This window comes from Phyllobates terribilis, unplaced genomic scaffold, assembly GCF_046119375.1.
Source record: "Phyllobates terribilis strain yellow unplaced genomic scaffold, ASM4611937v1 Scaffold_2__4_contigs__length_985480577, whole genome shotgun sequence".
NCBI lineage: Eukaryota > Metazoa > Chordata > Amphibia > Anura > Dendrobatidae > Phyllobates > Phyllobates terribilis.
This window is the reverse complement of record NW_027362762.1, coordinates 872,081,637-872,215,698: the sequence shown is the minus strand read 5'-3', so window position 1 is coordinate 872,215,698 and position 134,062 is coordinate 872,081,637. Positions and strand designations below refer to the sequence as shown.

General features: G+C 46.3%; 1 protein-coding gene across 1 annotated transcript; it reads left to right on the top strand.

Moving 5' to 3' along the window:
- Nucleotides 1-50,798: 50,798 nt before the first annotated feature.
- Nucleotides 50,799-122,573, top strand: LNP1 (leukemia NUP98 fusion partner 1). Its single transcript, XM_073670797.1, has 5 exons — nucleotides 50,799-51,082; nucleotides 68,457-68,717; nucleotides 70,318-70,362; nucleotides 101,094-101,186; nucleotides 122,451-122,573. Exons 1-5 carry the CDS (start codon nucleotides 50,921-50,923, stop codon nucleotides 122,556-122,558), a joined length of 669 nt encoding a protein of 222 aa, XP_073526898.1. The 5' UTR covers nucleotides 50,799-50,920; the 3' UTR covers nucleotides 122,559-122,573.
- Nucleotides 122,574-134,062: the final 11,489 nt, after the last annotated feature.

Below are 134,062 nucleotides of genomic sequence, written 5' to 3'. Positions count from 1 at the left end.
ACTATGAACTCTTCTGAAGGAGAAGCCAGGGCCCACCGGAGGAGTCTCCGGTTTTCTGGTGGGTCCTTCTATTCCTGCCGAGAGGCAGCCCTGGCTAAGAAAAGTGTGGGGGAAGGTTCCCGGACACTGTATGGCTGCCTTTTTAATGTGGATCGGACGTGCTTATGCATGTTATTTCTCAAACCGCATTTCAGATCAGGCCATTGCCCAACTCTGTAGTCATGAAATTAAATGCGCAAAGAAAGATGTTTGTGTGTCAAAGCACCACCGACAAGTGCGAGTTGATGTTGGACGGGCTGCCATTGCTTCTACAACAGGCTGCATTAGAGGACTTCCTGGGAGAAATGACACCCAGAGTAGATATGGTTTCCCTTCTATGCCAGTCCTTTCACCGAGCTAAATACAACTCTCAGCAAAAAAAGCTGTGGACTGGCTCCGTACCATCCCTGGCCACATTCACGTGTTTGTGGTTAGTCGGTCCTTCCGAGTAAGTGCACTGGGGAGGGCACGGGTAATGTTGTGGGACCCGTGCTTGTGGAAGGCGGAGACGATACCGGGAAAAATAGTGGCGGCTGGGGACCGAGTATGGATACCCGGTCGCAGCCGCCATAAGATTGTGGACAGCTTCCGCCTCCACGAGCCTAAACGGCCACACTTCAAGTGCAAGCAGCTGTAAAAAATTTGGCAGTATAGTATTGCAGCCTGTGGGAGGGTGGGTGGCTGGCTGCATACTTGCGCTTGCATTCCAAGGAATGGGGTAGGGACAACTGAATGCTGCACTGGGACAAGGACGTGGACGGTGATTTTTGCAAGTCTGCAACGACAGGTACATGGCGGGAGGCATCTTCGCATGCGCCAAGGAACACTTATCATGGGCACACTTTTAGGCAGTGACCTGGGAGTCAGAAATGCTTCCAGAGATCTTCCCCATGCTGTTCCCATGTCTTTTCAGCACTGTATGCATGTGTCTGATGATGTGTCACACACCACATGGCCAGATAAGGTTGTAAAATGTTAAAATAACATTTCCCAGTGAATGCATTTGTCTTGGTTGAAAGCAATGCAAAAGTGCAAAAACGCATCAAAAACATCGATTTGGGCTATTTTTAGGCCCTCTGCAGACCGCCGGGGGGAGCCGCCTGAAAAATACTCGAGTTTTCCATAGACTTACATTGGGCTCGTTGCTCGGGTCGAGCACCCGAGTATTCCAATTTGCTTGACCCGAAAAACGAGTACCCGAGCATTTTAGTGCTCGCTCATCACTATCTGCCACTCTTGTGTCATACACTTTTTTCCAATGAGAAAGAAAACTGACGGAGCTTTCCCAAGATTCTAGGACCATTTTTCATTGAAATACGGACAACATGGATGGTATCCACATGTCATTTTTGTGGACGCATTCACTTGAATGGGTGATTTTGATCTGCAAATTGGACCAACCTGGGGAAGAAAAGGGTAAGACACTTTCAGGCTTGGACTAGCTGATAGGAGGACAGGAGAATCCTCTGGTAGGCCCCTCTGCAGGAGTGGGCACCACTTTATATGAGCAGAACGTGGCACAATATATTTGATCCACTATGTACAGACAGACAACATCATTCATTTAACAAACTACCCAGTGAATAATTATACAGAAGCATACATAAATTTGTGAATGACGGTAATGAAATATTTGCATATAGCTGAACAGTGGGCCCTCAGAGTCAATGTTATTGGTGGTTCCTTGGCACCTCAGTCTGACACTGGACCCTTTTGTCCTTTAGGACAGGGTTCCCCAACTCCAGTCCTCAAGGCCCACCAACAGGTCATGTTTTCAGGATTTCCTTACTATTGCTCAGGTGATAACTGCATCACCTGCACAGGTAATAATTACACCACCTGTACAATACTAAGGAAATCCTGAAAACATGACCTGTTGGTGGGCCTTGAGGACCGGAGTTGGGGAACCCTGCTTTAGGACATAAGCTGCTGCCGGAGCCATTTGTCAATGTCTTTCTCCTTGCTGTAAAGACATGAACGCTCGGCTGTATGTGTATATTGGGCAGTCTAGAGAGATAGCCGATAGCTAAAATGAGAGCGTTCAGCCCACGGCTATAGTAGATGTATGGCCGGCTTTAGTATACTTAGGTAAGACACTTATTAGGGCTGGGTGTGATATTAATCCATGCTGGGTGCTTTATGGTGTCGGCTCATTAGTATTGCATCATAGTAAATGCTGTATAAATGACACACGAGACATCCTCGCCATATGTAATCCTGTTGCAGCTAAGGCTGAGTAGATTTATGGAGCTGTCCAGTTATGTAACGTTGTTTAACAGGTATCTGTTCTGCCTCTTACACTAGTGGAGACATTTATAAGCCACTAACACACACATGTACGGAGGGACGAAGCCAATGCAGATTGTGCCTCGCTGATTGGCTGGATAGAAGTAATTCACGTGTGCCGGGATACAATTTATGACACACGTCAGGGACTTTACATAACGGGATGTGAAGGAGTTCTGCACCTTATGTATTTAAATAAGGATAAAAAACAGAGATGGGCTCACAATAAAAAAAAAATCTGTGTTAAATTGCTAATCTCATGGATTACAGCTGCAGGGTTTATTTATGCTTATTCAAGGTCCTAGCTAGCTTTTCCTTCATCCATAAGAAGTAGTATATATCCCATCTATATGATGTAATTACTTTATAAATAGGTATTAAAAAAAACTTGTGAGCACATTTTGTACATATGAAAGTAATAGTACTGCTGTATAGTTGTCACACTTTTTGTTGAGATCTGATGTGCCAGTCATGAGAAATCTTGCATATAAATGATATGCAGATCACGCTGGAAGTGCACGGGGAAGGGTTGGGGCGTGTCAATGCACCTAGACTCCTTCAAAGTGCATTGATAAGTCCAGGGCAGGCTCCAGGTTTTTATGAGCCCCGGGCGAAAGAGTCTCAGTGGGCGTCTTTACCACATACAATCATGATGCACATATACGGCAGAGAAATATAGTGTGACATGCAGAAGTAGTGCTCTTGCAGAGTGTGACATGCAGAAGTAGTGCTGTTGCTTTAAAAGCATTCAGCAACTATTAGAAGTAACAAAAGCACATAAGTCAGGAAGTGTTGTGCTCCAGAAGCATCCAGCAACTAGAGGGGTTAACACAGTCACAGGTGAAGGGGAGTGTTTTAGCAGAGCCCCAGGGGGATTGTGAGGAAGTTGTTTACTGTCTTAAAGAGAGAAAGGTGGTGTGTTTTTTCTGTAGCTCACAGAAGCACCCCTGCAAGTGAAAAGGATTCAAGTCAGGAGTGAAGCTAAGCACAGGTCAGGTAGAGTTCCTGAACTAGCAGTGCAGAGTATTGTCAGGCAAAAAGATAAGAACTGGAAGAAATGGTGTCACAGGGATCATCTCCCTCAGCAACCCCCCCCCGCCTCCATCTCACTGTGCTGTAAAGAATGCTGTGTTCATTAATGTGCCTTTGCATTGGAATTGTGCTGTCCTGTACTACTGAGAAGACTCTGAACTGCTGTGCTGCTAAGGAAACTGTACTGTTTGTCACTGGAGCCTGTTGCTCATAAGACTTAACTTGCACTGGCTGTGCGGCTTCTTATTAAATGCTACTGTTCTACCGTTTATGAGGACTCTTGTCAAGTGTGTCTGGTCAGCAAGTGAAACAACCTACATGTCTGTGCCTGAAGGTCAATACCCCTGTGTGCCTGAGAGAAGCTGCAGCACATGGTCTATGGTCGCCCTGAGTAATGGTTCCCCCAGGTTTCCAACGAAATCATGCAACCTGTCTCGCCCCTATCTGAACCTAGCGACGTGCGTGTAACATTGGTGGCCCGTATGGGGAATCCTGAGCGGGAATTAGCGTGTAGAGGGAGAAGAGGAAAAGTGTCTGTAAAAACACAGCAGAACAGCACCTCAACTCTGCTACACCAGTTAAAGGGGACCAGCCCTAAAGAAAAACTCACTAGCAATGATGGATGTGGAAATACAAATGGACAGAATTAGTGAGCTACTTCTTCAGTTAACCTGTGAAGAATTGAGAACAGTAGCAGAACATATAAAGATGTCAGTAGAACAGATTTCCAAATCACACAACCGCTGGCAACTGTTAGCTGCCATTAATGCAAAAATGGATGAGCTGGGGGAGAAAGAAGCTGAAGACATCATGGGGACATTCCTCCAGGAACTAACACAGTTTCTAACCAGGTTGAAGTTGGAGGATGGAGGCGCGGCACCAGTTACCAAAAGTGGGAATCTACGTCCAAAGACAGAACTACAGGAATTGAAAGAACAATTCAAAGCCCTAACAACAGCCCTGCAGGAATCGACCAAAACGTCTGAACGGGTGATAGACTCAGACAGGACCTTTAACCTGCTCGGGTTAGATAAATCAAGGAGACAGTCCTCTAACACCACAAATCACTATAAGGAAAGAATTCAAGATCCTGGGACAGATTGGAGAGTGAACAGAAAGAGAGACTGTCTTATAGGAACTTGTTGCATCAGATCGATGCAGGCTTACAGAAAGGCTACGAACCAGATGAGATCGTTGAGGGGTTGGTGAAAGCGATCAGCCCAGGACTGAACCTCTGTAGTATGCTAGAAATGAAAAGTAAATTGACCTTGCAACAGCTGAAGATGATTTTAAAAGGGTACTATAAAGAAGAGAGTACTTCAGAATTGTTCCACTGACTCATTAACCTCTCACAGAAAAATATTGAATAACCCCAAAATTTCTTGTTCCGAGCAATTGAACTGAAGGATAGACTGTTGTTTGCATACAGAGATGTAGAAGCGGAAGAGAAGTTTGATGCTGGACTAGTCCAGAAGTTTTTGAAGTCATTTGGAATGGGGTTAATCAGCAAAGACATCAAGTTGCAGCTGAAACAGTACCTAGAAGATCCTGGCATTTTGGACGAAGTCCTAATTGAATAAGTGAATGAGGCCGCTAGCTTGGAGTCAGAGAGCAAACAGACGTTAAAGAAAGGCTCTGCTCCTAAAATCACCAAAATGAGTCAGCTAAAGTTGGAGACCCCCGGTGGCCAGTCCAAAGATCATCACAGAGACCCTCCAGTGCCACCTCCGAGAGGGAACCTTAAATCACCAACAAAAGAGAAGCCTGCCAGCGCTGACTGGGAGGAAGTAATAGGAGAACTGCGAGCCGGGTTGATTGAGGTGAAAAAGTTGATTCGTTCCAGGCCAGAAACGGTATCCCTCAGACCCAGGAGTGGGTTCCAAAATAGAAGATACCCGACTTGTAAAGCGTGCCATTCATCAAATCAGAGTACGTTGTGTGTCCACTGTCTAAGATGTGGTGAGGAAGGACATTATGCCAAGGAATGCCAATGGTCAAGGTCGTTTGGGTTAAAAGACAGGAGGTTACCAGTGTGGGGCGACTGGTAACCGCGACACAGAGGAGGCCCCAGAAGAAAATTCAAATCTCAACAAACCCCAGCATGGTGCATGAGGTAAAACGGCTGCGTCAGTACTATCCCCAAGTGTGTTCCCGTCTACAACAGCTGCAAGGGAGACAGGGGCATCAGTTACTTAATGCCCAGTGCGGAGGTCAAACAGTGTACTCCTGGGAGGAAGATTCCTCGGTCAGTAAAGATAGCCTCATCAGCCTAATCAGTGAAAGGTTCTTTATACAGTGCCAGCTAGATGGACTCCTAGTAAAAGCACTGTGGGACACAGGAGCCCAAGCGAGCCTTTTAAATGAAGAATGGAGACGGCGCTACCTGCCACACACTTTCCTTTTGTCACTAAAAGAACTCTTGGGACCAGTGGAACTCCACGGCAAAGCCGTCAACCAGACCGACTTCCCTTTATAGGCTGGGTGGAAGTGTCTTTCCAACTCAGGGCCATGAAGAACAGCAACATCATCGAGCTTTTGGTACCTTTTCTCGTGACCAGTTATCAGAACGTGGCAGATGATCCTATCCTGGGTTATAATGTAATCAGTGATATCATCACGAAACACAAGTCAGGGATGCTTGTGGTGGATGCAATTGCCACATTACTTGCCATATCCAACACCATGGCAGAAAATGTGATTCATAGAGTAAAGAAAGCACAGAATACAATGGACCTAAAAGGAGTCAAGGTAGGCTGGCGCCCAACCATCATCCCTGCAAACCAAATGGTGAGGGTGAGGTGTGGAGTCCGGGTAGAGCCAGGAAGAAAAGTCCAGAACAGACTGTTCGTGCCAAAAGACTCCTCAGAACTTCCGGAAAGCCTAGTTCAGGGTGAGACTGTGCTTAAGATTCCTACTGGTGGGTTTACTCAAGTGACAGTACTGGTGATGAATACTACGAAACACTAAATTAGACTGGATCCAAAGACTGTGTTAGGTCACATTGAAACCGTTAAAACGGTTTATCCAGCCAGTGTGAGACCCGTCCAGGGGTCTACAGTGAATTCAATCTCCTCACCAAGGAACAGGAGTTGCCCAGAGGAAGAAATTGCACGACCCACCTCGGAGTCCTGGGATTCCCCAGTGCCCGTGGAACACTTGTGTGCTGAAGATCTAGCGGTAGCAAAACCGATGCTGAGAGAAGAGTGTCATGCATTCTCCAAAGATGACTCTGATATAGGCTGTATCCCGTCGTTGCATTTGAAAATCAATTTGAAAAACACGACCCCAGTAACCAGAAGTTACATGTCTGTGCCAAAACCATTACATAGTGAAGTGAAAGAAAATTTACAAGATCTCATCAACAGAGGTTGGGTCCAAAAGTCAAAGTCGTCTTATTCCTCTCCTATTGTCTGTGTTAGGAAGAAGGATGGTATGTTGAGACTCTGTTGTGATTACCGGGAACTAAACCGAAAGTCAGTACCTGATCGACTCCCGATACCAAAGATCCAAGATAGGCTAGATAGTCTATCAGGAAGCACCTGGTGCTCTGTCCTTGATCAGGGTAAGGCATACCACCAAGGGTTTGTTGAAGAGCCCAGTAGACCCTTGACAGCATTCATCACACCGTGGGGATTATATGAGTGGATCCGCATACCGTTTGGGCTCAGTTCAGCACCAGCAGAATTCCAGAGGAGCATGGAGACATGTTTAGAAGGATTGAGGGACGATATCTGCCAGCCATACTTGGATGACAATGTGGTACACAGCAAAACTTTCCGGGAGCATGTTGAACACGTGAGGACCGTATTACAACGATATCAACAACATGGAGTTAAGTTGACCCCAAAGAAGTGTGAACTGTTCAAAAGACAAGTCCAATTTCTAGGGAAAATTGTGTCCGGAGAAGGATATACCATGGATCCAGCAGAAATTGCTCCGGTACTGGCCTTAAAAGACAAGTGGCCCTCTACTGTCGAGGAGTTGAGGCAGATAATTGGATTCCTCTCCTACTAACGTACTTACGTTTGGAACTTCTCCAGGATTGCTGCCCTACTATACCTCATCTTGGGGGGACGACAGAGACAATAACACCCATGGACAAAAAGAAGAACGCAGGTAGGACTGGGCTTAAAAGAAACAATGCCGTTTCTTTCCAACAGCCCATTCTCTGGACAGCAGACCACCAGGAGGTATTGGAAGAACTAGTAGACAACCTGATAAAACCACCCATCTTGGGATATCCTGATTTCAATTTACCATTTGTTCTTCATTGTGATGCTTCTCAGGTTGGACTGGAAGCTGCTCTGTATCAGCATCAAGATGGAAAAAAGAGAGTCATCGATTACGGTTCTAGAACGTTGACAGACGCCGAAAAGAATTACCATCTACATTCCGGAAAATTGGAGTTCCTGGCATTGAAATGGGCTATCTGTGAATGATTTAGAGATTATCTCTGTAGCGCCGGCGTCCCTGCCCTCTGCTAGGCAGGGACGCTGTTCCCCTCACCTCTCTGCTCCGTGCCCGCCGTCCTCCTCCCGATCTGCAGGCAGCGCGCGCTCCTTCTCGGCCACTGTGCTTAGGGCGCGCGCGCGCGCTCTCCCTCCCTCTTAAAGGGGCCGCGCGCGCCGTCCTAAGGAGTCCCCGGCCAATGGCCGGAGGACTTCACCATATATAAGGCACCTCCTCCAAAATGGAGGTGCCCGAGCAATGTTGTTGCACTGTTCACTACTCTGCTTCAGCCCTCAGGTCCCGTTGCCAGTTACCTGCCAGATACCTGCCAGCTTGCTGTCTTATTCCTGCCTGATATTCTGCTACCTGCCTGCTAGCCTGAGGTCCGACGGTCTGCCTTACAACTCCTGTCAGTCTGTCTAAGGACCAGCTTGCCCGCTCACCTGGGAGCGCACATCAGCTACCTGCCTGCTTGCCTGAGGTCCGACGGTCTGCCTTCCAACTCCTGTCAGTCTGTCTATGGACCAGCTTGCCAGCTCACCTGAGAGCGCACATCTGCTACCTGCCTGCTAGCCTACCTGGAGGCTCCGCCGTCACGTGCTGTGACCACCTGCCTGTCCAGTGACTCCTGCCCGCTCACCTGGGAGCGCTCATCTGCTGCCTGTCTCCTAGCCTACCTGGAGGCTCTGCCGTCACGTGCTGTGACCACCCGCCTGTCCAGAGACTTCTGCCCGCTCACCTGGGAGCGCTCATCTTCCGCCTGTCTGTTGGTCTTCCTGGAGGCTCCGCCGTCACATGCCGTGACCACCCGTTTATCCAGAGACTCTCGCCTGCTCACCTGGGAGCTCACGTCTACCATCAGCCGCCACAGGTCGTACCAACCCTTTACCCAGAGACTGCCCCGGTCACTTGCCGTGACCATCTGCCCGTTTACCCAGAGACTGCCCCGGTCACTTGCCGTGACCATCTGCCCGTTCATCCAGAGACTGCCCCGGTCACTTGCCGTGACCATCTGCCCGTTCATCCAGAGACTGCCCCGGTCACTTGCCGTGACCATCTGCCCGTTCATCCAGAGACTGCCCCGGTCACTTGCCGTGACCTCCTGCCCGTTCTTCCAGAGACTGTCCCGGTCATCTGCTGTGACTGCCTGCCTGGTCGCCACCCGCTCCCTTACAAGGACCGCCCCCTTGTATAGTAGCTCAGAGGTTCCGCCTCCCAGACCCGTTACAGTTTGCTCGGGCCATGGAACCCGGTGGCACCCAAGCTCCCTCGCTCTCGGACCTGTGTCATGAACTGTCCCGTCAGAGGTCCCAACAGGAGTCCATCCTGGGTCACCTGCGGAATGTCAATTCTCGCCTGGACACTCTGACTGCTCCGCCAGCAACCTCCGCCAGTGCCATGACTCGCAATCCGGCAGCTCCGCTGCCCACTAATACCATGGTATCCTACTCCGGACCCCGGCTTTCTGCACCTCCTCGCTTCGGAGGCGACTCCGCCCAGGCTCGGGGCTTCATAAATCAGTGCACCCTGCACTTTGAACTATTGTCCCACCAGTTTAACTCCGACCGGGCCAAAATTGCCTTCATCATGTCCCATCTCACCGGGGAGGCCCTGGCCTGGCTAAATCCTCTATGGGAGAGAGGAGACCCCCTGGTGTCCGACTTGCCTGCCTTTCTCACGGCTTTCCGGAAAGTCTTCGACGAACCCGGACGGAAGACCTCATCCGCATCATCACTGCTACGCCTCCGTCAGGGAAGTCTCACCATGGGCCAATATGCCATACGGTTCCGTACCCTTGCCTCGGAGCTGGCCTGGGATAACGACGCTCTGGTATCCGTCTTCTGGGAGGGTCTGTCCGGCCGTATTAAAGATGAACTTGCCGGTCGGGACATTCCTACCACTCTCGATGACCTAATAACTCTTGCCACCCGGATTGACCTACGGTTCCAGGAGCGTGCCAAAGAGGTCACCCGTGAGAGGAGGTTACCACGTCTAGCTCCTACTCTTCAGAAACCCGTCACTCCCTCCGTCTCTCCCCAGGTACACTCTCCTGAGCCTATGCAGGTCGACCAGACCAAGATGGTCAAAACCCGTCAGGACTTACGCCGTGCCGAGGGGAGCTGCTTCTACTGTGGCAGTAAGGAGCACCGGATCCGTGCCTGCCCGGAGAGGTCGGGAAACGCCTGTGTCTAGGTTCGCTCAGAGAGGTCGACCTAGACAAGAATAAATCCTCTCCATCTCTGCTGCTGTCAGTCTCAATTGTCTGCGGGGAGAACCGTTATTTCGAACTAGCCCAACTTGACTCTGGAGCAGCCGGGAATCTTATTTCACAGTCCCTGGTAGAGAAATACCGCATCCCCACCAAACCTCTGGCTGTACCCTTGTCTGTTGCTGCCGTGGATGGGGGTCTCTTACCACGCCCCATCCAACTCATCACCGAATCCATTACTCTGCAGGTGGGAATGCTGCATTCTGAGAGTATCTCCTTTCATGTTCTGCCTGGACTCTCTCACGCCCTCTTGCTAGGTCTACCTTGGCTCCAGAGACATGCACCCGTGCTTGACTGGCAGACCGGAGAGGTCCTTCGCTGGGGACAGGACTGCCATAAGACCTGTCTGGTTCCCGTCCATCCCGTCCGTCCTTCTCCTACCCCAGCTAATCTACCTGGACTTCCGATTCCTTATTGGTCTTATGCTGATGTCTTTAATAAAAAGGAGGCAGAGACACTACCCCCTCATAGACCATACGACTGCCCTATCGACCTGTTACCCGGTACTACTCCTCCCCGTGGGCGTATTTATCCATTATCCGCTGCTGAGACCCGGTCGATGTCCGAATATATTGAGTAGAATCTGGCCAGGGGATTCATCCGGAAATCTACCTCCCCGGCGGGAGCAGGCTTCTTTTTCGTCAAAAAGAAGGACGGCTCTCTCCGTCCCTGTATAGACTATAGAGGCCTTAACCAGATCACGGTGAAGAATAAGTACCCCCTTCCGCTCATTCCGGAGTTATTTGATCGTCTGAGGGGGACTAGAATCTTCACCAAACTGGACCTCCGTGGGGCGTACAACCTGGTTCGTATCCGTCAGGGGGATGAATGGAAGACGGCATTCAACACCCGGGACGGCCACTATGAATATCTGGTAATGCCCTTTGGTCTCTGTAACGCTCCTGCCGTCTTTCAAGAGTTGGTCAATGACATCTTCCGGGACCTTCTCTACTCCTGCGTAGTGGTGTACCTGGACGACATCTTGGTCTTCTCTCCGGATCTCCAGACTCACCGGAGGGACGTTCGTCAGGTCCTGCTCAGGCTCAGGCAGAATCACCTCTTCGCTAAATACGAGAAGTGCCTCTTTGAGCAGACCTCGCTTCCGTTTTTGGGCTACATTATTTCTCAGACCGGCCTACGAATGGATCCAGAGAAACTGTCTGCCATCGAGAAATGGCCTCGACCGGAGGGGTTGAAGGCCATTCAGCGGTTCCTGGGCTTCGCCAACTACTACCGCCTCTTCATACCACACTTCTCTTCCCGGACTGCCCCAATTTCCGCGCTCACCCGTAAGGGTACTAATCCCAAAGAGTGGCCGCCCGAAGCAGAGGAGGCCTTTCTTTCCTTAAAACAGGCCTTCTCTTCCGCCCCGGTGCTGCATCGCCCGGACGGCAACAAGCAGTTCTTCCTGGAAGTTGACGCCTCCTCCTCTGGAGCCGGAGCGGTACTTACTCAAAAATCATCTTCCGGGAGGATGGTAACTTGCGGCTTCTTCTCTAAACTCTTCTCCTCCTCAGAGCGCAATTATTCCATAGGAGACCGAGAGTTATTGGCCATCAAACTGGCATTGGAGGAGTGGCGTTACCTGCTCGAGGGGGCTCTTCACCCGGTAAAAATTTACACTGACCACAAGAACTTGGCTTACCTCCAGCATGCCCAGAGACTTAACCCGCGCCAAGCCCGGTGGTCCTTGTTTTTTGCTCGCTTTGATTTTGTTCTTCATTTTCGCCCGGCTGACAAAAACGTCAAGGCGGACGCCTTGTCTCGATCCTTTCTGGTGTCTGATCTCGAGGAAGATCCGAAACACATCATCGATCCCGCCAGAGTAATGCAGGTGGCTCCCGTGAGTCTAAATCGTCTCCCTCCCGGAAAGACGTTCGTATCAGTACCTGATCAGGAGAAGATCCTTCACTGGGGTCACTCGTCTAAACTGGCTGGCCATGCCGGTCAGAAAAAGACCCTCCAGCTTATTACCCGGCACTACTGGTGGCCTACCCTGCACAAGGACGTAATAGACTTTGTTTCTGCCTGTGTGTCCTGCGCCCGCAACAAGGTTCCGAGACATCTGCCAGCCGGTCGCCTCCTTCCGCTTTCTGTACCTGCTGCCCCCTGGCAGCATATAGCAATGGACTTTATAACTGACCTCCCAGTCTCTGCCGGTTGTACGGTCATTTGGGTGGTCGCTGACCGCTTCTCCAAGATGGCTCATTTCGTTCCCCTGCCAGGCCTCCCGTCTGCACCCGAGCTAGCTAAAGACTTTATTCGTCACATCTTTCGTCTTCATGGCCTGCCCCTCCACATCGTGTCGGATCGTGGGGTACAGTTCACCTCACGCTTCTGGAGAGCCACTTGTAAACTGCTAGACGTCACCCTGGACTTCTCTTCCGCTTACCACCCACAGTCCAATGGTCAAGTGGAGCGGATCAATCAGAACCTGACCAGTTACCTCCGGCACTTCGTTAATGCCCATCATTCAGACTGGGTGGATCTCCTACCATGGGCCGAGTTCTCTTATAACAATCACGAGAGCGAATCCTCCTCCAAATCCCCGTTTTTTGTAGTCTTCGGTCAGCATCCTCGGATTCCTTTTCCTGTCTCCACCTCTGTGGACAACCCAGCTGCGGAATCTCTCGTTAGCAAATTTTCCTCCATTTGGGAGAGTACCCGATCCGCACTCCTTCAGTCGTCCGAACGGATGAAAAGACACGCTGACAAAAAACGCCTGGATCCTCCACAATTTCGTCCTGGAGATAAAGTCTGGCTCTCATCTAAATATGTCCGACTCAAGATACCTTCTTACAAGTTAGGGCCTCGGTTCATCGGTCCTCTGGAGGTCATCAGTCAGATCAACCCGGTGGCCTATAAATTGAAACTCCCGGCCAACTTACGGATCCCTAACTCCTTCCATGTATCTCTCCTCAAACCTGTGGTACTTAACTCTTTTTCCAAGTCTACAGGTACGCCTCCTGCTCCGGTTTCTGCTGAGGACGAGTTTGAGGTAGAGAACATTCTTGCCACCAAAAAGGTAAGAGGAAAGACCTTTTTTCTAGTAGATTGGAAGGGGTTTGGTCCTGAGGAGAGAACGTGGGAGCCCCGGGAGAACATCCATGCCCCTCTTATCCTTGCTAAATTTCTGTCTGGCCTAAAAAAGGGGGGGCCTAAAGGGGGGGGTACTGTAGCGCCGGCGTCCCTGCCCTCTGCTAGGCAGGGACGCTGTTCCCCTCACCTCTCTGCTCCGTGCCCGGCGTCCTCCTCCCGCTCTGCTGGCAGCGCGCGCTCCTTCCCGTCCACTGTGCTTAGGGCGCGCGCGCGCGCTCTCCCTCCCTCTTAAAGGGGCCGCGCGCGCCGTCCTAAGGAGTCCCCGGCCAATGGCCGGAGGACTTCACCATATATAAGGCACCTCCTCCAAAATGGAGGTGCCCGAGCAATGTTGTTGCACTGTTCACTACTCTGCTTCAGCCCTCAGGTCCCGTTGCCAGTTACCTGCCAGATACCTGCCAGATTCCTGCCAGCTTGCTGTCTTATTCCTGCCTGATATTCTGCTACCTGCCTGCTAGCCTGAGGTCCGACGGTCTGCCTTACAACTCCTGTCAGTCTGTCTAAGGACCAGCTTGCCCGCTCACCTGGGAGCGCACATCAGCTACCTGCCTGCTTGCCTGAGGTCCGACGGTCTGCCTTCCAACTCCTGTCAGTCTGTCTATGGACCAGCTTGCCAGCTCACCTGGGAGCGCACATCTGCTACCTGCCTGCTAGCCTACCTGGAGGCTCCGCCGTCACGTGCTGTGACCACCTGCCTGTCCAGTGACTCCTGCCCGCTCACCTGGGAGCGCTCATCTGCTGCCTGTCTCCTAGCCTACCTGGAGGCTCTGCCGTCACGTGCTGTGACCACCCGCCTGTCCAGAGACTTCTGCCCGCTCACCTGGGAGCGCTCATCTTCCGCCTGTCTGTTGGTCTTCCTGGAGGCTCCGCCGTCACATGCCGTGACCACCCGTTTATCCAGAGACTCTCGCCTGCTCACCTGGGAGCTCACGTCTACCATCAACCGCCACAGGTCGTACCAACCCTTTACCCAGAGACTGCCCCGGTCACTTGCCGTGACCATCTGCCCGTTTACCCAGAGACTGCCCCGGTCACTTGCCGTGACCATCTGCCCGTTCATCCAGAGACTGCCCCGGTCACTTGCCGTGACCATCTGCCCGTTCATCCAGAGACTGCCCCGGTCACTTGCCGTGACCATCTGCCCGTTCATCCAGAGACTGTCCCGGTCATCTGCTGTGACTGCCTGCCTGGTCGCCACCCGCTCCCTTACAAGGACCGCCCCCTTGTATAGTAGCTCAGAGGTTCCGCCTCCCAGACCCGTTACAATCTCTACTACAGCAAAGAGTTTGAGGTATACACTGACAACAAGCCTTTGACCTATTTCCTTACTACAGCCAAACCGAATGGGTCGCTGAACTAGCTGACTTCAATTTCAGCAACAAGTACAGGCCAGGAAAATGCAATGTGGATGCTGACTTATTGTCAAGAATGCCACTAGAGCCTGAGGAGTTCATGCAAGAATGCTCAGAGGAAGTCAATCTGGAAGAAATTGAGAGCACTATCCAAGCAGTACAAGCTTATCAGGAGGAAGACACACCATTGTGGTGTCCGTTGATGGTGGAAACCACCAACAAAGCAAGAGAACAAGATCACCCCCAGTCTATTCAACAACTACCAAAAGGGAAAATCCGTAGAGCACAACGGGAAGATCAAATAATTTTTAGAATGCTACTTTATGTGGACCAAAATGGGTTTCCAAGTAAACAGGAGAGAGACAATGAGTCACCAGCAGTATCTGTTTTAATTAAAGAATGGACGAAGCTCTACCTCAGTGAAGACGGTATTCTGTATTGTAAAGGAGGACAAAACCGACAGTTGGTACTACCCAGAGTATTCCGTAGGTTAGTCTTCAAAGAACTCCATGAAAACATGGGACACCTGGGAGTGGAAAGGACAACAAATTTGATCCGTGAACGTTTCTTCTGGCCGTACATGCAGAGAGATATTGAGAGCGACGTGACCAGGGAGTGTGGGTGTCTGAAAGATAAACGTCCCAACACATCAACCTGGGCACCTATGGGCAACATCCAAACTACGTATCCGTTTGAGATGGTCTCAATAGACTTTCTACATCTCGAGACGTGCAAGGGTGGTTACGAATACATCTTGGTGGTGATGGACCATTTCACTAGATTTGCTCAAGCATATGTCATCACCAATAAATCGGGTCGAACAGCAGCAAAGAAGTTCTTCAGTGATTTTGCTTTGAGGTTTGGGTTCCCTACGAGGTTACACCACGACCAAGGAAGAGAATTTGAGAACCAGCTCTTTGCCAAGCTAGGAAAGTACTGTAAAATTCAGAGATCCCACACAACACCCTATCACCCAGAGGGTAATGGACAAGTGGAACGTTTTAACCGGACATTATTGTCGATGTTGCGCACTTTAACAGCTGATTAGAAGAAAGACTGGAAGAGTTCTCTGTCAAAAGTGGTACATGCCTTTAACTGTACAAAAAGCGATGCAACAGGTTACTAACCTTTCTTCCTATTGTATGGACGATCACCAAGACTGCCAATCGACATCATGTTTGATACTCCGGTGTCAGAGACTTACAGAACGTATCCGGAGTACGTTTGGAAATGGAAGGAACGGATGGCAGAGGCATACAACATAGCGTCCAAAGTGGTTACTCATGGAGAGAGCAAGAGTAAGGAGTACTATGATCGAAAATGTTATGGAGCAGAATTGACACCGGGAAGCTGGGTGCTAGTCAAGAATGTACTTGAGAAAGGCGGTCCAAGAAAACTTTGTTCGTACTGGGAAGACAAGGTGTGTGTAGACGTAAGGAGGAAAGCTAATGGCAGCCTAGTGTATGAAATCCGATTGGAAATGGGAGACAAGAAAACCAGAATAGTCCATTTATTGCTACCCTGTGATTATCTCCCACCATAACAAGACTTCCCAGAAGTAGACTGACATCGTCCGAGATCGACTAAGGGACCACCACAGAATGAAGCACCAGAGGTGGATAGTGTCCTTGAAAGTTCCGATGGAGAAGAACACACCGTTGTATTTCTTGGACCGGCAAGGAGAGGGATGTACTATCCTCGGGAGAATGAACTAAGTCCTGAGGCTCCAGAGTTCTTACCAAGGCGTACAGATGGAGTCCAATTCAGATCTGATGATCGAACACTGGCCCCTGAGAGAGCGATCGACACTTAGGAGGAGCGGAATTACCAGACCATGCGGAAACAAGTGACTCAGGAGAAGTACAGGAACTTACAGAGGCAGCTCCAAGAGCATCTGAGAAAGCACGGGAGATGAGTGCGGTGGAAGAAACTTCTGTGACCGAAGAACCCGTGGTTTCTGAGGAACAACCCACCAGGAAGATGTTGACTCGAGAAGTGAGGAGGTCTGTGATGCTGACGTATCTTGGTGAACCAAGTCAAGTGCCTAGGACTGTCGACTGGAAACAGGTATCTCTGCCTGGGGACAAGGTAAGCCCACTTGAGTGGTATTCACAACCGAGAGGCAGTATGGAAGATGTTGCCTACTGGAAAGACTTGTTTTCATGCTTTCATTTTTCTTAAAAGACTTTGTAGAAACAAAGAACTGTTAAAGCCTAGAGAGAGAGAGCTGGTTGAAGACGTACGAAAAGCTGCAGCTGAAGAGATGCTGATTGTTTTAATTGTGTTAATCGTTTATTTCTTACAGGCATCCTACAAAAAAAAGGTCATAAGAATAGGTTTTTATCAATGTTTATAAATTTTATGTCAGTTTGTCAATGTCCATTTGTATATAAAGTTATCCAACTTTCAACACTGTCTCAGAATTGGCCAGATTGACCAATTAAGATGAATGTCGAGGACGACATTCAAAATGAAGGGAAGAGTGTGACATGCAGAAGTGGTGCCGTTGCAGAGTGTGACATGCAGAAGTAGTGCTGTTGCTTTAAAAGCATTCAGTAACTACTAGAAGTAACATAAGCATATGAGACAGGAAGTGTTGTGCTCCAGAAGCATCCAGCAACTAGAGGGGTTAACACAGTCACAGGAGAAGGGGAGTGTTTTAGCAGAGCCCCAGGGAAATTGTGAGGAAGTTGTTTATTGTCTGGCTGGAGCCGAAGAGAAAGGTGGTGTGTGTGTTCTGTATCTCACAGAAGCGCCCATGTAAGTGAAAAGGATTCAAGTAAGGAGTGAAGCTAAGCACAGGTCTGGTAGAGTTCCTGAACTAGCAGTGCAGAGTATTGTCAGGCAGAAAGATAAGGACTGGAAGAAATGGTGTCTCAGGGATCATCTCCCTCAGCAAACGACTCCCTCCTTCCATCTCACTGTGCTGTAAAGAATGCTGTGTTCATTAATGTGCCTTTGCATTGGAACTGTGCTGTCCTGTACTGCTGGGAAGACTGTGAACTACTGTGCTACTAAGGAAACTGTACTGTTTATCACTGGAGGCTGTTGCTCATAAGACTTAACTTGCACTGGCTGTGCGGCTTCTTATTAAATGCTACTGTTCTACCGTTTATGAGGACTCTTGTCAAGTGTGTCTGGTCAGCAAGTGAAACAACCTACGTGTCTGTGCCTGAGAGTCAATACCCCTATGTGCCTGAGAGAAGCTGCAGCACATGGTCTATGGTTGCCCTGAGTAATGGTTCCCCCAGGATTCCAAATAATTCATGTAACCTGCCTCGCCCCTATCTGAACCTAGTGGCGTGCGTGTAATAATAGGTATAGTACAATGCCAAAGATTTCACTTACTTCTTACATTAGATGAGTTATATCTATTGTAAATTCTACAATAGCTCAGAAACCAGTGAATCCTCACAGCGCACAGTGCAGACCGGACAGTATAGTCCTCAATTCAGTATTATGGCACCACTAAGTCCTCCATACAGTATAATGAACCCCATATATTGCTCCATACAGAATTATGGGCACCATATATTGCTTCATACAGTATAATTGCAGTGGCCGTGAGGGCCTAGGGTACTCGGTAGCCGGGCTGGCAGTCTTCCAGGGAGGTCACGGTGGCAGTGGCCAAGCTCCGTGGCCCTGGCCGAGCAGATGAGGGGAGTATTTACAGGGGATTTGTAGTCTTTATGTGACGCCACCTGTGGTGCCTGGTCAGGGATGACCAGCGCTGCTGTGTGGGCCCTGGGGGATAGATGATATAGCAGCTGAGATGAAACACTTCCCACAGGCGAAGCGGGCCCCCAGGGACTGAGAAAGCTAATATGAAGGATGGCGGCAGGGGAAACAGGGTGCAGAGAGCAGGGTGGCAGCAGTGATGATAGTCATGGTGGTAGCACAGCTGCGAGGAGGTGCAGAAGAAGAAGACAGAAACGAGGAATGCAGTCCGGTTACCTTTACTGCAGAGAAAGTTGTGGAGTCCGGGGCACTGGTCACTACGTCCAGGAGGGTCCGATCAGCCTGGAAGCAGTCGGAGTCCACCCCGTCAGGTGGGTTTGGATGCCTGCCTGCTGCGCTTCTCCGTTATGGGCCCCACTGCCTGTGAGCTACCCTGCGGTCCCTCTTTTTCACTCCTGCTCTAAGCTCAGTACTAGCGGGCGGTGCGAACCTATAATGTGTACTGCCGTCTTGGCTGCAGCTCCAGGCTCCATTTATGCCGCTGTGCTGCCGGGCTTCTGCTTGTGGCCAGAAAACTTGCAGTCTCCTGTCCCCCAGATTCGGTTGCTGGCACGTGCAATCCCTGTACAACCCAAGACTCTGGCGTCCTCTGCTCCGCTGCCTGGGGTGAGCTCTTCATGTGCTCTGCTCCCCAGAACTTTCTCCTTCTCTCTCTCTGCTACTTTCTCCCCCTCTCCCTTCCCTCTCACACTCACTGACTAACTCCTGCCCCCAACCAGAAAAGGCAGCTCCCCAAAATAGGGTATAGAGCTCCCTCTTCAGGTAAGGGATCAGAACTTGTGTGTGCATGTGGGGTTTACCTGACGTGGGGAGCTCCTCCTGCTTGCATGCTTAATATCACCTCCGGTGAAGGAGGCAGCACTACTATGGCAACCCGCCCATGGGGTGCCACATTCCCCCCTAGGTAAGCACAGTACGTCCCGGACTGTAAAGACATAAGGTACAAGTTAACATGAACAGTTTCTTCCCTTTTGGGGAGGCACATTTCTTAAACAATACATTATTATCAAAAAATGCAAAAAGTACAAAAACATCAGAAAAATGCAAAATATAAACCATTCAACAAGGTGCCCGTGATAACGCCTATCCAGAGCGTCACCTCACAGGTTTGTAGTGCAGCATGGTGGGAACCCCCCCAAACCACCTCAAACTTTGTCCCTGGGCATGGCTACAGGGCACACAGACCATGGTTTGACCTGGTTCTTCGGGTCAGGGTTGGATGCGAACCACCCTTTTGTTTTTGTTTTTTTTAATTGTTCTGGCCACACCTATTCCTATGGCCCAATTGTCCATTAACAGGTTAGTATGTACACTTATTCAATTTAGCTTAGAAGTTCATACAGTAGTCTCTGTAGGTAGTTTACGCGTAGTGATTACTGAGTCTTACACTACTTAGTCCGGTTGGGCACAAGGTTTTCCAACATTTTAACTTAATATGTACATCTGCTAACTCTTATAATACTCTATAAACCATGCTTGTAACGAACTGGGGTCTGACCTAGTGTACTATGCTGCGATCTACGTAACACTGGTGGTTCTGTTGACCTTTCTTGATCTGATGTGTCTACTGCTGGTGTGGTAGGCTCACTTTGGGCTACACTACGGTTAGTATGACGTAGCACAGGTAGGCTTGGTAGCCTTCTACGACCTCTTTGACTCACCATGGGTACGACAGATTCGCCACTAGCAGGGAGTAGATTCTCCTGTTCCGCTGTTGATGAGGCATCTGTTTCTGAAGCAGACTGGTCTTCACGAGGACCCAAGGTGTCTGTTGTTTCTCGTGTAGTCATCGGTGGAAATGTGAAGACTGGTACTACCACTGCCTGGTTTACCTGAGTCCAAGACTGAGGAAATTCTCCTGATATGGTGCGGACCTTCCCTTCAACCTCTTCCATCTGTTGAGGAGTGTCTTGACCTTTACCTCTGTCACACAGTTGATCCGGGCACACCTTCAGGTGGTCTCTAGATACAGCCGCAAAAGTTCTCCCTTCATCTTTAGTAATGAGGAAAACCTTACTGTTATCAAAGTGCGAGGGCAAGATAGTATACGGCTCAGCCTCCCACTGGTCATCCAGCTTATGAGTTCTCCGCTTTCTTTTCAGCACCTGTTCTCCTGGTGACAAGGGAGCGGCAGGGGCTTGATGATTGTAATCTTTCTCTTGTTTCTGTCTGGCTTTCAATAGACTCTCTTCCACACACTGTTTAACTTTACGGTACTGTAGCTGTCTTTCAGTGTCCCAGTCTGTGTCTGGCTGTACTGCTGCTGGTATTAGGACACCCATGTCCAGGTCGATGGGAAGTTTACCCGGTCTTGCCCGCATCAGGTAGGCTGGGATACAGTTGGTCGAATTCACCAGAATGTGATTGTACAGGTCCACCAAGTCTGGTAACTTCTCTGGCCACTGGTTGCACTCTTCCAGAGGTACGGTTTTCAACAAGTCAATCACTACCTGGTTCATATTTTCGCACAGGCCATTGGTTTGCGGGTGATAAGGTGTTGTCCGAATTTTCTTACAGCCATACAGGTTGCAGAATTCTTGAAATATCTTCCCTTCAAAAGCTGGGCCTTGGTCTGTTAGGACTTGCTCAGGATAGCCATGAGTTAGACAGAAGTGCTCTTGAAAAGCTTTAGCAGCTGTCCTCGCCGTCTGGTCCTTGACTGGTACAACCACTAGGAAATGGGATTAGTGGTCCACAATCGTTCAGGCGTAGGTGTATCCCGACCGACTCGGAGACAGCTTCACATGGTCCAGGGCCATGATTTCAAGTGGTTGTCTTGTGATGATGGGTTGTAAAGGGGCCCTCTGGCTACCACGATCTCTTCGTCTTAGATTGCATGGGCCACACTCTCGACACCACCTCTCAATGGAACTTCTCATGCCCATCCAGAAGAAACGCTCACGGATCAGGACCTCCAACTTCTTCCAGCCGAAGTGTCCTGCCCCGTTGTGGTAAGCTTCCAGGACCATTGGCGCATCCTTCTTTGGACCACTATCTGCCCTACCAGCTCGTGCGTGCAGGAATGGATGGTTATTCTGCACAATTTACCTTCATAAAAGAACAACTTGGCTCTCTCCTTCCACAGCTGCAAGGCTTCTGGTGGTGCATCCGGGCCTGGGGACAAATTGGCTTGACTCAGCAGTTCTTTCACCATGCGGACGGCCGGGTCACTGTCCTGCGCTTCTGCCCATCCATGGTGGGGCAATGGGTTGAAAGAGACTTCTTGAACGGCCGACTACTTGTTTTTCACACAATGGGAGCATTGGGAAGCACCCTGGCGGTGGAAAGCAGGAATCTCAATTTCTTCGAGATCTTCCAAATCTTCTCTCATGTCTGGTAAGTTCGGCATGTGGGACAAAGCATAGGCATTGGCGTTCTTGCTTGCCGCCCGATATTTGATCACAAACTCGTAATTAGACAGCCGAGCCATCCATCGTTGCTCTAGGGCACCAAGCTTCGCAGTCTCCAGGTGTGTCAGCGGGTTGTTATCTGTGAAGACTGTAAATCTGGAGGAGGCGAGCTAGTGTTTGAACCTCTCAGTCACTGCCAAGACTATGGCCAGGAACTCCAACTTGAAGGAACTGTAGTTGGTGGGGTTCCTTTCGGTAGGGCAAAGCTTCCTACTGGCATAGGCGATGACCCTCTCTTTGCCTTTCTGCATTTGAGACAACACGGCTCCCAACCCAACGTTGCTGACATCTGTGTACAGGATAAACGGCTGACCGTAGTCGGGGTAAGCCAGGATTTCGTCTCCCGTGAGAGCTAGCTTCAAGCGATTGAAGGATTCTTCCACTCTGTTGTCCCACTCAATTAGAGGGCTCTTGGTCTTCGCCTTTTTGGAGTGGCCCACCAAGAGGTCCTGAAGGGGAGCGGCTATCTTGGTAAAGCCCTTGATAAATCGTCTGTAATAGCCAACCAACCCTAGAAATTGTCGTACCTCACAAATGGTAGTTGGCTTCTGCCCGTCCTTGATGACGGTGACCTTATCCGGGTCTGGTGCCACGCCTTCTGCGCTCACCACATGGCCTAGGTATTGTACCTTGGGTTTCAGGAGATGACATTTGGACGGCTTCACCTTGAGACCAAAGTTGGATAGGGCTTCGAAAACCTCAGCCAGGTGTTTCAAATGGTCTTCATTGGTTCTGGAATAGACAGTGACATCATCCAGGTATAACAGTACTGTTTAAAAGTTCTTATGCCCAAGGCAACATTCCATTAACCTCTGGAACGTTCCAGGGGCATTGCACAGCCCGAATGGCATACAGTTGAACTCACATAAGCCCATTGGTGTAGTGAATGCAGTCTTCTCCTTGTCTGCCTCTGCAACGGGAACCTGCCAGTACCCACTGGTGAGATCTAGGGTCGAGAAGTATTTAGCTGATTTTTGGGCAGCTAGTGACTCCTTGATACGCGGCAAGGGATAGGCGTCTTTATGGGTGATGCGATTGATCTGCCTATAGTCGATGCACATACGCATGGTACCATCCTTCTTTTTGACTAGTACCAAGGGGGCTGCCCAGGCTACAACTATCCCTTATTACTCCTACCTATTATCCTACTTATTACTCATTTCTCACAACATGCTCTTGGCACACTGGTAGTGAGCCGGAGGGACAGGACGGTATCTCTCTTTAATAGGGGGGTGGTCTCCCGTAGGGATATGGTGTTGGATCCCTTTTACTTGCCCAAAATCCAGGGGGTTCTTACTGAATACGCTTTCGTATTCCTGGACTACCCAGTAGACCCCATCTGGCTGATGTGAAGGGCTGGAATCAGTACCAATGTGCAGTTTCTGACACCAGTCCTCCAACTGTCCTGAGGAGCTGTTGTCCTCCGTGGCTTCAGACGGGTCCAAGGGTTCTACTGCCTGGATTACATTATTACTAACAGTAAAGAGCTTGGCTACGGTAGCGTACCTGGGTAAGTTGGCCTCTTTTTCCTCACAATTTAATACTCGTATGGGTACCCTCCCCTTTCTGACATCCACCACCTCTCGAGCTGTCAGGATAGTGGGTCTGCTGTCAGAGTAAACAGGCTCTACTAAGGCCTGGTAGTCTTGGCCTCTGATACCCATGGCTGCCCTGCACCTGCACCATATCATCATTTCACTCTTGGGGGGTAGCACAATGGGGTACGGGTCACTCACCCTTATGTTGCCAATCTCTCCACCGGACAACTCTACCTGTTGTCTTTGAATGAGTGCTCTAATCTCTTTGTGCAGAACTCGCTGTTGTCCCGAGTTGGCGGTTTCAGCTACCTGCTGTAACAACACAATTATCTCACCAAGACATTTTTCAATAATGTTTGCACCTAGGGTGATCATGGGATGGCATTCACGTTTATCAATATCCACAATTATCATACCCTGTGATTCCAGTTCCACTCTCCCCACCTTAATGGTCACCTCTTTATACCCCACCTGAGGCGATCAGGGCAATGGGTATGGTCAGTGTCCGCCCAATAGCGTTTGTAAAGGACATGAGGCATCGTGGTCACTTGGGAGCCAGTGTCCAAGAGAGCATTCAATGGAATGCCATCAATCACGACGGGCAGGATCGGCTGTCCCCCTACGTACTTGTCCATCCAGTTGTGTGGACCAGGTTGCTTTACTCCTGGGGATTGGCCCTCTGCCCCAGGAGTCGTTCGTTTAACGGACACCACCTTGCGATGTGACCCACATTGTCGCAGCGTCGGCAGATGGGCCGCCCGGTCGGGTCGTAGCAGTCTGTGCCTCTTCCTTTGGTGCGGATGGATGGGATCCTCTTCAGTCGCCGCAGCAGGTCATCTGGACTCGAAGCCAGCTGGATCTTCTCTGTAGGGGAAGACACTTGCAGAGACTTCACTGTTCTTGCCAACACAGCCATACTTCTTGTTAGTTCTTGTACCTGTAGGCGTAAGTCTGCAGAGGGTTCATTACTCAGTGTCAGGGCATCAGCCTCAACGGGTTTCTGGAGCAAAGACACTGCCTCCTGGTGGTAGAGTATTACTGGGCGTTTAGTGGGCGTGGTGTCGCTAGGGGTCGTCTCTCGTAGCACACGGATTGCCCTGTCCTTAAATTGAGCAAATTTCATGTCAGGGTTTTGTAAGGACATTATACGCAATTGGGTCTTATGCAAGGCAGACAGCAGTCCTTCTATAAATTGCTCTGTTAATAGCCTGTCCTCTTTCTGCACGCTGTCAGGATCAATCTGCTTAATGGCTCACAGCGCCTCCTGTAGGTTGAGGGCATAGTCTATCACACTGTCCTGCACCCTTTGCAGCCAAAGAACCGCATTTTTATTTCTGCCGCGGTGCGGGTATCAAAAGTGTCTTGTAGCTTTGTTAAGATGTACTTGACTGTCCGTTTATCATTGTCCGGCCAGGACTTGACTTCCCTCTGCGTGGCACCATTTAGCTGACCGATTAGAATGCTGACCTTCTGCCCTTCGGCCAAGGGGTAAACGTCAAACAGGCTATGCAGTCTCTCTTTGAAATCGCTAAGGGTATGCGACTCCCCTGAATATTGTAGTAACCAGGCCTCTCCTGGGATGTATGGCATAGACAGGGGCATTATGGGGGCTGCGGCAGCATCCGCTGTTGCAGCTTCGCCTAAGTTGGGCATCTTTCTCCCCTCCTAGTTCACCCTTGCCGGGGTAGGACTCGCCGCTCCGGATGCTTATGTTGTCGCTCCTTGCACAGCCGGTCACCGAGACTGTGCTGCTGGTCACTGTACAGCCTCACTCTTGCTGCACATCTTCTCACACTTGTGCTGTATTCACAGAGCTGCAGCAGCTGGGATCGTCGGATGGGTGGATCACTCGGTACAGGGCTCCAGCAGCTGGATGGATGGGATGGATGAGATCTCACAGACAGAGCTGCAGCAGCTGGATGGATCGGATCACACAGCCCTCTGCAGGGGGAGGTGACAGTCTCCCCCCCCTCCAGTCTGATGCAAAGGGGAGGGCTGGCACCTTTCAGCCTGAGTGACAGACAACTCTGGTACAGTCCATGCAAGTGGGAGGGGCCTATTTTGGCACCGTTGCTGAGGCTCCGCCCACGTTGGGTCACACCACATATCATTAACTCCGCACGTGCTACAGTAATGGCTGCAGTTTATATAGTTATACACAGTCTTTGTGGCACACAGGACCCGGTTAACGGGGTCCGTAAATCCTGTTCGTGATGCCAGTTGCAGCGGCCGTGAGGGCCTAGGGTACTCGGTAGCCGGGCCGGCAGTCTTCCAGGGAGGTCAAGGTGGCAGTGGCCCAGCTCCGTGGCCCTGGCCGAGCAGATGAGGGGAGTATTTACAGGGGATTTGTAGTCTTTATGTGACGCCACCTGTGGTGCCTGGTCAGGGATGACCAGCGCTGCTGTGTGGGCCCTGGGGAATAGATGACATAGCAGCTGAGATGAAACACTTCCCACAGGCGAAGCGGGCCCCCAGGAACTGAGAAAGCTAATATGAAGGATGGCGGCAGGGGAAACAGGGTGCAGAGAGCAGGGTGGCAGCAGTGATGATAGTCACGGTGCTAGCACAGCTGCGGGGAGACGCAGAAGAAGAAGACAGACACGAGGAATGCAGTCCGGTTACCTTTACTGCAGAGAAAGCTGTGGAGTCCGGGGCACTGGTCACTAGGTCCAGGAGGGTCCGATCAGCCTGGAAGCAGTCGGAGTCCGCCCCGTCAGGTGGGTTTGGATGTCTGCCTGCTGCGCTTCTCCGTTGCGGGCCCCGCTGCCTGTGAGCTACCCTGCTGTCCCTCTTCTTCACTCCTGCTCTAAGCTCCATACTAGCGGGCGGTGCAATCCTATAACGGGTACTGCCGTCTTGAGTGCAGCTCCAGGCTCTAGTTATGCAGCTGTGCTGCCGGGCTTCTGCTTGTGGCCAGAAAACTTGCAGTCTCCTGTCCCCCTGATTCTGTTGCTGGGACGTGCAATCCCTGTACAACCCAAGACTCTGGCGTCCTCCGCTCCGCTGCCTGGGATGAGCTCTTTATGTGCTCTGCTCCCCAGAACTTTCTCCGTCTCTCTCTCTGCTACTTTCTCCCCCTCTCCCTTCCCTCTCACACTCACTGACTAACTCCTCCCCCCAACCAAAAAAGGCAGCTCCCCAAAAAGGGTGTAGAGCTCCTGTGGCACCCCAGGGGTCTGGTCTCCACAGTAATAGCAATGTTATGTCTGAGAGCAGGTGGGAGGTCTCTTGGTCAGGAATCCTATGCATGCCACACCTCCTGCCCAGTCCTGGGAGGGGAAGAACTTCCCCTATATAAAGCTGGGGCTGAGGCAGGGTTAGTAAGAAGAGTAGAGTGGAGAGAAGAAGAGGAGCAGCTTAGGAAAGAAAGATCAGGAGCTCAGTGGGAGCAGTGCTAAAAGGAATCAGGGGCTGGCAGCTGAAGAGCTCACCCTGATTGAAGAGTTACCACCGGACCCGGAGTCCGAGGCTGTGGGGATTAACCCAGACCCAGCAGCAGAAACCGCCCGGCAGGGGATTTCAGGTCCTCTGGCCAAGAAACCCGAAGGCACGGTCACACGCGTGGGACCAGCACCGCCGTCGTGGAGCGGAAGCCACTAGAAGGCCCCGAGTCACCGGCCATACGGGTGAGCACCACACGGTACACTCAGGGACGTGGGCTACCTTTACCCGCTTCTAGCAAGGAAGCCAGAAGAGTACAATTAGTTGGGGAGGCCTACAACTCCGCCTGGCCAAGGGGGATCCCATCTGCTCAAGGACTGACCAGGCCCCGACCGCTAGCCAGTACTCCGGGAGGGTCTATCTTTGTCACCAGTAAAGACCCTGAACTACACCGCATCGTCTCTGAGTGGTTCCTGCTACCCCCATCATCCACGTCGGCTGCCCTGAGGCCATACCCCTCCCGTTGGGGGTTATACCATCCACGCTGCACCATCCTTCCACCGGCCTCAGCGATCTGCCCTGCAGCGGCAGCTCCATAGCTGCATTCAACGGGTGGCGTAGTCGTCCTACATCTACTGCTAATATACTGCCACTCAGCTTGACTCCCTGGGCACGGACCGGGTCACCGCCACGAGACTACTACCCCTATCAGATCCGGCTCCGGGTAGGCTCCCGCGTGCGCAACGCTACTCAGCACAGGCCCAGAGGAAGATGTCGGATACGGAGGAGAGCTTCACTGCCTCAACCCCCGCCAGCGCCAGCGCTGCTGCAGTCATGCCTTTTACCATGCCCTATATCCCGGGAGCAGCCTGGCTACCCCAATACTCAGGGGAGTCACATACCCTGAATGACTTTAGAGAAAAGCTGGATAGCCTCTTCCAGGTGTACCCCCTCACAGAAGAGCAAAAAGTGAGCATCCTGGTGGCCCAACTAACCGGGGCAGCCCAAAGGGAGGTAAAGTCCTGGCCACCTGGGAGGAGGACTGTCGAGGGGATACTAACCCGGCTGAGGGACACCTTTGATACCCGCACCTCAGCCGAGATTAAGCTTAAATTCTATGGGTGCAAGCAGCGAGCACATGAGAGTATAAGGGACTATGGACTAAACCTACAAGAGGCCCTGAGAGCCATTAAGCAGACCGACCCCGACAGCGTGGGAAACGAGGACAGGCTGTTGACCGAACAATTTATAGAGGGACTATATTGCAATGTCCACCGAACCCAGTTGGGGGCCATAGCCTTACAGGATCCTCATCTGGACTTTGCACAGTTCAAGGACAGAGCCATCCGGGTGCTCCGAGAACCGGCACCGGGTGGCGTTGTGACCCACAGGCGCCCAGCTATCACTTACCACCAGGAGGCGGCGCCCTTATCGGCAGGGCCTGTGGGGGCTGATGCGCAGGCTTTGAACAATGACCCGGCTCCAGACCTGCACCATCAGGTCCAAGAGCTAGCTAAAAGCGTTGCTGCGCTAACCCGAACTGTGCAGTCTTTACAGGTTTCCACTCCAGGGAAGATCCAGCTGGCATCCGGACCGGAGGACATCCCGTGGCGTCGACCAAGGAGGACCCCACCGGCCAGAGGAAGACCCAGCGACCGATACAACGAGGACGGACAACCCATCTGCCGCCGCTGCAATCAACCCGGACATATGGCAAGGTACTGTCCTTTAAACTAGCACAACCTGGGGTAGAGGGCCAACCCCCAGGAAAAAGATCACCAGGCCCATCGAGCTGGCGCGACAAATATGTGGGAGGACGTCCAGTCTTGCCTGTGGTACTGGATGGCATTCCTATGAGTGCCCTACTGGACACCGGGTCACAGGTCACCACCATCCCGTACGTGCTCTTCAAGCAGTACTGGAATGACTCGGATATAACCCGCTACCCTGACGACGACTTGAGTATCATCGCCAGCAATGGTCAACCCGTGCCACAGATCGGATTCAAAGAGGTGACCATTAAAATCGGTAGAGTCGAACTGGCAGCACAGGGACTGATCATTGTGGACATTGACAAGCGTGAGAGTCACCCAAAGATAACTCTAGGAACTAATGTGATTGAAAATTGTCTTGCAGAGGTGATTTTCATTTTACAGCAGGTTGCCAAGAACGCCAGCTCCGGCCAGCAGCGAGTGCTCCAGAAAGAGATCCGGGCACTGATGCGACGGCAACAAGTGGAACTCTCCGGCGGTGAGATTGGTAGCGTAAGAATGTGTGACCCTTTCCCTATTGCCATACCCCCGAAAAGTGAAATGATGATTTGGTGCCGGGCAGCTATTGGTCTGAGAGGTAGAGATTACCAGGCCATGGTAGAGCCAGTCTACTCAGACAGTAGGCCCACCATTTTGACAGCCCGGGGGGTAGTTGATGTACGCCATGGGAGGGTACCCGTTCGCATAATAAATATTGGGAAAAGGGAAGTATACCTGCCCCGGTATGCTACGCTAGCCAAATTATATACTATCAACCAAAATTCTATACAGTCTGTGGAACCCTTGCCTCCATCTCATCCGGAGGAAGGTAACGGCTCTGAGAAAATAATGGAGGATTGGTGTCAGCAACTACATTTGGGTACTGACTCCACTCCCTCCCACCAGAAACAGGGAGTCTACCGGGTGGTTCAAGAGTACGAGAGAGTGTTTAGTAAACACCCGTTAGACTTCGGGCGAGTCAAGGGGGTAGAACACCACATCCCCACGGGAGACCATCCTCCCATAAAAGAGAGGTATCGGCCCGTACCCCCTGCACACTACCAACACGCCAAGGGGATGCTTAGAGACATGAAGGAGGCTGGGGTAATCAGGGATAGCTGTAGCCCCTGGGCAGCTCCACTAGTCTTGGTCAAAAAGAAAGACAACACCATGAGAATGTGTGTGGATTACCGGAAAATTAACCGTATCACACACAAAGATGCGTACCCCTTACCAAGAATAGAGGAGTCTTTGGCTGCTTTAAAATCTGCTAACTTCTTCTCCACCTTGGATCTCACTAGCGGGTACTGGCAGGTTCCTGTAGCAGAGGCGGATCGGGAGAAGACCGCATTCACCACCCCGATGGGACTTAGCGAGTTTACCTGCATGCCGTTTGGACTCTGCAACGCACCAGGAACCTTCCAGCGATTGATGGAGTGCTGTCTGGGACACCGGAACTTTGAGACGGTCCTGTTATACCTGGACGATGTCATCGTCTACTCCAAGACCTACGAGGACCACCTGAAGCACCTGGCGGAAGTGTTTGAAGCTCTGGCAAGTTACGGCCTAAAGGTGAAACCTTCCAAGTGTCACCTCCTGAAGCCAAAGGTGCAGTACCTGGGACACGTGGTGAGTGCTGACGGAGTGGCTCCCGACCCTGATAAGATCACCGCAATTAAGGAATGGCCAAGCCCCTCCAGCGTAAAGGAAGTGAGGCAGTTCCTCGGGTTGGTAGGCTACTACCGAAGGTTCATACCCGGTTTCACCAAAAAGGCAGCTCCTATGCAGGACCTCCTGATAGGCCAGTCCAGGAAGGCCAAGAACCAGAAGCCGCCCTTCAGATGGGAGAAGTTGGAAGAAGAGTCCTTCCGCCAGCTGAAGATGGCCCTCACGGGGGATGAAATCCTGGTGTACCCTGATTATAGCCAGCCCTTTATCCTCTACACCGACGCCAGTAACATCGGGCTAGGAGCCGTACTATCCCAGATCCAGCAGGGGAAAGAACGGGTAATTGCTTACGCCAGCCGAAAACTGCGACCCACCGAAAGAAACCCTGAGAATTACAGCTCATTTAAGCTAGAGTTCCTGGCAGTGGTGTGGGCAGTCACCGAACGCTTTAAGCACTACCTCGCTTCTTCCCGGTTCACCGTGTACACGGATAACAACCCGTTGACACACCTGGACACTGCAAGACTCGGTGCCCTAGAGCAGAGATGGATGGCCCGCTTGTCCAACTATGAGTTTACAATCAAATACCGGGCAGGACGCTCCAATACCAACGCAGACGCCCTGTCCAGGATGCCAAACCTACCGGACGTAGGGGAAGATTCAGAGGAACTGGAAGAAGTTGAGCTCCCCGCGTTCCACCGTCATGGGACTATCCAGTATTCCCACCGTGTAAGAAGTAAGCAAACCGCTACGTTCAACCCCTTACCTCATTACAACTGGGTGGAGACGCAAGACAGTGACCCTGCCGTCTGTCTGGTAAAGGAGATGCTGACTCGGCCAGATGCACGCCTTGACCCAGACGCTCCGGAGGAAGCCAAGCAACTGTGGGCTGAGAAGAGTCGACTGTTCCTTTACAAGGGAAAATTGTGCCGCAGAATGGTTAACTCCCGGACGCATGAACTAATCTGGCAAGTAGTGGTGCCAAGAAGAGACGCAGCTATGGTGATGGAGGCATACCACGACGGAGCTGGGCATTTCGGATGGAAGAAGCTGGAGTTCCTGCTGCGCGGGCGGTTCCATTGGGTAGGCATGAGAGGAACCATCGAGAGGTGGTGCAGAGACTGTGGCCCATGCAACTTAAGAAGGAGGGACCGTGCCAGCCAGAAGACTCCCCTGCGGTCCATCATCACCAGACAGCCGTTGGAACTGGTAGCCTTGGATCATGTAAAACTGACCCCAAGCAGAAGTGGCTACGTCTACACGTTAACCATCGTGGATCACTACTCCCGGTTCTTGGTTGTCGTCCCCGTCAAGGACTTAACGGCTCACACAGCAGCTAGAGCCTTCCAGCAGCACTTCTGCCGTCCGCATGGATACCCGGAGCAGGTGCTGACGGACCAGGGGCCTGCCTTTGAAGCGGAGGTCTTCCAGGAGTTCTGCACCCTGTATGGATGCCGGAAGATAAGAACAACACCCTATCACCCGCAAACTAATGGACTGTGTGAGAAAATGAACCAGGTGGTGATAGATCTCCTGAAAACATTGCCCCTGGAGGAACGCAGTCTGTGGCCTGAGAAGCTGCCCGACCTGGTGGACCTATACAACCACATCCCTGTAGGTTCCACCAACTGTACCCCGGCTTACCTAATGAGGGCAAGACCTGGTAAGCTTCCTGTTGATCTGGAAATGGGAGTCCTGACACCCGAGGACACTTCACCAGAAGCCAACTGGGACACAGAGAGGCAGCAGCAATACCGAAAAGTACAGGAGAGCGTGGAGCGTAGTCTCTGTCAAGCTAGGGAAAGACAAGAGAAAACTTACAACCAGTATGCTCCCGCTGTTCCCCTGGTGCCTGGAGAGCAGGTCTTGAAGAGGAAAAGACGGCTCCACAAGTTGGACGACCAATAGGAGAAGGACCCGTACACCGTACTGCCCTCAAGATCTGTACAATCAGTAAAGACGGAGGGGAAACCACAGCCATTGTATCCCGGGATCACCTAAAGAAGTGTCCCGAACAGCTACGGAACCCTGAAGAGGAACAAGAGGACCCTCGACCCGTAGAGGAAAGGGAAGATATGGTTAGTACTGTGCTCGGAGACTTCCCTCGGTCTTGGACTCAAGTCAATGGTGCTGTTGTGGTACCCGTCCTCACGTTCCTCCAACCAGCATCCCAAGTGCCTACGGAGACACAGGTAGAGCTGGAAGAGCAGCCGGTCCAGGAGGCAGAAGACCCCACACAAGCAGACCAGGAGGATCAACCCTCTGCTTATAGTGAGCCTGCCGTACCCCTAGTGAGCCAAAGAGTCCGTAGACGGCTGCCCAGTTTACCCTTGACAGCCCCTATACCCTGTAGCTCAGGACCAATCAACCAGCTCCGTAGGTCCACTAGGGTCACTAGAGGCCAGCTGCCTATACGGTGGAGGATCTAAAATGTTCAAGCTATTTTATTAATGTTTACCTGTTTATTGTTGCTTGTGTATAATTATGTGTTTCTAGTTATTTATAGGAGTCTTTGGTGGATTTACCGGGAATCCTTTGTGCATATATGGAGCGTAACCCAGGACGGACTGAAAGACTTTTAAGGACTCGGGGCAGGACAGACCCCTACCTGGTTACGTCTCCCTGTGTTGGTGAAATGGACACCCTTGTTTTCCTCAAAAGTTACACCCGGTTGCGGACACGCCGTGACCACCTTATGTGTTATCTCTATTAGAATGTTATTGTTTGCACCTTGTAATGTTTACAAAAGTATGTTTAGTCCCGGAGTACTAACTTTCACTAGGGGGGAATGTGGCACCCCAGGGGTCTGGTCTCCACAGTAATAGCAATGTTATGTCTGAGAGCAGGTGGGAGGTCTCTTGGTCAGGAATCCTATGCATGCCACACCTCCTGCCCAGTCCTGGGAGGGGAAGAACTTCCCCTATATAAAGCTGGGGCTGAGGCAGGGTTAGTAAGAAGAGTATAGTGGAGAGAAGAAGAGGAGCAGCTTAGGAAAGAAAGATCAGGAGCTCAGTGGGAGCAGTGCTAAAAGGAATCAGGGGCTGGCAGCTGAAGAGCTCGCCCTGATTGAAGAGTTACCACCGGACCCGGAGTCCGAGGCTGTGGGGATTAACCCAGACCCAGCAGCAGAAACCGCCCGGCAGGGGATTTCAGGTCCTCTGGCCAAGAAACTCGAAGGCACGGTCACACGCGTGGGACCAGCACCGCCGTCGTGGAGCGGAAGCCACTAGAAGGCCCCGAGTCACCGGCCATACGGGTGAGCACCACACGGTACACTCAGGGACGAGGGCTACCTTTACCCGCCTCTAGGAAGGAAGCCAGAAGAGTACAATTAGTTGGGGAGGCCTACAACTCCGCCTGGCCAAGGGGGATCCCATCTGCTCAAGGACTGACCAGGCCCTGACCGCTAGCCAGTACTCCGGGAGGGTCTATCTTTGTCACCAGTAAAGACCCTGAACTACACCGCATCGTCTCTGAGTGGTTCCTGCTACCCCCATCATCCACGTCGGCTGCCCTGAGGCCATACCCCTCCCGTTGGGGGTTATACCATCCACGCTGCACCATCCTTCCACCGGCCTCAGCGGTCTGCCCTGCAGCGGCAGCTCCATAGCTGCATTCAACGGGTGGCGTAGTCGTCCTACATCTACTGCTAATATACTGCCACTCAGCTTGACTCCCTGGGCACGGACCGGGTCACCGCCACGAGACTACTACCCCTATCAGATCCGGCTCCGGGTAGGCTCCCGCGTGCGCAACGCTACTCAGCACAGGCCCAGGGGCGCGTCACTCCCTCTTCAGGTAAGGGATCAGAACTTGTGTGTGCATGTGGGGTTTACCTGACGTGGGGAGCTCCTCCTGCTTGCAAGCATAATATCACCTCCGGTGAAGGAGGCAGCACTACTGTGGCAACCGGCCCATGGGGCGCCACATAATGAGCCCCATATATTGCTCCATACAGTATAATGAGCCTCATATATTGCTCCATACAGTATAATGAGCCCCATATAATGCCCCATGCAGTATAATGGGCCCCATATATTGATCCATACCGAATAATGGGCCCCATATAATGCTCCATACAGAATAGTGAGCCCCATATAGTGCTCCATGCAGAATAATGGACCCCATATATTGTGCCATAGAGAATAATGGGCCCCATATATTACTCCATACAGTATAATGAGCCCCATATAATTCTCCATACAATATAATGAGCCCCATATATTGCTTTATACAGAACAATGAGCCCCATGTAATGCTCCATACAGAATAATGAGCCCCATGTAATGCTCCATACAGAATAATGAGACCCATATATTGCTCCATACAGAACAATGAGCCCCATATAATTCTCCATACAGAATAATGAGCCCCATATAGTGCTCCATACACCAAGTGCACTAAGTACACCAAGTATTGCTCATATAAGAGGGTGGTGTCACGGATGGACAAGGGGATGTCCGGCGGACTGCACAACACACGGATGCAAGGGGGTGATATAGGGGGAGGAATGCCTTTCCGGTAGAGGACGAGGGAAGGGACACCTCCTGACACCAACCTGTGTCTGTCCCTAAGCTCCCCTATCATCCCTAGACAGGTCCTTCGCCCCAAGCGCGATCACGTGCCTAAGCCCTCGCTGGCCTTGGACTTACCCTGGCTAGTGCGCAGGCCAGCGAGACACTAGTCTCACCACTACAATAGGACAGCAGGAGAAAGGTAAGACAACCAATGGGAAGACAAAAACATAGCATACACTTAGCTTTCCAGCAGGAAACTTCATTGCTGCAACAGCAACAAACACCACAGCTTCTCCAGAGACTGGGTCCTTCAAAGAGGTCAGCATAGAATGAACTATAACCAGCAGTCAGCTGATGGATTATGTGGCTATTTAAATGTAGGTGGGAGTGGCACCAACCAACATCAGCTGATCGTCCTCAGAAGGCTGCCAGCAAGAGACTAACATTAACCTTTGCTGAACCAAAGGGAAAAAACTGCATTTAAATTACAGCATACCCAGAGCAGCCACGAATCTCCAAATTATTTGTTACAGGTGGTGACCCACTATTGCTCAGGATTCTCCTGTTCTCTTGTGGGCCAGTCCAATCCTGTTGATGATCTATGCTGGGGATAGGTCAAAAATATATAGAAGTAGTGGAACAGCCCTCTAACACTGGTAATACCCTGGTAAAACATTGAGTTTATGAATTTGCATATATATATACAGTACAGACCAAAAGTTTGGACGGATCTTCTCATTTAAAGATTTTTCTGTATTTTCATGACTATGAAAATTGGACATTCACACTGAAGGCATCAAAACTATGAATTAACACATGTGGAATTATATACTTAACAAAAAAGTGTGAAACAACTGAAAATATGTCTTATATTCTAGGTTCTTCAAAGTAGCCACCTTTTGCTTTGATGACTGCTTTGCACACTCTTATCATTCTCTTGATGAGCTTCAAGAGGTAGTCACCGGAAATGGTTTTCACTTCACAGGTGTGCCCTGTCAGGTTTAATAAGTGGGATTTCTTGCCTTATAAATGGGGTTGGGACCATCAGTTGTGTTGTGCAGAAGTCTGGTGGATACACAGCTGATAGTCCTACTGAACAGACTGTTAGAATTTGTATTATGGCAAGAAAAAAGCAGCTAAGTAAAGAAAAACGAGTGGCCATCATTACTTTAAGAAATGAAGGTCAGTCAGTGCGAAAAATTGGGAAAACTTTGAAAGTGTCCCCAAGTGCAGTTGCAAAAACCATCAAGCGCTACAAAGAAACTGGCTCACATGAGGACCGCCCCAGGAAAGGAAGACCAAGAGTCACCTCTGCTTCTGAGGATAAGTTTATCCGAGTCACCAGCCTCAGAAATCGCAGGTTAACAGGAGCTCAGATTAGAGACCAGGTCAATGCCACACAGAGTTCTAGAAGCAGACACATCAGTTCAACAACTGTTAAGAGGAGACTTTGTTCAGCAGGCCTTCATGGTAAAATAGCTGCTAGGAAACCACTGCTAAGGACAGGCAACAAGCAGAAGAGACTTGTTTGGGCTAAAGAACACAAGGAATGGACATTAGACCAGTGGAAATCTGTGCTTTGGTCTGATGAATCCAAATTTGAGATCTTTGGTTCCAACCACCGTGTCTTTGTGCGACGCAGAAAAGGTGAACGGATGGACTCTACATGTCTGGTTCCCACCGTGAAGCATGGAGGAGGAGGTGTGATGGTGTGGGGGTGCTTTGCTGGTGACAATGTTGGGGATTTATTCAAAATTGAAGGCATACTGAACCAGCATGGCTACCACAGCATCTTGCAGCGGCATGCTATTCCATCCGGTTTGCGTTTAGTTAGACCATCATTTATTTTTCAACAGGACAATGATGACTCCAAACACACCTCCAGGCTGTGTAAGGGCTATTTGACCAAGATGGAGAGTGATGCCTCCACAGTTACCAGACCTGAACCCAATCAAGATGGTTTGGAGTGAGCTGGACCGCAGAGTGAAGGCAAAAGGGACAACAAGTGCTAAGCATCTCTGGGAACTCCTTCAAGATTGTTGGAAGACTATTTCCGGTGACTACCTCTTGAAGCTCATCAAGAGAATGCCAAGTGTGTGCAAAGCAGTCATCAAAGCAAAAGGTGGCTACTGTGAAGAACCTAGAATATAAGACATATTTTCAGTTGTTTCCCACTTTTTTGTTAAGTATATAATTCCACATGTGTTAATTCATAGTTTTGATGTCTTCAGTGCGAATGTACAATTGTCATAGTCATGAAAATACAGAAAAATCTTTAAATGAGAAGGTGTGTCCAAACTTTTGGTCTGTACTATATATATATATATATATATATATATATATATATATATATATATATATATATATATATATATATATATATATATATATATATATATATACACACTGCTCAAAAAATAAAGGGAACACTCAAATAGCACATCCTGGATCTGAATAAATGAAATATTCTCATTGAATATTTTGTACAAAGTACTCTGTACAAAGTTGAATGTGCTGACAACAAAATCACATAAAAATCATCAATAGAAATCAATTTTATTAACCAATGGAGGCCTGGATTTGGAGTCACCACCAAAATTAAAATGGAAAAACACACTACAGGCTGATCCAACTTTGATGTAATGTCCTTAAAACAAGTCAAAATGAGGCTCAGTATTGTGTGTGGCCTCCACGTGCCTGTATGACCTCCCTCCAATGCCTGGGCATGCTCCTGATGAGGTTGTGGATGGTCTCCTGTGGAATCTCCTCCCAGACCTGGACTAAAGCATCTGCCAACTCCTGGACAGTCTGTGGTGCAACGTGACGTTGGTGGATGGAGCGAGACATGATGTCCCAGATGTGCTCAATCGGATTCAGGTCTGGGGAACAGGCGGGCCAGTCCATAGCTTCAATGCCTTCATCTTGCAGGAACTGCTGACACACTGCAGCCACAAGAGGTCTGGCATTGTCCTGCATTAGGAGAAACCCAGGGCCAACCGCCCCAGCATATGGTCTCACAGGGGGTCTGAGGATCTCATCTTGGTACCTAATTGCAGTCAGGCTACCTCTGGCAAGCACATGGAGGGCTGTGCGTCCATCCAAAGAAATGCCACCCCACACCATTACTGACCCACTGCCAAACAGGTTATGCTGAAGGATGTTGCAGGCAGCAGATCGCTCTCCACGGCTTCTCCAGACTCTGTCACGTCTGTCACATGTGCTCAGTGTGAACCTGCTTTCATCTGTGAAGAGCACAGAGCGCCAGTGGCGACTTTGCCAATCCTGGTGTTCTGTGGCAAATGCCAGGCGTCCTGCATGGTGTTGGGCTGTGAGCTTAACCCCCATCTGTGGACATCGGGCCCTCATACCACCCTCATAAAGTCGGTTTCTAACCGTTTGTGCAGACACATGCACATTTGTGAACACACAAAAGACAGCCTTCATCCTTCAAAACAGGTTGACAGACACCTTGTCAATGCATCGTGTCTGTCAGCCACATGCCTACTCAATACTATATGTATAACAGGAGAAACAGAGTCTAGATGGTATAAAACAGATTTCTTTATTTAATATATAGTTAAAATCTAGTCCACAAGAATAATATCACAATATAAGTTATTTATCACAATACATGGTGAAATATAATGTACACATAGGTCATAGTACCCCAAAAGGCTAACACAAAGTGTAAACCCTGATATAAATATGGCACGCCCAGCGGACCACTAATATATATTATCCACAACTGTGTGTGATTGCAGTGACATAGCATTCAACCGAGGGTTCCGCTTACCGGCCAATTTCACAGGGGAGCCAGAAGAAAGGGGGAACAGACAAGAGAAATACAAGATCAGGTCGCCATCTGGCCAGGAAAGAGCCCCTTTCCTGGCCTGCTGGAGGTCATTTTGCAGGGCTCTGGCAGTGCTCCTCCTGCTCCTCCTTGCACAAAGGTGGAGGTAGCGGTCCTGCTGCTGGGTTGTTGCCCTCCTACGGCCCCCTCCACGTCTCCTGGTGTACTGGCCTGTCTCCTGGTAGCGTCTCGAGCTTCTGGACACTACGCTGACAGACACAGCAAGCCTTCTTGCCACAGCTCACATTGATGTGCCATCCTGGATGAGCTGCACTACCTGAGCAACTTCTGTGGGTTGTAGAGTCCGTCTCATGCTACCACGAGTGTGAAAGCACAACCAACATTCAAAAGTGACCAAAACATCAGCCAGAAAGCATTGGTACTGAGATGTGGTCTGTGGTCCCCACCTGCAGAACCACTCCTTTATTGAGTGTGTCTTGATAATTGCCAATAATTTCAATCTATTGTCTATTCCATTTGCACAACAGCATGTGAAATTGATTGTCAATCAGTGTTGCTTCCTAAGTGGACAGTTTGATTTCACAGAAGTTTGATTTACTTGGAGTTATATTCTGTTGTTTAAGTGTTCCCTTTACTTTTTTAAGCAGTGTATACATATACCGTACTTTTTGGACCATAAGACGCACTTTTTTCCCCCAAAATTTGGGAGGAAAATGGGGGGTGCGTCTTATGGTCCGAACATTACCTGCAGTGTTGGTGAAGCGGGATCGCAGGGCCTTCCCTTCTTCAGGAACGCGGTGATGGCAGCGGCAGCAGAGGTGAGTCAGAGATGCTGGAGCCTGGACCTGTACCTGGCCGGTACTGTGGCGGGGGCTAGTGTCGGTCTGTGAGCGGCGTCAGGCGGCGCAGCAGCGTGGCTTGCGCAGCTTTCCGGTGTGCGCGGCCATATTCCTAGAGCTGTGATCTACAGGAAATTGGCTGCCCGAGCTGGCACATGTGCAGTCCGGGAGCTCCGGTGGCCATTTTCGTATAGATCACAGCTCTATTAAGATGGCAGGCCACTCTGCTTCGCCGCCTGACGCCGCTCACAGCCCGGTACAGGCCCCAGCCTGGTATATGCCCTGGCCCCAGCCAGAGGCCCTGACCACAGCCAGAGGCCCCGACCCCAGCCAGTGGCCTCGGCCCCAGCCAGAGGCCTCGTCCTCAGCCCCAGCCAGAGGTCTCGGCCTCAGCCCCAGCCAGAGGCCTCGGCCTCGGCCCCAGCCAAAGGCCTCGTCCCCAGCCCCAGCCAAAGGCCTCGTCCTCAGCCCCAGCCAGAGGTCTCGGCCTCAGCCCCAGCCAGAGGCCTTGGCCTCAGCCCCAGCCCCAGCCAGAGGCCTCAGCCTCAGCCCCAGCCAGAGGCCTCGGCCTCAGCCACAGGCCCAGCATTAGCTAGAGGCTCCAGCCTCAGCCACAGGCCTCGGCATCAGCCACAGGCCCCGGCCTCAGCCATACCGATTCAGACTATAAGTTGGACCCCCATCTTATAAAAAATATTTTTTTTCTATTTTCAACCCCAAAATTTGAGGTGCGTCTTATGTTTTGGTGCGTCTTATTGTCCAAAAAATACGGTATATATATATATATATATATATATATATACAGTACAGACCAAAAGTTTGGACACACCTTCTCATTTAAAGATTTTTCTGTATTTTCATGACTATGAAAATTGTACATTCACACTGAAGGCATCAAAACTATGAATTAACACATGTGGAATTATATACTTAACAAAAAAGTGTGAAACAACTGAAAATATGTCTTATATTCTAGGTTCTTCAAAGTAGCCACCTTTTGCTTTGATGACTGCTTTGCACACTCTTGGCATTCTCTTGATGAGCTTCAAGAGGTAGTTACCGGAAATGGTCTTCCAACAATCTTGAAGGAGTTCCCAGAGATGCTTAGCACTTGTTGTCCCTTTTGCCTTCACTCTGCGGTCCAGCTCACCCCACACCATCTCGATTGGGTTCAGGTCTGGTGACTGTGGAGGCCAGGTCATCTGGCGTAGCACCCCATCACTCTCCTTCTTGGTCAAATAGCCCTTACACAGCCTGGAGGTATGTTTGGGGTCATTTTCCTGTTGAAAAATAAATGATGGTGCAACTAAACGCAAACCGGATGGAATAGCATGCCGCTGCAAGATGCTGTGGTAGCCATGCTGGTTCAGTATGCCTTCAATTTTGAATAAATCCCCAACATTGTCACCAGCAAAGCACCCCCACACCATCACACCTCCTCCTCCATGCTTCACGGTGGGAACCAGGCATGTAGAGTCCATCCGTTCACCTTTTCTGCGTCGCACAAAGACACGGTGGTTGGAACCAAAGATCTCAAATTTGGACTCATCAGACCAAAGCACAGATTTCCACTGGTCTAATGTCCATTCCTTGTGTTCTTTAGCCCAAACAAGTCTCTTCTGCTTGTTGCCTGTCCTTAGCAGTAGTTTCCTAGCAGCTATTTTACCATGAAGGCCTGCTGCACAAAGTCTCCTCTTAACAGTTGTTGAAGAGATGTGTCTGCTGCTAGAACTCTGTGTGGCATTGACCTGGTCTCTAATCTGAGCTGCTGTTAACCTGCGATTTCTGAGGCTGGTGACTCGGATAAACTTATCCTCAGAAGCAGAGGTGACTCTTGGTCTTCCTTTCCTGGGGCGGTCCTCATGTGAGCCAGTTTCTTTGTAGCGCTTGATGGTTTTTGCAACTGCACTTGGGGACACTTTCAAAGTTTGCCCAATTTTTCGCACTGACTGACCTTCATTTCTTAAAGTAATGATGGCCACTCGTTTTTCTTTACTTAGCTGCTTTTTTCTTGCCATAATTCAAATTCTAACAGTCTATTCAGTAGGACTATCAGCTGTGTATCCCCCAGACTTCTGCACAACACAACTGATGGTCCCAACCCCATTTATAAGGCAAGAAATCCCACTTATTAAACCTGACAGGGCACACCTGTGAAGTGAAAACCATTTCCGGTGACTACCTCTTGAAGATCATCAAGAGAATGCCAAGAGTGTGCAAAGCAGTCATCAAAGCAAAAGGTGGCTACTTTGAAGAACCTAGAATATAATACTTATTTTCAGTTGTTTCACACTTTTTTGTTAAGTATATAATTCCACATGTGTTAATTCATAGTTTTGATGCCTTCAGTGTGAATGTACAATTCTTATAGTCATGAAAATACAGAAAAATCTTTAAATAAGAAGGTGTGTCCAAACTTTTGGTCTGTACTGTATATATATGTATATGGTAACATTTACTATGAATGTATTGTATTTTAAAATGGAAATGTGCTAGAAAATCCATGGGAATCCATGTGAAGCAGTAAGGCGGGTGCTAGATTATACATACTTCCCCATTCACAAAATGCCTTTGAGACGCGGGTTAGAAAGTGGCATACAAAAATAGACTGTGCTTGTCAGATAGGATAAACAGGACATGTCTGAAGCCCAGACTCCAGTGTCACAGACATCAAATCGCACCCGTGTATCCAGTAACAACTCCGAGATACGTGACCACATCTGTAAACTGAAGTCCAATGTGACTTCAAGGGACAGTGTAAATGGAACCGCTTATTTACATGAGATCAGTGAATACGTGTAGAGACCAGAAAATATTTAGGAAAGGAAATGGGTAGATCCAGCACTTCAAATTCCCTTATCATGCAATGCTTTGGGAAGACACATGATGAAGGATTGTGTTTTCTTAAAATGTAAGGTCACGTGACAAGGTCCTTTGAAGTTCGACAACTCGCCGTTCTCCATGACCAGAGCCATAAAATAATGAAGTGGACATTGTCCTAAAACTACTGGAAACGTGAGAGTAGAATGTAGTTGAAAAAACTTCCAGCAGCATTACTCAATACAGATACAGTAATTTTTATCTAGAAGCAACAAAAGCACCAATAAGAAGATCACCCTGTCCCCTATAACCATTTTTGACGCATAGATTTTTCTTTTTCCAGCTTAAAAAAATGTAAATGTTCTTTAGTGTTTTAGTGGTGATTTTTTTTCCTGTACCACTTTAAAGGGTTCTTTCTCATCTTTGTTCTTCATGGGCGCTCATAGCAGTGCTCGTGCCTCGCTAGCACAGAATTGGTAAGCTCGCTTACCTTGGAAACCGGTTACCGCTGATAGACTGCAGAGGTGGTAACGAGCTGTAAGCTACAAAATTAGAAACCCCTCCATTCTTAAGAATGGAGAGAAGTTTTAATAAGGTAAATTGCAACATTGCGCAACTCGAAATTATGCAAATATTAATATTTTCCGGCTTTTATTTAAATCCTAAAAAAAAGCCTATGTGACAAAAACCTTTAAAACTTAAAGGGATTGTCCACTACTCAGACAGCCCCTTCTCAATAAAGGAGTTGTCCACTACTCAGACAACCCCTTCTCAATTACTATGTTCTCCCTTATAAAATCACAACAGCTAATACTCACCTCCAGTGCCAGCACCGTTCCAGCAATGACGATACTGGTCCTCCCTGGGCTCATGTGACGTTTTTATGTCATGCAAGACCTGCAACTGATCAGTGGCAGCTTCCCTCTCACTTACTTTGGATGAAACTGACACCTGGAAGAAGTAAGAGCTGCGTCTGCTTACTGACTTCCACTAGAAACAAGAGTAAGACCACGGCCCCACTATCAGTATTTGGTCAGTATTCGGTCAGCATTTTTCTCAGGAGTGGGAGCCAAAACCAGGTGAGGAACAATCAGAGAAAAGGTATAATAGAAACAAGTCACCAATTCTGCATTTATCACCCACTCCTGGTTTTGGCTTCCACTCCTGAGAAAAAATACTGCCAGAATACTGACCAAATACTGATAGTGGGGCCGTGGCCTTAAGCGGACACTTATTGTGAGACCAGGCTCCAAGGTCGCTAGAATAGTGCTGGCAACAGAAGTGAGTATTGGCTGTTTCTACCTTATACGAGAAAATATATCAATTGAAAAGGGGTTGACCGAGTAGTGGACAACTCCTTAAATAAATGTATTATAAGTCATGATTTTAAAGTAACATCATAAAAAAGGAATCTAAAGAAATGCAGTTAAAATGCTGCAAAAAATATTGTGGAAAAGCCCAGAACTGTGCAGGACATTTAATTAAAGGTTAATCATCAAAATAACAACATTGGACCCCACAGTCCCAAGAATGGGACTCAGGAACTAGAAGAATGGGGTTCTGCAGCACAGTCTTCAATGAAGCAACAGGTGCGCATGCAGGAAATAGCCAAAAGCTAACAATGACATACGTAAAAATACACTGCAGCAAATGAGCCACATGTTACATGGCCCGTTCAGTTGTCAGTCTTATATCATGAGGTCCTAAATTCTTCTCCGTCGCATAAGAAAACACCAGTTTTATAAATGGCACAGGAGTTGGAGAACATTTACACAACTTGCACAACTTAGTCCAGGAGTTGCAAATCGTCACATTGCAGGATGACACCAATTTTAATTCCAGGTCTAAGCAGAACTTTTTTGGATCTCTCTTTCCCCCCATTGTATACGGTACCAATGTGTTAATGCTTCAAGTCAGGCAGCATTATAAAAAAATGTTCACAATTGTCTGGAATTATATTGCAAACTATGTCACCCATTCATCAAGGATATTGCCCTAAAATTCTGGCATAAAACTCCTTGAAAAGCAACCAAATTTTTGTGCAACTTAAAATCCTGTAATAAATTTGTGCCATTTTATTCAATCCCAGCCAAAGTGGGCAGAGAAAGGGCGTGTTGGGGCATGGCGAAGCCCGCCCATCAAATTCATTATAATTTATGCCAAAAAAGTAGCGTAAATTATGCCAGAAATGTACATCAGCCCTTAACTGGAGTAACATTTGTCGCAGAGGTACATGGCATTTGTATGATGCGCCAAATTCATTCAGAGGCGAGCACCTATTTATGAATCACTCCTGTGCTCCTTTCATTAATACTGGGGTACTATACGCTAGCCTTAAGGAATTGGGTCCTATGTGCACGACTTGTGTTTTATTCACACAGACCGAGACACACGGATATTGGCCCTTGCATTCCAGTAAAACAATTGACGTGCCAACAAGTATATCTTTTATCACTGTTTGACCACTTTCAGTATTTGGTCAGTATTTGGTCAGTATTTTTTCTCAGGAGTGGAAGCCAAAACCAGGTAAGGAACAATCAGAGAAAAGGTATAATAGACACAAGTTACCAATTCTGTATTTATCACCCACTCCTGGTTTTGGCTCCCACTCTTGAGAAAAAATACTGGCCAAATACTGACCAAATACTGATAGTGGGGCCTTGGCCTTAGGCTGTATGAGGGCAGAACAGTCATATGTAACCTGCAGCTCAAACCCAACTAAACTCAAAGTAAGTTTTTAGTTTTGGGGAGGTGGGAGGTACGGGGTTTAAGTCTTCAGATGTTTCTTTAATCTATTTTCTACTTTTTATTTCTTGCGTCTACAACATTAAATATTACAATTTGCTTGTGGGTGAGATTTAGTGACATCATCTGTACATGCATCATTTTATGAGAAAGTGATGTTTATTGCATACTAATAGGATATGCTATAAATGTCCAGTTATTGTTGGTCCCACCATTGGGAGTCGGGAGCCACATTTACCTCTAGATCGAGGCCCCATCACAAGCTCTGAGGAATAGAGAATGGCCAGGTGTGCGTGACTCAGAAAATTGTCGAGGAAGTGCTTGCTTTGTAATTTTCGAAACTCCCATTAGAATGAATGGAGAGAGACGTGCATGCTTTGCCATTTCTCCATTCCTGAGAGCTTGTAATGGGGCTTCTTTCCGAGGTAGATGTAGGGACCCACAACTACAACATTGGTCATCTATGACAAACACTATCATTATGCCAGAAATATCCCAGATGGTATAGTGAAGCTCAAAAGGGATAAAAAAAACTACGCAAAACTTTCTCTTGCTTACACCATCTCATGTATGGAGTAATGTATAAGCCATATTTTGTCGAAAAAAAGTTCACATCTTTAATACATTTTGGGAAATGCACAACTTTATTTGTAAAAACGTTAATTGTTCGGAATCATTTTGAATTTTGCTTAGTAAATCTGTCCCAATGGGGTTTTTTTTTATATAGAAAAATATTTAGATTTGAGAGTCCTCAGTGGTTGATACATTTTAATGGCTAACAGAAAAGATGATAACAAGTTGCAAGCTTTCGAGACTACTCACGTCTCTTCATCAGGCATAGTATAACATGAAGTCTGAAGAGTCACATATTTATTCACAATAGGGCACAGATAGAAACATTATAAGGCAGTCAAAGTTTACAGAAATACCTTGAAAGACAGAATGAAAAAATTGTACTTTGTAGAGCTGGATGCAATTTTTTCCTTGCTTTCCACTTGACTGTCAGGAATCTTTAGGGGAATGGAATGATTCTTTTGCATAATTTATGCATACACAAAACTGTTGGGCCGGTCTTTGCCTGGCTAGTCGGGCATTGAAAGGACTTCTAAATGACATGACTGTGTAGCCTCAGCCTTAGGCTTTATTCACACTGTTTGCAGTGCTCATAAATTATCTGAGAGAAACAGAAAATGAGAGGTAAATGAGTTAAAATTTTTCCCATCAGACCATCAGAACGATCTTACTGCTGTATTATTAGCAATAGACTGTAACACACAGGCTATAGAAGGAAAGCGGCGCACATTTTTTAATTACAAAAATGAAGTTTTCAAAGGGAATGTCACCAGATTTTTTTTTCTATGCAATTTGAAAGCAGCATGATGTAGGGTCTGAGAGCCTGATTCCAGGGATGTATCACTTAGTAGGCTGTGTGTTGCTGTTTCAATAAAACAGTGTTTAATCAGCAGGAGATTATCACTACAGGACTAGGCGTCTTGTGCCTCCTTGTCTAGCCACGCCCCCACCACTTTCTGTCAATGTAACAGTGTACACAGAAAGCAACCAATCAGTGGTATGGGCGGGGTTATACAGGGCCCAGCATTCTGAGCACTGCTAGATCTTCAACAGGGAAAACAGGGATTGTATTAAAATGACAGCATGCATATCAGCAAGTGATACATCACTGGAATCAGGCTCCCAGCCCCTACCTCATGCATCAACTCAGATTGCATTGCAAAAAACTGGTGTCAGATTCCCTTTACGTTAAACAATTTGTCCCCAAAGGTGGACAACTGTAATGAAGATGCTAATAAACTCTCCTGAAGGCAATTTTTTTACAATATTAGTCAGTGGACAAAATATATTCTTGTATTCCAGACCATACTGTATATACACCAGGACATTTTCCTAATGCGTATGCTAAAAATACGCCACACCACAAGCGTAGTTTGCAGTGCAGGCAGAAGTTTTTTGGAGCGTCAGACATCAGAGCAGATGTTTTATATTCTTGGGATCATCTTTTTAGCTCAAGTCTTCTTGTAAATTCCTCCCCGTCATGGAATGTTTGCCATTTTTACAGTTATACTAACAAGAAGACAGAATGTAAGTAAGGGACAGGAGTGCAATGACTCATACGTTTAATGAGCTGTTAGTTCCCGCTGTATTATCATGGTATAATAATGAATACTGATCCTAATCTTAACATCTCTCGGAAACTCGTCGATTATTCTGTGCACTACTGCATGTACTATTCGCAACTATTGTGTTTTTCTTGTGTATCCGAATTTCTGTGGATTTTCCATCTAGAGTTTTGGATTCAAAAATCTGCAGAGTTTTACAACAGCAGCAAAGTAGATGAACACTTGATAATTCTCATCTAAATGCCACAGGCACTTTCCATTCACAAATTGACCTGCGTGTAAATTTTTTGATCCCCACCATGTCAAATTCTGCTGCAAATGAATTGCGGATTTATTGTTTTCCCATTGAGTTCAATTAGGAAGTAAAAACCAGCAATAAAACCCATTTTTGTGGATTTTTCTGTGGAATATTTTCAGGTAAAAAGCAAAATCAGTAATTCCGGAATCGAAAAAAATCAAAACTCTCAAGTATTTTTCTACACTTTGTCTCAGTGTATCTCGGGCTCCTGTATTGTTTCACCCCATGTTACAGCCACAGCCTCTGAGGTCACATAGGACGAAACATCACCCCAGGAAAACTCTAGGACCCACAAAAACAGCAGAAGAGGAGAGTATGCTTTTTTTTATTTATTTAGTGCTCATGTCTTGTCTAGTTATATACAGTAGAATGATCTCATGTCATTAGCATTTAATGATAAAGCATGTATGTGATAAAGCCTGTCATTTTTTTCCCTACTGAATTCATAAAATCTGAAAGAAAACCCCCATATAATGCCTTGAAAAAGTATTTTTTAAATAATTAGAAAACCATGTAACATTTCCTTTACACTTCAGGTCTAAGGGGTAACTTTTCTCCCTGTGAAGAGTGACAAGCCAAGCCTGGCATGTCAGAGTGAGGAGAATTATAAGCCATGCATGCTCCTCTGGGAAATTAAATATGCAAATTGTTTCTTCAGAGCGGCAGAGGAGTAGAAGTCTAGCGCCACCTATTGGAAGCAGCATCCTAAAGATCAATATTGACTCTGTAACGAGCCTTGCAATATGATTTAAGATAAAAGCCAAACCAGAATTCCAATTTGCAGACACAGTGTTTCGGGGTGTTGACCCTCATCAGTGCAAAGTAGGAGATCTGATTTGGCTAGGTGAGAGGCTCTGGACTAGGGTGTAAGGGGTAATGTTGCACCTTTACACTTCACAAATACTTGCTACTTTGTGTTGGGATATCACATAAAATCCCAATTAAATACATTTAAAGGGGTTTTCCCAAGAATAAAAGTTGATTTTAATCAATAGATCTTGGAATAATAATAATTCCCACAATTGGATGTGTTTAAAAAAAATGTTCCTGTGCTGAGATAATCTTATAAATGTGCCCCTGCTGTGTACTGTGTAATGGCTGTGTCTGACCGTGTGGGAACATGGTCTGATCATAACTCATCTCCTGGGCAGGGCAGGACGCAAAAGAGTATACAGACATTACAGCAGGGGATCACAAATAATTATTTCTTTTGAGGTAAAACATTTTTTAAAAACAGGCAGTGAAATCTTTTACCTCACAGAAAGAATCAGCTGTGCTCCCATGCTGTCCTGTCTGTATACTCTTTTGCGTCCTGTCTGTATACTCTTTTGCGTCCTCCCCTGCCCAGGAGATGTGGTATGATCAGACCATGTTCCTGCACGGTCAGACACAGCCATTACACAGTACACAGCAGGGGCACATTTATAAGATTATCTCAGCACAGGGACATTTTATTTTAACACATCCAATTGTGGAAGTTATTATTATTCCAAGATCTATTGATTAAAATGAACTTTGTTCGTGGAAAAATCCCATTAAGTTTGTGGGTGTAATGTGGAAAAGTTCACAGGGTATGAATACTTTTTCAAAGCAGTGTATTTCTCAGAAATACTATTCATGCTACTAGGTCTACATCATTACTGCATTATCCTGATGGCAATATTGAGCTGCCACATCAGAGAACAGGAAGAGTTGGTCAAGTTGAAAATGGAGCTCAGGAGCTGCGTCTCTACACAGACATAAAGTAAAAAAAAAGTATTTCACATCTATAAAGAGAACCTGACCCTCCCACTTGGCTAACAAGACTACATGTGCATACAGGGAATAGGGGAACATATCTCATGAATGGAGAGGTGCAAGAAGAAAAGGCATGCCAGATTAGTGAGAACATTTACACCAGGTAAAAAAATATTATATACAGTATTTATGGCAAGTGACAAGTCTGCCCTTTTGAAAACATGTTTTACCTCACAAAAAAAATCAGCTGTGATCCCATGCTGTCCTGTCTGTATACTCTCTTTTGCTGTCCTGTCTGTATACTGTTTTGCTTCCTACCCACCCAGGAGATGTGGTATGATCAGACCATGTTCCTGCACGGTTAGACACAGTCATTACACAGTACACAGCAGGGGCACATTTATAAGATTATCTCAGCACAGGAACATTTTATTTAACACATGGAATTGTGAAACTAATTTATATTCCAAGATCTATTGATTAAAATGTATTTTATTCATGTAAAAACCCCTAAGTAATTAAATAACAATAACTATTTCAGCATATAATTATACTTTATGATTTGCTTTAGATAAAGGAAGTTAAGCGCTAAAATCTTTGTAGCTGAAGGTTGGCCATCAGATCCGGGCTGTTCTATGATAGACTGCGTCTTCTGCACCATAGAATCATTTAAGCTGGCCATGCAGATGGTTCAGACTATAGCCATCTCTCCCAATTTCCCCATACACAGGAGTGTTCTCTCTGGTAGAGTAGAGGCTTATCTCCCAGTCGAACAAAAGGATCGGCTATTAAAATCTAACAGCTCAATCCTTTTCTCCCCCAATATTATCTGTTGGGGAGAGTCGTGGGGTTCCTACACACATCTGATGATTGTCCAATCCCACCGAAATCGTGCTACCTGGACCTGTATATCCTCTGTTGCAAATAGTGTTGGACTGTGGAGCCAAGGGCCAACCAAACACATTGACTCTGCGGACCACTGTGCCGCTACATGCAAATATTACATTACCCACATTCAGAAATTTACATCTGCTTCTATATAATATTAAACTGGGTAGTTTGTTAAGTGAAGGATGAGAGCTGCACGTGTTTGTATGTCGTGAGTCAAGCATATTATTCCAGCTATATTGGGTGGAAGGAGGCTAATCCTGCACAAGGGCCCACCGGGGGATTCTCCAGTTCTCCTGTCGGCCAGTCTGAGCCTGGTTGCAAATTCTCCTACTGCATTACTGAATGATTCATTCTTAAAATAAGAGAATAATTCCAGTGTGGGCAATGTTTATGAACATTTCCTAATATATAAGAGTAGAGAATACAGCCACATCTATAAATTGAAGTATACAAATGTCTTTTTTGAGATTGCTTTCAGAAAGTTACATAAATTCAGATTTATTTTTTTTGCATTCAGTGATATAATTTTAAAGAACATAGAAGAGAAAAGGCCTCTGTGAGCCTCAGAGCAATCACATCCGCAGCTCTGGTAATAGCTGTCACGCTGGTCGAGAACTCATCTGCGCCTGTTTAGCTTCTGTAACAAGTCTGCCAGTTTCTGGCGATTGTCATTACGTCCATTCCAATTTTCATAGCTGTTGCCTTATTGGAATCATGGCACGTACTGTACCTAGAAGGCATGTTCTGGTCTGCTGGACCTGACAGCTATTGACAGCTATGGACAGCGGCGGGCTTGGACAACGCAGTGCTACTTGCATTTATCACCCTTTAGGCTGTGTGACTTTGGAATCAATGTAATGGAAAGATTAAAAGACCTCTCCCTTCCCGCTGATAAATAGATTACAAGGGATTGGCTTATATAAAAACCGTGGCTTCTACTGCTGCTTTTTTTTTTTTCTCCTTCCTTAAAGTCAGCTTAAGAGGGGGGCGGCTTGAAATGATCTAAACCTTTCACTAGCTATAGCTGTTCAGTAGTTGACGGAAACACTCAACAACTTGTCCTGGCTTTCCACGGCACCAGTGGGAGAATCCCAGGTTTGACCCGGTCGTACATGGAATACGAGGAAGATGATGATGATATTCTCTTTGCCAAGTGGATGAGCAGCTTTTGGGGACATAGAGGGATAGAAGAAAGTGAGAGGGATGCTAGGAGCCATCGGAAAAGGGCACAATCCCGTGCCCTGACAGAGAGGAGAGCTTCTCTTCCATGTCCGGTATGTGAAGTCTAACTCTTATAAAGCAAATCATAAAGATTGAAAGTATCTTTATAGTATTACTAGCTATTGAACCCGTTCTACGCCCGGGTGGCGAGCAGTTTTATTGGTATATGGTCTCCCATGCTGGTATGTGCTGCCCCCCTCCTGGTATTTGCGCGGCCCCCATCCTGTCTCCACCATCCCATCCTGGTATGCATGGCACCCCTCACCCCCAATCCCGGTATGCATGGCACCCTTCATCCCCAATCCCGGTATGCATGGCACACCTCATCCTTATCCTGGTATGATTGGTACCCCTCATCCTGGTATGCATGGTGCCCCGCATTCCTATCCTGGCATGTATGGTACCCCTCATCCCTATTCTGGTATGCATGGTACCCCTCACCCCTCAATCCTGGTATGCATGGTCCCCTCACCCCCCAATCCTGGTATGCATGGTCCCCTCACCCCCCAATCCTGGTATGCATGGTACTCCTCATCCTGGTATGCATGGTCCCCTCACCCCCCCAATCCTGGTATGTGTGGTACCCCTCACCCCCCAATCCTGGTATGCATGGTCCCCTCACCCCCCAATCCTGGTATGTGTATTACCCCTCACCCCCCAATCCTGGTATGCATGGTCCCCTCATCCCCTAATCCTGGTATGCATGGTCCCCTCACCCCCCAATCCTGGTATGTATGGTACCCCTCACCCCCCAATCCTGGTATGCATGGTCCCCTCACCCCCCAATCCTGGTATGTGTGGCCCCCTCACCCCACAATCCTGGTATGTATGGTACCTCTCACCCCACAATCCTGGTATGTGTGGCCCCCTCACCCCCCAATCCTGATATGCATGGTCCCCTCACCCCCCAATCCTGGTATGTGTGGCCCCCTCATCCCTTTCACGCTGTACACACATACAAAAAATAAACAATTATACTCACCTTTCTTCTCTGTGCTCCAGCGCTGCTGCGTCCTGTTCTGCCGGAGGCCGGGGGAGGAGTGCGGCGCCGGAGCACTGCGCTGTCCGGCGCCATTTTGCTGAAGACACACTGCAAATGTGTCTTCAGTAAAATGGCGCCGGATAACGCTATGCGCATGCGCCGATTCGACGCCTCACTCCTGCCCCAGTCTCCGGCGAAGAGAGGCGCCGCGGCAACACTCCTGCTTGTCAGGTAAGTATCTAAGTATGGTGCCGGACATCGCGGTATGCGTTCAGTGTCTACGCATACTGTGATCTCCGGCGCCATACATTCCTCTTACCTGTAACGGCTGGATGCCTGCTTCTGTCTGGAGCCAGACTGCGCGTCGCGCATGCGCAGTCTATAAAGGCTTCAGACAGAGGGATGCATCCCCGGTTATATTATAGATTCTATTTTTTTTGTTAGTTTGCTTTTTAATACAAAGAAGTTGATGTTTTACTTTTGGTGATAATATGAATAGTGTACCTTCCCATGGAAAAGAGTTTGTATGTTCTCCCCATGTTTGCGTGGATTTCCTCCGGGTTCTCCGGTTTCCTCCAAGACCCCAAAGACATACTGATAGGGACCATAGATTGTGATAACCAATGGGGACTGCTATGACGATGTCTCTTAAGCGCTCTGGAGTATGTTGGTGCCATATAAGCAAGAATAATATATAAATAAAATACATTATTTCCATGCTAAAAATCTGCTTCGCTTTAGGGTACGTTTATGACGCGCCCCCTGGGCCTGTGTTGTGTAGCGTTGCGCACGCGGGGAATACCCGGAGCCGGATCTGTCGGGGTTAGTAGTCCTCGTGGCGGTGACCCGGTCCGTGCCCAGGGTGTCAAACTAAGTGGCGGAATTTAGCAGAAGATGTTATAGTGTTCGACTACGCCACCCGTTGAATGCAGTTATGAAGCCGTCGCTGCAGGGCAGACCGCTGAGGCCGGTGGTACAGTTGTGCAGCGTGGGTAGTATAACCCCCAACGGGAGGGGTATGGCCTCAGGGCAGCAGACGTGGATGATGGGGATAGCAGAATTGCACGCAGGCACCAGGAACCACTCAGAGACGGTGCGGTGTAGTTCAGGGTCTTTACTGGTGGCAAAGGTAGACCCTCCCGGGAGTACTGGCTAGCGATCGGGGCCTGGTCAGTCCGTGAGCAGATAGGATCTCCCCCGGCCAGGCGGAGTTGTAGGCCTCCCCAACTAATTGTACTCTTCCTGGCTACCTTGCTAGAAGCGGGTAAAAGTAGCCCACGTGCCTGAGTGTACCGTGTGGTGCTCACCCGTATGGCCGATGACTCGGGGCCTTCTGGTAGCCTCCGCTCCACGACGGCGGTGCTGGTCCCTTGCGTGTGACCGTGCCTTCGGGTTTCTTGGCCAGAGGACCTGAAATCCCCTGCCGGACGGTTTCTGCTGCTGGGTATGGAACAGTCCCCACAGCCTCGGACTCCATGTCCGGTGAGATCTCTTCAGTCAGGACGAGCTCTACAGCTTCCAGTCCTGGACCCCTTTTATCACTGCTCCCACAGAGCTCCTGATCTTGCTCTCCCTGCATCTGCTCCACTCCAGACCAGACTGTGTCTCTGTCTGGGACTCCTCTTCTTCTCTTCTTTTTCTTACCTAACCCCACCTCAGCCCCAGTTTATATAGGGGAAGTTCTTCCCCTCCCAGGACTGGGCAGGAGGTGTGGCATGCTTAGGGTTCCTGACCAGGAGACCTCCCACCTGCTCACAGACGTAATATTGCTATTACTGTGGTAACCAGAACCCTGGGGTGCCACATTTACATGAGTGTATTCCCGGTCCGAGTGCTGTCCGTGAAAAAAACAGACAGCACTTAGACCAATGTTATTCAATGGGGCAGTGCATATGAGCGTTCTTTTTTGTTCATGAACCGATTGCACGCGAAAAAAAAAATCGCAGCATGCACCAGTTTCTTCCGTGTGTCGGATGAGACTCCCACATTCAAGTCTATGGGTGCGTAACTAAAAACAGATTCCTATACGAAGCCACCGTACAGCATCCGATTTTTAAGGATAAATTGCAATTCTTCGACATAGGAAACTGTATTTAGTCTTGGAAATTTTTAATCACTGCAGCTGTATAAAACCGGACTGATAACAAATGAGAAAAAAATCATCCAAGTTTCATTAAGAAAACGCAGACAATTTTCTTAACGACAGTGTGAACCCAGTCTAGATCAGGACTGTCGACCTCCAGAAATTTCTGTAAAATCCTTAAAAATAGGAAATTTTTTCCCGTCTGTAAAAAAAAATAATGTGTCCATGATTTTTATCAATCTGAAGAAATTTGTTCAGCTTATTTTGACTGTAATTATCATCATTTTACAGGTTATAGTGAATGCTGCTAATGTCCGTATCAGTACTGCGGGCAGTAGACATACACAACTTAAAATCTTAAAGGGGCTGTCCACTACTATTTAAAATAAGCCAAAGCGTTTTTATGATGAAAAGCAGCTTCTTTGTAATTACCTCCTCAGCCTTTTCTGCCTGTGAGTGGCGCTATCACTGGCCGCTCACAGGGATCACGTGACCCCCGGCTGCAGCCGACTCTGACATCCGCTGACGTCACGACAAGTCCAGGCTGCAGTCGGGGGTCTCTCTCTTCCACGTTCTATGGTGGCTGCTGGGTTGTGGGTGGGGTTATCCCCGTGTATCATACCTGGCATTCACCGCGCGCTCTCCCTCTCCCCATTCATTGGGAAAGCGCGCGGGTGTGGCGCGGTGGGGTAACCCCGCCCACAAACCAGCAGCCACCGCGGGGACCCCAGCGCTGAGTCACGCCTCAATAGAAGGGACGTCAGCGGGGTGGTCACATGCTGCCTGGGAGTGGCCAGTGATAGCGCCGCTCACAGGCAGAAAAGGCAGAGGGAGGTAATTATAAAGAAGTTGCTTTTCATCATAAAAACGCTTTGACATATTTTAAATAGTAGTGGACAGCCCCTTTTATCATTTATTATGGTTTTCCAGTGGTTTTGTTTGTAAAAAAAATGTGTCTATTTGTAATTTTTTGGATAATCTGTCCAGAAAAAAAAAAAAAGTTAGATAGGCAACCCTGGTTTTATAGTATCAGAATTGTGCATGAGACTTTAAATTAAGAAATATCATGCACATCTCAGAAAAATATCTGCTGCTGTGAATGAGGCTATTAATGGTCATCTGAGTAATGTTCTTCCATGCTAAATGCACTTGGACAAATCATCAAGATCCACTGCTGGCAGTTCCCTTTGCATCTGCTGTCCTATGACGTCCCAGATGTGCTTGATGGGAGACAAGTCAGAAGATGCTGTAGACTATGGTAGCATGTTTAGGCCACACAGGCTGCTCACAGTAATGAGAAACATGCAACCTGGCTTTGTTGTGTAGAAAAATGGCTCTTGGGACACTTTGGGGAACTAGCCGTACCACTAGTTCCACGACCAACTCAAGTAAAGCCGAGCTGTTGTGTATCTGGAATGAAGACTAGAGAGGTCTGGTCACTGTACATTATGCCACCTCATGCCATAATTCTGGATGTAAAACAAGGTTGACGTTCCCTTGTGAAAGCCTCTTCATGGAGTTGCCCACATTGTCTCCAGACCAATCTCTGGCTATCATTGCTCCAAAGACAAAAGTGGGACTCTTCCCTAAAGAGGAGAGACCTCCATTCCAGCTTACATTGCAGTCTTGCTCTGCACCATGATAGTCTTCGAGACGGTTGGCATTACATCAATGGAACACCTGTAGCAGAATGTCTGGCTAGTAGCCCAATGTCGTGCACACACTTTCTGATTGTTTGTGTAGAAGCTGTTTGATGCCTCAGGCTTAGTATGTGACATTTAATTTCACTTGCAGTACAGAATGGTCCAATCATAGAACCAGTGGTACAGCCATTTCTCCAAAGTGTCCCAGGAATCATTTTTCAACACAACGATGCCAGGCCACATGTTTCTTGTGCTACAGCGTGACCTAAATGTGCTACCATGGCCTGCAACGTCTCCAGACTTGTCTCCCATCGAGGGCATCTACAACATCATAGGTTGGCAATTGCAAAGAGAGCTGCCAGCAGTGGATCTTGATGATTTCATCAAGTGCAGTCAGTATGGTAGAACATTCCTCATACAATCATTAATAACTTCACTGATAGCAGCCAAGACGTGTAAGTAATGATATTCCTTCAAGTGTGGATCATACTTGATACTGAATAAATCAAGATGTTTTGAAAATGTTGTTTCCATTTTTTCATCATTTGCAGAAAATCAACATGTTTATCAGTCCTGTAATTTCCATCATTCCACAACTTTTCTTTTTTTGCGTTGCAAATTCAATGTTGAGGAATGTAGTAACATAATTCCAGTGTGTAATGTATGCAGTGAATATTATATACATTACAATGGTTTTTCTGAGCTACTTAAGATGTTTTGGTTAAGGGTCCTTGAACATTCTGCAAATTTTTTTTACTGGAAATCACAGCAAAATCGCCACAAATATATAGCAAAATCTGCATGTGGGGTTTGCTGCTCATTTTATTGTGAATTTGCCACAGATTGGATTGCAGAGGATTGGAGGTAAAGTTATTTTCTCTGATGATGATGAAGCCCTTGCAAACTGTTAAGAACATCTGGAAAGAAGAAAAGGTGAGCACTACTGTAATTCCTCTGTCATGCCAACAGTAAAACATCCTGAGACCATTCATGTGTGCGGGGGTTTTCATTCATGAGTGGGCTCACTCACAGTTTTGCCTAAGAACGTAGTCATGAATAAAGAATAGTATCTAAACATCCTCAAAGAGCAACTTTTCCCAACCATCTAGAAGAAATTTGGTGATGTTGAACAATGGTTTTTCCAGCATGATGGAGACTACATCACAAGGCAAAAGTGATAACTAAGTGGCTCAGTGAATAAAATATTAAAATTTTGGGTTCATGGCCACCAAGTGCCCCAGATCTCAATCCCAATGAGAAACAGTCCTCAAAAAGTAGGAGGACAAACAACAACAAAGAAATTGTGATAAACTCCAAGCACTGATTAGACAAGAATGGGTTGCCATTAGTTATGAGCGAGCGTGCTCTTTTAACCCTTTCGCCGAGCAAGCTCGGGTGCTTACCGAGTAGCTTCGGCATGCTCGTATATTAAGTTTGAGTCCCTGTGTCTACATGATTTATGGCTATTAGCTATTGCCTGTTTGTTAGGGAATCCTCACATGTGTTCAGGCTGATTAACTGTTATAAATCATGCAGTAGTGCAGTGCACAGTGCCAAATTTTTGAGTAGTTTGGAGTTTTTAAAGGAAATCTGTCAGTAGGATGGACCCATCTAAGCCATCTATATTAGCATGTAGATCAATTAAAGCTGAGTAAAATAATACCTTGATATCTGCAATCTAATGTTTTATTCCAGAGAAATCCATGTTTTTCTTATATGTAAATAAGCGGTTCAGGACTATGGGCACAGATCTCCCCTAGAATGCGCCCCCATAGATTATTTTTAATAAAAGGTGGAGTTACCAGTGTGAGACAAGTAACTAACATAGAACAGTAGAACTGAACTTTGTCTTCGTACAAAACACGTTTGCTGCAGCTGTCACAGCTCTGCTGTATTGCAGCACTGTCTTCCTGTGAGATGGAATCTGAAGCTGAGAGGAACCAGCAAATGTGTCAGTTAGGCCACGCTCACACGTTCAGTATTTGGTCAGCATTTTGCATCAGTATTTATAAGCCAAAACCAGGAGTGGGTGATAAATACAGAAGTGGTGACATGTTTCTATTATACTTTTCCTCTGATTGTTCTTTTGGCTTATAAATACTGATGTAAAATACTGATCACATACTGAACATGGCTTATAATCAGACACAGTTCTCGCAGAGAGCGGCTATTACATTTCTCACACTGGTAACTCTCCCTTTCATGTAAAATAAACTCTGGAGGCAGATTCTCAGGGAAATCTATGTCTGACCCATATATCTTAACACCTCATTTACTTGTAACAAAAAGTGGATTTCTCTGGAATAAAACATTGGATCGCAGAAATCAAGGTATCATTTTATTTAGCTTCCTATGACCTACATGCCCATATAAACGGCTTAGGAGGGGTGATCCTACTGATATATTCCCTTTAAAGAGGATTTGGAGAGTTTCTGATCCAAAGTTCCTCAAAACTCAGTGTGCACATACCCTTACAGTGGCATCTGTAATCTCCATGCTAATATGAAATATGTGTAGTGCACATGTCATGAAAAGCTTATGGTGTATAAGTTTAATGGATGCCTATGGCATATGTCATATTGTAGAATCCATCACCAACAGGCTACTAAAAACCTAAAAAAAGTCTTTATACTGGACTTCAGTTGTTCGGAGAGAATAGTTAACTATTTTATTCCTTCCCCTTTTTTGTGCTATTCTGCCATAACTTTCCAAGATAGTTGCTAGAAGGGCACAATTTTGGTCTCCTTCTGACTAATAGACCCCCATTTATCATGTATGCCAGGAAAAAATAACACACATCCAAAAAATCAGATTTATAAACTGAATTAAATTGTAGGGAAGTAAATTGGCTGATGAATGATACCGATTAGAAGTGACCAATGGCTTTGGAAGGAAACTGAGAAGTTTAAGGGATTAGCGACTGTGATACTGTGATAATTACCCAGATACACCGTCCGAAATTTGCATTTGTTCCATTCCCATAACGTGACAATATTATCAGGCAGCACTTCTGTAATCTTCCCCTGGAAAGCATTCTCCGTGTTAGTGCTATTAAGCTTCTATATCACTGAGATATTATGACAGGACGCCGTGTCCCATGTTCCATCTGAACAAAAATTACATTCTGCATTTCACTCCATAGTGTGGTGTCATCTGTAAAGAGGATCATCTGTAAATCTTGTGGTGCTCCACTTACAGCACCAATGGGATCTCAGTTCATTCTTTGGTTCTTGCTTCTTGGGATTTAAAAGTAAGACAATAAAAATTTATCAGATTAAAACCATACCATTGTTTCATCTGAGCAGTGGTTTAATGGATAGAATAATCCTGCACGGTAAAAGTATGCAAAGGAAACTAAGTTCTGAAAATTAAATGTGGGTTTTATAGCTCAAACATTACATGCTGGGAAGCTTAGGGCTTGTGCTGTCACAGCATATCAATGCCCCATCCATAGGGTAGGTCATCAACATCAGGTCGGTGTGGTCAGACACACGGCATCCCCAGCGATCAGTTGTTATTTGCTACCATGGTTTCCAGTTGTAAATTTATGTATTGCGGGTTCTGCTGTAGCAAGGGGCGGTAGTCGCGGACGAGGCACTGGTCTCTTACTTTTTCGCCCCGGCACGCTACATGATACAGTGGGTCCTGGCTAGGTGTTGGTGCTGTGAGGGCCTTGTACCCATGCAGGCCACCTGTGGTGGTGTTGGCTGGCCAGGACCATAGGTTCCGCATTTCAATAAAGGAGACTCCCATTCTATAACACGGTATTTACTGAACACGATAACTTCGTAAGGTTTATATACAAGGGCAGCAGATCTTATGGATGTTTCCTTTGCAGTACAAAGCATTTTCATTCACACAGTATCCTTCCTCTCTAGTCTACTCCAGGACTGGTGAAGCACACTGTTTTGCCCTACTTCGTCACAGCCTAGCTTGTCGACACAGTCCTGATCAGCAAGTCTCTCTATCTGCTCAGCATCCTATTTCTTCCCCTGCTGGCACCCTGGATCTATCACTCGGGACCTCCACTAGTCCCATTAACTTAGTCCTGTTTAGGTCTGATACCTTCGGCGTTTTGCAAGCTCAGGGTTTCTCGTGACACATCTTCCTATCCAAGGACCTCTTTTCCTGTGGAAGGCCACTCTGTTTCTTTGGTCACTTCAAAGCCGTGCTACTCTCTTGTCCCTTAGTCTCCTTTTCTGTAGTTTACCCACAATGGCAGCACTGCTCACAAACACTTCCTATTTGAAGTTGATCTTGTCCCTATATAACTATCTACAGAAAGCAGTCACTTGCCCTAACACTAATCCCCTCCCACTATGGGCTAGTCCCAAACATTAACTCTTATTTACCCTAATGTCATTACCTAACTACAGTCAACTACCTTATGCTACCTATCTTATGAACTAAACCCTAAACTGTATGTCCCTACACTATCACATCCTATACTGTACACTATGTCCTACACTATATATTACCAACATTACTACCTCACACAGCAACATATCACATGACACAATAGATCTATATAGAAAAGACGCAAGATATAATACATACAATGCGATTGGTGTCTTCAGGGGTAGAAACGCGACAGTCCAGTCCACACCCCTTACACTGCAGCTCAGTTCTTATTTGTAATGCTAATGGGTGTGGACCCACTGTGCCACAGGCTGGACTTACCCTGGAGGGATGTGACTAAGTGTCTACTGGGTATTTACTAGAGCCTCTGATGGTGAGGATAGGCTTGGCCACCGGTAGACACCAGGTACCACTCCAGGGTAGTCCCCAGGACTGCAGCAGCTGACCCATGGGTCAGAGCAGATATAGGAGGTACATGAGGGGCGAGACAGAAGCGTAGTCAGACAGTCCGGGGTCAGGGCAGGCAGCAAGGGTTCAGATTACTAAGCTGAGGTCTGGAGCAGAGAGGTCAGACAGAACGGGTAAACGAGCTTGGTCAGTAACACAGGACTGATTGCTGAGACTAAGATAAGGTTTTGGCACTCAAAATAACAATAGCACAGAGGTCAAAGGTTCTTTTTATGTCCTTTTATTGATGTACATACAGCAAAATCCAAATGCAAAAGGAGGTTCCTGCCCAACGTTTCAACCCTCACAGGTTTTCATCAGGGGCTTTAGAAACCATGTGAAGATTTGGAAAATACATGGTCTAGATTCGCTGTGGGTAGTGGATATTGTATGTCCAGCTGGTCAGTGAAAAATAGTAGAATGTGGCCACAAAGAGTATACTATACTGGGAATTACCCTGTGTAACTGTTGAATAGGGGAAACTTGGGTATAACAGGCAATAGTCCTGTGTGTGCAGCAAGGGTCCTTAATGTGGTGGCCAGTTTAGTATACTAGTTGTGGCCACATTGCAGGACACAGCAGGGTTAAATTCCCGCAGTATTCGGCCGTGCCCTCCTATAGCTATGTGGAGACATCGGGAATATGCAGCAGACTTGGAAGTGCTGCATGGACTCAGAGCGGCAGCCATGCTGAGTGGAGTATGCAGTGAGTAGCATGGCGGCTGGAAAGCATGCGAGTTACTGCCGGGACATTGTTTTATAGGACCTGTTCTGCAGAACCTGGTGGCGGCTGCTACACATTGAATGGATCTGCATTTTGCAGCTCCATTCAAAGAATGTATATCTGGCAGTCACGGGAGCAAAAAGCAGCTGATCACTGAGTATGTCGGGTGTCAAACCCCCACTGATCTGATATTAACGGCCTATCCTATGGAAAGGTTATCAATATGCTGTGACCAGACAACCCCTTTTATTAAGAATCTTATGGGTCTCAAACTGATGACACAATCCCTCAGTTTCCTTTAGTTGTCCTCAGTTTTGCCATCACTATCACAGGATCGTTTGTGATCTGATTCTTTTAAGCATTAAAGAGCTTGTGCCAAAATTGCAAGTTACCATCAATCCATGGGAGAGTAGGTAATGTAACGATTGATTGGAGTACCACCACTGCATCACAAATCGATCCCATGAACAAGACACTGCAGTGTTTTGACTGAATGGAGGTGAACATGCACACCATTCCTTATCTACTGGACTGCCAAGTAAAGTGTACAATGAATCAAGTAGGACACCTAATAAAGTAATTTTGCAGAACTGTATTGTGGTTTCAGTGACAAATCACAACTATTTTTAAAAAACCTCTGTTTACCAGCTCCACTGTCCAGCATGAAATAAGAAAGCTGCAGACTTACCTTGCAGAATGGTGCCGTTCCTGCAATTACAACTATTTGTCCCCCAGTGGTCTTCCAGTGCAGCAGTCACATGACATAATATTATCACGTAGCTGCTGCAGCCAGTCGCTGATCGGCTGCAGCCTTCAGTATCCCGTCAGCGTGGAAGTCCGCTCTGATAGAATAGTGAAGGCTGCAGCCAATCAGCAAGCTGTCACGTCACAAATAGAGATGAGCAATTCAATTCCTGCTACCCTGATCTGGAATCCCATCTGGTCATCTGTGGTAGCTGGTCTTCACTCGGTTCTGGGCACTTCTGGCACTTACTAGGCCCAAGGACGCCATGACATCGCATGGCCTAGTGAATGCAGAGGCTCCCAGGATGCCTTACACAGAAGTGAAGACCTGCTACCATTGAAGACTGGACTGGACCCCAGAAGCAGAGCAGCGCTAATGGAATTGCTCATCTTTAGGAACATAACAATATCACAGGAGACACAGCACTGTGATCGGAATAACAGCGTCAATTTTGGAAGTAGGTGTGAAGGTTCTTTTATTTTATGATGGACAGTGGGTGTTGTTAAGAAGGGGTTGTCCAGTAGTAGGTTGTCCAGTAATAGACAATCCCTTTAAGCCCGTTATCAAACTATGACAAAGGTGATTACAAGTGATTAAAAAAGTGTTACAATCAGAAGACATACAGTAGAAAGTTAGATGACATCTAGGTCTACTTGTAGATTCAGGACAGTGGGAATTTATCCATGTTTGCATCTGTACTAACTAGAGAGGGCACTATTTTCTTATGTTTCAAGAACATAACAATGCAAAGACTTAAAATTTGAACAAGACACTTGGAACAAGATCAAACCCTTTACATGGCTATGTGCATATAAGACAGGGGGTTCTGTAACAAAAATCAAAATAGGCTGTCACGGGTGTGTCAGGTGTGACAGACAGTCGCCCTGCAGTTGGTTGCAGGAGATCCCTTCGTTTGACAATAAAGACACCTTCTTAGCTTTCTCAATCTAGGACCCAGAGGCTACCTCCCTCCTGCTCTAATTGACAATCAGGCTACACAGGTTACTACACACAGGTGTCGGTGATATTCATATGAACCCTTGTGAAGGCTTGGAGCTCGTGCTGTTCTTACTTCCTCTCTGGTGCTAAGAGGATGCGTGTGCAATCTCTCTGAAGTTGACTCAAGCTAAGCTACTTCCCCCGTGTCTGTCTCCCCTTGCTCTCTTTAGTGTTTAGTGGGGACCGACTAGCGCTCATCCCCCCTTTCCCTAGTCAGTCCCTAGCTCTAGGGAGAGACAGGGTTTTAGATTCCTGTTCGACAATTGGTGAGCAACCAATATAGGGACTGTAGGGAAGATGGGGTGATATCAGATCAGTCTAGGAGGTCTCCACCCCTCTGTCCTTAGTGTCTGGGCTCCCTTCCCCTCATCCCTTTGTGTGGCACTTTGTCTTTCCTACACTGTGCGTGACATAGGCTCTCCATTATTGTTCCTTGTTTTTCCACAAAGGAAAGAAGACACTTAGGACAATTCCATGCTCTTTTATTTCTCAGCACAGGATTCATCATAGGCTTTCACCACTCAATACCAAAGGGCAAGGGACAAACCAGGTCTGGGCCCTTCTGCCAGGACCCTACTGTTTTGCAGTGGCTGGTTCTTTGGTATGCCTCAAATTGGTGGGCATGAGAAGACGATATCAATATGCCATAACTATGCATGTGTGGCCTTTATTCTCTGGAAATCAATGACATTCTGCTCTTGGCTACTCTAAGGGTCCTGCCCTTTATGATTATCTTGTGTTTAAATTATTTCAAATTGAGGCCAATGTTAGATATTGCACATTTCTCATATACCGCTTTGTTGTTTGTGCTATCAAGTTCATTTTATTCATTGACTCATCTACTCTACTAATTACTTATTGATCTTTTTATTTTTATGCCTGCCATAGATTTGTCACGTCCGCCTCTGTTCTATCCAGGCATTATATCTGTCACTTTTGCGCAAGTTCAGATTTATAAATTGCACATATAATTGGCAGATTTGCAGATTTGGAGTCAGAGAACATTAATTTCCCCGGTTTATTATCTAAAATAATCCATCTAATAATACTGAGGAAACATATTCACTGCTGAAGCTTGTCACCAGAGACCGATTTGTGTCATTCCTACGCTGCTGAAAAAGTTATTTATGGATTTTTCCCTTTTCTGTTGAAAAGAACTATTGCAGCGTCTGGCTACATGTGCACCTGCACTGGATGGATCTGCTTTGCCTTCCAGTTAGCTGTGCAGATTTCCCTTGTTCTGGTGTTGCAAAGGTTAAGCAGTGAAATTTCCCTTGCTCTGTTGTTGCAAGTGTTAAACAGTTCTGTTTGTCTCCTAGAGCTCTCTATCCTGAGTTCTCAGCTGTTCTGACTTCTCCACTCCCCTCTGGTATAAATGCTCACCTCTTAGCTTGAGTAGTTGCCAGTGATAGCTTGCTATAACCTGGTTTGGAGCTGGAGGTGTGAGCGGTGTGCCGCGAGATCATCTAGGAGTTGTTTCTGGAGATATCTGTTTGGAAGTTTGTTGGAGTGCCTTCCTTCACTGTATCTCCTATTTGGTTTGCCTCACCTAATCCTTCCCCTTTCTGTAGTCTGGGAGAGCGTTGAGTGATTGCTGTTTCTTTTATCTTTGCCTGTTTACCTACGTGTCTTTATGGTAGAGCAGGACTAGCATTCATGTTGCCCTATGTCAGGGTCGTTCTCAAGGTATTATAGGGATATTAATGTGATCGTCGCACGGGGTAAAATAACCCATATAGGGATGCTAGGGAGCTTACGATTGCGCAGGGCAAGTGTCAGGGGTGCCCCCCTTTAAACTTTCCGTAGTGGCAGAGCTCCCCTTCCCTTTAGTCTCGCCATGCGCCATCTTGCTTCTGACAGAATCTTGACAGTTATATGGGGGATAGATTTAAAGCATACAGTATGTGCAGATTTTGTGGACTGTTGCCAAAAGTTTTGAGACTGTCGCATACATTGCACCCATGAAGAAAATTATTTTTGTATGCTTTGCAAAAAAAAAGTTTAAAGGGTTTTCTGGGGCTTTAACATTGATGTTCAGACTTCAAAACAATTGGGAGATTCGAATTTCAATAAATTTCCCCAGCTAGTAAAACACTGTGGCCCCTTTTCTGTGTTGATTGGTGGGGGTCCCGGACGTCAAGCCACTCTTGGGTCAAACACTGATGGCTTATCCTAACCTTTCCTTGCTGTGTAGATAAAAGTTATGGAGCAATATATTTGAATTTTTTCTTTAATTCCTTACCTTTTTCAATATCTCTACTTGTTGTTAGTGATGTGAAATGTTTCTTATTTACAGTCAGGGCTGAACATTTTTTAAATAGATGTGCAAAGTCTTTTGGGAAGTTGCATATTTTTCCATATACAATAAAATGCTTGTTACACATACACAATCCTTTTTCTTTATGCCCCTTGCAGAGAATTTGGATATTCTAGAAGGTCCCTGCTCAAACCCCTTGAATTTGTGTCTAATAAGATGCTGCTTCTGAAACCCCCATTTGAAAACCCCCATTAATCAGTTTGCTAAATAGAAAGACTTATAAAATTCTCATCTTAACATCAAGTGGGAAAACTTTCACAAAGAATTCTATATCTATTCTGACACGGCATTTCATGGTAAGTACACCAGTCTCATCAGGTCTAAGAGATCTGTTTTCTAAATGTATGCAAATGTGTAAAAGTGGTATGCCACTACTTTAGATTTAATGAGTCTTGGGTGTTGTAAGAAATAGGAAAAACCCTATACCCACATACCAGACTGGCGCTGCTTCTTTTCTCTGAGTACTGTGTCCTTCACTGGTCTTCTGGAATTAATATCCATCTGAACAGGAATAAAAATCTCTTTTCCTGTTTGGTTGCAGCCTTCACATCCTATCCAATCAGCAGCCATTTATTGGCTGCACCGGTCCCCTGATGCCTCCCAATGGATGCTGATGCCAGGGGACCTAAAGGGGACACAGTAGTGAATGCAGAGGAGCGGCACCAATCTGGTAGGAATTTTTTATTTCTTACACCACCCCAGGTCCATTAACTTAAAATTTGAAAGTAGTGGACAACCCCTTTAAATCCAATCACTGATTTTTTTGGATGAGTTGCAGCACATACGCTTAGAGCTGTTTCCTCCAAGTTCACAGGGTTAGTGTAACATTGTCTCCATTACGGGCATCTAAGGCTATGTTCATATGTTGCGTTTTTGCTGCGTTTTTTTTCTTCAGGCAAAACCTGCTCTCTTGGCAGTAAAGAAGCTGCTTATAAAAAGCAGGTTTTGCTGCATTTTTCAGAATCCAAAGTTCAGCTTTGCTTTTACCACAGAAGCATGAACATAGTGTAACACAATACAATACATATTTGAAACCATAAAACCATTTTAGAAAAAAGGGCAATTTGATAAAATTATTAAGTGGAAGATTTTTATGTCTGAAAAATTAGTGACTATTCTGAACAAAAAAGTTCATATGAGTTCATGAAAAATACACAATTACAAATGTTACAGTGGGGGTAGGTGAATTGGTCAGGAATAGTTTACCTAAGATATTGGCAGTTAATTGAGTTTGTAGGACACTGTTTACTTTTATACTTTGGTCAGCCCTTGAGTTGTTCAGGCATTGTTCATTTTCACATCTTGGTCAGCCAATGTTTAATTTATACATATCACTAATTTAATTAAACTTTACTAATCCTAACTTCCATGCTAATGTGAAGAGACCAAGACATTATGGTTCAAATGTCACAAAAATAAATGGGTTTCACATACTGCTGTACCTGTTTTTTTTTCACTAAAAACGGAGCAAAACATGATACCTACATTTTCGTTGCGTTTTTTGTTGCGTTTTTGCACTTATTGCTTCCTATGGGTAAAAAAATGCTGCAAAAATGCTGAAAGAAGTGACATGGTGCAGTTTTCCAATTTAGTCAGCAAAAAACAAACTGTGTGTGCAGGAGATTTCTCAAATCTCATATCTTTTGCTGGTACTGTCAAACGGAGCTTTTAATTTCCATAAATTTGCATAAAAAAACAGAGCAAAAATGCAACTTGTGAATGTGGTGCCCCTGCAGGTTCAGTTGCCACAGAGTTACTGCATCTCACCCAGAGGTGTTGTACCACACTCTCAGATAAGGATGGAGTACTGCCCGGGACCCACACACCCGCATCCAACACATTCCACCCCAGTAAGGAAGGGCGAGATTGCTCCTAAGGGAGAGCACAGTCCCAGGTCCCTAGCTGGAGGGTGGAACCATGTAGTGGGTATGGGTGGAGGAAGAAGATCCGGGGAACACCGTCAGGAAGAGTATAAGAAAAGGGGGAACTATCTAGAAGCAGGTCAGTCAGACAGTTCAGTTCAGTGAGAGGAGAGAAAGTTAGGAGCTGGAGCTCAGGAGGAGTGAAGAAATGAGCAGGGCCCAGTCTGAGAGGCCCAGGAGGAAAGACTGAGAGAGAGGACGGGAGCAGAGGGAAGGCTCCAGAATCAGAGAGGATCCCAGGGGCATGGTGAGTGCAGGAAGCCACCCGTGCGCCCGAATCTACACGGACGTGGAGGGATCAGGCCGCAGAAGGGGACCGGCCCCTAAACTAGTGGAGAATAAACAGGCTCAGCTAGATAACCGGAGGCTGCTGTATTTGCAAGGTGCAGTAGCCAACCACCACGATTATATCATCAAAAAAGTGGCCGCATAGGGTCCAGGGGACTGAACGTCGCCCAACAAAACCCAAGGCTACCGGCTTGGGACACTGATCGTGAGACGCAGGGCAGGAGGGTGAGAGCCAGCGCAGGGAAGACGACCATGAAAGGAACATAGAATGGGGTCCCGGTTAAGTACCCCTGAGAGACTTGACAGCTGCTGAACCCCTTCCCTGGTGAACACAGGACGACATGGGAGGTTACACACTGGCCCTAGTAACCTGGAGTCTTGAACAAACTGTGAGTAAACCTTGAAGACTGCACCCCACTGTGTCCTGGAATTATTGCTGCGCCATCACCAGCCCTGCACTACACAGCACCAGCAACATCTACTTCATAAAACCCCTATATCCTGCCCTGGAGCTAAGCTCTGCCTGTGGAGAGCTGAACCAACTCTGCTGCATCACCATCAGCTCCAGAGGATCTGCTCCGCAGCGGTGGCCCCATATAGCCGCATACCACCGGTGGCGTCACAAACATTATCTCTATAAAAACTTTATTTCCCTTTTACTTTCCCTTTAATTGACCGCCCTGGATCACGGACCGGGTCATCCCCCAGCCTCGACCGGCCCGGCTACCGAGTACCCCACGGCCCAGGAGGCGCGTCATGAACATAGCCTAACACTAGGCATTAGCAGCATATAGAGTATGAGCAGACATTTTTTAAGCAGCACTTTGTTCCATACTGGTTGCCGTTGATTCCTACAAGGATAATAATAATAATGTTCATTTATTTTAATGGTTGCTGAAGATTCATTCTCTTTTTTCAGGCCCAGCTCTCAGCCATGCATGTGGCCAGATTCCACTCAACTTCCAAGACACCGTCCCCTTTATATTTAAAGGGATGCAAGGAGCCTCACAGGGATAAAGACAGCAAAAGTAACAACCTCTTCAAGTTAAGCAAAATATTCTCAGTTGATGCCTCAGTGCCTGAGAGCAAAGGACAGAAAAAGCGATCAAACTCCATACAAGAATTCTCTGAATCATTTGAAAAGCAGCTGCGCTTCCGGACTAAGCGCTCCACATCTCTGGTAAGTACTTGTGAGAAAACTCTCATGGCATCATACTGTGTGTTGGGCTATGGGGTCAATCATACTGTGTGGTGCGTGGGGGCATAATACTGTGTGAGGACTATGGGAATATCATACTGTTTGAGGGGGCTGTGGGAGCATCGCACTGTATGAGAAACTGTCAGGGACATAATACTGTGGCGGGACTGTGGGGGCATCATAATGTGTGGGAAGTTGTTGGGATATCATACTGTGAAGGGGGGTTGTTGGGGTATCATAATTTGAGGTTGGCTATTGGAGTATCATACTGTGAGGTGTGACTGTGGGAGCATTGTAATGTCTGGGAGACTGTCAAGGCCATGATACTGTGTGTGGGGCTGTGGGGTTATCATACTGTGTAGGGAACTGTTGGGGTATTTTACTGTGCGAGGAGCTGTGAGGGACATCATAATGAGTGGGGAGCTGTGAGGGCATCATATTGTATGTAGGGGTATCATACTGTGGGTGCGCTTGTGGGGGATTTTGTTGGCCATCATACTGTGTGGGGGGTTGTTGGTGTATCATACTGTCTGAAGGACTGTGGAGGGCCATCATACTGTGTGAGGGAGCTGTGGGGGCATCATACTGTATGTGGGGGTATCATACTGTGGGGAGAGGAGCTGTTAATCATGAAAAGGAGTAAATTATATGGTATTTATCAGCTCCTACAGGTAAGAATATAAGTTACAATAACTTCTATTGTAACATGCAGTAGCAGATAGTCACCAGACTTAATTCTGCTAACTATAAAAATGAATATAAAATAATATGTTAATAACATTAATATTGAGTAGAATTAATTTAAGTTCTCCCTTCCACAGCAGTTTCAGGGGGTCATGTGGAAAATTAATTGCCCACCACTGGTGTACATCTATTTTAGTAGTGGGTTTCTAATCATAGCAATAGCTATGATGGAAACTTTATAACCCCTCTGATGCCACAGTTAATGGCGAAGGCAGCATCTAAGCGGTTAGAAAAAGGGAAACACCAGCTCACCCAAGGGGTTAGACAAATGGAAGGGTCTTCCTTTCTCATCTTAAAGGTGTCACTTGAGTTTTTTGTGGGGTTTTTCATCGTAGCTGGAACCGCTCATAATCACCTGTATGATAACGTTTACCACGTTATTAAAACTGCAATGTGAATAAGCTAAAAACATTTTGTAAAAAGCATGGGGTTTGGAAGCTATACTGGAGCTGTGCACTCCTGTCTGCTGAGCAGCGCACTGTACAGGGGTCTATTGAGCGATCGGTGGAGGTCTCAGACCCAGATCCTCAAAGTTCCTGCCAAATAGGAAAAATCATATTCAAAGTTTAATTGTTGCTCTTTAATGAGTTAAGTACAAAATTGTTGCAGGAGAGAAAATTAGAAAAAAAAAAAACTTGATTTATAATTGTGTTGTAATATTTAAGATTATCTAATGGTACTTCTGTACCTGAGCTGCAATTCATACAGTGGACACAAGTTGGTGCTATCATAATGTGTCTTGTTTAGGATTGTTAGTGTGTGATAATAGTATTTCTTGTGTTATTCTATTATATCAACTTATATTTCGATAGTTTTTACTCTTTATGTATTTTTTTAGGGAGAGCATTCAATACCCAGGAGGAATTCTACCTGCACAGAGAAGGTAGGGGATGATGCCACCCATCCCTTCCGAGTTCCCCACCAATCCCGTAAAGAAAAAACGTTCTTTGTTTTCAAAGAAAAAAAAAGTGAAAGTGCTTCCTAAAGGATAATATACAGTCACTGTATGTCAATGGGATAAAACCAATCTATAACATGGATTGTACATTTCTCGAATATAATCTCATGTGTCACAATTTTATCTCAAATTCTGTACTATTTCATTTATATATTTATATTGATCCGAGCTTAACTTCTTCCACGCATAGACATAGAGTTAATTTAATGAGTTGGTACCATTATGGTGGCTGTCAGTCATCAATAGAGGAAGGGCTGCTTAATGGGAATGTGTAATCAGAAATTCACCAACTATTTAAATCAGGTTTTTATGTTATATGTATTTTTTTTAACATGTAGTCATGTTTTATTTTTGTATTTTTTCATATTACAATCTGTATTATGAAACTTGGAATCTTGCAATCTGCTATTCTAGTCTCATACGGTATTGTGATATGAAAAAAAGAATTGCCCAAAATTTGAAAAAACAAAACAAAAAAACAATTACATGGTAAAACCTAATTTAAACAAATGGTCCTTTTCTCTTGATACATTCCCTTTGCAAGCTTATTGCATGTGATTTGTAAAGGGTAACTGTGAGCTCCGTTTTTCATTTATTACATAAATGGTAATGTTTCCAAACATGCCCGTGAATGCAAAATTGAAAAAGTTTAATCAAGTTTTCAAATACTGCGCGCCATATGCAACGTTTCCAGGATCAAGAAGAGTCCTAAACTCTTATCCTGGCCCGTACTCTTATCCTGGCCCGTGTGGTTTGATTGGCATTCCCCAGTTTCTGTTCATGCCCAGCATCCTTCACCACATCTTGCGCATGTCCTCTGATATATACCATCCCGCCACATGCAGTACATTGCGTACATGTGCCAGTGCGTATGTAGGTGATTGTAAATATAACACTATAATGGTATTCTAATAAATTGTATAAAAGCAATTGTGCTCAGTTTGCATTGTAACATTGCAGATGGGTTTGTGCTTTCATGGAGTTTTACAGTTCTTTAAAATTCCTGGGTACTCCCATCAATCAGCTGTTAGAAGGGGCATTGGCGCTATAAGTGAATGCTGCCTCCCTCCCATGGTTTACACTCTTCCGTTACAGCACAGCTCCATAGTTTTACTAGTGGTTGCGTCTGGTATTGCAGAACGGTAAAGGCTGGTAGTTTTAAAGAACCGTAAAAACAATTTAATATCTTGGGTCTATACAGCGTTTTCAGAAAAGTATTTATTTTGACGGCATGTTTTGATCCTTTTTTTTTCTGCTGGGACTAGAGGTATACAGCTGTATACAGAATGCCAGGCTGATGATTGTTACAAACCGGATATACACAGGAGCGCCTCTCTTTTTCTTTTCTTTGCAGGCTGATGATTGTTACACACATGTATATAAAATATTTAAAAAAAAACGATTTAACATATTTATTGTCAGCACTCACTCACATAAGGTCATTTAATGCCTTTTAAAAAAAAAAACTGTCAGTGTGAATTCCACTCCTCAGAACAAACAGCCTGTGCTTCATCATTAAAAGGGTATTCCCATCTTCAAGATCCTATCCCAATATGTAGTAGGTGTAATAATAATAATATTAGCAAATACCTTCTATTAGAAATGTAGTATAGTTCTTCTGATTCACTATGTTGCTTACCCCATGTGCAGGGCATTGCAGTACTTTAGATATCCATGGTTACGACCACTAACAGCAAACTATCTTACTAACTGCTACTATATGAGTGGTCATAACCATGGATACCTAAGCTACTGCAATGCCCTACACATGGGGTAAGTGACATAGCGAATCAGAAGAACTATACTACATTTCTAATTGGAGGCATGTGCTAATATTATTGTTACTACACCTACTATATATTAGGATAGGATCTTGGAGATGGGAATACCCCTTTAAGCATTGTGCCCTCTCTGTCATCTTTTCTCATTCCTAATCGGAGTATATTTTCTGTATCTAGTCTCCAAGAAATCTCAGAAAGGACAACAAGAGCCAAATATAGCATCCAAGTCTCTTAGGCTCGATTATTGTGGGTTTTTTTTTTTAAGTCACTTTTTTTTAGTGTTGTTTGTTGCCGCTTTGTTTGCCAAATTTTTCAAGATGGTGCACGCAATTCATGAATTTTGCAGGAAGTAAAAAAATTGCCTTAATTGTTGTCTATTTAACTCTTTTTTGTGAGTCGTACGGTTTGCAAAAATTGCACAAACAAATCTGCCATACATAAAATCACTCCAGGTTGTCGCAAAAATAATGAAACAACCAGAAACATCTGGAAATATAAAAAAGAGACTATATATATATATATATATATATATATATATATATATATATATGTGTGTGAATTTATAAAAGGTGCAAGTGAAAAGATGAATATGGCGCACTTAAATAAACAGGCACAAAACACAGAAAACTAGACAAAAAAGCTGCAAAAGCTTTGAAACTGCCCCTTAGTTCTGCAGATGAGTGCTAACACCCACACTGGTGACAACATCTGATCTGATGGGTCTATAAGACATGTTTTCACCTTCTCACAGACATGGGGTATAGCACCAATTTCTAGTCAGAAGTGGTTTCTTTCAGGACATTCTTGTAAATGGCAATTGACTATAATGTGCATAGGTCAAACTGTGGCCCAAGGGCTAAATCTGGCCCGCTGGGTAATTATATTTGGCCCGTGATGCTGGCAAAGACCCCCCATTATACTGTATGGAGGACTATGTGGGGCCATTATACTGTATGGAGGACTATGTGGGGCCCATTATTCTGTATGGAGGACTATGTGGGGCCATTATACTGTATGGAGGATTATGTGGGGCCCATTATTCTGTATGGAGGACTATGTGGGGACCATAATACTGCATGGAGGACTATGTGAGGCCTATTATTATATATGGAGGACTACTATGTGGGGCCCATTATACTGTATGGAGGACTATGTGGGGCCATTATTCTGTATGCAGGACTATGTGGGGCCCATTATGCTGTATGCAGGACTATATGGGGCCCATTATTCTGTATGGAGGACTATGTGGGGCCCATTATACTGTATGGAGGATTATGTGGGGCCCATTATTCTGTATGGAGGACTATGTGGGGCCATTATACTGTATGGAGGACTATTTGGGGCCCATTATACTGTATGGAGGACTATGTGTGGCCCATTATTCTGTATGGCGGACTATGTGGGGCCCATTTTACTGTATGGAGGACTATTTGGGGCCCATCATACTGTATGGAGAACTATGTGGGGCCCATTATTCTGTATGGAAGACTATGTGGGGCCAATTATTCTGTATGGATGACTATGTGGGGCCAATTATACAGTATGGAGGACTATGTGGGGCCTATTATCCTATATGGAGGACTATGTGGGGCCCATTATTCTGTATGGAGGACTATGTGGGGCCCATTATTCTGTATGGAGGACTATGTGGGGCAGATTATACAGTATGGAGGACTATGTGGAGCCCATTATTCTGTATGGAGGACTATGTGGGGCCCATTATACTGTATGGAGGACTATGTGGGGCCCTTCATACTGTATAGAGGACTATATGGAGCCCATTATACTGTGTGAAAGGCTGTTCATAGATATCAAGGTTGGCCCGCAACTTTGTCCAAGTTTTTTATTTTGGCCCTCTGTGTATTTGAGTTTGACATCTCGGCATAATGCATCTGCCAGTAAAGCAGACAGGAGCTGTTGGGGAAACAAGTGGCACAGACCCTGCGTTCCAGCAATCAAAGGGGAATAACAATGATCAGACCCAACACAAAAAATAATAGTGTCCATTTACAACAGCTGAATGTGCAAGATTTTATCTGAGAACATTATGTGTGTAATAATATGTAAGAATGAAAGCTGCCTGAGTGCAGTATTATATAATGTCTTATACCATGTATACCATGTGTAAGGAACTCAGTGATAAATCCTGTGCCAAATTCTATAACGTTTTTTTCATGTTAAATGTATTACAAATTGTAAAAATGTATTTTATAACAAAATATGGTTTATGTTTAGAATGTTATTTGGAATATCCAGACTTGTATTTGATGTCAGTGTATAATTTTGTGTAATATGAGTTTTCATCCAATAGGTTGTACCCCGTTGTATAACTGAAGTCACATAGTACAATATAATGTAAGATATGATGTATAACACTCATTCATCTGCTTTCTCAGTTCATAGAGTTAATGCCGCCATACACATTATATTAATATTGGCTGAATACGCCGATGCGGGTGGGATCGGTGACAGTGTAATGTGTATGGAAGCCCCCTGACTCTTCCCTGACTGACCATGTCGGGGCGAGGAGTGTACAGCACAATGGATTTCTGACAGCCGATCCTTTTTTTCTTGGGGAGATAAACCGCCCCCAGAGGAGTCTGACAGCGGCTTTCTCATAGACAGGGTGGGCACGGCCTCACTCAGCACAAGTGTATGGAGCGAGGCGGTGCACACTAGACGGGCTCTGCCCGGGAGTATGTATAACGCATACGTACCCCACAGTCCTAGCTCAGAAACCGATGAATCCACAGTGCGTGAGCTGGGGGGATATATAAGTCTGCAGTCACACAGACTTAGACAGGACACCCCCTTTAAAGGGGATATCCAGGATTGGAAAAAAATATTTGATTTCTTTCAGAGACAGCACCACCCCTGACCTTGGGTTGTGCACAGTATTGCAGCTTAGATGCCATCTGTGTGCTGTATGTGTTTTTCCATAGACTTGTATTGCTCTTTTTCATTCGTGATCCCGGAGAAAAAATGGACCTGTCTTTGTGAGTTTTGCATGGGCACACTGTCTGTGAAAAAAACACAGACATGTGAATAGCCCCATAGAGTATTATGGGTACGTGTATTAGCCATGAAAAAAACTGATAGAACACGTCCGTGCAAAACAGACATGTAAATGAGATTTCATGACCTTTGTCCCCTACAAGAAGTTAAAACTTCTTCTGGTGCATATACCAGTTTATTATGTCCGGGAACGATCTTTATTCTATAGCGCTGTAATTTACATCAGTTCTTTTTGAGCTGGTCATTTCTCTTCATCAGTTTTTTTCCAGCACTATGGGTGCAGGAACTTCCTTTCCTTCACATCTCAGCATGCATTGCTCCTACCACTGTCCAATAGCCGGCCTGCCCTGAACTGAATTTGTTATACCTCTATGCAGACAAAGTGAAGTGCTTAAGAGACCAACAGTCATCACCTTCTTGTAACCCATCTCTGCTTCTAGAGGTGGATTACACTCAACAACAGGCAGTGGTTAGCAAGTTAGATGGAAGGGAGACACCTAGTGGCCAAAATCTTCAGCATTTTTTTTAGTAAAGTGATATGTAAATTGTCTATTTATTACATTATCTATCAAATGAGATCAAGTTGTCTGAAAGTACATGGACCTGTACTAACCCAATAAGTGCGGTCACCTATACTTATTCTGTGCAGCATCAGTTAAAACCCATAGAACAGAAAAACTATAAAAATATGTAAAATAAGTTTCAGACTTTAGCTAGTTGTTGTATACTATTTTCTGTGCCAAAATGGAGCCAGGTGTAATATCAGATGCTACATTTTAAGAGCTTGAGAACAGACAGATTTTGCTTTGGAGCCCAAAAGCTTCAAGTTTCGCCTTTGTCTTCAGGAGTTTTGCCTCTGTGAAATGACTGCAGTAAGTGGCCCCCGTTTGAGGGAGGGGTCGTGCCAAATGTCTGGACTCAATGACATTTGCTGCTGTTATTGGTATATTAAAATAGAAGACATCTAATGTACTAATACTAACCCTACTATATACAGGATTGTGCATAGTACATTGCATGGACAAGGTATCTAATAAAAAGGCTAAACAGGTTCTACAAGTATATAGTGGGTAAAATGTGAGTAAAGTTATTTGCAAGAAAGTAGTAAAACTAAGCAACGTTGTATTTGCGCTTTTTTTCTGTTGCCTTATTACGGTAGATGATGTGATATAATATGTGGAATTTGGTGCATTGGTCTAGATTGAAATATATATACAGGTGCATCTCACTAAATTAGAATATCATCAAAAAGTTAATTTATTTCAGTTCTTCAATACAAAAAGTGAAACTCATATATTATATAGAGCCTTGGTATTGCACAGGTGATGGAAGTATCATGAAGGCATCAGGAATCACCTATGCAATCCTATGGAAATCCTGAACACATGATCTGTGGGGGACCGTGAAGACTGGAGTTTGGGAAACACTGGTTTAGATCAAAGTATATTCATGTGTGTGAATGGCCCAGACCTAAATCCCATTGAGAATTTGTGGCAAGACTTGAAAATTGCTGTTCATAGACCGGGCTAGAGCTAGCTTGCAAAGAAGAATGGGCAAAAATTTCAGCCTATAGATGTGCAAAGCTGCAAGAGACATACCCCAAAAGACATGCAACTGTAATTGCAGCAAAAGGTGATCCTACAAAGTAATGACGACATAGGTGCATCTCACAAAATTAGAATATCATCAAAAAGTAAATTTATTTCAATTCTTCAATTCAAAAAGTGAAACTCATATATTATATAGAGTCATTACAAACAAAGTGATCTATTTCAAGTGTTTATTTCTGTTAATGTTGATGATTATGGCTTACAGCCAATGAAAACACAAAGTTGTTATCTCATTAAATTAGAATACTTTGTAACAACAGCTTGAAAAATGTTTTTAAAATCCGAAATGTTGTCCTACTGAAATGTATGTTCAGTAAATGCCCTCAATACTTGGTCGGCACTCCTTTTGCATCAATCACTGCATCAATGCGGCGTGGCATGGAGGCGATCAGCCCGTGGCACTGCTGAGGTGTTATGGAAGCCCAGGTTGCTTTGATAGCAGCCTTCAGCTCGTCTGCATTGTTGGGTCTGGTGTCTCTCATCTTCCTCTTGACAATACCCCATAGATTCTCTAGATTCTCTATGGGGTTAAGGTCAGGTGAGTTTGCTGGCCAATCAAGCACAGTGATACTGTTGTGTATAAACCAGGTATTGGTACTTTTGGCAGTGTGGACAGGTGCCAAGTCCTGCTGGAGAATGACATTTCCATCTCCAAAAAGCTTGTCGGCAGAGGAAAGCATGAAGTGCTCTAAAATTTCCTGGTAGACGGCTGCGCTGACTTTGGTCTTGATAAAACACAGTGGACCTACACCAGTAGATGACATGGCTCCCCAAACCATCACTGATTGTGGAAGCTTCACCCTAGACCTCAAGCAGCTTGGATTGTGGCCTCTCCACTCTTCCTCCAGACTCTGGGACCTTGATTTCCAAATGAAAATTGAAACTCTGGGACCTTGTGGAGTGTGTCAATGACTGCCTTCTGGACATCTGTCAAGTCAGCAGTCTTCCCCATGATTGTGGAGCCTACTGAAACAGACTAAGGGACCTTTTTAAAAGCTTAGGAAGCCTTTGCAGGTGTTTTTTTTTGTTAATTATTCTAATTTACTGAGATAATGAGTTTCGTGTTTCATTGGCTGTAAGCCATAATCATCAACATTAAAAGAAATAAACACTTGAAATAGATCTCTCTGTGTGTAATGACTCTATATAATATATGAGTTTCACTTTTTGTATTGAAGAACTGAAGTAAATTAACTTTTTGATGATATTCTAATTTAGTGAGATGCACCTCTATATTAAAGGGGTTCTCTGGGCTGAAACTAAATTTCTGCAGTGTCTCTATGAAATCCTGGCAGTGTGCAATGTGTACATTACTAGGATTCCCCTCTATTATCAGCCTATGTTGTCATCAGAAGACTTTTCTTTGCTTCTAGGAAAAGTTGCTAGTCGGAATGTGATCACAAATACGAAAATTGTATACTTGCCGTCTCACTACGACTGTTCCAGCTAACAATAGGGGGGAATCCTGACAGTCAAATCCTGACAGTATTCAAAAAGCACACTATCTGGAGTGTGATAGGAGCACTAAAGAAATTCAGTTTTATTACGAAAAAACCTTTTAATGGAAGGCAACAGGAATATTGTATTTGCTTTTAAATCTCAACATAAATCCCATGTTAGGGTATGTTCACACGCTGTGTTTTTGCTGCATTTTTCTCCTGCAGGCAAAACCTGTTCTCTTGGCAGTCAAGCAGGTTTTGCTGCTTTTTTTGTTGCGTTTTTTGGTGTGGATTATATGTTTCATTTGTCTACAGTACATGTTTAATAAAGTTAGGTTTATTCAGCAAAAAGCAGCTAAAACGCAGCAAAAAATGCACGGTTGTGTTTTGTCTGCAGTGTTTTTCTAGTTGCTCATTGCTTTCTATGGTGAATAAACGCTGCAAAAACACAGAAAGAATTGACACGCTGCAGTTTCCAAAGCGCATCAGTTTTCCAATTCTGCCAAGAAAAAAAAAACCCAGCAAGCATGTACAGGAGGTTTCTACACTCTCATAGTTTTTGCTGGTACTGTAAAAAGCAGCTTTTAATTTGCAGAAAAAAAGTTGCAAAAACGCAACATGTGAACACAGCCTTTAGTGAGCTTGAAGGCTTCATTATTTCATGTCTAAAGGGGGTTATCCAGCACTATTTAATTTTTTTTCTACGGGCCTAAGAACTAATAGATGGGTACATCCTAATTACCTGCCTGTTGAGCCCGGCACTGATCTCTCCTGGCACAGAGCGGTCACATCACCTGCTGGGTATGGGGTGGGCTCTCTGCGTGAGCCCTCTCCATACACCTGCTTACGACTTGTGCCATTTATGTCGCGACGTGAAGGGGTTAAAGGTGCTCAAGAGATCACAGGTTCAAGGCTCCTAATGGGACTAACAAAAAAAAACCTCCCATAGAATATAAAGGTTGATATCACCCTCCCTTTTCCTTAAAGGGGTTGTCTGGTCCAAGTCTGCAGTCACTCTCAGCACTGTGTGCTGCGGGGATTCACCAGCTTCTGAGCCGGGACCGGCGGGTGCATTATAAATACTACGGCCAGGGCTCATCTAGTAGGCGTGGCCTCACTCAATACACCCGTACCCACTGGCCGGGAGTATGTATAACTCATACATACCCGCCTGTCCCCGCTCAGAAACCAGTGAATCCCCATAGAGCATGCCCTGGGGGGATTCATAAGTCTGCAGTCACACAGAGTGACTGCAGACTTATTGATTTGGACCGGACAACCCCTTTAAGCATAAATAACAAAATCTAAAAGATAAAAAAAAAAACATAATTGTTATCGCTGCATGTACAATTTTTTTAAACTAATAAAATAGTCAAATATTTATGCCATGTGGGAAACAGCGAAACGGGAAAAAAAAAATTGCAACGGCAAAATTGCTTTTTTTAAAATTATTTTCCATCCCGGAAAAAAACAAATAAAAAGAAATCACAAAATTGTACATACAACCACTTCTCCCGCAAATAACAAGCTCTCATACAGTGCTATCGACAGAAAAATAAAGAAGTTATGGCTCTCAGAATATGGCAATGAAAAATATTTTTTGCAAGTTGTTCTATTTTTTTTAAGTACTGTAGTTAAATGAACAAAATCCCAGATAAATTTGGCGTCACTATCCCCATACTGACTCATAGAGCAAATTTGCCAGATCAATTCATAGTAAAAACCTGCAAAACAGCTAATTTGCAGTTTTTCTCCAATTGCACTCCACTTGGAATTTTTTTGTAATTTTTTCCCCATTTGTCAGGACATTATGGTCTTAATGAAAGCGAAAACTTTTTCCTGCAATAAACAAAGAAAAACGAATGTGGTAGAAAGGGGTTAAAGGGGATGTACCACAACATTACAATGTGATAGTAAAGTCTTGGTAGAAGTTGCTATTATTGTTTTTTTTTATCTTTACTTCTTTGCTAAGACATAAAACAATATTTATAAACTTAGACTTTAAGAGCAAAATATCTGAAAATGAAATCTGCTACCTCAGTCATGATCAGCCAGATTTCTGTATATTCTGCTGTGGACTTTTTCTCTGTGGATTTTCTACAGCTGAATCCACAGATTCAGAATCCCAATAAGTTATATGAGTTTTGATGCAGATCTATCACATAATTCACCCTTTAACATTGATTTGCAGTGGATTCCAAATCTACAGAGCAAGTCAATTATCCAGTGCAGATATTTGAAAAATCGCATCCCCATTGCTGTAGCATGCGGCCGTAAAACTCAAACTTTAAGGGGAGTTCCTTAGTACCTAGAAGTCCCCCATGGAATGTTCATCAGGCCAATTTAAATAAGATAATTCTTTCTGTTGCCACTAGAGGGAGATTCCTATACTTATCCAATACCAGATTCTTTACTCTTGAAGATCGACTTTGAAATTCTGCATCTGTCAGTATTGTATGAAGTTGGCTTTTATAACAGTTTCCATGGTAAAAAATATATAAGTGATTCATAGTAAAAAAAAGATAAAAAAAGAAAAAATTGGCTAAAGTTCAGTAAAGTAAAATAATGAACTAACTAATCTTGATTATGTGGATGTAATTTGATCTTTCTTCTTCAGGACTCTATAGGGTTATGTTGAGTCGAAGTAGATAAGCTTGCAATTTCCAGATTTGTAAATCCGCAGTATATTGCAATAGCAGCCAAGTGAATGGCATTTTAAGCAATTTAATCCACTTGCTGCGGAAAAGAAAAATCATTGTGGAAAGTGTTCCTCAGCACAAACTTATTTTCTGCAGATTTTAACACATTGATGAGGCCTAAGAAAACCTGATGCAGAATTATTTGATGGGGAATAGAAACATTCACTAAAACAGACATGTCTGATTGCTGAGACGTCCTCTTCAATGTATGCTAATTTGTATATAAAAAGAAATTCCTTTTTTTTGTGAATTATGAGTACATATATCTATAATTGTATTATTGCTGTTAACACCACCAGTTGCCATACAATATATATGTGTGTAGCACAGGATTGTACTGTTTGCCAGTAGCCTTTACAGTATGGAAATAAATGCCTTGTGTTTTTACCAGAAATGCTGATATATTATGTATGCTGTTCACATTTACGCTGTGCCTCACGTCTCTGCCACTTGTATTTTTAAAAACCAAGAATAAAATTTTTAAAGGAAATCTGGTATTCTGTGTGACTGTTTATTGGAAAGGACGAAGGGTTGGATTTATCTGTACAGATTCCAGTTCACTTTACAGCTTCAGCGAATCATTATCTAGTGATATAAGAGAGCTGAGACCCCATCAGGACTCTGCTGGAGACCCTGCCGCCAATCAGCCGATGAGTGAGCAAAACCCTTGTTCATTGGCTGATTGATACATTCATGCAGGTCATTAAAATATTGCTGATGCTGCCTACAGGGGGCGATGTGCTGCCGACAGCATGCAGACTGTACAGGGACAGGACGGTCATACAGTCTTGGCTCAGTGTGAACTGACCACAAACCAGCACCAAGCCGCTTGTACACAGCTGATCGGAGTTCAAGTATTGTCAAACATTGACTCTGTGTGAATGGGTGTTTAGCAAATAAATGAATTTACCTCTCAGTTTTTTTTTTATATCTATAGCATTCAAGCATAATTATTTTTTGTTAATGTGCTTGGACTGAGTAGACACTTACTGGCTGTATCACACAATATTCTGTTCTGAGATGTCCTTAATGAAAAATGCAGAAAAAAACAAATAATGTTGTCCTCGATCTATCTATCTATCCAAAATATATACAAATTGTCTCTTCAGAGAGGAAGAGGACAAGAACTCTAGCGCCACCTACAGGAAGTAGCAATCCTAAAAGTCAATAGTGACCCTTTAACGAGCCTTATCACATGACTTAGGATATAAGCCAGAGCCAGATACTCAGTTTGCAGACACTGTGTTTCGGGGTACTGCCCCTCGTCAGTGCAAAGTATGAGTTCTGGTTTGGCTGGGTGAGAGGCGACAATTTGCATATTTCCCAGAGGAGCATTGTGGCTTTAAGGCTATGTGCCCACGATGCAGAATTGAAGCAGAAATTTTCCGCAGCATTTCTACATGTCCTTGCCAGTAAAAACGCATGCGGATTTTACACGCGTTTTTGAAGCGTTTTTTACTTGCGGATTTGCCATGCGTTTTTCAAATGCATTGTGTAGGCAAATCCGCATGCGGAAACGCACAAATAATGGACATGCTGAGGATTTTTCCGCAATGATAATCCGCAGCGGAAATTTCCACACAGCCCATGCGGATTATCATTGGGGACCATGGGGCACGTATTACCAAGTGTTTTTAAAGCATTGCCGCTGCGGAAATTCTACGGCAAAAACGCTAGAAAAACGCATAGTGGGCACGCAGCCTTAAAGTCTCCTCCAAATATAAAGGCGCAGCACCAGCAAGAGCTGAAGGGAGTAGCAGGTGCAAAGCCAATTAGGCAAAACCAAACCTCAATTTATGTCCAAAAAGATGAAGGCAGCACTCCAAGGTCCAAAGAATATGAGTTTTTTATTGACCTATAGTGATGGAGGTGATGTTTCGTTTCAAGTGTGGAAGAAGAAAGTTCATCTCCATCACTATGGGTCAATTAACAACAATATTCTTTGGACCTTGGAGTGCTGCCTTCATCTTTTTGTATCTATCTATCTATCTATCTATCTATCTATCTATCTATCTATCTATCTATCTATCTATCTATCTATCTATCCTATCTGTTCCTAGGCTGCAACACTAGACCTATCATGTGTTATAAAGTAATTTTAGATAATTATAACATTTCTTTTGGAAAGTGTTGCTATAAGTTGTGTGGCTTTGTCATATTTATTGCATCTGTCTGGTATACTTATTTGCTAGATTTTGCGTGATATATTGCATAGTCCTCTTAACTAACAAGCATGTTAATTAATTGAAATTCATCTCCCATCCTGTTATCTTCATCTCTCCCTGGAGAATCCTGATGGCAGGAATTGCACCTGATTCACCTTCAGCTTCAGGTTTCTGGCAGTGTGCTGAGCTCTTAGCTGATATTTTACCATGTGTTTTCCTTCCTTGTATATGAGCAGATTGTGAGCTCCCAGTGGGCAGGATTATCTATCTTTACCTTATGTTATTATCCACTTTTGTGTGCTGCATGTCATATTGTTCTTCTATGCATGTTGTTGCATGACGCATTGTACTATGTCACCACATATAATTGTACACGTCTGGTGTTTCTAAACTGGGGGAATTCTGGCAGAAGGTGTGCATGTGGGGTCCCAGATATCCAATATAGATACATAGATATAGATACATTAAATGGCACCATCATAAAATTGCTGATAGACGTCAGTGTCATCCTGACAGATTTGCATAGACGCCATCCGTCCCATACCATTAGGAGGGAGTAATACTATTTGTGGTGATATTCATGTCTGTTATGGCTTATCAAAGTTTTAGAGATTCAATGGATTTTTGTTTATCAAATATGTTTATATGTTTATATGACATGATGACTTTATAGCACTATAAGCTATATAAATCCCTGAGAGATTAGTGTTCTTGTAACTCTTTATTTTGTTACATTTAAGAGGATCATTGATGTATTTAAGTCTTAAGTATAACTTTAATCCTACTATAGCTTTGGAGCACCAGTTGCAAAATCTCGATTCATAGTTCTATTGTGATCATATTATTACATTTAATGTCTGCAAAATGTAAAAATACATCCACCATGGGTCCCATTACATAACAATAATAGTCATAATTGACAATTTGAATATACTGAAGTCCTTCCAGGCATGTATAAAAAGTAACTCCTTCTCCACCGTTCACAACCATGCTACTATGGACTGGAAAAGGCAATTTATTGATCAGACAAGTAATGTAGCTGTGTTTCTCCTTATCTGGGCTACAGGGAGCTGCTTACTCATGTGAGCAATTCATTCCCATGATCTCACACTGCTGGGAGGAAGTGCGCAGTAGAGCTGAGTGCACACATGGAGCAGCGCTGCTTTATTTATGTCAGAACCTAAATACATTCTGTCTGGGGGTACTGTACTGTAATAACAAGCGCCCCACTCAAAGAGCAGTGTGCAGGCGGCATTATCTTCTAATTTAATGGTATTATTCTGCCTGAGTTTCCCTGATTGAAAATAGCTCACCCGACTGAAAGGCACTTGAGATGTTACAGCCGGTTTCCTGACTTAAATCAATCTCTGATGTCACATCACCTTACCAGACTGTAATCCTCTGATGTCACATCACCTTACCAGACTGTAATCCTCTGATGTCACATCACCTTACCAGACTGTAATCCTCTGATGTCACATCACCTTACCAGACTGTAATCCTCTGATGTCACATCACCTTACCAGACTGTAATCCTCTGATGTCACATCACCTTACCTGGCTGTAATCCTCTGATGTCACATCACCCTATTTGACTGTAATCCTCTGATGTCACATCACCTTACCTGGCTGTAATCCTCTGATGTCACATTACCTTACCTGGCTGTAATCCTCTGATGTCACATCACCCTATTTGACTGTAATCCTCTGATGTCACATCACCTTACCTGACTGTAATCTTCTGATGTCACATCACCTTACTTGGCTGTAATCCTCTGATGTCACATTAGCTTACCTGGCTGTAATCATCTGATGATGTCACATCACCTTACCTGGCTGTAATCATCTGATGATGTCACATCACCTTACCTGGCTGTAATCTTCTGATGATGTCACATCACCTTACCTGGCTGTAATCTTCTGATGATGTCACATCACCTTACCTGGCTGTAATCCTCTGATGTCACATCACCCTATCTGACTGTAATCCTCTGATGTCACATCACCCTATCTGACTGTAATCCTCCGATGATGTCACATCACCCTATCTGACTGTAATCCTCCGATGATGTCACATCACCCTATCTGACTGTAATCCTCTGATGATGTCACATCACCTTACATGGCTGTAATCCTCTGATGATGTCACATCACCCTACCTGGCTGTAATCCTCTGATGTCACATCACCTTACTTGGCTGTAATCCTCTGATGTCACATCACCTTACCTGGCTGTAATCCTCTGATGATGTCACATCACCTTACCTGGCTGTAATCCTCTGATGATGTCACATCACCTTACCTGGCTGTAATCCTCTGATGTCACATCACCTTACCTGCCTGTAATCCTCTGATGTCACATCACCCTATCTGACTGTAATCCTCTGATGATGTCACATCACCCTATCTGACTGTAATCCTCTGATGATGTCACATCACCCTATCTGACTGTAATCCTCCGATGATGTCACATCACCCTATCTGACTGTAATCCTCTGATGATCTCACATCACCTTACCTGATTGTAATCCTCTGATGTCACATCACCTTACCAGACTGTAATCCTCTGATGTCACATCACCTTACCTGGCTGTAATCCTCTGATGTCACATCACCTTACCTGACTGTAATCTTCTGATGTCACATCACCTTACTTGGCTGTAATCCTCTGATGTCACATTAGCTTACCTGGCTGTAATCATCTGATGATGTCACATCACCTTACCTGGCTGTAATCATCTGATGATGTCACATCACCTTACCTGGCTGTAATCTTCTGATGATGTCACATCACCTTACCTGGCTGTAATCTTCTGATGATGTCACATCACCTTACCTGGCTGTAATCCTCTGATGTCACATCACCCTATCTGACTGTAATCCTCTGATGTCACATCACCCTATCTGACTGTAATCCTCCGATGATGTCACATCACCCTATCTGACTGTAATCCTCCGATGATGTCACATCACCCTATCTGACTGTAATCCTCCGATGATGTCACATCACCCTATCTGACTGTAATCCTCTGATGATGTCACATCACCTTACATGGCTGTAATCCTCTGATGATGTCACATCACCCTACCTGGCTGTAATCCTCTGATGTCACATCACCTTACTTGGCTGTAATCCTCTGATGTCACATCACCTTACCTGGCTGTAATCCTCTGATGATGTCACATCACCTTACCTGGCTGTAATCCTCTGATGATGTCACATCACCTTACCTGGCTGTAATCCTCTGATGTCACATCACCTTACCTGCCTGTAATCCTCTGATGTCACATCACCCTATCTGACTGTAATCCTCTGATGATGTCACATCACCCTATCTGACTGTAATCCTCCGATGATGTCACATCACCCTATCTGACTGTAATCCTCTGATGATCTCACATCACCTTACCTGATTGTAATCCTCTGATGTCACATCATCTTACTTGCCTGTAATCTTCTGATGTCATATCACCTTACCTGGCTGTAATCCTCTGATGTCACATCACCTTACCTGGCTGTAATCCTTTGATGTCACATCACCTTACTTGGCTGCAATCCTCTGATGTCACATCACCTTACCTGACTGTAATCTTCTGATGTCATATCACCTTACCTGGCTGTAATCCTCTGATGTCACATCACCTTACCTGGCTGTAATCTTCTGATGATGTCACATCACCTTACCTGGCTGTAATCCTCTGATGTCACATCACCTTACCTGCCTGTAATCCTCTGATGTCACATCACCCTATCTGACTGTAATCCTCTGATGTCACATCACCGTATCTGACTGTAATCCTCCGATGATGTCACATCACCCTATCTGACTGTAATCCTCTGATGATGTCACATCACCTTACCTGACTGTAATCCTCTGATGTCACATCATCTTACTTGGCTGTAATCTTCTGATGTCATATCACCTTACCAGACTGTAATCCTCTGATGTCACATCACCTTACCTGGCTGTAATCCTCTGATGTCACATCACCTTACCTGGCTGTAATCCTCTGATGTCACATCACCTTACCTGCCTGTAATCCTCTGATGTCACATCACCCTATCTGGCTGTAATCCTCTGATGTCACATCACCTTATTTGGCTGTAATCCTCTGATGTCACATCACCTTACTTGGCTGTAATCCTCTGATGTCACATCACCTTACCTGGCTGTAATCCTCTGATGATGTCACATCACCTTACCTGGCTGTAATCCTCTGATGATGTCACATCACCTTACCTGGCTGTAATCCTCTGATGATGTCACATCACCTTACCTGGCTGTAATCCTCTGATGTCACATCACCTTACCTGCCTGTAATCCTCTGATGTCACATCACCCTACCTGCCTGTAATCCTCTGAAGTCACATCACCCTATCTGACTGTAATCCTCTGAAGTCACATCACCCTATCTGACTGTAATCCTCTGATGTCACATCACCCTATCTGACTGTAATCCTCCGATGATGTCACATCACCCTATCTGACTGTAATCCTCCGATGATGTCACATCACCCTATCTGACTGTAATCCTCTGATGATGTCACATCACCTTACCTGAGTGTAATCCTCTGATGTCACATCGCCTTACCTGGCTATAATCCTCTGATGTCACATCGCCTTACCTGGCTGTAATCCTCTGATGATGTCACATCACCTTACCTGCCTGTAATCCTCTGATGTCACATCACCTTACCTGACTGTAATCCTCTGATGATGTCACATCGCCTTACCTGCCTGTAATCCTCTGATGATGTCACATCGCCTTACCTGACTGTAATCCTCTGATGATGTCACATCGCCTTACCTGGCTGTAATCCTCTGATGATGTCACATCACCTTACCTGCCTGTAATCTTCTGATGTCACATCACCTTACTTGCCTGTAATCCTCTGATGTCACATCACCTTACCTGTCTGCAATCCTTTGATGTCACATCACCTTACTTGGCTGTAATCCTCTGATGTCACATCACCTTACCTGGCTGTAATCCTCTGATGATGTCACATCACCTTACCTGGCTGTAATCCTCTGATGATGTCACATCACCTTACATGGCTGTAATCCTCTGATGATGTCACATCACCTTACCTGGCTGTAATCCTCTGATGATGTCACATCACCTTACCTGGCTGTAATCCTCTGATGTCACATCACTTTACCTGCCTGTAATCCTCTGATGTCACATCACCCTACCTGCCTGTAATCCTCTGATGTCACATCACCCTATCTGACTGTAATCCTCTGATGTCACATCACCCTATCTGACTGTAATCCTCCGATGATGTCACATCACCCTATCTGACTGTAATCCTCTGATGATGTCACATCACCTTACCTGATTGTAATCCTCTGATGTCACATCACCTTACTTGGCTGCAATCCTCTGATGTCACATCACCTTACCTGGCTGTAATCCTCTGATGTCACATCACCTTACCTGACTGTAATCTTCTGATGTCACATCACCTTACTTGGCTGTAATCCTCTGATGTCACATCAGCTTACCTGACTGTAATCATCTGATGATGTCACATCACCTTACCTGGCTGTAATCCTCTGATGATGTCACATCACCTTACCTGACTGTAATCCTCTGATGTCACATCATCTTACTTGGCTGTAATCTTCTGATGTCATATCACCTTACCAGACTGTAATCCTCTGATGTCACATCACCTTACCTGACTGTAATCCTCTGATGTCCCATCATCTTACTTGGCTGTAATCTTCTGATGTCATATCACCTTACCAGACTGTAATCCTCTGATGTCACATCACCTTACCTGGCTGTAATCCTCTGATGTCACATCACCTTACCTGGCTGTAATCCTCTGATGTCACATCGCCTTACCTGACTGTAATCCTCTGATGATGTCACCTCACTTTACCTGGCTGTAATCCTCTGATATCACATCACCTTACCAGACTGTAATCCTCTGATGTCACATCAGCTTACCTGGCTGTAATCCTCTGATGATGTCACATCACCTTACCTGCCTGTAATCCTCTGATGATGTCACATCACTTTACCTGCCTGTAATCCTCTGATGATGTCACATCGCCTTACCTGGCTGTAATCCTCTGATGATGTCACATCACCTTACCTGCCTGTAATCTTCTGATGTCACATCACCTTACTTGCCTGTAATCCTCTGATGATGTCACATCACCTTACCTGACTGTAATCCGCTGATGATGTCACATCACCTTACCTGGCTGTAATCCTCTGCTGATGTCACATCACCTTACCTGACTGTAGTCCTCTGATGTCACATCACTTTACCAGACTGTAATCCTCTGATGTCACATCACCCTACCTGGCTGTAATCCTCTGATGTCACATCACCTTACTTGGCTGTAATCCTCTGATGTTACATCACCTTACCTGGCTGTAATCCTCTGATGATGTCACATCACCTTACCTGGCTGTAATCCTCTGATGTCACATCACCTTACCTGGCTGTAATCCTCTGATGTCACATCACCTTACCGGGCTGTAATCCTCTGATGTCACATCACCTTACCGGGCTGTAATCCTCTGATGTCACATCACCTTACTTGGCTGTAATCCTCTGTTGTTACATCAGTTTACCTGGCTGTAATCCTCTGATGATGTCACATCACCTTACCTGGCTGTAATCCTCTGATGATGTCACATCACCTTACCTGCCTGTAATCCTCTGATGTCACATCACCTTACCTGCCTGTAATCCTCTGATGTCACATCACCTTATCTGCCTGTAATCCTCTGATGGTGTCACATCACTTTATCTGCCTGTAATCCTCTGATGGTGTCACATCACCTTACCTGACTGTAATCCTCTGATGGTGTCACATCACCTTACCTGGCTGTAATCCTCTGATGTCACATCATCTTACTTGGCTGTAATCTCCTGATGTCATATCACCTTACCAGACTGTAATCCTCTGATGTCACATCACCTTACCTGGCTGTAATCCTCTGATGTCACATCACCTTACCTGCCTGTAATCCTCTGATGTCACATCACCCTATCTGACTGTAAACCTCTGATGTCACATCACCTTACCTGTCTGCAATCCTCTGATGTCACATCACCTTACTTGGCTGTAATCCTTTGATGTCACATCACCTTACTTGGCTGTAATCCTCTGATGTCACATCACCTTACCTGGCTGTAATCCTCTGAAGATGTCACATCACCTTACCTGGCTGTAATCCTCTGATGATGTCACATCACCTTACCTGCCTGTAATCCTCTGATGTCACATCACCCTACCTGCCTGTAATCCTCTGATGTCACATCACCCTATCTGATTGTAATCCTCTGATGATGTCACATCACCCTATCTGACTGTAATCCTCTGATGATGTCACATCACCCTATCTGACTGTAATCCTCCGATGATGTCACATCACCCTATCTGACTGTAATCCTCTGATGATGTCACATCACCTTACCTGATTGTAATCCTCTGATGTCACATCATCTTACTTGCCTGTAATCTTCTGATGTCACATCACCTTACTTGGCTGTAATCCTCTGATGTCACATCACCTTACCTGGCTGTAATCCTCTGATGTCACATCACCTTACTTGGCTGCAATCCTCTGATGTCACATCACCTTACCGGGCTGTAATCCTCTGATGTCACATCACCTTACCTGACTGTAATCTTCTGATGTCACATCACCTTACTTGGCTGTAATCCTCTGATGTCACATCACCTTACCTGGCTGTAATCCTCTGATGTCACATCACCTTACTTGGCTGCAATCCTCTGATGTCACATCACCTTACCGGGCTGTAATCCTCTGATGTCACATCAGTTTACCTGACTGTAATCATCTGATGATGTCACATCACCTTACCTGGCTGTAATCTTCTGATGATGTCACATCACCTTACCTGGCTGTAATCTTCTGATGATGTCACATCACCTTACCTGGCTGTAATCCTCTGATGTCACATCACCTTACCTGCCTGTAATCCTCTGATGTCACATCACCCTATCTGACTGTAATCCTCCGATGATGTCACATCACCCTATCTGACTGTAATCCTCTGATGATGTCACATCACCTTACCTGACTGTAATCCTCTGATGTCACATCATCTTACTTGGCTGTAATCTTCTGATGTCATATCACCTTACAGGACTGTAATCCTCTGATGTCACATCACCTTACCTGACTGTAATCCTCTGATGTCACATCATCTTACTTGGCTGTAATCTTCTGATGTCATATCACCTTACCACACTGTAATCCTCTGATGTCACATCACCCTATCTGACTGTAATCCTCTGAAGTCACATCACCCTATCTGACTGTAATCCTCTGATGTCACATCACCCTATCTGACTGTAATCCTCTGATGTCACATCACCCTATCTGACTGTAATCCTCTGAAGTCACATCACCCTATCTGACTGTAATCCTCCGATGATGTCACATCACCCTATCTGACTGTAATCCTCTGATGATGTCACATCACCTTACCTGAGTGTAATCCTCTGATGTCACATCGCCTTACCTGGCTATAATCCTCTGATGTCACATCGCCTTACCTGGCTGTAATCCTCTGATGTCACATCACCTTACCTGACTGTAATACTCTGCTGATGTCACATCACCTTACCTGACTGTAGTCCTCTGATGTCACATCACCCTACCTGGCTGTAATCCTCTGATGTCACATCACCTTACCTGGCTGTAATCCTCTGATGTCACATCACCTTACTTGGCTGTAATCCTCTGATGTTACATCAGCTTACCTGGCTGTAATCCTCTGATGATGTCACATCACCTTACCTGGCTGTAATCCTCTGATGTCACATCACCTTACCTGGCTGTAATCCTCTGATGTCACATCACCTTACCGGGCTGTAATCCTCTGATGTCACATCACCTTATCTGCCTGTAATCCTCTGATGGTGTCACATCACCTTATCTGCCTGTAATCCTCTGATGGTGTCACATCACCTTACCTGACTGTAATCCTCTGATGGTGTCACATCACCTTACCTGGCTGTAATCCTCTGATGATGTCACATCACCTTACCTGACTGTAATCCTCTGAAGTCACATCATCTTACTTGGCTGTAATCTTCTGATGTCATATCACCTTACCAGACTGTAATCCTCTGATATCACATCACCTTACCTGACTGTAATCCTCTGATGTCACATCATCTTACTTGGCTGTAATCTCCTGATGTCATATCACCTTACCAGACTGTAATCCTCTGATGTCACATCACCTTACCTGGCTGTAATCCTCTGATGTCACATCACCTTACCTGCCTGTAATCCTCTGATGTCACATCACCCTATCTGGCTGTAATCCTCTGATGTCACATCACCTTATTTGGCTGTAATCCTCTGATGTCACATCACCTTACTTGGCTGTAATCCTTTCATGTCACATCACCTTACTTGGCTGTAATCCTCCGATGTCACATCACCTTACCTGGCTGTAATCCTCTGATGATGTCACATCACCTTACCTGGCTGTAATCCTCTGATGATGTCACATCACCTTACCTGGCTGTAATCCTCTGATGTCACATCACCTTACCTGCCTGTAATCCTCTGATGTCACATCACCCTACCTGCCTGTAATCCTCTGATGTCACATCACCCTATCTGACTGTAATCCTCTGATGATGTCACATCACCCTATCTGACTGTAATCCTCCGATGATGTCACATCACCCTATCTGACTGTAATCCTCTGATGATGTCACATCACCTTACCTGATTGTAATCCTCTGATGTCACATCATCTTACTTGCCTGTAATCTTCTGATGTCATATCACCTTACCTGGCTGTAATCCTCTGATGTCACATCACCTTACCTGGCTGTAATCCTCTGATGTCACATCACCTTACTTGGCTGCAATCCTCTGATGTCACATCACCTTACCGGGCTGTAATCCTCTGATGTCACATCAGTTTACCTGACTGTAATCATCTGATGATGTCACATCACCTTACCTGGCTGTAATCTTCTGATGATGTCACATCACCTTACCTGGCTGTAATCCTCTGATGTCACATCACCTTACCTGCCTGTAATCCTCTGATGTCACATCAGTTTACCTGACTGTAATCATCTGATGATGTCACATCACCTTACCTGGCTGTAATCTTCTGATGATGTCACATCACCTTACCTGGCTGTAATCCTCTGATGTCACATCACCTTACCTGCCTGTAATCCTCTGATGTCACATCACCCTATCTGACTGTAATCCTCCGATGATGTCACATCACCCTATCTGACTGTAATCCTCCGATGATGTCACATCACCCTATCTGACTGTAATCCTCTGATGATGTCACATCACCTTACCTGACTGTAATCCTCTGATGTCACATCATCTTACTTGGCTGTAATCTTCTGATGTCATATCACCTTACCAGACTGTAATCCTCTGATGTCACATCACCTTACCTGACTGTAATCCTCTGATGTCACATCATCTTACTTGGCTGTAATCCTCTGATGTCACATCACCTTACCTGGCTGTAATCCTCTGATGATGTCACATCACCTTACCTGGCTGTAATCCTCTGATGATGTCACATCACCTTACCTGGCTGTAATCCTCTGATGTCACATCACCTTACCTGCCTGTAATCCTCTGATGTCACATCACCCTACCTGCCTGTAATCCTCTGAAATCACATCACCCTATCTGACTGTAATCCTCTGATGTCACATCACCCTATCTGACTGTAATCCTCTGATGTCACATCACCCTATCTGACTGTAATCCTCTGAAGTCACATCACCCTATCTGACTGTAATCCTCCGATGATGTCACATCACCCTATCTGACTGTAATCCTCTGATGATGTCACATCACCTTACCTGAGTGTAATCCTCTGATGTCACAACGCCTTACCTGGATATAATCCTCCGATGTCACATCGCCTTAACCGGCTGTAATCCTCTGATGTCACATCACCTTACCTGACTGTGATACTCTGATGATGTCACATCACTTTACCTGGCTGTAATCCTCTGATATCACATCACCTTACCAGACTGTAATCCTCTGATGTCACATCACCTTACCTGGCTGTAATCCTCTGATGATGTCACATCACCTTACCTGCCTGTAATCCTCTGATGTCACATCACCTTACCTGCCTGTAATCCTCTGATGATGTCACATCACTTTACCTGCCTGTAATCCTCTGATGATGTCACATCGCCTTACCTGGCTGTAATCCTCTGATGATGTCACATCGCCTTACCTGGCTGTAATCCTCTGATGATGTCACATCACCTTACCTGCCTGTAATCTTCTGATGTCACATCACCTTACTTGCCTGTAATCCTCTGAGATGTCACATCACCTTACCTGACTGTAATCCGCTGATGTCACATCACTTTACCAGACTGTAATCCTCTGATGTCACATCACCTTACCTGGCTGTAATCCTCTGATGTCACATCACCTTACCTGGCTGTAATCCTCTGATGTCACATCACCCTATCTGACTGTAATCCTCTGATATCACATCACCTTACCTGTCTGCAATACTCTGATGTCACATCACCTTACTTGGCTGTAATCCTCTGATGTCACATCACCTTACCTGGCTGTAATCCTCTGATGATGTCACATCACCTTACCTGGCTGTAATCCTCTGATGATGTCACATCACCTTACCTGGCTGTAATCCTCTGATGTCACATCACCTTACCTGCCTGTAATCCTCTGATGTCACATCACCCTACCTGCCTGTAATCCTCTGATGTCACATCACCCTATCTGACTGTAATCCTCTGATGTCACATCACCCTATCTGACTGTAATCCTCCGATGATGTCACATCACTCTATCTGACTGTAATCCTCTGATGATGTCACATCACCTTACCTGACTGTAATCTTCTGATGATGTCACATCACCTTACCTGGCTGTAATCTTCTGATGATGTCACATCACCTTACTTGGCTGCAATCCTCTGATGTCACATCACCTTACTTGGCTGTAATCCTCTGATGTCACATCAGCTTACCTGACTGTAATCATCTGATGATGTCACATCACCTTACCTGGCTGTAATCTTCTGATGATGTCACATCACCTTACCTCGCTGTAATCCTCTGATGTCACATCACCTTACCTGCCTGTAATCCTCTGATGTCACATCACCCTATCTGACTGTAATCCTCCGATGATGTCACATCACCCTATCTGACTGTAATCCTCTGATGATGTCACATCACCTTACCTGACTGTAATCCTCTGATGTCACATCATCTTACTTGGCTGTAATCTTCTGATGTCATATCACCTTACCAGACTGTAATCCTCTGATGTCACATCAGCTTACCTGGCTGTAATCCTCTGATGATGTCACATCACCTTACCTGGCTGTAATCATCTGATGTCACATCACCTTACCTGCCTGTAATCCTCTGATGATGTCACATCACTTTACCTGCCTGTAATCCTCTGATGATGTCACATCGCCTTACCTGACTGTAATCCTCTGATGATGTCACATCGTCTTACCTGGCTGTAATCCTCTGATGATGTCACATCACCTTACCTGCCTGTAATCTTCTGATGTCACATCACCTTACTTGCCTGTAATCCTCTGATGATGTCACATCACCTTACCTGACTGTAATCCGCTGATGATGTCACATCACCTTACCTGGCTGTAATCCTCTGATGATGTCACATCACCTTACCTGCCTGTAATCTTCTGATGTCACATCACCTTACTTGCCTGTAATCCTCTGATGATGTCACATCACCTTACCTGACTGTAATCCGCTGATGATGTCACATCACCTTACCTGACTGTAGTCCTCTGATGTCACATCACTTTACCAGACTGTAATCCTCTGATGTCACATCACCCTACCTGGCTGTAATCCTCTGATGTCACATCACCTTACCTGGCTGTAATCCTCTGATGTCACATCACCTTACTTGGCTGTAATCCTCTGATGTTACATCAGCTTACCTGGCTGTAATCCTCTGATGATGTCACATCACCTTACCTGGCTGTAATCCTCTGATGATGTCACATTTACCTTACCTGGCTGTAATCCTCTGATGTCACATCACCTTACCGGGCTGTAATCCTCTGATGTCACATCACCTTACCGGGCTGTAATCCTCTGATGTCACATCACCTTACCTGGCTGTAATCCTCTGATGATGTCACATCACCTTACCTGCCTGTAATCCTCTGATGTCACATCACCTTATCTGCCTGTAATCCTCTGATGGTGTCACATCACCTTATCTGCCTGTAATCCTCTGATGGTGTCACATCACCTTACCTGACTGTAATCCTCTGATGGTGTCACATCACCTTACCTGGCTGTAATCCTCTGATGATGTCACATCACCTTACCTGACTGTAATCCTTAGATGATGTCACATCACCTTACCTGGCTGTAATCCTCTGATGTCACATCACCTTACCAGACTGTAATCCTCTGATGTCACATCACCCTACCTGGTTGTAATCCTCTTACAACCTACCTGGCTGTAATCCTCTGATGTCACATCACCTTACCTGGCTGTAATCCTCTGATGTCACATCACCTTACCTGGCTGTAATCCTCAGATGTCACATCACCTTACCTGACTGTAATCCTCTGATGTCACATCACCTTACCTGGCTGTAATCCTCTGATGTCACATCACCTTACCTGGCTGTAATCCTCTGATGTCACATCACCTTACCTGACTGTAATTGTGTAATGAAGCCTAATGACCTAATATAGAGTAGAAACCACTCTATTTTTTAGTTAACAGTGGGCCCCCTTTCTAGTAGTGCCCCCGTGCAGCTGCACAGGATGAACATACGATATGTCTGATCCTGAGGGTCTTTTGTTAAAAGGTGTCTTGCAGAAGTTTCAGTACAGGGGGGCACAGAACACATCTGAGTAGGTTTCCAACCCTGGTTGTTTATGTTGATAACTATGGAGACTCCCTCTAATCACAGTGTGTATGGGGGGCACCATTGCAGACAATTGTGCTGATACAGATTAAAAAGCAATATACAAAGCCCAAGATTAATATTACCTCCATATAGCGCCCATACGGTAGATAATGGTAGATACTAGTTCTGCAGATACAGTACAGATGTAAGTAGTGCTCACAGGTGATGTACTTTATGAATGGAGTTTTTTTTTCATCTGGCCCAGACCACCATGATAACTTCTTCCAGCCATGACTCTTCACATTGCCATTACATTCATTGTGCCCGGGACTTACTGAGATAGTCGAGTACATCACCTGCCTATGTTCATCAGTCCCATAGACAATAAATGAAGCACCACAGGACCCCCAGTATTAGGATCGGTGGGAATCCCAGAGGTGGATGCTTGATAAGTTGAAGTACATGTCTGCATATTGGGGAATAACGAATGCCCTTTTTTGTAGAATATGCACCATGCTTTTCCTGAGGGACATCTCGGTAAAAGCATGTTTTGAGCTGTTTTTTCACAGGAAGAACACGAGAAGTGGAGCTGCTGTAAATTGGTAGCTTTTTCCACTATATCCTTATCCAACACTCAGATTTCAGAACACAGCAGAACTTTATTCATAAAATATTGGTATTATGAGCTGATAAAGGGACATTAACAGGGACGTAGGTAAAGAAGCGACCAGCTAATAACTCTATGATTAGTGACAAAAATGTGTTAAAGGTTTAATTCCTAGAGGCTCTTGAGGTATTAATGGGATATATGAAAAATGGTGCACATTACTTTATGAAATAAATGGGGCTGTTTATGCAATGAATAGGAATCCTTGTGTCATTGTAGGTTGGATTTGCCCTGGGCAGATTTGTACTTGCATTTCAGGTAATACCTGATCTGTAGGCAGGACGGTATAAAGCAGGGGGAGCGCATCAGATTGACGTAGATTTTTGTAGGAAAACTTAGACTACATTCCCATGGTGAGTTTTTGATGTTGCAGATTTTCAGCACCTATTATTTAAAGTAGATTACTTGCGTTTTTTATCGCGTTTTTGTGTGCATTTTTTTAACAAGCGTTTTTATTGCGTTTTTGACGCTGCGGTTTTCGTCTCTTGGTGGTGAGGTGCGGATTACATGTGTTTTTGATGCTGAAATTCACTTAAATGCACTTAAAACGCATGTGTTATTTTTACCCGCCGAATTTCTGCACCTAATGCAAGTCTATGGGAAAATTTTGCACAAGAAACTCAGCGTACACGCAAGAGAAATTGACATGTTGGGGATTTGAAACAGGTCAGGTTATGCTGAATTAAAAAGAAGAAAAAAAAAAAGAAGAAAAAAGAAGGCATGAGAGTTTTATAAATCCCATCCACTTTGCTTGAACTGTAAGACTCTGCGTTTTTGATGCAGCAAAAATACGCAGTCAAAAACTCACCAAAAGCTCATCGTGGGAACATAGCCTGACAGTAAAATTTGTGCTTTACTCATTGAAATCCCTGGTGTTTGCATGTATATGAGTCCAGTGGGCGGCTATACTCAGTGAAGTACAGTCTTCTCTGTATGCAGAGATAGCTGTCAATCACTGAATAGGACCGCCCACTGGACTCATGTACATTTCAATGAGTAAAATGCAAGTGTTACTGAAACTTTTTCCAAACAAACATATATAATTCTACTCAGCTTCCCCTTTTCTATACCATTCTGTCCACAGATCGGACTTCATATACAATGTTAACCTTTAGAACCTAAACAGAATGATTGCTTGGTGACTAATACTGGGACTACCACACTTTGCATTCTTGTTGAAGTCTAAGTCCTCCGAAATGTCTTGTTGTTTTCTATGTGAATCACTAACAGTTTTATGTCTGCATGCTTTTGTTTGCCTTTGTCTGACAATCAGTTTACCAATATACACCCACTGCTTACATCTAGCAGCTCATCATTAAGAAGGGCAGACTTTACATTTGTCTCCTTTACCCCCTCGCAAACTGCACTATACACTATCAGGGGGTGTAACTTAGGACGTGTGTATAGGTGACAGATGCAGAGAATTTTCCTTCTCTACCCAGCCATGTAAGAATTATTGATGTGCTGATGCCTCAGTCCTCTGGGGCGGTGCTCCGGTCCTCTGGCCTGGCTGTCTTTGGAAAGACCGCATGGACCAGGGCTCATCCCACTGAACGCTCGCACTCCTTTCCCACGGACAGGATACTACTCAGACAACACAGGGTGAAGGTAAAAAAAAAATCTATATTCCAGATATGGATTACATGAATGACTACAACTGGAAAGAATAAATTCATTTTTAAACCTTTTTTTAAACCCCTCTGCTTAGTAGATTCAAGTACTCAAACCAAGGAGCAGAGCACAAAACAAGGCAGTGTCCACCAATTTTCTTGCACTTGCACACTATTGATGGTAGGATTCTCACCTACTTGTCATCACTGCATTACACATTAATCCAGCTTTTTTTTTTACAGTGGAACTAAGTTTCGGTAATTTTTTTTTAAACTTTTGTGGTTTCTTAAATTCCCTGTAGATGTGTGGGGGTTCAGGTCCTGGCACCCCCACCGATTGCTGAAAACACAGCTCAGAAGTGCAGAGCTCAGGAGTGCAGAGGTGCGCAGGCTAGTGATGAGCGAGTATGTTTTGTTAACCCTTTCGCCGAGTATGCTCGGCCGAGCACCGAGTAATTATAGCGTGCTCGGTGATATGTTTGAATCACTCCCGACGGTTTGACAGCTTTAATACATGTGAGGAATGTGTAAGAAATAGACATTCCTCAAATGTATCAAAGCTGTCAAAAAGTCGCAAATCATGCATACGGGAGCGATTCAACCATATCACCGAGCACGCTATAAATACTCGGTGCTCGGCCAAGCATACTCGGCGAAAGGGTTAACAAAACATACTCGCTCATCACTAGCGCAGGCAAGATCTGTGTTCTGCCTCCTGAGTAGCCTTTTGGGATATCCATGAATATGTCAGAACCTGGAAACCTATCCACCTATAGGGAATTTAGGGTTCTACAAAATATACACATTTTGACTAGATTTTGTATACATTTTAAAGCACCACTCCAGCAGTTTTTTTTATTGCAGCACTGGAGTGGTGCTACTAATCTAAGTTCCCTGTCCCTAATCTTATACTTACCACCCGCTGTCTTCAACTGTTCCCAGCACCGCATCTGAAGGTCTTGAGCAGTTGCTGAAGATGGTGGCTGGTCAGTATAAGACTAGGCTCACACAACTTAGATTAGTAGCACCACTCCGGTGCTGAAATAAAAAAACCTGCTGGAGTGGTGCTTTAAGACAAAGTAAGTTATCTTTTTTTTTTACACTACCTTCTTTTAGATATCAGAAACAAGGAAGTGTAAAATGATATTTTAGGCAAGGGAAGTTCAGGTGATGGCCATAACGAGAAACCTTAAACTAGAACTTATCAAATCTCTTTTGTAGTCCTCACCATATATCACTCAGTAAAATTATCCCTATCCACATACCACTCAGATCGTCTTCTATAGCTTGTTTTATGTTAGTCACAATTGTGCCCCTCATGTAAAGAGGAACACAAGGTGTAGCCGCAGGGGGTGCAGAGCGAGTAGTTGTCCTTGGGTGGAAGACACATGTGACCCATCATTCCTTCCCGAGACCACCACCTTTAATCTCCTATTAATTTGGTCATCCAGCATAATGCAAAGTGGGTTTATTAAAGTGATGAGACCCAAGAACAAAACACATCAAAGATAGTAAAAATTATTTAAAATTCATCCCAACCTTAGGAGAATAAATGGGTCTCCCGCTATCCATAATTAAATGGTTAATTCATTCAAACTCGCCAACACTAATTTAGAACTGGGCTGCCATCCAGGACCCAACTATTGTAACCTCAGGCCATCGTGTGTCATCTCTGATTCGTGTGTCCATGACCTTGTAACGCAGATGCAGGATGAGTATAGTAATTATAATAATAATGATTTGTTTTCCTTTGAAGGATGAAGATGAGGACCCATGTGTCATTTGCCATGATGACCTCCACACTGACAGCATCTGGGAACTGCACTGCTCCCATAGATTCCATAAGGAGGTAAGGAGTAGTGTTGAGCCACCCCCGTAGTGTTCGAGTTCGGTTCGGTTCGTCGAACACCCGTGTGTTCGCCGAACTGTTCGTTGAACTGTTCGTCGAACACCTTCGAACACCGTTAAAACCAATGGCAGGCAAACAAAAACACATAGAAACACATAGAAAACACCTTCAAAGGTGTCCAAAAGCTGACAAACTGCTCAGAAGACACAACTAACACATGGAAAAGTGACAAGTACATATAGTCATGCGAAAATAAAAGAGGTGGAGGAGTAAAAGGAGGGGGAGACACAGATATAGGCATGTCATGCCCTTCTAAAATCCAAAAAGTGAGAAGCCGACACGGCCAGTCCGCTCCTGCCCGTGCCACCTCCGTGTCGCCGGGTTTGTGCCAGAGCCGCGGTGAACCCTGATGGCCAGTCCCCCTCTCCCAATACTGGTGCCTGTCCGCTGGTGGGTCGAGCGAGCCCCCCTGTGGTGGAGGCAGCTCTAAGCTTTTTAATTTAAATTGTCTCTCTAATTTGAATGAATGCACTTTAAATCCATTTACAAGGATCTATTGGAGGGCAAGTCTCATGCCAGCAGCCGCGTAATTCCAGCTCCAGTAGCGTCCACTAAAGCTGCTGCAGTTAAAAAGCTTTTATAAGGATCGAGCTCGGCTGTCCACCGCAAGGCATCCTACTGCCAGTCCCAGCCCCTATGCCTTGGGGTGCCTCCTGATGCTCTTCACTGAGTATCCCATGGTCCCGAAGCATTTCCTTTGAAAAAATTAAGTGTCTAAACTACAGGTGGTGTAGCTTGCTTAACAGCCGGGATAATCTGCTGACTAGCAGACACTGCTACTAGGCACAAAGTATTTCCTGGGCTAGATGCAGTTAAAAATTTGTAATTAGATACTCTCGTTGGATGCTGAGAAAGCATTCCATAGAGTCTCCTGGCACGCCATATATGATTCTCTTAAAAAGCTTGGGGTAGGGGTCTAGGGGACCCTTTTATAGCCAAAATCACGGCCCTGTATCACAATACGTCACCTAGGCTGAAGATAAATGGAACTGTAGCACCCTGAGGGCTCGGTTGCTACAGAGGTATTGCACCTCACCCAGAGGTGTGATATCTCACTCTCAGGTAAGGATGGAGTGTGGATCAGGACCCGACACCTGCATGCATTACACCACATTGCCGTGGGGCAGGGCGACCAATATGCCTCTGAGATGGGCACGACAGTCCCTGTCCCTGGCTGGAGTGGGGGGAGGGAACACTGAGGAAGGGGAACCCTGTAGTGCAGGAGCAGGGAGGAAGCAGTTCCTGGGTGCATTGAGAAGGGAGTATAAAAGGTGGGCACCATCTTAGTTCAGTGCAGAGAAGTCTGAGCAGAAGTGGCAGGGAGCAGGGGCTCTGCATGAGCTCTGCTCCGGAGGCGGGCCTAGTAACAGAGGCCCAGGCCTGCAAGAGGGAGAAGGAAGGAAGAGGAGCGGAGAAGGCTCCAGGAACGAGGAATGAAGGGATCCCAGGGGTGCGGACGGGCGAGTCGCCACCGCACGCCCGAATCCACCTGCGTGGAGGGGTCAGGCCAAAGGGGGAGACCGGTCCCCGAAACTAGTGGAGGCAGGAAACGACCCTCAGCTAGAAACCGGAGGCTCTGACATTTTATGTGGCGCAGCCCCTCGCTACACCCGCTAGGAAGGCACCACATAGGGTCAGGGAAACTGGCGCCAAGTTTACCAAGAGGAGGCCCGAGGCAGCCGGACAGAAGGGTTGGTAAGAAAGGCCAGACAAAGGACACACAAAGGGGGTCTTGTGAAGCGCTCCAAAGTTATCTGGGAGTTGTCTGAGCCCCTCACCTGGTGAGCACAGTACGACGTGGGCAGCCGTTACCTGCAGACGTGGTCTGGATAATAAGAACTGTGAGTAAAGGCCCTGGACTGCATCACTGACTCCGTGTCGTTACTGCTGCTGCCCTGCACCATCACCCCCATCCTCCGCATACACTGCCCTGAGGCTATACTCCTCCCGTGGGGAGTTATGCTACGCTCTGCTGCACCCACAACACCAGCCTCAGCGGTCTGCCCTGCAGCGGCGGTTCACTCTGACCGCAATCCACGGGTGGCATAGTCGGACATTTAAACATCAAAACCACATAAATAGTTCCGCCACTGGTTTGACCACCCTGAGCCACGGAACCGGGTCGTCGCCACGAAGACTACAACCACCAGCATCCACCAAAAAGGGTCCGGCTCCGGGTGTCCCAAGGCCCAGGGGGTGCATCAGAACATTTTCATCACCTTTCACAATCACCAATGGGACAAGGCAGGGATGTCCTCTGTCCCCTCTCTTCTACATCCTAGTGACGGAGCACCTGCTCTCATCAATTCGCCATAACCCCAATATTAGGTGGATTGAGGTGGGAGGCACCGAGTACAAGTGCTCTCTATTTGCTGATGATGTCCTAGTATATATCACTCAATCACATATATACTAGGACATATATATATATATACACATAGATATATCACATATATTTCATATATATTTCAGCCATGCTGTTATGGCTGAAATAGATCACTTTGTTACATGGTCAAATTTTAAAATCAATGCAGCGAAGTCTGAGGCCCTCGATGTCTCCCTCCCCAAATCCATATAGGATTCCATCCAGTCCAACTTTCCCTTTGCCTGGCCCTCACAGGGTATCAAATACTTAGGAATTCCTATTCATAGAGACCTCTCCCATCTATGTTATCTTAATTTTGGGCCCTTTATTGAACAACTCCATACAGACCACGGTTGGCAAGTTAGAACTGTAAGATTCACTACGTGAACCACTGGTGTTTTGTGGAAAAGCACATGTACACTGCGTTCCAAATTATTATGCAAAAAGTGTTTAGGAGTGATAAGGGAAGAATTTGTTTGTTTGTCAGTTAAACTCATTGATGGTGATGTGTGTCAGGGCTCTTTATATCACTGTAAGCAATTGCAGACACCTGTGCTAATTAGTTTGGCAGGTGTGTCCAATGAAAGGCAAGACTACTTAAGAAGGCTGTCTCACATTATTAAGCAGCCTACATTTTCTGCCAAAATGGGAAAGAAAAAGGATGTGTCGGCTGCTGAGAAGCAACAAATTGTGGAGTGTTTAGGTCAAGGCATGACTACAATCAACATTGTGCGATGATCAGGATGAAGTGTCTTGGCAATCAAGAAGTATGTAGCTGATTCACAGTACACACGTGTGCGTGCTGATAAGGGCAAATTGAGGACTCTTTCCTACAGGCAATTACGTCAGGTTGAAAGAGCAGCGGCAAAAAAGCCTTGTCATAGCAGCAGACAAGTTTTTGAAGCTGCTTGTGCCTCCAACGTCCCCCGAACAACAAGATGCAGGGTCATTCAGAGGTTTGCAGCTGTGCATACGCCATCCTGTCGACCTCCTCTATCCACTTCACACAAGCAGAAACGGCTCCAGTGGGCCAAACATTACATGAAGACTGATTTCAAAACTGTTTTGTTCACGGATGAGTGCCGTGCAGCGCTCGATGGTCCAGATGGATGGAGTGGAGGATGGCTGGTTGATGGACACCCCACGCAAACACGGCTACAGCGCCAACAAGGAGGAGGTGGAGTAATGTTTTGGGCTGGAATCATGGGGAGAGAGATTGTCAGCCCCTTTAGGATCCCTGAAGGCGCTAAAGATGAACTCCATAATGTATGTGGATTTTCTCAAACAGCACTTCCTGCCATGGTTCAAGAAGAAGAACCGTGTATTTCACAGCAAGATCATTTTTCTGCATGATAATGCACCATCTCATGCTGCACATAAAACATCTGCATCTCTGGCTGATATGGGCATAAAAGGGGACAAACTTATGGTGTGACCCCCATGCTCCCCTGACCTCTACCCCATTCAGAACCTTTGGAGCATCATTAAAAGGAGTGTCTATGATGGCGGGAGGCAGTTCACATCTAAGCAACAGCTCTGGGAGGGTATTCTGTCCTCATGCAAAACAATTGAAGCAGAAACCATCCAAAACCTGACAAATTCAATGGACGAGAGAGTTCAGAAGCTCCTTTCGAACAAGGGGTCCTATGTGAAAATGTAACATCACCTAGAATAAAGTTTTGAGTTGAAAACTGTTTGATTTCAGTTTCTAACAACCTGCTAATGCTTATAATTTCAAAAATGACCATTTTTTTGGTCTTTATTAAAATGAAAAGGTTGATCGAAAAGTTTGGGGGATCTAAGAGTGTGGCAACCCAGTAGTCATGATTACTTCGAATTCTGACAATATGAGGGTCATGCTGCAGGTAGTGCAGCAAGAAGGCACTTATGTGTCTTGCGCATCTCGGAGCCCCAAAATTATTTTCCGGGCTAGATGCAGCTAAAAATTATTATTAATTTTAAATCTGGTGAAGCTTTAGTACAGATGGCCTAATAGGATCAGTGCTGCACACTGCTACAAAGCCCAAATTATTTTCCAGTCAAGATACAGATAAACATGATTAGTAATTTTAAATCTGGTGGAGCTTATTATAGATGGCCTAATAGAATCAGTGCTGCACACTGCTACAAAGCCCAAATTATTTTCCAGCCAAGATACAGATAAACATGATTAGTAATTTGAAAGCTTAAAACGGTTGGTAGGGTGATTTTAACCAATCATCAAGCTTTTACTCTCCCCAGGATGACACAGGGGTAGAAAAGTCGTTTCGGATCCATGATTTGTTCATCTTTATGAACGTGAGTCTGTCTACATTATCAGTGGAGAGCCGCGTGCGCTTATCTGTCAGCACACCACCAGCAGCGCTGAACACACGTTCAGACAGAACGCTGGCTGCGGGGCATGACAAGATCTCCAAGGCGTAAGTGGCTAGCTCCGGCCATTTATCCAGATTGGAAGCCCAAAAAGAGCAAGGGTCCAGTGACACAGTCGTGGCTTCAATGTTTACTTGGAGATACTCCTGTACCATCGTCTCTAGGCGTTGACTATGTGTCAGACTTCTTGTCTCCTGTGGCCTTGCAAAGGATGGGCTAAAAAAGTGGTGAAATGATTCCGCAAAATTGATGTTACCAGCAGATACTGTGGTTCTGTTACAGTTTGAGTGCTGAACACTTGACGGTCCCACGGTTGGCAAGTTGGAACTGTGAGATTCACTACGTGCACCACTGGTATTTTGTGGAAAAGCACATGTAAGATTCTGCAACAGTCTCTGCTGATACTCCTGCATGCGTGCATCCCTTTCTATGGCAGGAATAATTTCTGCAAATTTACTTTTGTACCGGGGATCTAACAGTGTGGCAACCCAGTAGTCAGGATTATTTCTAATTCTCACAATTCGAGGGTCATGTTGCAGGTAGTGCAGCAAGAAGGCACTCATGTGTGTTGCGCATCCAGGAGCACCAAGTCCCTGTTGTGTTGGTGGCGAGGTAACAATCATGCTTCCTTCCTCTGTCCTCTCCCCCCAACCTCGCACAACAGAAATGTGATCAAGGTCTCCCTCATCTGATGAGTCTTCCATCAGTTCGTCCTCCACTTCTTCCTGGGCTCCTGCACCTTCCTCACTAGTTTGGCTGCTACCATGCGCCCTGGTAAAACCATCTCCCCCACCCTCACATGCCTGCCGCCTTGGTGCTGCCGACCGTCTGGACCTTGCAGATGTTAGACCTTCCGCATACAACTCCTCCTCCTCTACTTCCTCCACCTCCTCTTGTGCCACCACCTGACTCCGAATTCTGTTTAACATGTGCTCCAGCATGTAAATCACCGGAATAGTCATGCTGATAATGGCATCGTCAGCACTAAACATCTTCGTCGCCATTTCAAAACTGTGCAGAAGGGTGCATATGACGCGCCCCTGGGCCTGTGTCGCGCTGCGGTGCGCACGCGGGAGCTTACCCGGAGCCGGATCCGTGGAGGGTTGTAATCTCGTGGCGGTGACCCGGTCCGTGCCCAGGGAGTCAAACTAGACGGCAGTCTATTAGTAGTAAATAGTTGATGACTACGCCACCCGTTGAGTGCAGCCAGGAAGCTGCTGCTGCAGGGCAGACCGCTGAGGCCGGTGGTAGGATTGTGCAGCGTGATAGTATAACCCCCAACGGGAGGGGTATGGCCTCAGGGCAGCCGACGTGGATGATGGGGGTAGCAGGAACCACTCAGAGACGGTACGGTGTAGTTCAGGGTCTTTACTGGTAACAACGACAGACCCTCCCGGAGTACTTGCTAGCAAACGGGGCCTGGTCAGTCTTTGAGCAGATGGGATCTCCCCTGGCCAGGCGTAGTTGTAGGCCTCCCAAACTGACTGTACTCTTCTGGCTACCTTGCTAGAAGCTGATGTAAGTAGCCCACGTCCCTGAGTGTACCGTGTGGTGCTCACCCGTATGGCCGGTGACTCGGGGCCTTCTAATGGCTTCCGCTCCACGATGGCGGTGCTGGTCCCACGCGTGTGACCGTGCCTTCGGGCTTCTGGGCCAGAGGACCAGAAATCCCCTGCCCGACGGATTCTGCTGCTGGGTAGGAGTTAGTCCCCACAGCCTCGGACTCCGGGTCCGGTAAAGAATCTTCTTAGTCAGGGCGAGCTCTGTAGCTGCCAGCCCCTGACTCCTTGTAACTCTGCTGTTTCCTATGCTGCTTCTCTTCTCCACTCTCCTTGTCTGACTCACCCTGCCTCAGCCCCGGGTTTATACAGGGGAAGTTCTTCCCCTCCCAAGACTGGGCAGGAGGTGTGGCATGCACAGGATCCCTGACCAAAGGACCTCCCACCTGCTCTCAGACATAATATCTCTATCACTGTGGCAACCAGACCCCTGGGGTGTCACATTCCCCCCTAGTGAAATTTAGTACTCCGGGACTAAACACATTTAGAAAAACATAACAAAGTATAACAATAACAATACTATAAGAAAAACACATAAGATGGTTACGGCGTGTCCGCAACCGGATGCAGTCTTTGAAGAAAAGCAAAGGTGTCCATTTCACCAACACAGGGAGACGTAACCAGGTAGGGGTCTGTCCTACCCCGAGTCCTTAACAGTCTCTAGTCCATCCTGGGTTACGCTCCAACTATATACAAGGATTCCCGGTAAATCCACCAAGGTTTCCTAAAAATAACTAGAAACACAAAATTATACACAAGCAACAAGACACAGAAAAACATAAATAAAACAATTTATACACTTTAAATTCTCCAGCGTGCGGGTAACTGGCCTCTAGTGGCCCGAGTGGACCTACGGAGCTGACTGTCTGGCCCTGAACTACAGGGTGTAGGAGCTGTCAAGGGTAAACTGGGCAGCTGTCTACCGGCTCTTTGTCTCACTAGGGGTACGGCAGGCTCACTATAAGCAGAGGGTTGATTCTCCTGTTCTGCTTGTGTGGAGTCTTCTGCCTCCTGGACCGGCTGTTCTTCCAGCTCTACCCGTTGCTCCGTAGGTTCTTGGGATGATGGTTGGAGGAAGGTGAGTACGGGTACCACAACTGCACCATTGACTTGAGTCCAAGACTGAGGAAAGCCCCCGAGCACGGTACTAACCATATCTTCCCTTTCTTCCACGGGTCGATGGTCTTCTTGTTCCTCTTCAGGGTTCCTCAGTTGTTCGGGACACTTCTTCAGGTGGTCCCGGGATACAATGGCTGTGGTTTCCCCTCCGTCTTTACTGATGGTACAGACCTTCGGGTTCTCGTGGCTTGAGGGCAGTACGGTGTACGGGTCCTTCTCCCACTGGTCGTCCAACTTGTGGAGCCGTCTCTTCCTCTTCAAGACCTGCTCTCCGGGTACCAGGGGAACAGCAGGAGCATACTGGTTGTAAGTTTTCTCTTGTCTTTCCCTAGCCTGACAGAGACTTCGCTCCACGCTCTCCTGTACTCTCCGGTACTGCTGCTGCCTCTCTGTGTCCCAGTCTGTTTCTGGTGAAGTGTCCTCGGGGGTCAGGACTCCCATTTCCAGGTCAACAGGTAACTTACCAGGTCTTGCCCTCATTAGGTAAGCCGGGGTACAGTTGGTGGAACCTACCGGGATGTGGTTGTATAGGTCCACCAGATCGGGCAACTTTTCAGGCCACAGACTGCGTTCTTCCAGGGGCAACGTTTTTAGAAGATCCATTACCACCTGGTTCATTTTTTCACAAAGTCCATTAGTCTGCGGATGGTAGGGTGTCGTCCTTATCTTCCGGCAGCCATACAGATTGCAGAATTCCTGAAAGACCTCCGCTTCAAAGGCAGGTCCCTGGTCCGTCAGCACTTGGTCCGGGTACCCGTGTGGACGGCAGAAGTGCTGCTGGAAGGCTCTAGCTGCTGTTTGAGCCGTTAAGTCCTTGACGGGGACGACAACCAAGAACCGGGAGTAATGATCCACGATGGTTAACGCGTAGACGTAGCCACTTCTGCTTGGGGTCAGTTTTACATGATCCAAGGCTACCAGTTCCAACGGTTGCCGGGTGACGATGGACTGCAGGGGAGTCTTCTGGCTGGCTCGGTCCTTCCTTCTCAGGTTGCACGGGCCACAATCTCTGCACCACTTCTCGATGGTTCCCCTCATGCCTACCCAGTGGAACCGCTCGCGCAGCAGGAACTCCAGCTTTTTCCACCCAAAGTGTCCAGCTCCGTCGTGGTATGCCTCCATCACCATGGCTGCGTCTCTTCGTGGCACCACTACTTGCCAGAGTAATTCATGCGTCCGGGAGTTAACCATTCTGCGGCACAACTTCCCTTTGTAAAGGAACAGTCGACTCTTCTCTGCCCATAGTTGTTTGGCTTCCTCCGGAGCGTCTGGTTCAAGGCGAGCCTCCGGCCGAGTCAGCATCTCCTTCACCAGTCGGACGGCAGGGTCGCTGTCTTGCGTTTCCGCCCAGTTGTAGTGGGGTAAGGGGTTCAACGTAGCAGCCTGCTTACTCCTTACCCGGTGGGAATACTGAATAGTCCCATGACGGTGGAACGCAGGGAGTTCAACTTCTTCCAGTCCCTCCGGATCTTCTCCTCCGTCCGGCAGGTTGGGCATCCTGGACAGGGCGTCCGCGTTGGTATTGGAGCGTCCTGCCCGGTATTTAATTGTGAACTCGTAGTTGGACAGACGGGCCATCCACCTCTGCTCCAGGGCACCGAGTCTTGCCGTGTCCAGGTGTGTCAGCGGGTTGTTATCCGTGTACACGGTGAACCGGGAAGAAGCGAGGTAATGCTTAAAGCGCTCAGTGATTGCCCATACTACGGCCAGGAACTCTAACTTAAATGAGCTGTAATTCTCGGGGTTCCTTTCGGTGGGTCGCAGTTTTCGGCTGGCGTAGGCGATTACTCGTTCCTTCCCCTGCTGGATCTGGGACAGTACGGCTCCTAGCCCGATGTTACTGGCGTCGGTGTAGAGGATAAAGGGCTGGCTATAATCCGGGTACGCCAGGATTTCGTCCCCCGTGAGGGCCATCTTCAGCTGGCGGAAGGACTCTTCTTCCAGCTCTTCCCATTTGAAGGGCGGCTTCTGGTTCTTGGCCTTCCGGGACTGGCCTATCAGGAGGTCCTGCATAGGTGCTGCCTTTTTGGTGAAACCGGGAATAAACCTTCGGTAGTAGCCTACCAACCCGAGGAACTGCCGCACTTCTTTTACGCTGGAGGGGCTTGGCCATCCCTTAATTGCGGTGATCTTATCGGGGTCGGGAGCCACTCCGTCAGCGCTCACCACGTGTCCCAGGTACTGCACCTTTGGTTTCAGGAGGTGACACTTGGAGGGTTTCACCTTTAGGCCGTAACTCGCCAGAGCCTCGAACACTTCCGCCAGGTGTTTCAGGTGGTCCTCTTACGTCTTGGAATATACGATGACATCGTCCAGGTACAACAGGACCGTCTCGAAGTTTCTGTGGCCCAGACAACACTCCATTAGGCGTTGGAAGGTTCCTGGTGCGTTGCAGAGTCCGAACGGCATGCAGGTGAACTCGCTAAGTCCCATCGGGGTGGTGAATGCGGTCTTCTCCCGGTCCGCCTCTGCTACAGGAACCTGCCAGTACCCGCTAGTGAGATCCAAGGTAGAGAAGAAGTTAGCAGATCTTAAAGCAGCCAACGACTCCTCTATCCTTGGTAAGGGGTACGCATCCTTGTGTGTGATACGGTTGATTTTCCGGTAATCTACACACATCCTCATGGTGTTGTCTTTCTTTTTGACTAAAACTAATGGGGCTGCCCAGGGGCTACAACTATCCCGGATTACCCCAGCCTCCTTCATATCTCTAAGCATCCCCTTGGCGTGTTGGTAATGTGCAGGGGGTACGGGTCGATACCTCTCTTTTATGGGAGGATGATCTCCCGTGGGGATGCGATGTTCTACCCCCTTGACTCGCCCGAAGTCTAACGGGTGTTTACTAAACACTCTCTCATACTCTTGAACCACCCGATAGACTCCTTGTTTCTGATGTGAGGGAGTGGAGTCAGTACCCAAATGTAGTTGCTGACACCAGTCCTCCATGTCTTTCTTAGAGCCGTTACCTTCCTCCGGGTGAGATGGAGGCAAGGGTTCCACAGATTGTATAGAACTTTGATTAGTGGTATATAATTTGGCTAGCGTGGCATACCGGGGCAGGTACACTTCCCTCTCCCCGATATTTATTATGCGAATGGGCACCCTCCCATGGCGTACATTGACCACCCCCCGTGCTGTCAAAATGGTGGGCCTACTGTCTGAGTAAACTGGTTCTACCATTGCCTGGTAATCTCTACCTCTCAGACCAATAGCTGCCCGGCACCAAATCATCATTTCACTTTTTGGGGGCATGGCAATAGGAACAGGGTCACACATTCTTACGCTACCAATCTCACCGCCGGAGAGTTCCACTTGTTGCCGTTGCATCAGTGCCCGGATCTCTTTCTGGAGCACCCGCTGCTCGCCGGAGCTGGCATTCTTGGCAACCTGCTGTAAAAGGAAAATCACCTCTGCAAGACAATTTTCAATTACATTAGTTCCTAGAGTTATTTTTGGGTGACTCTCATGTTTATCGATATCTACAATGATCAGTCCCTGTGCGGCCAGTTCGACTCTACCAATTTTGATGGTCACCTCTTTAAATCCGATCTGTGGCACGGGCTGACCATTGCTGGCGATGATACTCAAGTCGTCGTCGGGGTAGCGGGTAATATCCGAGTCATTCCAGTACTGCTTGAAGAGCACGTACGGGATGGTGGTGACCTGTGACCCGGTGTCCAGTAGGGCACTCATGGGAATGCCATCCAGTACCACAGGCAAGACTGGACGTCCTCCCACATATCTGTCGCGCCAGTTCGATGGGCCTGGTGATCTTTTTCCTGGGGGTTGGCCCTCTACCCCAGGTTGTGCCCGTTTAAAGAACAGTACCTTGCCATATGTCCGGGTTGATTGCAGCGGCGGCAGATGGGTCGTCCGTCCTCACTGTATCGGTCACTGGGTCTTCCTCTGGCCGGTGGGGTCCTCCTTGGTCGACGCCACGGGATGTCCTCCGGTCCGGATGCCAGCTGGATCTTCCCTGGGGTGGAAACCTGTAAAGACTGCACAGTTCGGGTTAGCGCAGCAACGCTCTTAGCTAGCTCTTGGACCTGATGGTGTAGGTCTGGAGCCGGGTCATTGTCCAAAGCCTGCGCATCAGCTCCCACAGGCCCTGGTGACAAGGGCGCCGCCTCCTGGTAGTAAGTGGTAGTGGGGCGTCTGTGGGTCACAACGCCACCTGGTGCCGGTTCTCGGAGCACCCGGATGGCTCTGTCCTTGAACTGTGCAAAGTCCAGATGGGGATCCTGTAAGGCCATTGCCCGCAACTGGGTTCGGTGGGCATTGCAATATAAACCCTCTATAAATTGTTCAGTCAACAGCCTGTCCTCGTTTCCCACCCCATCAGGGTCGGTCTGCTTTATGGCCCTCAGGGCCTCTTGTAGGTTTAGTGCATAGTCCCTTATACTCTCATGCGCTCGCTGCTTGCACCCGTAGAATCTAAGCTTAATCTCGGCTGAGGTGCGGGTATCAAAGGTGTCCTTCAGCCGGGTTAGTATCCCTGCGACAGTCTTCCTCCCAGGTGGCCAGGATTTTACTTCCCTTTTGGCTGCCCCGGTTAGTTGGGCCACCAGGATGCTCACTTTTTGCTCTTCTGTGAGGGGGTACACCTGGAAGAGGCTATCCAGCTTTTCTCTAAAGTCATGCAGGGTATGTGACTCCCCTGAGTACTGGGGTAACCAAGCTGCTCCCGGGATATAGGGCATGGTGAAGGGCATAACTGCAGCAGCGGTAGCGCTGGCGGGGGTTGAGGCAGTGAAGCTCTCCTCCGTATCCGACATCTTCCTCCCCCCTAGTGGACCGTGGCCTACCTTGCGATGATCCTCTTCCGTAGGCCGCGGCTCCGCAGTGGATCGTCAGGGTTGAGGACCTTCCGTCGCGCTCCTGTGACGTCGGCGTCTGCTGGGCTCCTTCCAGGACCTTACGCAACGTCCGGACGTGAGGCGGGGCTTCAGTTCTCGCGCGCTTTCGGAGTCCACGCCCCTCTTCTTCCCGCGCGGCGTCCTCAAGATGGCGTCCAATGGCGGGAAAACTCCACGGATGGCGGGAAGAAGGTCGAAGATGGCGCCGGATGGCGGGAAAACTTCGCGGATGGCGGGAAGAAGGTAGAAGATGGCGCCGGATGGCGGGAAACCTTCACCACTGGTAAGTTTGAACAGTCTTTGCTTTTCAGGCACGCAGTACCCGGTGGTTGCGGGCACGAAATCCTGCCGACTACGCCAAAGTTGACGCGCCCCTGGGCCTGTGTCGCGCTGCGGTGCGCACGCGGGAGCTTACCCGGAGCCGGATCCGTGGAGGGTTGTAATCTCGTGGCGGTGACCCGGTCCGTGCCCAGGGAGTCAAACTAGACGGCAGTCTATTAGTAGTAAATAGTTGATGACTACGCCACCCGTTGAGTGCAGCCAGGAAGCTGCTGCTGCAGGGCAGACCGCTGAGGCCGGTGGTAGGATTGTGCAGCGTGATAGTATAACCCCCAACGGGAGGGGTATGGCCTCAGGGCAGCCGACGTGGATGATGGGGGTAGCAGGAACCACTCAGAGACGGTACGGTGTAGTTCAGGGTCTTTACTGGTAACAACGACAGACCCTCCCGGAGTACTTGCTAGCAAACGGGGCCTGGTCAGTCTTTGAGCAGATGGGATCTCCCCTGGCCAGGCGTAGTTGTAGGCCTCCCAAACTGACTGTACTCTTCTGGCTACCTTGCTAGAAGCTGATGTAAGTAGCCCACGTCCCTGAGTGTACCGTGTGGTGCTCACCCGTATGGCCGGTGACTCGGGGCCTTCTAATGGCTTCCGCTCCACGATGGCGGTGCTGGTCCCACGCGTGTGACCGTGCCTTCGGGCTTCTGGGCCAGAGGACCAGAAATCCCCTGCCCGACGGATTCTGCTGCTGGGTAGGAGTTAGTCCCCACAGCCTCGGACTCCGGGTCCGGTAAAGAATCTTCTTAGTCAGGGCGAGCTCTGTAGCTGCCAGCCCCTGACTCCTTGTAACTCTGCTGTTTCCTATGCTGCTTCTCTTCTCCACTCTCCTTGTCTGACTCACCCTGCCTCAGCCCCGGGTTTATACAGGGGAAGTTCTTCCCCTCCCAAGACTGGGCAGGAGGTGTGGCATGCACAGGATCCCTGACCAAAGGACCTCCCACCTGCTCTCAGACATAATATCTCTATCACTGTGGCAACCAGACCCCTGGGGTGTCACACATAGGTCCCTGATCTGAGACCACTCCTCCAGCGTGATTTGCCCCACCTCTGAATCTCGTTGGCCCAGGCTATACGTCAGAAAGTATTGCACCAGGGCTTGTCGGTGCTGCCACAGTCGCTGCAACATGTGCAGAGTTGAATTCCACCGGGTAGGCACATCGCATTTTAGCCGGTGAAGTGGCAGGCCCAATGACTTCTGTAGAGATGTAAGTCGCTGAGTTGCGGGATGCGAACGGCGGAAGTGAGCACACAGCGACCGTGCCCTCTGCAGAAGGCCATCTAGTCTGGGATAGTGGGCTAAAAATTGCTGGACAACCAGGTTCAACACGTGAGCCATACAAGGCACGTGTGTGACATTGCCCCGGCGAAGGGCCGCACCCAGGTTTGCAGCATTGTCGCACACGGCCTTCCCTGGTTTCAGGTCCAGTGGAGACAACCATTCATGAAATTGGTTCTCCAGAGCTGACCACAACTCCTCAGCTGTGTGACTCACATTTCCCAGACATTTCAATGTAAAAACCGCCTGATGACGTTGAGCCCTACTGCCACCATAGTAAGGAGGTGTGCAGGATCCCTTCTGCGCAGTTAGAAAGCTTGTGGCATGACCAGACAGGCTTTGGGTGCAGGTGGAAGACCGAGAGGAGGTTGAGGAGGCAGAAGCAGTGGAGGAACTTTGACATAAAGAGGATTGACGCACAACTCGTGGGGACGGCAAGACTTGGACAGCAGCCCCTTGTCCTGCTGTCACCATAGTTACCCAGTGCCCAGTCAGCGACATGTAACGCCCCTGTCCATGCCTACTCGTCCAAGTGTCTGTGGTGAAATGCATACTGTCACACACAGAGTTTCTCAAAGAAGCGGTGATGTTGTGTGCGACATGCTGGTGGAGCGCAGGCACACCTTTCTTTGAGAAGTAGTGCCAACTGGGCATCTGGTACTGGGGCACTGCGACGGACATAAGGTCTCGAAAATCCTCTGTGTCCACCAGGCGGAAAGGCAGCATTTCTGTAGCCAAGAGCTTGCAGATGGTGAAATTCAACCTCTTAGCTTTCTCATGGCTAGGAGGAAATGGTCTTTTACTTGTCCACATCTGAGGGACCGAGGGCTGGCTATTGTGCTTAGACGGGGTTGATAAGGGTGTCCCCGGCAAACTGCCGGTCTGTGAGGAAGATGCAGGCGGACATGTTAGGTTGCCTTGATCCAAAGGTGGTGCTATCGATGTCGGACAGCGCTCAACACCAGCTGGTGTTACCACCTCCAAAGAAAATGATGACCTGCCAATCACGCTGGCTGTTGCGGGTAAAGAGGTGGCAGGTCTGCGCCCCAAAACAGGTGTGACTGCTGTCCCCCCAGTCACAGAGGATGAAGAGGCCGCGGATGCACAAGATATGGCAGACGGTGGTTGGCCCGGCCGGCTAGGCCGCATTGTAGCACACTGAGCTTCCCACTGCAACTTATGCTTCATGTCCATGTGCCGGTTCATGCATGAAGTACTCAAACTATGTATTCTTTGGCCTCTACTTAGCTTTTGCTGACAAATGTTACAGATAACACGAGTTGGGTCATCTTTATCGATCTGAAAAAATGCCCAGGCTATGCAAGGCTTAGCACCCATGCGACCTGAAGAGCCACCACGACCTGTGGTGAGAGGCAGAGTTGTGTTTGAGGATGCAGTTGTTGACGTGCTTCCAGTACTACGTCTCTGTCCAGGAAGGCGCAACCTGACCTCGTCATCACTAGCATCTTCCTCCACCTCCTCTGCTGACCTCATCTCTTGGCTGACTGTGGGTTGACAGTAAGTGGGATCTCCAACCTCATCATCATCACCCTGTGCGTTATCACACCCGTCGTCCTCAGAGCCAACCTGTTCCTGCCCTGACAAAAAACTAAAGTTGTCGCTCCAATCAGGTATTTGAGTCTTATCATCGTCTTCCTCATTGTCTCCACCAACAGGAGTTACAGTTTGGGAATGAGGGTCTACATTATGGTCAGAACCTTCTGCGTCTGGTCCTGGATCCGACTCATAAAGATTCTGGGCATCAGTGCAGATCATTTCCTCGTCTGGATTCACAGAAGCGCTGGAGTCGACCTCTGATTCCCAGGCTATAGTATGAGTAAACAGCTCTGCAGACTCAACCATCTGTTCTACCTCATACTCAGACGGGCAGCTGGAGATTTGGGAGCTGTGAGGAAGCAAGTGCGATTGGGGTGACACCTTTGAGGACTGGAGTATTTGTGATGTTGAAGTTGATGTGGAGGAGAGCCCACTTAAAGGAGCACTTGATATCCGTTGAAGCACCTGCTGTTTTTGTGCCTCATCTGGAATTTGTAGCGATTGGCGTGGCCGTAAGAAAGGGATCTTATCACATTGTCCGCTAAAAGAAGTAGACATTTTAGTTTGGCTGGAAGATGGTCTTTATTCTGCAGATGTTACTGTTGCTTTAACACCTACCCCACGGACACAACCTTTTTTCCCCTTCCCAACACGCCTATTCCCCTTTCCACCAGCAGCAGGCCTTTTTCCACTCATTTTGGTGGTTAACTAATTCACAACACAGAGCTGAGTGGCCAAACTGTGGTATTAGGCCAAAACTATTGGCTGGGTTAGATGCAGAAAAAAATTATATTCAATTTGCAACCTGATGGAGGTCTGTATAGATGGATTAATAGAACAAGTCCCACACACAGCTAGAAGCCCAATATTTTTTCAGAGGTAGATGCAGAAAAAAATATATTCAGTTTGCAACCTGATGGAGGTCTGTATAGATGGATTAATAGAACAAGTCCCACACACAGCTAGAAGCCCAATATTTTTTCAGAGGTAGATGCAGAAAAAAATATATTCAGTTTGCAACCTGATGGAGGTCTGTATAGATGGATTAATAGAATAAGTCCCACACACAGCTAGAAGCCCAATATTTTTTTAGAGGTAGATGCAGAAAAAAATATATTCAGTTTGCAACCTGATGGAGGTCTGTATAGATGGATTAATAGAACAAGTCCCACACACAGCTAGAAGCCCAATATTTTTTCAGAGGTAGATGCAGAAAAAAATATATTCAGTTTGCAACCTGATGGAGGTCAGTATAGATGGACTAATACAACAAGTCCCACACACAGCTAGAAGCCCAATATTTTTTCAGAGGTAGATGCAGAAAAAAATATATTCAGTTTGCAACCTGATGGAGGTCAGTATAGATGGACTAATACAACAAGTCCCACACACAGCTAGAAGCCCAATATTTTTTCAGAGGTAGATGCAGAAAAAAATATATTCAGTTTGCAACCTGATGGAGGTCTGTATAGATGGATTAATAGAACAAGTCCCACACACAGCTAGAAGCCCAATATTTTTTCAGAGGTAGATGCAGAAAAAAATATATTCAGTTTGCAACCTGATGGAGGTCTGTATAGATGGATTAATAGAACAAGTCCGACACACAGCTAGAAGCCCAATATTTTTTCAGAGGTAGATGCAGAAAAAAATATATTCAGTTTGCAACCTGATGGAGGTCTGTATAGATGGATTAATAGAACAAGTCCCACACACAGCTAGAAGCCCAATATTTTTTCAGAGGTAGATGCAGAAAAAAATATATTTAGTTTGCAACCTGATGGAGGTCAGTATAGATGGACTAATACAACAAGTCCCACACACAGCTAGAAGCCCAATATTTTTTTAGAGGTAGATGCAGAAAAAAATATATTCAGTTTGCAACCTGATGGAGGTCTGTATAGATGGATTAATAGAACAAGTCCCACACACAGCTAGAAGCCCAATATTTTTTCAGAGGTAGATGCAGAAAAAAATATATTCAGTTTGCAACCTGATGGAGGTCAGTATAGATGGACTAATACAACAAGTCCCACACACAGCTAGAAGCCCAATATTTTTTCAGAGGTAGATGCAGAAAAAAATATATTCAGTTTGCAACCTGATGGAGGTCAGTATAGATGGACTAATACAACAAGTCCCACACACAGCTAGAAGCCCAATATTTTTTCAGAGGTAGATGCAGAAAAAAATATATTCAGTTTGCAACCTGATGGAGGTCTGTATAGATGGATTAATAGAACAAGTCCCACACACAGCTAGAAGCCCAATATTTTTTCAGAGGTAGATGCAGAAAAAAATATATTCAGTTTGCAACCTGATGGAGGTCTGTATAGATGGATTAATAGAACAAGTCCCACACACAGCTAGAAGCCCAATATTTTTTCAGAGGTAGATACAGAAAAAAATATATTCAGTTTGCAACCTGATGGAGGTCTGTATAGATGGATTAATAGAACAAGTCCCACACACAGCTAGAAGCCCAATATTTTTTCAGAGGTAGATGCAGAAAAAAATATATTCAGTTTGCAACCTGATGGAGGTCTGTATAGATGGATTAATAGAACAAGTCCCACACACAGCTAGAAGCCCAATATTTTTTCAGAGGTAGATACAGAAAAAAATATATTCAGTTTGCAACCTGATGGAGGTCTGTATAGATGGATTAATAGAACAAGTCCCACACACAGCTAGAAGCCCAATATTTTTTCAGAGGTAGATGCAGAAAAAAATATATTTAGTTTGCAACCTGATGGAGGTCTGTATAGATGGATTAATAGAACAAGTCCCACACACAGCTAGAAGCCCAATATTTTTTCAGAGCTAGATGCAGAAAAAAATTATATTCAATTTGCAACCTGATGGAGGTCAGTATAGATGGACTAATAGAATGATGCTTTGCCCAAAAGATTTTACTTCACTAGGTGCAGTAAAAAAATTGGTATTCTATACACAGGTGTTATATCTTGCAACACAGATAGGCTACTCCACTGACTAACACACTCTGCAATAGGCCAAAAAGGATTAGCTTTGCTAGATTCAGCCAAATGCTGTGAAAAAAACTTGCACAGCACTGGCACAGACCTGCCTGGCAAAAACTGATAGGAACTGATGTAACCTAGTCCTGAAAAGGACTCCAATTACAGTTAGTCTTTACTCCCACAATCTATCTATTTAAGAGCACAGACCTGCCTGATAAAAGTTGTAGGAAATGCTGTAACCTAGTCCTTAAAAGGACTGCAATCACAACTATTCCCTACTCCCAAGCTATCTGTAGATTTGTGCGAAAATTGGCTTGAAATTAACAAGGTATAGCGCACACAGCAACAGCGGTGCCGTCTAACACGCAGCTGCAGCAGTGAGAAAATGGTGGCGACGGGGAAAATGGCTTGGTCTTATAGGGCAAGGACATGTGACATACACTGCCAATGACACATGCCCTTGCTTGTGTGAAAAAAAGCACTTCGCTCCGTGTGTGCGCTGCTGATAGGCTGACAGATTGCACCTCCCCACTGCAAATGCGGGAAAGAGAAAAAAAAATGGAGATCTTCATTGTTCCTGCAGAGATCCATCCCCTGCCCCTCCCCCCACCCCGCTGTACACTCAAACTGCGTATTAACATTAATTTTCATCATTACTGAGAAAAAATCCAGTTATGATTTTGGTGCACGAACAGTTATCGAACATAACCTCGAACAGCCGAAGATTGGCGAACAGTTCGAGTAGAACAACGCTCATCTCTAGTAAGGAGATTGTCAACATACAATTATAAGTTCCCTTACCACTATGCAGATCTTCTACTTAGATTTATGTCATGGAGAACGTATACAATCAGCTAACTCTGCACTGTAATACTTGTGATATTATCATTTCATGCACTAGTATCTAACTAATGAACCAATTGTGCATTAGGTAATGAAAATAATATATTCCACTATTATAATATTGATGTCCTATACTTAAGATAGGTCATCAATATCAGATTGGTGGAACACTCCCATGGATCAGGTGCTAACAGGTGTGGCAGTGACCATATGTAAAGACTGTACGGAGAGGAACACCGCATCTCCGTCACACAGGGGTTTCTGGGTATTGTTCCCCACCTAAAATTGGCCTCCTTCTAATGTTGATGACGTGTCCAAAATATAGGTCATTAATATTATAATAGTGGAAAATCCTTTTAAATTAGAAATGATATATTCAGCTTCATAGAGGGACATAGAGAGGAACAAGGATGGTGCTGGGTGGAGTGGGAAGCGGTCTGCGAGTTGTCAGGAGTGATTTGATAGATAATGCTGCCATTCTGTAATTAATAGGAAGTCAGAGACTGACTTCCTGTTTACACCACCATGTACTGGACTGGTGGTTAGACTTGAGATCAAAGATGTCTGTAATGAAAAAAAGAAAAATGTATGTTAGCAAGTGAGCTGAGATGACACAAGTCAGACACGTAGAATATTGCTACTGAGTTATCACTACATGTTATGATGCTGAGTCACTTCTCACGGACAAGCCTTGAGTCGGGATAGTCAAGGAGTCCGAGGTCAATAACCAGGAGGGTACGTCATAAACAGAGGGAAGAAACAAAGTTGTAGTCAGGTAACGGTTCGAGGTCAAAATACCGGGAGGATAGCGGATCGCAGCAAAGGGGTTAAACAGATGGATGGTCAGAACGAGGTCCAAGGTTAGGCAGCGACAGATCAACTAGAAAAGCACTAGGCACAGAGAAAACAAACCAAACTGAGCTGAAGTTACGGCTGACAGATATCTGGGGCTGCCAGCCCAGTCAAGTAGCTGAGTATTCAAGGGAACAGGGAGCATCTGACGAGAGCGCAGTACCTCCGAGTCTCAGATTGAATGACGGAACTGTCAATAAAAACACAGACAGCTCAGTATGCCCCTGCACCAGATTGGACAACTCAGCTGTCAATCACTGCACAGATAGCTCAGCACGCCCCTGCACCAGACTGGACTACTGAGCTGTCAATCACAGCACAGACCGCTCAGCACGCCCCTGCACTAGACTGGACGACTGAGCTGTCAATCACTGTGTCCTAAGACACACTGAGGGGTGGAATCGTTACACGTGTGAATATTGCTGAAGTGCTTCCTATATTGCTGAAGTGCTTTTTTAAATTGTTATTAGAAAACTCAAATCAATTGTTCCCTTTCAAACATAATTCATCCTTCGCTGCATCTTGTTTTTAAAAAATCCAAACTCCTCTGAATTCACTTTCCCAGGGTCCACTGCTATTCCCAGTATCTAGCCTTGGCTGCGGTGCTGATGTCACTTTGACAGCTCAGCGGCTCGGAGCTGGGCTTTGCGTCTACACTAGATTGCCCCTTTCAGGGCTGGTAGGCTCACTGATTGACTGGGCTGTCAAGGTGATGTCTGCGACCCATCCAATGCCACATACCAGGAGCTGGGGACCTGGGGAAGGTGAGTATAGCTTTGTTTTTAAAACAAAATGCAGTGAGCAACGAATTATATTTGAAATTGAACAACCTTTAAGAACTGGCATATCTCTAGGGGGCACAGAGATATCAGTCACACTCAGGCCCTGGCGACTAAGCGTATGGCAAATGCTTTCCTTTCACATAAGACATCGTCCATATTAACAATCCAGTATTCATATCCTGGTGTGCAGACATCTGACTTCTGCTATCCTGCAGTGAACACTTGTTAGGTTCTCAGTAACACTGACCAAAGTTATCTTTCAAAATGAATTATGACGTTTACTGAATTGTTTATCCTCCACAGTGTATAGAAAAATGGCTGTGCAAGAAGCAGACGTGTCCCACGTGTCGAGTGCAGGTCATCACATCCAAGTCTTTTTTCTTATCTTTTTCTCGGATGAAAGTTCCATGAAGAATAAACCTATAAATCTCTTCTCTACAGCTGCAAAGAACTGACAATGGCTGAAAACGACTTTTGCTACTTACAGGTGTTCAGAACTCTGACTTTTTTTTTATTTAGATTCTTATTTTTACAGATATTTACATATTGTGGTACAGAATATTTTAGGATTTTACATTTCAGCTCTAGTTTTTTTTTATCATGCAGCTGCATTGTAAATAAAGTTACTTATTTGGTATTTACTGTTTTTTGTTGTTTGTTGCGACGCTTGTAAATATCACTTCTCACGGACAAGACGTGAGGCAGGGGAGTTAAGGGTCCGGGGTCAAATACCAAGAGAGTTCGTCTTAAAGAGAGGGGCAAGGCAAAGGAGTAAACAGATCACAGTCCGAGGTCAGAATTCTGGGATCAAGACAAAGGGGCTAGGCAAATGGATGGTTAAAGGCAAGGTCCAAGGTTAGGCAGCAAAAGATCAAAATAACAGAGCACTAGAGAACAAGGGACACACCACCGAGCTAAAGCAATGACTGGCAATGATCTATCCATTGTCACCTAACTGAATAGCTATGATTCACTGTGTCCCTAGGACCTCGTGAATGGTAGGATCGTTATATTTGTTATCTGTAATGAAATATAAAGGTGACAGTTAAGTAAATATTAACAATTACCATTAACTGAAACCTCAAAGGGAAGATCCACCATGACATTTATTCCACATTTGTTTTTTAAAAATAAAATAAAGCAACTTTTCAAATAGTTTCAATAGTTTACAAAAAGTCTTAGTTAAAAAGTTCCCTATGGAGAACTGTATGTCTCCATGGTAACATACTACAATAAAACCCTGTGTAGTCTGATTTCCCAGCCAATTACCTTCTGACAGTCCACTATTTCTTGCCACCCTACAAACATATGTTAGAAAAATGTAGGGAACAAATTGTAGGCTGTATGACTGCAGGATCAGACTACACATGTATTTTTGTGAAAACGAGATTGATCACATAGCTCAGCGCAGGAGCGGTAGCCACAGAATATAATTCAGACCAAGTGCAAAGTTGCCTCATTTTTGTTTTAGATGCATTAGAAACACAGACCGTGTTCACATTTGCATTGAAAAATCAATTAGATTCTGTTATATTTGAAGGAAAGAAGTATTCTTCTTTCCTGTCAAAACTGACAAACACCATGACGAAACTCTTTCGGAGGCCATTATAAGTTATTAGAGTCTGTGTTGTGATTGATTTGATTCTTATTATTCATGGACAACATAAGTGCAGAACTCAAATTTAATGTCATATTTAAAATGTCTTGCAACAACCTTTTTTTGCTTATGAATTTTGAGATTGCAAACAGTTTAGTTTGGTGTATAGTCAACCAAATGATGTAAGTCCATTCTGCGCAGCACATCCATACGTCACACCCTCCAAAGCGCTGCTTACATTCTTCCTCTTCTTGACCTCATGCAATCTCTATCATTCTGATGAAGATACAGATATAGGACCTGACTTTAATGGATTGCACAAATAAATATTCCTTTTTTCATTTCATCCATTTGAGTGCTGAGTTTTCATCTACCTACTGTTACGGATTGTAACCCAACTTGGGCACCTGCACATCTCTTCGGAGTGCCGTATACCATTTCCTATCATGTAATTCCACTCTTAGTTCTGGATTTGTATCCTGGCTGCAAAAACAAGTCCAAGCATATGTGACAACTGTTGAAAAACAAGGGTCATTTTATTAATATTTACTGACCTTTCTGCTCCATACACTGTTTACATGGGGCTGCTGCTGGAGCTGATAAGATCTGATCAGTGGCGGTGCGGGTGCTGGATCCCCATGGATCTGATATTGATGACCTATCCTGATGATAGCTCATTCATTTTTAAAGTAGTAGGCAACCACTTTAATATAAACTGTGTGTTCAATCAATGGCCACATTCCACCCACCCCCTCTGGTTATCACACAGGGGCGGAATACTGCATTAATTCACCAAATGCTTTGGCATTTTCCTTGCACATTCACAGTTTATGAATAGAGAGAACTATATTTTAGTTGTCTTTTAAGGTTAGAGTCTGTCGTCTTTCCATACCATAAGATGGCAAAGTGTAAACGATGTTACATATTAACAGGAATTGATTATGTGCGCTATCCAGTGATGTACATTGAGATAAGATAATATCTGTACCAGAACCATCTTATCAATGGTCAGACTTCTATATATATAGTATATGGAGTAATAGATACACATCCTTCATCGGCCATGGGGGTGTTGTCACGCAAGGTGTGGGAAAGACAAAGTGCAACACGAAGGGAAGAGGGGGAGGAAGCCCAAACACTAGGGAAAGGGGGAGTGGAGACCCCTAGGCAGATTTAATATCACTCTGCCTACCCTTCCGTCCCTATATTGGTTCCACACCTATCGCCGAGCAGAAACCTAAGCCCTGGATGTTCCTCGAGCTTGTCCCTAGATAATGAGGGGGAGGGGTGAGCACTGGTCAGGCCCCATTACAAACTAAAGACAACAAGATAGACAAACAAAGGGGATAAACTTAGCTTGAGCACACACCAGAGGAGTAATGCCAACTGTCCTCCAAGGGCAGCAGAGAAGAAGCTAGCCGAATGCTAGTGCTCCAAGCCTGCACAATGGTACATAGAAGTATCACCGGCAACTTCTTGGAGCAAACTGAGTGTTTTTAACTCCCAGGCAAGGGTGTGTCAATCAGCAGCAGGAGGGAGGTTGCTGCTGGATCCAAAAGGAAGAAGGATTAAGAAGGCATCTGTAATGACAAACGCAGAACATTCTACAGCCAGATCCAGGGCAACTGTCTATTACACCTGACACACCCGTGACAGGTGTACTTAATTTACAATGAAGCTATGTGTCAGCAAACGCAATAGCCTCGAAAAATCTGCCAAGCAGAGATACTTGAACTCTTCTATAATCGTGCTGTAATATATACTAGATTGAAACACGGCACACAATTTTGAGCAAATGAGGTGCTGTGGCAAAATTTGCTTCTTTTTCTCCCACACAATTTTGGTGCACAACTAGTGTTCAGCGATACCTTCCGATATCAGGAAATATCGTATCGGATTGGATCGGACCGATACTCAAAAAGTATCGGATATCGCCGATTCCGACACCGGAAACCAATGCAAGTCAATGGGACACAAATATCGGAATGAAAATAAACCCTTTCTTTCCTTGTAGGAAATAATTAAGAAAAAAAGGGCTTCCCTATATTGTTGTGTCCGGCCAGGTACAAATAGGCAGCTGTTGGTTGGGGGCAGCCCGTTCCTGCCTGCTGTACCTGGCTGGACACATATATAGGACGAAGCCCCACATCAATTTTTTTAAAATTATTTCATGAATTTTCTGAAATAATTAAAAAAAAATTGACGTGGGGCTTTGCACTATATTTGTGTCCAGCCAGGTACAGCAGGCAGGAACGGGCTGCCCCCAACCACCAGCTGCCTATTTGTACCTGGCCGGACACAACAATATAGGGAAGCCCTTTTTTTAAAAAATTACTTCATGAAATAATTAAAAAAAAATTGACGTGGAGCTTCGCACTATATTTGGGTCCAGCCAGGTACAGCAGGCAGGAACGGGCTGCCCCCAACCACCAGCTGCCTATTTGTACCTGGCCGGACACAACAATATAGGGAAGCCCTTTTTTTCTTTATTATTTCATGAATTTCATGAAATAATTAAAAAAAAAAATACGTGGAGCTTCGCCCTATTTTTGTGTCCAGCCAGGTACAACTAGGCAGCTGGGGGCTGGAATCTGCAGCGCAGGGAGGCCCAAGCTTTCTGGGCCCCACCCGCTGCAAATTGCAGTCCGCAGCCGCCCCGGAAAATGGCGCGTTCATAGAAGCTGGATGCTGTACCTGACTGGCATACAAAAATATGGCAAAGCCCACGTCAAAATTTTTGGGAAAAATTAATTAAAAAATAAATAATAATTTAGGGACTGCATCTTTATTAACTCATCAAATGTCATTTAGTGTTAAAATAAAGGATTTATTTAAAAAAAAATTGGCGTGGGATCCCCCATAATTTTAGTCTCTAGCGGAGGTTAAGCAGACGGCTGGGGAAGATGTTTGAAGCCTGGGAAAGGGGTAATACCCACGGAGCTTCCCGGGCAACTAATATCAGCCCCCAGCTGAATACCTAGCCTTTACTAGCTATTAAAATGGGGGACCCCCCCCAAAAAATGATGTGGGGTCCCCCCTATTTTAATAGCTAGCAAAGGCTAGGCAGACAGCTGGGGGCTGATATTAATAGCCCAGGAAGGGTGCCATGAATATTGGCCCCCTCCCAGGCTAGAAACACCAGCCGTCAGCCGCCCCAGAAATGGCGCATCCACAGGATGCGCCAATTCTGGCACTTAGCCTCGCTCTTCCACGCTGCCCTGGTGTGGTGGCAGGGGGTAATAGGGCTGGGGTTCATGTCAGCGCCAGCTGCCATGAAGCCCAGGTTAGTAATGATGGGCGTCTATAAGACACCCCCATTACTAACCTACAAAGTGTTAAAAAGAAAAAACACACACTACACCCAGAAAAAAATAATTTATTTGAAATAAAACACACCATTTTATTTAATTCTTAGTTTACTAAAAAAAAATAGTTACCTGTCCACGTTCCTGCGCTGATCTCCCATGCACAGCTGTCACATCTGGAGATGGTGACAGCTGTGCATGGCTGCTGTAGGCTCACACTGCCGGGAACACGTCCGCTCCCGGCAGCGGGAGCCACTGACTGAGGTCACCGGAGTGCATTCAGGCAGCGCAGCTCCGGAGACCTCCTTTACGGCACTGCTGTACCGTGGGAATTTCTCACGGTACAGCGGGGCCGTAAAGCAGCTAACCGGAGCAGCGCTGCCTGAACTCCGGCGAACCCGCTTATGCAATGACGGGGCTGCTTTACGGCCCCATCATTCTAGCGGCGGCAGCGGTTCAGAGCGGTCACATTCTATGTGGCTGCTCTAAACTGGAGATCATCGTGGGACACTCGTGGACTACTACGGAGGGGTAAGGATAAGGCTGTGGTTTATTATTTTATATTTTATTACAGGAGATTGATGGCTTCGGGGAATTAGGTGTCTAGGTGAGTATAGGTGTAGTTTTTTATTTTTTACTTTATTTTAGGTGGCGATGGGCAGGGACAGGTAATGTATACACTAATTTATTGTAGGTAACCACTGGCCACCAATGACATGTATTTAACATTTATTGGGGACACAGTAGGGCAATTTATATAGCAGGATCAGGCTGATGGGAACTACTGCTCCCATCGAGCTGATCCTGCTGGCACGAGTGGACGGGGGACAGACATAGGCCGATGGGAGTAGTAGTGTCACATCGGCCTATGTCTGCCTGCACGCACACACCCGCACACATCGCACAGACACCGCGCACACCCGCACACATCGCACAGACATCGCACAGACATCGCACACACCCACAGACATCGCACAGACACCCACACACACCAATCATGACGGGTCTGGGAGGTGAGGCTGACCTGTGCGGCCGTGGGAAAGTTCATGTGAGTTCATGCAGTCAAGCATGAACTCACATGAACCCTCTGAGGGCAACGCGGCGACTTCAAATGAACAGCTGATCGGCATCAGCTGATACCTCAGCTGTTCATTTGAAATATCCGGCGGGAAAGCGCAGCACAGAACGGGAAAGCCGGCGGTGAAGTCTTTTCACTGCCGGCTTCCCCGCCAGGGTCCTTCGCTCCCCGCTCCTTGGTGCTGCGCTCCCCGCCCGGTCCTAACTTACGATCGGGATGGGAGGTGGCGAGGGGAGCGGAGGTTCGGGGTGGGAGGCTGCGGGGAAGCAGTATGGGGCTGTGTGATTGTTTAAAAGCCGGCGGCTTTTTACCGCCCGCCGGCTTTTAAACAATCAGGAGAATTCTCCCACGCTGGGATGGCATTCTGATGACAGGCTGGATCTCAGCTGAGCGCTGCCATCCAGCTTGTCATCCTTCAGAGACACTGCAGAGCGCAGGCATTATGGGAACTTCCGATTCCGGTATTCGATATTGTAAAAGTATCGGAATTAAGTATCGGAATTCCGATACCGCGAATATCGGCCGATACCCGATATTTCAGTATCGGAATGCTCAACACTATGCACAACCCTTAATACATTCTCTCCACTGACTTCTATGATAGAGTTTCTCCATAAGTTCTGTGATCTGTGCAGTGGTCATTATGCAGGGAGGGAGAAGAGGTGAGCTGTGACCATCACGTATTGTGAATGGTAGATCCTGTGCTATCTATACAGTGGAGATACCTTTCATTGTAATCCTGTCTGTGATGATAATGAAACAAATGAATCTCTGCTCTGCCTGCACTGGACTCAATGAGCAGTATTAAAACTGGAAGATTTCAAGACTTTTTTTTAATACGCATAGTTATATGGGAATGTGACTTCAGCCTCAGAATAAAAGGAAAGTTGATTGTTCACCACGCTAAAGAAGTGATGACATCCCGAGTATCAGTCACTTTACCACTGAGGCCACTGATTCGCATCTATCCAGTCATCACGAGGAATACTCGGGAATTGTGACAGCATGTATATTGCACAACAGAAAGTATCCAAAGTGTCAGAGAAATTTGTAATTATTTTGCATATTGCATACTGTTACAGTCTGGCAGTCTGCGGTCACATACAGCAAATGCAGCTTTTTATTCTGAGAATGGACAACCCCTTTAACTATAGGACTCATCCAGAGTCTGTGGTTGGGCTTCTTGGAAATCAGTAATTTTACACAATAATATTACAGTGATCACAGGTTCAAGTTGGACTTATAAAAATGGAAAAAACAAACTTTTCTTAAACAAAGAGTGTATTTATATACAGTGTGTGTGTGTATATATATATATATATATATATATATATATATATATACACAAATATATATATATATATATATATATATATATATACAGTACAGACCAAAAGTTTGGACACACCTTCTCATTTAAAGATTTTTCTGTATTTTCATGACTATGAAAATTGTACATTCACACTGAAGGCATCAAAACTACAAATTAACACATGTGGAATTATATACTTAACAAAGAAGTGTGACACAACTGAAAATATGTTTTATATTCTAGGTTCTTCAAAGTAGCCACCTTTTGCTTTGATGACTGCTTTGCACACTCTTGGCATTCTCTTTATGAGCTTCAGGCTGCACAGGCTGTCTCTGGAGGTGAATGACCTCCGCGGTGAGGTTACAGCAGCAGCATCAGCGGCTACAGGTCGCCAATATGGGGGTCTCTGCAGGTAGGCCTGCCCAGCCTGAACCCAAGGTTGCCCTCCCGGACAGGTTTTCTGGAGGTAGGGACAAGTTTTTTGTATTCAAGGAGGCCTGCAAATTGTATTTTAAACTTCGTACCTATTACGCTGGAAATGAGGAGCAATGGGTTGGAATTGTGATCTCTCTACTGCAGGGCGATCCTCAATCCTGGGCGTTTTTTTTACCGCAGGACTCAGTTTGTCTCCAGTCTGTGGAGGGGTGTTTCGGGGCTCTGGCACTTATCCATGATGACCCTGATTGAGTCACCTTGGCTGAGTCTAGGATACGTCGCCTTCAGCAGGGAAATCGGTCAGTGAAGACGTACACTTTGGAATTCCGTAGATGGGCAACGGATTCCAAATGGAATGACTTAGCCATTAGAAGTCAATTTTGTGAGGGGCTACTGAAAGGTTGAAAGATGCCTTGGCAGTATATCAAATCCCTCAGTCCTTGGAGGCTGCCATGTCTTTGGCCATACGTCTAAATAGATTCCTTTGGGATAGACGGGTGAAACCACCTTCTCCGGCCTTCTTGTCGGGGTTGTGTACCTCTGTCAGGGGAGCGGTCTGGAGGAGGTGGATGAACCCATGCAGTTGGGGGGTGACTCTGCATCATACATCTCCCCGTAGATTCGCAAGAAAAAAGGCATATGCTTTTTTTTGTGGGAAAAGGGGCCATTTTGTTGGGACTAGTGTTGAGCGAGTATGTTCTGTCCGAGTACGCTCGGGCCGAGCTCCGAGTATTTATAGCTGCTCGGTGATAAGGTTGAATCACTCCCGTGTGCATGATTTGCAACTGTTTGGCAGCTTTATTACATGTAAGGAATGTGTAAGAAATAGACATTCCTCCCATGTAATAAAGCTGTCAAACAGTCGCAAATCATGCACACGGAAGTGATTCAACCATATCACCGAGCAGCTATAAATACTCGGAGCTCGCCCGAGCGTACTCGGCGAAAGGGTTAACAGAACATACTCACTCAACACTAGCTGGGACCTGTCCTTCAATTCCTAAAGAAAAGGAGACTCGATTAACTCTTGGTAGTCTGGAGTTGGATAAACAAGGGGTGCATTTGTGGCCAAACTGCAGTTCCCGCTTTGTCCTGACAGCAGAGGTGGTGCTAGAGAGCAAAACCGAGAAAATTTCTATGTTTGTTGACAGTGGAGTCGGAGTCAGCATGGTGGATGCTTGCTGTACTTTAGATAACCTATTTCCATTTTTGCCCTCGACTCGGCACCACTTGCACAGAAAGCATTTACTCAGATTGTGCATAATGTAAAACTGAGGGTGGGGTCAGTTCATTGTGAAATAATCCCTTGCTATGTTCTGGACAATCTTCCCACACCGATTGTCTTGGGTATCCCTTGGCTTGTTAAACATAATCCGTTGGTGGATTGGCAAACTGGGGAGATTAGTGACTGGGGAGATTACTGCCATGAGAACTGTTTAGATATTTCCCTTGCTACTGTCTCTATGGAAATATTACCTGCTTTTCTGTCTGGTTTTGAGGACATTTTTTCTGAGAGGGGTGTCAGGATTTGCCTCCTCATCGTGCTTATCACTGTCCTATTAACCTTACCCCCGAAGCTAAACTACCGAAGTCCAGACTGTATAATCTTTCTGGCCCTGAGAGACAAGCCATGAAAGATTTCATTGCGGAAAGTCTGGAGAAGGGACATATCAGACCCTCATCTTTGCCCGTGGCGGCAGGGTTCTTCTTTGTGAAGAAAAATGATGGCGGTCTACTTCCCTGTTTAGATTTCCTGGAATTAAATCAAATTACCATCTGGGATCCATACCCTCTTCCTCTGATTCCTGATTTGTTCAGCCAGGTTGTGGGAGCTAAGGTATTCTCCAAGTTGGATTTATGGCTGCGTGCCCTCTACGCGTTTTTCAAGCGTTTCTGCCGCGGAATTTCCACAGCGGAAACGCTTAAAAAACGCTTGGTAATACGTGCCCCATGGTCCCCAATGATAATCCGCATGTGCTGTGCACATGCTGCGGAAATTTCCGCTGCGGATTATCATTGCGGAACAATACGCAGCATGTCCATTAATTTTGCGGACAAGCAGCGTAATCGCCGCCATTGACTTGCATCGGACCGCGTGACATCCGCATCACTGCATCTGCACATGCAGATATCACACGATTCAATGTGCGGATGGTACCTAGGTCTGGAGGAGAGGAGACTCTCTTCCAGACCTGGGTACCGTAGAAACTGTAAAAAAAAAGAATTTAAAATAAAAAATAAAGATTATACTTACCTTCCGATGGCCCCCGGCCTCCTCAGCAATGCGTGCGATGTGTTGGGCGGCTCGCGGTGGTGTGAGGACGTCGGTGGTCGCGTGACCTGTCACATGACTCAATGACGTCATCGAAGGTCCTTCACACCACCGCGAGACACCGGGGAGACCGGACAGAGTGGAGAAGGAGACCGGGGGCCATCGGAAGGTAAGTATAATCTTTATTTTTTATTTTTTACCATTCTTATTCTTTTTTTTAAACTATTACTTGGTCACACTATATAAATCCATGCCTTTTACATGAATTTATATAGTGTGACCAAGTTGTCAAGCACTTTTCCAAGTGATGCTAAAATCGCTTGGAAAAGCGCTTGATAACCCGCATGCAGAAATGCATGTGTGGCACCCCAGGGGTCTGGTTTTCCACAGTAATGTAATGTTATGTCTGAGAGCAGGTGGGAGGTCCTTTGGTCAGGGATCCTGTGCATGCCACACCTCCTGCCCAGTCTTGGGAGGGGAAGAACTTCCCCTGTATAAACCCAGGGCTGAGGCAGGGTGAGTCAGACAAGGAGAGTGGAGACAAGAAGCAGCATAGGAAACAGCAGAGTTACAAGGAGTCAGGGGCTGGCAGCTGCAGAGCTCGCCCTGACTAAGAAGATTCTTTACCGGACCCGGAGTCCGAGGCTGTGGGGACTAACTCCTACCCAGCAGCAGAATCCGTCAGGCAGGGGATTTCAGGTCCTCTGGCCCAGAAGCCCGAAGGCACGGTCACACGCGTGGGACCAGCACCGCCATCGTGGAGCGGAAGCCATTAGAAGGCCCCGAGTCACCGGCCATACGGGTGAGCACCACACGGTACACTCAGGGACGTGGGCTACTTACATCAGCTTCTAGCAAGGTAGCCAGAAGAGTACAGTCAGTTTGGGAGGCCTACAACTACGCCTGGCCAGGGGAGATCCCATCTGCTCAAAGACTGACCAGGCCCCGTTTGCTAGCAAGTACTCCGGGAGGGTCTGTCGTTGTTACCAGTAAAGACCCTGAACTACACCGTACCGTCTCTGAGTGGTTCCTGCTACCCCCATCATCCACGTCGGCTGCCCTGAGGCCATACCCCTCCCGTTGGGGGTTATACTATCACGCTGCACAATCCTACCACCGGCCTCAGCGGTCTGCCCTGCAGCAGCAGCTTCCTGGCTGCACTCAACGGGTGGCGTAGTCATCAACTATTTACTACTAATAGACTGCCGTCTAGTTTGACTCCCTGGGCACGGACCGGGTCACCGCCACGAGACTACAACCCTCCACTGATCCGGCTCCGGGTAGGCTCCCGCGTGCGCAACGCAGCGCGACACAGGCCCAGGGGCGCGTCAACTTTGGCGTAGTCGGCAGGATTTCGTGCCCGCAACCACCGGGTACTGCGTGCCTGAAAAGCAAAGACTGTTCAAACTTACCAGTGGTGAAGGTTTCCCGCCATCCGGCGCCATCTTCTACCTTCTTCCCGCCATCCGCGAAGTTTTCCCGCCATCCGGCGCCATCTTCGACCTTCTTCCCGCCATCCGTGGAGTTTTCCCGCCATTGGACGCCATCTTGAGGACGTCGCGCGGGAAGAAGAGGGGCGTGGACTCCGAAAGCGCGCGAGAACTGAAGCCCCGCCTCACGTCCGGACGTTGCGTAAGGTCCTGGAAGGAGCCCAGCAGACGCCGACGTCACAGGAGCGCGACGGAAGGTCCTCAACCCTGACGATCCACTGCGGAGCCGCGGCCTACGGAAGAGGATCATCGCAAGGTAGGCCACGGTCCACTAGGGGGGAGGAAGATGTCGGATACGGAGGAGAGCTTCACTGCCTCAACCCCCGCCAGCGCTACCGCTGCTGCAGTTATGCCCTTCACCATGCCCTATATCCCGGGAGCAGCTTGGCTACCCCAGTACTCAGGGGAGTCACATACCCTGCATGA

Excerpts from the sequence above, each read along its gene's own strand:
- LNP1 (XM_073670797.1), top strand. The coding sequence starts at position 50,921 with ATGGAATACGAGGAAGATGATGATGATATTCTCTTTGCCAAGTGGATG. Across the intron at positions 68,718-70,317 it reads CTAAGCGCTCCACATCTCTG|GGAGAGCATTCAATACCCAG; the intron begins GTAAGTACTTGT and ends GTATTTTTTTAG. Across the intron at positions 101,187-122,450 it reads CCCATAGATTCCATAAGGAG|TGTATAGAAAAATGGCTGTG; the intron begins GTAAGGAGTAGT and ends TATCCTCCACAG.